This window comes from Ovis canadensis, chromosome 2 (assembly GCF_042477335.2).
Source record: "Ovis canadensis isolate MfBH-ARS-UI-01 breed Bighorn chromosome 2, ARS-UI_OviCan_v2, whole genome shotgun sequence".
In the NCBI taxonomy this organism is placed as follows: Eukaryota; Metazoa; Chordata; class Mammalia; order Artiodactyla; family Bovidae; genus Ovis; species Ovis canadensis.
This window is the reverse complement of record NC_091246.1, coordinates 149,721,124-149,865,302: the sequence shown is the minus strand read 5'-3', so window position 1 is coordinate 149,865,302 and position 144,179 is coordinate 149,721,124. Positions and strand designations below refer to the sequence as shown.

General features: G+C 36.2%; 1 protein-coding gene across 1 annotated transcript; it reads right to left on the bottom strand.

Annotated features, from left to right (window-relative positions):
- Window positions 1–26,424: 26,424 nt before the first annotated feature.
- On the bottom strand, window positions 26,425–140,909 carry LOC138432785 (sodium channel protein type 3 subunit alpha-like). Its single transcript, XM_069574323.1, has 28 exons — window positions 140,688–140,909; window positions 120,739–120,933; window positions 109,605–109,918; window positions 104,185–104,303; window positions 102,634–102,723; window positions 97,757–97,885; window positions 96,995–97,086; window positions 95,910–96,182; window positions 95,646–95,709; window positions 90,143–90,284; window positions 88,884–89,090; window positions 81,000–81,290; window positions 75,694–76,038; window positions 74,530–74,662; window positions 72,969–73,207; window positions 66,261–66,434; window positions 64,891–65,247; window positions 62,572–63,042; window positions 51,255–51,375; window positions 49,967–50,121; window positions 48,834–49,007; window positions 35,579–35,701; window positions 33,031–33,303; window positions 32,131–32,184; window positions 30,971–31,108; window positions 29,658–29,762; window positions 28,150–28,420; window positions 26,425–27,633 (listed from the first exon to the last, which is right to left on the bottom strand). The coding sequence occupies exons 3-28, from the start codon at window positions 109,866–109,868 to the stop codon at window positions 26,438–26,440; spliced, it is 6,000 nt and encodes a 1,999-aa protein (XP_069430424.1). The 5' UTR covers window positions 109,869–109,918; window positions 120,739–120,933; window positions 140,688–140,909; the 3' UTR covers window positions 26,425–26,437.
- Between the last annotated feature and the right edge of the window lie 3,270 nt (window positions 140,910–144,179).

The window sequence follows — 144,179 nt, the reverse complement described above, 5'->3', positions numbered from 1 at the left end:
ACATCTCCAGTTTTATCTACCTGTCTTTGCACCATCAATGCAAATGTCAACATAGGGAAGAAGGCAGATATCATCTTGCATTATGGGTGTCTTGGTATTAGAATGAAAACAGTAGACCCTCGAAGAGGTTTTGTATACTACTGTCTAGACCCTGGCTCTACCACTTAATACCACATTCTCCTTACCTATTGCCAGGCAACAAACCACCTAAAAAATTATTGGCTTGAAACAACAATTTATTTCCTCTCATAATTCTGTGAATTAGTTAACTTCATAAGGGTGACTTTTACTTAAGGTTTCTAATGCAGTTGAGGTCAATGGCTAGGGAAGAATCATCCAAAGCCTTCCTTCCTGTATTCATCAGGGTTAATCAGAGAAATCATTATAATATGTACAGTTAAATATAAATATATAAAGGAGAAAATTAGTGGCTGCCATGGTTATGGGGGCTGAAAATTCCCATAATTTATCATTTGCAAACTGGAGAACCAGGAAAATCAGTGTTATAACTCAGTCAAAATCTGTGAAAATTAGAGGGAAGGGATATGTGTGTAGGGTGGTGGGGATGATGGTCTATGTCCCAGTCCTAGCAAAAAGGCTGAGAATTAGAAGCACCAAAGCCTGAAGGCAGGAGAAGATGCTTGTCTGAGCTCAGACAGAGCAAATTCATCTTACCTCCCCCTTTTCACCCTATTCAAGCCCTGAATGGATTGGATGATGCCCACCTGAATGGGTGAGGGAATCTTCACTACTAGGTCTACTAATTCCAATGTTATTCTCTTCCAGATACACTCTCACAAATAGATTGAGAAATAATGTTTACCCACTACTTGGTCATTCCTCAACCCAATCAAGTTGATACATAAAATTAACCATCACACTCCCTCACATGTTTGTTTGTGAAGACAGGGCTGAAATAACTGAGGGATGACTGAGCATCTCACTCTCAATGTGGCCTTTCCACTTGGCCAGCTTGGGCTTCACAGCATTATGGTCTTGGGGTAGTTGGTTTTCTCACATGCTGGCTGGTTTCTCCCAGAGAGTTTTCTAAGAGATAAGAATAAGACAGCCAGTTCAGAAATTGGCATCGTGTCATTTCTGCTGAAATCTAGTGGTCAAAGCAGTCACAGAACCCATCCAGATCTAAAGGTGGGGAACTTCTCTATGGGAAAAATGAAAGGAATTTGTCACTATCTTTTATTTATTTATTTTTTAATTTTTATTTTTACTTTATTTTGCTTTACAATACTGTATTGGTTTTGCCATACATTGACATGAATCAGCCACGGGTGTACATGAGTTCCCAATCCTGAACCCCCCTCCCACCTCCCACCCCATATCATCTCTCTGGATCATCCCCGTGCACCAGCCCCAAGCATCCTGTGTCCTGTATCGAACATAGACTGGCGATTCGTTTCTTACCTGATAGTATACATGTTTCAATGCCATTCTCCCAAATCATCCCACCCTCTCCCTCTCCCACAGAGTCCAAAAGTCCATTCTATACATCTGTGTCTCTTTTGCTGTCTCGCATAGAGGATTATCATTACCATCTTTCTAAATTCCATATATATGTGTTAGTATAGTGTATTGGTGTTTTTCTTTCTGGCTTACTTCACTCTGTATAATAGGCTCCACTTTCATCCACCTCATTAGAACGGATTCAAATGTATTCTTTTTGATGGCTGAGTAATACACCACTGTGTATATGTACCACTGCTTTCTTATCCATTCATCTGCTGATGGACATCTAGGTTGTTCCATGTCCTGGCTATTATAAACAGTGCTGCGATGAACATTGGGGTACACGTGTCTCTTTCAATTCTGGCTTCCTCGGTGTCACTATCTTTATAAAAATAATTTAATTTATTTATGGCTGTGCCGGGTCTTAGTTGCTGCACAGGCTTTTCTTGAGTTGTGGCGAGCAGCGGCTACTCTCTAGTTGCTGTGCGTGGACTTGTCACTGCGGTGGCTTCTCTTCCTTGGAGCACGTGCTCTAGAGCATGGGAGCTTCATGTGGCTCCTGAGCTCTAGAGCACAGGCTCAATAGTTGTGGCACTTGGGCTTTGTTGCTCTGCAGCAAGTGGGGTCTTCCTGGATCAGGATCAAACCCACGTCTCCTGTATTGACAAGTGGGTTCTTTACCACTGGGCCACCAGGGAAGCCCCTGTCACCATATTTAATCTGCCACAAACAGTGTGATCTTGGAGAAGTCATATTCTTAGACTTCTCCAAATCTCCTTTTTCTTATCTATAAAAAGGAAATCACAACAGAGCCTGTGTTACATCATCTTACAATTGGTTGACCTAATTGTGCAGCCCGTAAAATGGTGCCTCTCAAACAGTGGGGTTCACTATTAGTATACTCATTTTGACTTTTATTTTATACTGTTATTTCATAGTTAGGCAAAAATTAACAGTATTCCCTATGGTTTCAGTTCAGCTTATCCTTTTAGAATTTTACCAGTTTGAACTTCTGGGAAATAACCCTTTTCTTCCTTGGCTTGCTTATCATCAGCATTCTGTAGGAGTTATTCCAGTGAAGACAGAGAGTGCTGCAGTGTCAGAGAACAGGCTTCGCTCCAGGCTGTGTTTCACTGTTGATGAGCTTGCATTAACATTTAATAGCAAGTGGGTGCCCATCCAAAAACTGCTCAGAGTTGGATGTAATCTCCAGGTCAGATCTCAAATCATAAACTCTGTAATATATTGGTAGACTAGATGGCTGGAGCTTGTAAGTGATGCCTCTTACTCTCCTGGGATAACCCTCTGAAGAATGCTCTTATCGTTTCATCCTAAATTTTGCTTTACTCATTAGCATGCCATTTCACCATGTGATGCTAACAAGCCGCAAATCAGCAGTCCCTTTCTGCTTTTTAACTTTAACAGAATTCCAAAATCAAATGAGAAAAAAATCTTATACCACCTGTGAATAAGTCAGCTGTGCTAAAATGGATTTCCCAAACTGACAGAACATAAGAAATAACCCATTTAAACCTTCTCTGCTAGATAAGTCACTTGTTACTCTACCTGGTAAACTTGAGTACTTCATTTCTAAATATAGTAAGTTTGTAACTTTTCTTTCATTAAGAGACAAAAGAGAGATATAAAGACTGAAATTTATAAAATCCAATTAAGATCTTATAAATTTACAAAATAGCAATTAAGAACATATGTTGAATAAAAGTATATATCCACCTTTAAAAAAATATGCTTCAGTGTATCATCATCAACCTTGGTCTAAATGGTAGAGATGAGTGTGGTTTAGCAAGCATTATCCTCTCTAGGTCTTGTTTAATACTTACTTCTGGTAAGTATTAAATATTTTAATAGGTAAGTACTTTCATACTTACTTCTGAGGCTAAAATTCTAGCTTTTTGTCAACTGGCAAGGAAGTACTCAGCTTCTACTGCAAAATTTTCTTTCCCAGAATAGAATTTTAATGAGAATGTCATTTGTATGTATTAGTATTAATAGTAGTTCTAATTTTTAAATGTGCATCTATTTGAGTAGTGAAAGATAATGGAAATTGTTTTTTTAAAAAAAACCCAAACAACACTTCCCATCAGTTAAAGTGCCTTTAAAAAATATTTTTCCCATGGTGGATTCATATTGATGTATGGCAAAACCAATACAATATTGTAAAGTAAAAATAAATAAATAAAATAAAATAAAAAAAAATTTTTTTCCAGACTATATAATCTTAGATTCCTTTTAAAGTCTTATCTTCTTAAGTCTGTCTCTTACTATTTGAAAAGTAGTTAATAAATCTTTTCCTATTTAGATGCCAACCTTTTGACAGTCACAATTAGCCAGAAACCATCTGTAGGCGTGTATCCCATTTCTGTTACCATCTCACACTCTGGGGCATTTAAGTATTACCAGGAGATCCCTCGTACTTGGCAAATTGTTAATTAGGATAATGGGGGTAATGAACTTGAAGTGAAAGCATTCTTTTAGAAGATTGGTTCTAGTTCTTAGTAAACTATCTTCTCAACTATCTTCTAAGAATATGGTTTGGTCTCTATTTAATATGTAATAGACCTCAGATGACTTCATATTTCTAAGACTTGGTACTTGAAAATAACCAAGGAAAAAAGTCTTGTTTTGTTGGCATAGTAACCTCATATACATACTAACAGACAGGGCAACTTTGATTGAATCAAGTTGATGTAATCAGAATTTTAGTCTGTTTTAAAATACTAAATTATATCTTATTTTCCCTTTAAAATCACATATTTAATTAGCATCCGTTTTGCTGTGCAGCACGGCATGTGGGTTCTTAGGTCCCCATCCAAGGATTGAATCTGTGACCCCTGCAGTGGGAGTAACTGCTGGATAACTAGGGAATTCCCTAATTAGCATCATTTTAATGTACAGTCATTAAGATGCAGAGGGAAAAGCAGAGGTTATCTTAGAAGGCATAAACTATGTACTTCCAAGCATAGTTTTTTATACTTTATATATGTGAAATAAATTTTATAGCATTGTGGGAAAGTCAAAGATAAAGTTTAGCCTGGTGATTAAAACCATGGCTCAGCACTATGGTGAACAGTGTGGAGATTCCTTAAAAAATTGGAACTAGAGCTGACATACGATCCAGCAGGCCCACTGCTGGCCATACACACTGAGGAAACCAAAGTAGAAAGACGCATGTACCCCAATGTTCATTGCAGCACTGTTTACAATAGCAAGAACATGGAAGCAACCTAGATGTCCATTGGCAGACGAATGGATAAGGAAGTTGTGGTACATATACACAATGGAATATTACTCGGCTATAAAAAAAAATCTGAGTCAATTCTAATGAGGTGGATGAAATTGGTGCACATTATATAGAGTGAAGAAAGCCAGGAAGAGAAACACTGATACAGTACATTAATGCATATATATGGAATTTAGAAAGATGGTAACGATGACCCTATACGAAAGACAGCAGAAGAGACACAGACGTAAAGAACAGACCTTTGGACTATGTGGGAGAAGGCAAGGGTGGGATAATATGAGAGAATAGCATTGAAACATGTATTTTCCCGGATGTAAAACAGAAGATCAACGCAGGTTTGATGCATGAAGCAGGGCACACAAAGCTGGTGCTCTGGGACAACCCATAGGGAAGGGGTGGGGAGGAAGGTGGCAGAGGGGCTCAGGATGGTCACATGTACGCCCATGACTGATTCATGTTGAAGTATGGCAAAAAACCACCACAATATTGTAAAGGTTTTTTTTGCAATATTGTAAAATTAGCCTCCAATTAAAATAAATAAATAAACTTTAAAAAGGAAATGAAAAACCATGGCTCAGGAGTCCCCTTGGTTTAAATACCTACCTTCTAGTGGCTGTGTGACCTTGGTTCCATTTCTAAACCTAAGCCTCAGTCTCCGCATCAGTGAACTGGGGCTAAAAATGGTGGCCTCTTTCACAGGGTTGTTGGGAAAATTACCTGACAAGATTCTTTCAAAGTACCAAGTATATGAATTTAAGGCCTATAAATGTTATGTATTTATCTTACAAAAATTAGAACACTCAATTATTTTGAAGTTAAAGGTGGAAGACATCCAATTCTATACATTTATAAGGAATGATTTTTTTCTTTCTTGTATAACAATCAATTACAATAATTATCATGAGAACAAGATACATTTATATTACTTAACTATAGCCCTAAACTTCAGTGCTCTGAGTATGTTTCTTCCTTAGCAAATTGTGCACAATGATTTATCAAATTAAGGATGCATATTTGAATATATATTCTGTGTGTGTTTCTTGAGGAGTCTTATTACAGGCATTAAAAAAAATCAGAAACATGAAATAAACATGAATAAGTAAAGAAATAACCTGTTATCCTGTTGGTACTAATATTACCAATCTCTTTTAAACTTCTACCCATAAATAAATTCACATGCTAGTGTGTTCATGCTTATGCATATGTTTGTATAATTCAAAGGCTTAAATTATTTGTGCACTTATTTTCTAGACACTGATCATACATTAATGTTATTTTATGCCCTGCCTTTTCTTATTTAACAGTATCTGCAGCCAAGAGTTTACCCTACAGATATCCTGCAAAAGAACATTACATATGCACAAAATTAAATCATTGCGTCACTGTTTGTAATAGGAGAAAAGTAGCTAATTATTTTGAATTTAAAATATCAAAAGTAGAGTTAAAAAATAGTCTTTTTTTTTATAGCCTCTCCTTGTACATAAGCTCTTAACACTGGTTTATCCTTCCTTCCTGGGCTTTCCAGGTGGTGCTACTGGCAAGGAACCTGCCTGCCAGTGCAGGAGACATACGAGATGTAAGTTCAGTCCCTGGGTGGGAAATATCCCCTGGAAGAGGGCATGGCAACCCACTGCAGTATTCTTGCCTGGACAGGAGAGCCTGGCAGGCTACAGTCTGTAGCGTTACACAGTGTCAGACACAACTGAAGCATCTTAGCATGCATGTATCTTCCTTCCTTGGTTGAATTCAAGATTATCTTCCTCTTCATTCATTCATTTGGTCAGTTTGGTAAGTCACAAAATGTTTATTGTCTGCTCTTTGTTGGGAATCTGCCAGGCCCAGTGATATCACATAATTTGTTCCTTCAAGTGACATATAGCCTTGCCACTAGCCAGTAGTTTCCCACTGGCTCTGGCTAGGAGGTGGGTGCCAGTAGCTTTGTGACTCTAGATAACCTCAAATTTCAAAAAATGAAGATCATAGCATCCGGTCCCATCACATCATGGCAAATAGATTGGGGAAACAATGGAAAGAGTGGCAGACTTTATTTTCTTGGGCTGCAAAATCACTGCAGGTGGTGACTGCAGCCATGAAATTAAAAGACACTTACTCCTTGGAAGAAAAGCTATGACCAACCTAGATAGCATATTAAAAAGCAGAGACATTACTTTGCCAACAAAGGTCTGTCTAATCAAAGCTATGGATTTTACAGTAGTCACATATAGACGTGAGAATTGGACCATAAAGAAAGCTGAGTGTCGAAGAACTGATGCTTTTGAACTGTGGTGTTGGAGAAGACTCTTGAGAGTCCCTTGGACTGCAAGGAGATCAGACCAGTCCATCCTAAAGGAAGTCAGTCCTGAATATTCACTGGAAGGACTGATGCTGAAGATGAAGTTCCAATACTTTGGTCACCTGATGTGAAGAACTGACTCATTTGAAAAGACCTTGATGCTATGAAAGATTGAAGGCAGGAGGAGAAGGGGATGACAGAGGATGAGATGGTTGGATGGCATCGGCTGGCATCACCAACTTGATGGACATGAATTTGAGCAAGCCCTGGGAGTTTGTGATGGACAGGGAAGCCTGGCGTGCTGCAATTTATGGGGTCATAAGGAGTCGGACACGACTGAGGGACTGAACTGGAACTGAATTGAACTTGGTTAATTCCTTTTCATCCCTTAGCTTCATTCATTTCATACAGGAAACTAGTGAAGACTGGTTTAAGTGCCACATTTCTGTCCCTCTAGCAGCCTGCATATCCTCCTTTTCTTGGCCTCATTGCACAGCATTGCCACTGTTTGTCTGCTTCTCTGTGCCCCACGCTAGTAGATTAACTTCATGGCGGCTGCTGCGAAGCTGCTCCAGTCGTGGTCGACTCTGTGCGACCCCATAGACGGCAGCCCACCAGGCTCTTCCATCCCTGAGATTCTTCAGGCAAGAACACTGGAATGAGTGGGTTGCCATTTCCTTCTCCAATGCATGAAAGTGAAAAGTGAAAGTGAAGTCACTCAGTTGTGTCTGACTCTTCTCGACCCCCATGGACTGCAGCCTACCAGGCTTCTCCGTCCATGGGATTTTCCAGGCAAGAGTACTGGAGTGGGGTGCCGTTGCCTTCTTCATGGAGTAGATTGTATACTCTTAGCTGAGATTGTCTACTCAGCAGTTAGCACAGTGCCAGGGACAGTGGGTTATCAGCAAATATATTAGCTGAATCGATGTTCATTTTGCCTGAATTTTGTTTTGACTTCTCCATTGTCCCTATTTATATGCTTTGTTTCAGTTTTTAGTTCTTGTGTTTAATTATTTCTTCCCTGTGTGTGCGTCAGAGCCGCCTGACCCTAATTGGGTAAGACATTGTCTATTTAATCAATCTTTTTCCATGTCCAGAACAGAACAGTTCATGTGATCAAGGCTTTAGACTCAGAACAACTTGTCCTAAAACTAAATTATTTTAAGCTTAAGGGCAGGAACCAGAGTTTTCTATTTTCTCACACCTTCTGGTTCTGTACATCAAAGAATATTCAATAAATATTAAGTAATGTAAAAGTGATTTCAGAGAAAATACTGACTAAATATTGAAGTAGAATAGCTAACATGCCTGATAGTTTTAAAGAGGCAAATCCTAAATAGGACTTGAATTTGGCAGGTTTGGCACCAGCCAGATCTGGTTTTGAGCATTGGTTCTGCCACTGACTTTACAGTCTTGAGCCTCAGTTTTTCTATTTAAAAAATATTAGTAAAACTTATCTCACTGGAGTCTTATGAAGGATAAATAAATTAAAATTTTTATAAATGCCAGGAAGATAGTACAGTGCTCTATAGAAGTTTTTTCTTTGATCCTTTATAGACTTTATTAATATGAAATAGAAGATTCTTAATATGTTATTATATATACATTATAAATATATACATTTATATATTATGTCTGCATTTTTATTGGCTATTTTCCTTTACAAAGAGACCATTTTTATTTATTTATTGCAAATTTATTTATTTATTTATTTTTGGCTGTGCTAGATCTTCATTTGGAGAAGGCACTGGCACCCCACTCCAGTACTCTTGCCTGGAAAATCCCCGTGGATGGAGGAGCCTGGAATGCTGCAGTCCATGGGGTCACTGAGGGTCGGACATGACTGAGCGACTTCACTTTCACTTTTCGCTTTCATGCATTGGAGAAGGAAATGGCAACCCACTCCAGTGTTTTTGCCTGGAGAATCCCCGGGACGGGGGAGCCTAGTGGGCTGCCATCTATGGGGTTGCACAGAGTCGGACACGCCTGAAGCGACTTAGCAGCAGCAGCAGCAGCAGCAGCAGCAGATCTTCATTGCCACCCAGGTTTTTCTCTAGTTGCAGAGGACAGGGGCTACACTCCAGTTGTGGAGCAAGGACTTCTCATTGCGGTGGCTTCTCTTGTTGCAGAGCACTTGCTCTAGGGCTGGCGGGCTCAGTAGCTGCAGCTCCCAGGTTCTAAAGCTCGATAGTTGTGGTGCAGGGGCTTAATTCCTCTGCAGCATGTGGGATCTATTCTGATCAGGGATCAAACCTGTGTCTCCTGCATTGGCAGGCAGATTCTTTACCACTGAGTCACCAGGAAGGCCCCCAAAGACATATTTTTAAATGAATGTAAAGCCTTTGCATCTTTATAATTCTGCGTATAAGAGTGCATGCAGTAAACAAATAAATTTTATGTTGCCGCTTCCAGAGATGGAGAAATCTGGATACTGCACCAGAGTGTCAAGAGGACACGATTCTGCATATACCATCCTTTTAATCCGGTGGTCACTAAAAATTTCCAGTTCCAAAATGAGTTGTAGAAAGTACTTATCTAAGTTAAGGAGAGTTGGCCACTTTAAAGTGGAATGCAGGATATATCATTTTTATTTTAAGGTAAATGATTGCTGCTATGATATGATAGTACACTACACTTATCTGCTGGACCATCGAGAAAGCAAGAGAGTTCCAGAAAAACATCTATTTCTGCTTTATTGACTATGCCAAAGCCTTTGACTCTGTGGATCACAATAAACTGTGGAAAATTCTTCAAGAGATGGGAATACCAGACCACCTGACCTGCCCCTGAGAAACCTATAAGCAGGTCAGGAAGCAACAGTTAGAACTGGACATGGAACAACAGACTGGTTCCAAAGAGGAAAAGGAGTACCTCAAGGCTGTATATTGTCACCCTGCTTATTAAACTTATATGCAGAGTACATCATGAGAAACACTGGGCTGGAAGAAGCACAAGCTGGAATCAAGATTGCCAGGAGAAATATCAAGAACCTCAGATATGCAGATGACACCACCCTTATGGCAGAAAGTGAAGAGGAACTAAAAAGCCTCTTGATGAAAGTGAAAGAGGAGAGTGAAAAAGCTGGCTTAAAGGTCAACATTCAGAAAATGAAGATCATGGCATCTGGTCCATCACTTCATGGGAAATAGATGGGGAAACAGTGGAAACAGTGTCAGACTTTTCATTTTGGGGGGCTCCAAAATCACTGCAGATGGTGACTGCAGCCATGAAATTAAAAAACGCTTACTCCTTGGATGAAAAGTTATGACCAACCTAGAGAGCATATTGAAAAGCAGAGACATTACTTGGCCGACTAAGGTCCATTCCAGTGGTCATGTATGGAGGTGAGAGTTGGACTGTGAAGAAGGCTGAGCGCCAAAGAATTGATGCTTTTGAACTGTGGCGTTGGAGTAGACTCTTAAGAGTCCCTTGGACTGCAAGGAGATCCAACCAGTCCATTCTGAAGGAGATCAGTCCTGGGATTTCTTTGGAAGGAATGATGCTAAAGCTGAAACTCCAGTACTTTGGCCACCTCATGCGAAGAGTTGAATCATTGGAAAAGACCCTGATGCTGGGAGGGATTGGGGGCAGGAGAAGAAGGGGCCGACAGAAGATGAGATGGCTGGATGGCATCACTGACTTAATGGATGTGAGTCTGAGTGAACTCCGGGAGTTGGTGATGGACAGGGAGGCCTGGCGTGCTGTGATTCATGGAGTCGCAAAGAGTCGGACACGACTGAGGGACTGAATTGAACCAAACTGAACTGATGATATGATATGCTTTTCCAAGCACAGTATTAAAGTTGGAAAGAAATATTTTAATTATGCATTTTTATTTTTTTAAGCAGTATTGAAGACATCATGTTATTTGGAATACAGACTGGAATTGGGATTGAGTTGTCTTAAAATCTGGTTCTTGAACTCTATCATTATATCAGTATGCAAATGAGGGAATTATAACTAAAAATAGTTTTATACATAGTACACGCAAAAAATGTAGCTTAATTCTAGCATTCATATTTCTATGGCATCCCCTGTTTCAGAATTACTTAAAATAATTCTGGGAGAGTTGATTAAGTTCTGCTGTTTTGTCTTCTGCATAACACAAACTGAGAAATCATTATATATTTAAGTTGAGTTAACATCTTGAAATAAAACTTGAAAAGGGAAAATTACACACACAGGGACACACACATATATGTATATATTTAAGATTTTGGGGAGGCCAAATTTATTCTCCTCAATCACAGACACAGCTGCACAATCTGAGGTCTATACTGGAGCAGAGCCAGCCCACAAGGGTTCCTGCCACTCACAGCAAATCTGAATGTCTCCCTGCAGGCAAGAAGATCCATAAATAGAGCCTGGAAGGTGGAAGCCAAGTTTTCATGTTCTTTCTACTAAAACCCTTAATAAGAGACTTTACTCCTTCCCTGGGAGGAGTAAGGTGAACAGAGCCTGGAAATATTCTTTTCTCACTTTTCCCTCTGGGAGAATGGGTTGGAGATTTCCCCTATGAAAACATAGGATAATGTGTTTGTGTGTGTATGTATATATGCATATGTGTGTGTGTGTTATATTGATACTACTTACACATTTAAAATTTACTCTTTCTCTATATGTATCTTTAGTGTTTATATAAATATGTATGTATACATAAATATACATACATACTCTCTTTATGAGAGAGAGAGAAGGGTCAGGGCAGAGAGGAAAAGGAAAAAATAGAAGGAAATTTTTCAATAGTTTCAAGTTTCAAGGTAAAAAGCCAGATTACTCATAAAAGTTCAGGAACATCAGCTAATTTAAGATAAATTGCCATCATTATTTCTACTTATCTTTGATCTTTTATTGTTAACAATTAACGTTGTCATAATATGTAATATCACCAGAGTCAAGAAGAGCTTAATTATGATCATGACATCATTTTTCAGAATGTAAAACAAGTGTGAGTATTCCCTAATAATTTGCATTTTGCTTTATTATTTAAGATCCATTTTCTTATAACATTTATGGTTTGTTTCCCACAATTTTTTCTGGAAGGATTGTGGTGGCATTATGTTATAAATTCCTATGTTTATATACAAGGATAAAGTCTTAACTACATAAATACCTATTTCCTTATTTAAAGATCAAAAATCTACCTATATTATCCACCAACTGAAATTTTAAAAAAATTGGTAACTTTAGTATTATATATTGTTTGTGAATCATATATGACAAAAGAAGTCCACAACATTTTTATATAAGGACTTAAAACCCAAGAATATGATTGAATCAATTTTCTTTTAGAGGTTTTTTCAAGAAAAGTAGCTTGCAATAATTAAATAGTAAAATTGTTTATATGTAAATTTATTGTTCATTTTATTATTTACTTTTTTCATTTACATACTGCTTTTTCAGGTTTGCATTCTCTGCCAAAGCATACGGGATGTCAACATAAATTGAAGATGAGACCATAGATTTTCTAGACAAAGAAGCTGTCTTATTAAAAGAATTTAATAAGACTACAGAATAAATGAAGAAAGGTTATTTATGTTTGTGCAGACAGCTGAAGTATAAAGAATGCTATTAAATTTCACTGACTCCCATTTTCACTTTTAATTATGTTTTAATTTTAGTTGAATTATTTGTTTTATAATATAAATAAGATATTTTATAAAATAGCAGAAGTTCTTTATAAGTAGTAAATAGATTTCAAAGTCTATTCTTGTTTTAGTCATTTTTAATTTAAAAATATTTATTTGTTCTTATCTTTCTATACACATTAGTGGTATTTAATGAAATATTCCAGTAACTTAGTTGGTATATAACTTTCTTGGAGAAACTGTACACTCTGGTTATAATATTATTTGTTTATGTTTATTAGGGCTTCCCTGGTAGCTCAGCTGGTAAAGAATCCACCTGCAGTGCAGAAGACCCTGGTTGGATTCCTGGGTCAGGAAGATCCTCTGGAGCAGGGATAGGCTGCTCACTCCAGTATTCTTGGGCTTCCCTGACGCCTCAGCTGGTAAAGAGTCTGCAATGCGGGAGACCTGGGTTCAATCCCTGGATTGGGAAGGTCCCATGCAGAAGCCAATGAACTTCTTTGTAAGGGCTTCCCTGTTGGCTCAGAGGGTAGAGAATAAGCCAACAGTGCTGGAGGCCTGGGTTTGATTCCTGGTCTGGGAAGATCCCCTGGAGGAGGGCATAGCAACCCATTCCAGTATTCTTGTCTGGAGAATCCCCAGGGACAGAGTAGCTGGCAGGCTGTTGTGACTTAGAAGAAATAAATGGCTTTCCTAAAAATAGTTCTTTGATCTTTTTAAATGTTATTGAAGTAGATAGGTGATCAAAGAGTATTTTTATTGTCCCTAATATCATTGTATTGGTTTCCCCCCCTCCTTCTCTTTCAAAGTACTTGGTCATTGCTTGATGTCCACTGCAAGCAGCAAAAGTGTTCACCACTGTTTTCCCAAGCTTGTACCAACTAGGTCTGCTCTTTCTTCTCAGAGGACAGAGGAGGAAGGCCTCTCCTGTCTCCATGACAACCATGTGTCCTTGGGGAAGCTGCTGGTAGTGAAAGACCTTCTGAGAGCTGGGGGGAGGGGTCGTTTCTAACGAAAATCTCACCTCATTTCCCCTCTTTCCAGTGCAATTTTCTAATTGTGTCTTTCTTTTTTTATGTCTCCACATAATGCTGTACCCCAAAGCCACACACTCCAAACCTGATTTCATAAACAAAGAGCCATATCACAAGGGTCTTTCTGGCACTGGCACATAGTTTCACCTCCTCCTCCCCTGTTTTGCATTAACTTTAACTTTGTCTCTAGTTCTCCAATTCCCTGAGATGATTTAAATAATAATGATCATTGGAAAGTCAAACAATTGTCTTAGCCTGGGAATATTGTTGCTATACATTATGAATATTTGAAAGGAAAAAATGTTTCTTTCTTTGCTTTTTGTTTAGATAGACTTACTATATAATTTTAAAATGTCACTCACAGGAAAAAAATCACTTCATGGTTAGACAACAAAGATGTGTGCTATATATTATTCAAACCTAAATTTACCAGATTAATTCATTAGGGGATTTGACTTAATTTGCCACAAATTCTCAGCAATATTTAGCATATATACTTATTCCTTTAAATAAGCTCTGTTCCAAGAAGATAAGTTTAAATTTTTGCTCTGTGGCTCTATCTGGTAATGGTACTGGGCTGCTACAATAACCTCTCACTTTTCTACATTTTCTTTCAAGGCAGTCTCTTCCAGTTTTGCGGCTTATACCAGATCCTGAATCAGATAAATTATCAATACTCTTGTGTTAAGAGTGTCTTGGGTCCTGCAGACAGCCTGGTGTGGAAACTTCAAATGGAACGAATTCAGATAAGGGGAACTACGTTTCCCAGAATTCCCTTTGCGGCCGGCTTCAGCTTAGCGAGGTCCACGCGCAGAACCTGAGCAGCCCACCCTGTTTGCACCGTGAGATGGAGCGTGGCCTCAAGCAATGGGTCCAGATTGTGCCTGGGGTTGCTTGCGTTGTAGGCCCCGGATAGCACTTAGACCTGCGACTCCTCTAGCTCCCGCCTGGCCTCCTTCTTCACCTTCTCTGGGTCCCGGACCAGGCTGGTGTTCGGCTTTGCGTGGCAGGAGCCAGCCTCTCTGGCAGGCCACACATCCTTTGGGTGTTCTCTTTTGGCTTCTTTGAATCTTGGACCTGGTGCGTGCACAGTGAAATATGACCAGATTTAAGCGTGACAAATCCACAATTATATGGGCGATCTTAGCCTTCTTTTCTCCGTAACTAATAGAATAAGCAGACAAGAGGTCAATATAGAGATGCGTAAACACTATAAATCTCTGTACCTCACGATAGGAGAATAGACATTGTTTTCAAAGACGTGTGGAATATTTACTGAAAAAGACTATATGCCATCTCTTAAGTAAATCAGCAAGATTTTATCTTTAAAAATTTTATTTTATTATACACACACTTAAGATCTACCCTCAACACATTTTTAAAGTGTACAAAACATTATTGTTAACTGTAGCTACTATGTTGTACAGAAGATCTCTAGAGCATATTCATCTTGCTTAATTGAAACTTCATGCCTGTTTTAACTTCTCATTTCCCCCTCCTCCAGCCCCTGGCCCAATCACCGTTCCAGTCTCTGCATCTATGAATTTGCCTTCTTTCGCTACCTCGTATAAGTGGAATTATACAGTGTTTGCTTTTCTGTGAATGTTTTATTTCACTTCCTATCATGTTCTCAGGGTTCATCCATGTTGTCCCATATTGGAGAACTTTCCTAAATACTATTCCATTGTATATGCATACCATACTTTCTTTATCCACTCATCTGTCAATGCACATGTATTAATAGATTATTTCCATACCGTGACTACTTTGCATAGAGCTGCAGTGAAAATGGGAGTGTTGATATTTCTTTGAGATTGTGATTTCAATTCTTTTGGACAAATAGAAGTGGAATTGATGGATCGTATGGCAGTTTTATTTTTTCATTTTTTGAGGACTCCTCATTCTGCTTTCCCTTTGTAGCCGCACCATTTTGCATTCCCACCAGCATTGTGAAAGAGTTCCAGATTTTCCAAGTGCTTGCCAATGTTTATTATTTTCTTGTGTAGATTAATGCTTTCTTTAAATTTGGAATGTTTTCAGCCATTATTTCTTTAAATGTTTTCTCTCTTTCTCTCTCCTCTCCTTTCAATATGACCGTTGCACATATGTTGGTGTGCTTAATGGTGTCTCACATTTCTCTGAGGCTGTTTATTTTTCTTCATTTTTTCCTCCCTCTGTTTTTCAAGTGGTATAATCTCTATCCATCTATCCTGAGCTTTGTTGACTTTTTTGTTCTGCCAGATCCAATTCACTGTTGAACCCCTGTAATGAAATTTTCACTGTAGTTATTGTTTTTAATTCTGTAGTTTGCTGTGGTATGATTTGCTTGTTTGTTAGTTTTTTTTAACTTTAAATGTTTATTTGCTTAATGATTTGGCTGACTTAATTTTGTAAAGTCTGTTTCCTTAGTGTAGCCTCTAATTTCTCTGCTTAGGTTGTTTTCCCTTATTTTTCTCTCAGCCTGGATAACTTGATATTACCCTGGGGTCAGCATCAGCACTAGCTACTTAATTGATCAAAGGTTCTGCTTGAGCCTCCTTGGCCAGTTAATTTTTTCTACTTCACCACTGGCTGTGTGTTTGGCTTGGAGGCTTGTTTTCCCAGGCCAGGGACTTTGGCCCCACGTTTCGACAGGAACTGGTAGTTAGGAGTTTTTCTAACTGATTTCTGCTGAGGAAGTACAACCTTGAACACGCACACAGTCTTTCAGACGGCCAGGGATGAGTCTGAATTTTTTTAATCCTCACCTCCTAGGAGTCACTTCTGGATGAAAATAAACTTCTAGGAGTTTATTTTTCAGTCAGTATTTGGTTGAAGGTCGCCCTTAAACCCTTCATGCAAGTGAGCCTTCCATCCTGTTTTGATGGGTTTGCCTGCAGTTCAGAGAGTACTTACATGTCTGCCCCATGTCCTGTTCTGATTTCTCCTGACTGGGTAAGGCCTGCTGCACAGATACAGCCTTCTTGACCCATAGACCTGGCTGTGGTCTCAATAGGGCTCTTTGGCCTTCTCATTACTTGGTTCACTCTATAAAACTAATGGCTGCTCACTGTTCTGCTTGTATCATGGAGGTACTGCTGCTGCTGCTAAGTTGCTTCAGTCATGTCCAACTCTGTGCGACCCTATAGACAGCAGCCCACCATGCTCCTCTGTCCACGGGATTCTCCAGGCAAGAATACTGGAGTGGGTTGCCATTGCCTTCTCCTTCATGGAGCTACTAGCTTCCTCTTAACTAAATGTTCCTCCTAGATAGCTCTTGTTTTTCCATAACACCCTTAGACATGGAGTTCAGTTCCAAGCAATGTTAATCTTCTCAGGAACTGTCATAGAGCTTTTTCTCCTGTTGGCCTATCTGTCTGGATAGGACCCCCATACCACTGCCACTGAATTGAAGGTTGGGCCCTGCTTCTCTCTAGATGACTTCCTTCTTTAGGAGTGGGCACTCGATGGTGAGTGGTAGCCCCTGGTCCAGACATGCCGCTCCAGGAGTGGAAACTCTGACGTCTGCATGAGCTATAGTGAGTGTAGTTGGGGCCCCAGGTACTAGCTGTAGTGGCTGTAGTTGGAACTCCAGGTATTCCTCAAGTCTGTCATACCTGGGACAGCATTTGTGCAATGCAGATGGGGACTGGGTGAGAGAAGAGACACCTGGTCCTCTCAGGGAAGCCTCTCTGGAATAGAATTCCTGTAGTATTTGGCTGAGGGTAGGGACTGGGTTGAGGATGAGAAATGAAGGCAGCCCGTTTCTCTTGGGACTGAACACTAGGGACAGAGGGAGTCCTGTTTCTTCAAGTGTTCCTGGAACATGGAACTGGGGAGGGGAAGAGAGTGAGTTGTGGTTCAAATGCCACATCCCCGCATATTTCTCTGATATTTAGTAGATTTTCTTGAAGGAATGTTTCTCTATTTTCTGTGTGCTATTAGGACAGTTTCCAGAGACCTTAAACAATTGGTTTAATAATTTTGACCACTGAAACAGTTACTTAGCTGGTGAGTTTCTTACTTATTCTAGAAGATTCACCTATTTTATATATATATTTCACTTATGTGAAGAGTAAAATTGGTCAGTAATTTTTCCTTGTGTTACTGTCCTTGTTTCGGTTTGGTATCAAGGTTTAGTTTAGCTTATAGGATGGTTTGGGAATGTTTCTTCTTTTTCTGATCTGTGGAAAAGTTTGTATATGCCTGTCTTTTCCTTGAAATTTGCTTGAAATTTGAAACCAAGTGTGTTTAGTCTCTTTGTATGGGGATGTGTAATTTTAACCATTGATTGCATTTCTTTTTTAAAAAGCTACTGATTAAATTTCTTTTTTTATGGAAACAGTGTCAGACTTTATTTTTCTGGTCTCCAAAATCATTGCAGATGGTGATTGCAGCCATGAAATTAAAAGACGCTTACTCCTTGGAAGAAAAGTTATGATCAACCTAGATAGCATATTCAAAAGCAGAGACATTACTTTGCCGACTAAGGTCCATCTAGTCAAGGCTATGGTTTTCCCAGTGGTCATTATGGATGTGAGAGTTGGACTTGTGAAGAAAGCTGAGTACCGAAGAATTAATGCTTTTGAACTGTGGTGTTGGAGAAGACTCTTGAGAGCCCCTTGGACTGCAAGGAGATCCAACCAATCCGTTCTGAAGGAGATCAGCCCTGGGATTTCTTTGGAAGGAATGATGCTAAAGCTGAAACTCCAGTACTTTGGCCACCTCATGTGAAGAGCTGACTCATTGGAAAAGACTCTGATGCTGGGAGGGATTAGGGGCAGGAGGAGAAGGGGATGACCGAGGATGAGATGGCTGGATGGCATCACTGACTTGATGGACATGAGTCTGAGTGAACTCTGGGATTTGGTGATGGACAGGGAGGCCTGGCGTGCTGCAATTTATGGGGTCGCAAAGAGTTGGACACGACTGAGTGACTGAACTGAACTGAAATTTCTTAAAGGTTATAATTTTTCAAAAATTTTTATAATTCAAATATTTTAACAATGTGAAAATTACTTTATTGTCAGTGTTGGTGTGCTGTTTTTTTTCAGAATGTATTCATTCTATTTTTCATAAATTTAAAAAAAAAGCAGTTTGTTGTATCCTCTATTATTATTTCAATCTTGGCAGTACCTGTAATTTTTGCTTATGTTGTTTACTTTTTTGATCAGTCTTGCAAGAGACATTAAGTTTAAGACACAAATTTGTCTTTCTTTATTCTATCACTTTAAAAATATTTCATTAAGTTTTCTTCTCTATGTTCCTACTATTTACTTGTCTTCTTATTTTTGGCTTCCTTGGAATTATTCTCTTGTTTTTAAATTACTCCTGAACTCACTAAGTTTTAGCCATTTTATTTTCTAGTAAAAAGATTTCTGGCTGTAAATTTAAATTTATCTGCCTTTAACTACTACTTTAGTTTCATCTCACAGTTTCTTCAGTGTGGTATTTTTATATTATCAAGCTATTTATAATTTTTATTTTTTTTTAATTCTTAAGCTATAAATAAGTATATTTTTAGATTTGATGATTTTTATTGATCTCCAAGGTTCTTGACATTTTCCTCTATAATTTCTAATGTGCTGGATTAGATTTTTATGTTAGATAGTTGTATTTTCAATTATCAAGTTTTCTTTTGGTTAATTTTATTGGTTCTAATTTTCTTTCAGTATTTCCTATCTGTCCATTCATTATAAGTGTATATTCTTTTTTTAATCAATTAATTTATTTTAACTGGAGATAAGCATATGTTCTTTTACAGACCCTAATACAACTATATGACTGCTTCAGAACTTTTACCTGTTAAGTCCAACACCTGGGCTTCCGTGGTATGCCTTTTATTTTGAGTGTTGTGAAAGATATCTTGCAGATTCTCTGGCTTCTACTCTGTTCCTCTGAAGAGTATATGATGAGTTCAACTGCAGACTCTTATCTTCCCTGCAGTGGGCAACAACTGAAAACCCTGGATGTTTAAGACAACATGGCTGCTTAAGTCTGTCACACATGGGCAAACTTAAGGGATCAGCCAGATTTATACGGTTCTGTCGTTTTCCAGCTGCTCTGGTTGTTTCAAACTCTGTGCTCTCAGCTTTTAAGACTGTAAATTTCTATCTGAAATTCAGCTCCCTCTTTCACTATGTAGCTGTGTTTTCTCATTGTTTTGTTATTTCTCTAGTGTGAGTTCATGTTCCTGGGACTTTGTGGGAAATCACTGAGGCCTGACCTGGGGTGTGGCCTTTTAGAAAAGATTTCAGTTAGTTTCTACCAGGATCTTGGGACCACCAGCAACTTGTGTCTGCTTTAAATTGAATATTTGCCTTGCCTTTTGTACCCAGGCACTGGTATTAGTTTGGACCATAAATACAAGTGAATTCTGGGTCTATAACTGTGCATCATTAGAGAGACTTTTTTTCTGTAAACCAGAGTTAAGACCAGACAGAAACATTTCCTGGCTAAGGTTTTCTTTTGATCTGTGTTTGCAAGCTTGATCTTTAAAAATGCTTTCATTAAGTGTGTAACTTTTTGTGGGTCTTGAATTTATTCAGGATCTCTAATCCACATTGGATCTAAATCTTTGTTTTCTGTTCCCTGTACACAGGCAATTAAAACCAAGCTATAGGTCACTGGGATCAATAGAAGCCCACAGAAGAGCCGCTGACTTAAGTGCCAGCTTACCTTTACTATCACCTGTAAAGAATTTCCCTTGTTTTCTGGTAAAAATTTTATTACCCATTTCTAGATATTTTGTGACAGAAGGGTTTTAGTGTAATTGTCCCATTGTATGCTGGAAGTATAAGCAAAATCTTAGTTATCAGTGTATTATCAGAGTACTTATGGGTTATGCAGGTGAAGAATATGTACATGATTAAGGTAGTGAAATAAAACCTGACTACAATTTTATTCATGCAACATATTTCTAATTGAGAACCACTAAAGAAATCTATTCTTTCACTGACAGAATTAATGGAAATGAAGATTTTTGTTTGTTTGTTTGTTTGTTTCAATAGTTTTTGTTAGGCAATTGGCATTACTTGTAAACTATAGTTAAAAGGTATTTCTGAGATATTTGTATATCTTGTAATTAATTGTGACAGTGGTTTATCTGAATTTAGATGATGATAAATTTGAGAATCATTCTCAATAAGGTTGAAAGAAAATTTACTAGTGTTATTGTTTGGCACTTAAGTTTTTTTGTATGTTCCTGTAAGAATCAATTCTAGTAATATATGTGAAAACTGATAGTCACATACCTTTCAGTTATTGCTGATAAAGGGTAAAAGGGTGAGAAAATTAATGAAATGTGTCCCATACCTTGGATGTACTGCAGTCTATTAGAAAAGATAAGTGCAAAGGAGGTAATATGGCACAGTATGGTTCATGCCGTCCTAGATGTACTTAAGGAAGTCTGAGGAGAAAGGTTTTAGGGCAGTCTGAGGAAGCTTCATAAAAGATGATGATATTTGAGCCAGTTTTTAGAAGATGCAGATGACACCACCCTTATGGCAGAAAGCAAAGAGGAACTGAAGAGCCTCTTGATGAAAGTGAAAGAGGAGAGTGAAAAAGCTGGCTTAAAACTCAACATTCAAAAAATGATGATCATGGCATCCAGGCCCATCCCTTCATTGCAAATAGATGGGGAAACAATGGAAACAGTGACAGACTTTATTTTCTTGAGCTCCAGAATCACTGCAGATGGTGACTGCAGCTATGAAATTAAAAGACTCATGCCCCTTGGAAGAAAAGTCATGACCAACCTAGACAGCATATTAAAAAGCAGAAACATTACTGTACAGACTAAGGTCCATCTAGTCAAAGTCACAGTTTTTACAGTAGTCATGAATGGATGTGAGAGTTGGACCATAAAGAAAGCTGAGTGCTGAAGAATTGATGCTTTTGAACCGTGGTGTTGGAGAAGACCCTTGAGAGTCTCTTGGACTGCAAGGAGATCCAACCTGTCCATCCTAAAGGAAATCAACCCTGAATATTCATTGGAAGGACTGATGCTGAAGCTGAAGTTCCAATACTTTGACCAGTTGACGTGAAGAACTGACCCATAGGAAAAGACCCTGATGTTGGGAAAGATTGAATACAGGAGGAGAAGGGACAACAGAGAATGAGATGGTTGGATGGCATCACTGATTCAATGGACCTGAGTGTGAGCAAGCTCCGAGAGTTGGTGACGGACAAGGAAACGGCGTGCTGCAGTCTATGGGATCACAAAGAGGCGGACATGACTGAGTGACTGAACTGAGCTAAACTGAAGTAACAATTTTTCAGGGGGAAGAGAGAGAAAGACATTTCAGGCAAAGACTGTAGGATGTGCCAAGACAGGAGAGATATCAAAAAGTTGTGTAATTGGAGATTATGGATTCTGTGGGGAGGAGGCATGGGTTGGGAAGTGTTGGCCAATGATAGATAATAGTATGGGATATGTGAGGGGCACTTTATGCAGAGATTTTTTTTTAAACTCTGTAATAAGATATGGAAATGGATTCTCTGACTAATGGGGTGCTGTTAGTTTTAGAAGATTTCAGATATGGATTTCAGTGTGTCAGCTGGCAGAAAGACTGCAGAGAAGCAGAGAGAAGAAATATTGCAGATGGAAAGATGCATGATAAGAGGTCAGTCACAATAAGTTTGGATGCATCAAATCATAAATGGCTTCTCTGTGAAAGAATAAATCATTTTGGGTGTTGTTATAAGAGAATGACGTGCATCTTTTATTCTTTTCTGTAAAAATTAGTGCTCTAGGGAATATAAGACATAAGCCCAACTTCTTGAAGTTTTGTGGCAAATATTAATGGCAAAGAAGTAGTTGTCATTACTTGTAGTTCAAGACAATTTTATTTAGAACTAATGATACCGTTGTTTTAATCTCTTCTGTTATATATCAGATGTTCTCTTTTAGAAATATGTAACACTACAGGAAAAAAATAATAACCATCCTTTCAATTATTTAAAACATTCTTCACCTTTGTCATATAAAATCTTTGAGGCCAAGGAGGCTTCTTCATTAATGGGACTACAGTCAAGGTGAAATGTTGTGTTTTTATTTTTAAAACATTTTTGGCCACACCCCACAACACTGGATCTTGACCAGGGACCACACCCTTGCCTCTGCTTTGGAAGATGAAGTCTTAACCACTGGACCACTAGGGAAGTCCCTTGTGTTTCTATTTAAAGTTGTCTGAGTAATCATTTACATGGTATATTGACAATATGCATTTTTCTTTAAATATTACTCATATAATTACTCATTTTGAGTAGGCAATTTGATTTTGAACATAAAACTGTAGAATTAAAGTATTACTAGAATTAAAGTATTACTAGAGACAACATCCCTAATCCAGCATCCCCATTGAAATAGAGGAGGAATCTGAGGGGCCAGAATTGATTTTCCTAGATTACACTGCTAGTTTTATATCAGAACTTATATTAAAAGTCAAGTGTCAGAACTTTTGATCCATTTCTTTTGTTTTACATTTTCCATGTCCTCAAAAAATGGTCAGCAAGGACATTCTTTATGATTACTACTAGTAGTTTGAAATTTACAAGAATGATTTTTGATATTTTATTGTATTCCAGTTATTTGAAAATTAGTAAAATGCATAAGTTTATATAGCCATTATCTTTTAACTACAGTATTTGAAATGCAGAATGCAGAATACTCATTTTTCTCTCCACACAAATGGTTTTTCTTTACTAAAGGATTACTTACTGGTGATTTAGTATCATGTATTTGTGATTTAATATCACTTATTGGTGAATTTAAGTTTCTTTAATTTCTTGGTTATTGTTATTTCTGTGTCCAACTTGATTAATTCTATTTTTAACAAAATTATATCATGAGGTTTAATAATAAGAGGATTTTTCTTGTGAAAGTAGTTATTTCAGAAATCTATCAGATTATATTAGCAACACTAAATTCTGAATGTTTTCAGAAGATCCTTTAGCTAGGTATATTTTTAAAAATATATATTTTTTACAGCTGAAGATGCTTCTGACCCTAAGATCATTTAGATATAATACATATCAATAGATATATTTGGCCAATAATTATATAATGGGTACATAAAAAGGTTAAGGACTTTGCATAGTAATATTTGACTTCTCTGTGGTGTTGGCAAAGAAAATTGGCTTGAACAGAAAGAAGCCAGTGAATTCCAACTAAGTCACCTTATGCCATCTATATTGGTGAAATTGTAAAATGCATGTTTAGATCCAACTCATCAAAACTATAAGCATTATAAATGGAGTTTTCCATTGAGAATAAATATTTCGTTTTATCCTGACATAAATCCAAGGGACCCTGGAAAAAAAAGATTAATATAATTTCTCAGTCACTACATCATTAATATTTTATGTATAAATAGAAATTCATAAAATGAATTTAAGTAGCAGACTATGTACTATAACATTTATTTACTACCAAGAAATTTGGACATTATGTAGTGAGGAGTTGAGAGTTGAGATTAAAATGTTTACAACCAAGAGAATTAACTGAAATTGATAACAGTTGTAGATGGCTACTATTATTGTTGTTAAACTTGCAAGCTGGAATACTTGGGCTTGACATTTTGCACACAGAAAAGTTCATAAAAACTGCTTTTAATTGACTTTATAGTATTTCTTGGTAAATCGTGCAGTAGGTTGTTACAAAATTCATGTGAACTTTTATGTATACAAATGTCAGATCAAGTGCAGGTTTCATTAATTATATATATTTTAAACTTCCAACAATAAAAACAGAAGCCAAGAAATTAAATACAATAAAAAATGAAATATTTATTCATTTGGCTCAATAATGACATAGCTCACCATTCTTTTTAATAATAGCAATTCCCTGCATGCAGTTCATCAATACACTACAAGTAAATAGTTGTGTAAAAGGAATTAACATTACTCTTTTGGTTTGTGCAAAAACAAAAATTTATATCATGTTAAGTAATTGCACAACTTTGCCACTATGTTCATGGCTAAAAGGGACAGAGCCCAAGTTATATCTCTGATAGCTTTAGTGCAGCAGGAATTAAAAAAATAAGACTAGTCTGCATAAGCAAATACTACAAAAGTTGAGTTAAAAAAAAACCTTCCATGAATAAAGGGTTATATTGAGGCAACCATAGTTGGTAGAAAATGACCTAGGTTTGAATTTTTGACCAATGTATACCCTACTGGAATGATAGAAAAAATATTATAACAAAGAAATCCACAAAACCCTTGTCTAACTTTTATTTTAGGAAATTATCCATTGAAAAGTCTAATGGATTCAAAAGTTTGGAGTTGTGATTAAAAATAAAAAGCAAAAGCATAAAGTAAAATAAATTGCCATGTCATCAACTTGAAAATAATTATCTTATGTATAAAATGCAGCAAATAAAATTGATCATATTTTTACATTATTTATATTTAAACAAGTTTTGGACATATTAGCAAAATACAAAGTATATGTTTTGACAGTAGGCAGTATGCAGTGTGTTTCCTTGAATCTAGAGAGACACCATATGACACTCAAATTGAATTAAAAATGGAAAAGAAAAAGTGCTTTTAAATAACTGCAAGCTATTCTGCTTGACATACTAGACATAGAGCAGGTTGAAATCACTGTACTACCACCATGTGACTTCTAACCAAGACTTGTGAAGAATGGATTGTGTAAAATAGAGCAGCATAGGCAATTAACATGCATTAGTGATAGTCTTCAAACTATTTATGTTTAATGAATGGTGCAGGATACATCCCTGTTGGAAGCTTGCAAAAGACACATATACGGTGGTACATATTTGATTTAATAGAAGTTGCTTATCAGGATATATATATATATATATGTATGTGTATATATATATATATATATGCAAATATGCCCCCACAGGATAAAATAACTATTTACATAACAGAGGGTGTGTTTAATTGACATAAAATGTCAGCTTTGCTGAGAGCAGAAGATGGCAAAGCAATACTGCAGCAGAAAGTGGAACAACTATTCTAAATGATGCTTTAGATATACTTTTCTAGAACAGATTTATTAGATTACTTTTTTTGGGAAAACATTTAACCAAAATTAAATATAGTGCTCTGGAACTTAGAATAAAATTTGCACTTGCTGAAACAGAATACTTTGCATAAAAATAATCCTTTAAAAATTAGAGGAGACTTTACAGGCACATAACTGTATAGATATAAACAAATGTAGACTAAAACACTTTCAAAATTAAAGCCGGCTAGAAAATGGAAGTACCTGATATTATTGTTAGCATTTTTTTCTGGTTTTGAGCAAGAATTTCATCTCTTGGGCAAAGCTCTTGTCTGATTTTCAAGAAACTTGTGGAGTAGGAACACAGGACTCTTATATTCTTTTTTCTCAACCTAAAGCTCATTTACAAAAATAGTGACGTAGTATTATGAATAAACTATGAATTAGCGACCAGGGAAATCCACTAGAACAAATTTTGTAAAAATATGGCAGATATGGAAGTTAAAAATAGAGTAGATGCAAGTACTGTACTAAAAATGTTTGGTGTGGTTACAATGGATCACTTTGCACAACTATCCCTATGGTCTAGGTAGCCATTGAATTTCTCCTCAGCAGTGTCAGCTGGTAAAGAAAACAGTAACCTCTTGTCAGTGTTGGTACCCTGACTCACAGAGTTGTAGTGACAGAGAGGTCACTGTCTTATTATAGGCACTGACCATGAGTATTTGTTAAAACAGTCAGTTTGGCATAGACCTCCTCTGGGAATTCAGTTGACACATTAAACTTTACCTTCTTAGGCTGTAAACAATTGATCACAAAGATAATTCTTTGTTTCTTTTTTTACTTTTGATTTTCCCTGACCTCTTTCCCTTTGCTTTCTTTTTCTGGTTTGTCCTTCTCAAATTTTTCTTTGTCTGGCTTTGTTACACTATCATAGGAAGGAGGAGAGGTGGTAGAGGAACTTCCATCTGTTTTTTCTGGCGTGGAGTTCCCATTTAATTTGTCAATAATCATGTCATCTTTTATAGGTAAGTCAATCCTCCCTTTGATTGCCTCTTTGTTATACTCATTTACTACCTTCTTTAACCTTTGCTTTAAAAGATAACACCTGAAATTACGCTGAATGATAGCAGCAGACACCTCCTCTTGTTTGCGTTTCAGAGTGGTTGTAATGGGCTCATAGGAGACTTTGGAGGGGTTTGACGCCATGAACCGATCTTCCATCTGAATTCGAAGGGCATCCATCTCTCCACTCTCACCCAAAACACGCTTTGTAAAGGCAAATAAGATGTCAAGGCAGTGGATCCTGTCCCCACTGACCATGGGCAGGTCCATGGCAATGAGCTGGACTTTGTTCGGTTTTGCTATGAGAAGAGGAGGATCCAGGGCAGCTGCAAAATCAGAGAGCTTGGAGAACTCTATGAACTGGGTGGCGTCGGGATCAAACTTCTCCCAAACCTCATAGAACATCTCAAAGTCGTCCTCACTCAGGGGCTCTGCGCTTTCTTCAGTAGCAACACTGAAGTTCTCCAGGATGACAGCAATGTACATGTTCACCACGACCAGAAATGATATGATGATGTAACTGACGAAAAAGAAAATCCCAACAGATGGGTTTCCACAGTCTCCCTTAACTGAGCTGCCAGGGTGAATTGCGTCAGGGTCACAGTCCGGTGGTGCACTGTTGAGGATAGGCGCTAGCAATCCATCCCAGCCAGCAGAGGTGGTAATCTGGAACAGGCAGATCATGCTGTTGCCGAAGGTCTCAAAGTTGAACATGTCATCAATTCCAGCTTCCTTTTTAACATAGGCAAAGTTGGACATTCCAAAGATGGCATAGATGAACATGACCAGGAAGAGCAGGAGGCCGATGTTAAACAGCGCAGGAAGGGACATCATCAAAGCAAAGAGCAGCGTGCGGATCCCCTTGGCCCCTTTGATCAGACGCAGGATTCGGCCAATCCTGGCAAGACGGATCACTCGGAACAAGGTAGGGGACACGAAATATTTCTCTATCAGCTCAGCCAGAAACATACCTATGGAAAAATACAGAAAACCGCTAAACAGTGAGTATTTTAGGCTTATATGAATTGAAAACAATAAATTTGTTTAATGAAATAAACAAAACTCATAAATTTGTTATGAGTATAAATCTTTACTATTTGGATCCACTTCCTAATATTACCAATGAAAGATTATAGGGTTTTATTTTATAATTCTATAATGTCATAAACCAATATGGACTCTTGCAAAATCCTATAAATTAAACAATCTCACATACTCGTATGGCATTTTAAGATTACATACTCCCAATTACTATGAATAGTTATATATGAAATGTTTCAACAGCAAAGACTATTTCTGAAATCTTCAAATATAATGCTTTCTTTTTGAATACTGTCATTTTTCAATTAGTGGAGAATGACCAAGAGTGTTGAACTTTAGATATGTACACATGATGATTCTCAGATCTAATTTCCATGTTACACAGGTGGTAGGCTGTGGGGGATTTTTTCAACAACTCTACTTCTCTGTAAATAAACCATTCTTACCTACGATGGAAAGAATCACTACCACAAAATCAAAGATGTTCCAACCTATGGTGAAGTAGTAGTATCTGAGGGAGATCAATTTCAGCACAAATTCTCCAGTGAACAGGATAATGAACACAAGGTTGATTCGGGACAAAACTAGAGTCATATATTTGCTCTGGTCATCAGTTTCTACCATCATAGTGACCATATTGAGACAGATAAGGATCATGATACTGATATCAAAAACTTGTCTGGTGACAAAATCAAAGACCATTCCTTGGAATTTGTTCTACAAAGAGAGAGAAAACGAGAAGGTTAATAGGCATATTTCATAAATAATGATCCACAAAATTGCAGATGAAGTCCTTCTGTATATGGCCCGTGGGATGTGTACCCTTCTCACACCGCCTGAAACAAATCTGTTAAAAAAAGAGAAGGAAATGAAAAATGTCATATGACTGAAGCAAAGCATAATTGTTTTATTCAGATTCTATGGGAAGACAAAGCTGAGTGACATAAATTGGTGGCAACTGGCTGATAATGTGCATAGGCTTTGCTTGATCTTAATAACTGGTAATTTTTACAAAAAATATAACAACAATGAAGATTTACAAAGTAGGTTAATGTAGACAGACTTTTAGATGGATGAATATGCCAGTTGATTTATCAGCACTTTAGGAATTTTGAATTTTGTCGTGTTTCTGTCTGTCCATGACTCAAAATATCAGTCATTTTTTATTTAATTCTGCTTCTTCTAACAATAATACTTAAGTGGCATTCAGTAAAGTAGGTTTATTTCCTTTTGTGTATGCTGTCCTACTTTCTCCCTCCCCTCCCTTCCCTCCTGCCCCCGCCCCGCCACCCCGGCCCAGACTGCACCCTCTTAAAAATTATGCAAAGTGAAGTCATTTATAAGATTCATGAGACTTTGTCAAATCCTAGTTCAGCAATTATAGGCTATGTGACTTTGGGTACAATATATACCTTCCTTGGGTCTTTTTTGTCTTTTCACTATAATGAAGCTCTACAGGGTATGCGTTCTGGATAAATCATGTGTGTGTGTGTGTGTGTGTGTGTGTGTGTGCTGAAACCAACTATTTTGATGACACCCTTTCCTTTCTAAGTAGGTGAAAAACTGTTCTCTGTGACAACAATGGAGAGGACAAATGGCACAGAGGGAGGCCACGGATGTTGAATGGGACAAGAGGGGGGCCATGTAACAGATCAGAGCAGGCGACACTGGGTGCACTGTTGGCAGCGGAGCACGAGCTCGCTTTGGGAGCAGTTACCGGGAACTCTGACTTGGAACTTTCCAACTGACAAGTAAAGAACACTGCCTCATTTTTAAGAACTTAGTAATTCTCAGAGTGTAGTAATTGCAACTTGTGTTATACAATATGTACTTTACAATTAGATCATAGTATATATATTGGTGATATCACCTAATATGTTCTGAACCAGCACTGCCCAGTTTCATCATATGGAAATAGGGCTTTGGAATGTTCAAGGAGGTGAGTAATTCTTACTGCAGGCCGAGGTATGGGTTTCTGAGGTTTCTTAGACCCAAGTTTCTTCATGGCATTGTAGTATTTTTTCTGTTCCTCTGTCATAAAGATGTCTTGACCTCCAAAGTAAAGACATAGTAGGAAACTGGTTACAATCCAGCCTGTTTTACAGCAATACTTTTACAAAAATATTTCTGAGTCTTTCCTTTAATCCTTCTTTTCAATTTTTAAATGGATCTTACCCTACTTCATATAGATTTATCCTGTGAAATTCTCAGTACCTTAACATTATGTAAAACCCATAATCTCATAAAACTGCGATTAGTATAGGATTCTAATCTGATATATGACGTTTAGAAGGAGGCTCAGGGGTCTCAAATATATTTTCAATAAAGAAAAAAATCGTAGTCCATTTCAGTGTTGACAGCTTTATTTTTTTATTCAACACTTTTTGAGCACTTGCTGTAAGACAATGTATTCAGTATCAGAATTATGTAGATCTGTATCTATATGCATCTATATGTAAACAAATAAAACAACCCATCACTGCCGAGATAGCAGTAAACTCCAGGATTCAGAAAGAGGCTTTATATAGGGGAGCGGTTCAGATGTTAAAGAATCTGCCTGCAATGCAGGAGACCCAGGTTCAATCCCTGGGTTGGGAAGATTCCCCTGGAGAAGAGAATGGCTGCCCACCCCAGCATTCTTGGCTGGGAGATCCCGTGGACAGAGGAGCCTGGCGGACTACAGTCCATAGCATTGCAAAGAATAGAACACGGCTGAGTGACTAACACCCTTAAGCTAGACCTTAGAGGATGATTAAGGGTTTGCTAGACAAAGCATTTTAGGAGGGGAAAAAAATATCCTGTGTAAAGTGATGGAAAAGAGCATACCTTGTTCAGAAAAGGGCAGAAAATCCATGTAGCTGTGTGTGTAGCAAGTGATAGTGTTAATGGTGGGTGGGTGGTTACTGAGGAGGAGGGAAGTGAATATAGAAAGCGTGTGGGAGAAGATGAAGCTGGAAGACTGGGTGGAGAGAATTCCTGAAAGGCTCTGTAAGCAAGGGTAAAGCATGCAGGTCCACTGGATGTTTTGAGGCAATATGGTCATATTTCTAAGTCAGAATGACACTATAGCAGATCTGCAGAGGATGAACCTGGAGAGGAGCCACCAGTTAGAGGCTGGAATCCTCTGCGGCTGAACTGACCATATAGTGAATGGAAAAGAGTATAAAAATGACCTAAGTCGGTCATGAATATGAGTGTCCTGGTTATTGGGATGTAAAAAAAACGGAATCTCAAAATGGGGAAAGGTGAGAGCTGAGGAATACTTATCTTCTTTTTCTGTTGGTTGAAGTTATCTATGATGACACCAATGAATAGATTCAGAGTGAAGAATGACCCAAAGATGATAAAGATGACAAAGTATAAGTACATATACAGATTTTCTTCATATACAGGCTGAAGTTTAACCTAAATAATATTGAAAATATTAAATAACATTTAAAAACACAATAAGTACTTGGGCTAAATTAAAAATTTCGTGAGTGTTGTTACCTTCTGTAGAGCTATTTTTTGCCTTGACATGAGATATTGTTCTGCAAAAGCAGTTCTTTTTTTAAATTAGTATGACCTAGTATAATCTGCCTGCAATGCAGGAGACCTGGGTTCCATCTCTGTGTCAGGAAGATTTCCTGGAGAAGGGAATGGCTACCCATTCCATTATTCTTGCTCAGAGAATTCCAAGGAATGAGGAGTCTGGTGGGCTCTAGTCCAGGGGGTTGCAAAGAGTCAGACATGACTGAGTGACAAACACTACTAGTATATTGAAAGTTTGTAATTTTTATGATTGTTCTTAAATCTGTTTTCCCATTGGGGCTTACCTGTACATATTCTTTAGAGTAAATAACAGTGGTATAAACAAGGCAAACATTTTGAACCTACTGTTTGTCTTACTATAATTTTTTTTTTTTTTGCAGTTTTTTCAACTTGGGTTTGGAGTTGAAACCCAAGATAACTCCTTATCTTGGAGTGAAGGCTTTAATAACAGAATATCGACTTCTAAGAGGAAAATTCAGCATAAACAGATGTGTGCTCAGGAACTATTTTTATTCCTATTTTCTAAATTGAGTTTCCCTGAAACTTGCTTACTTTTATCATGATATTTTTGGAAGCTGCTTCACAGACTCTGATTTATCATACTCTCCAGGGATGGAGGAGACTAGTTCCTTCCTGTCTGAGCAGTTTTCCCAACCTTAAGAGTCTCGTTTACTGGACTGACCTGACTGACCTGTTATTAAATGTATAATAGACATATATGAACCAAAGTATCATTTACATGGAAGTGAATTGGCTTAAAAAGAGAATCTCTACATGCAGTTGTCAATGTTCTGATGGCTTCTAATATAATATTCTGGGCCTTTCAGTTAAATTATCACAAATGTTCACTATGGAAAAGTCTAGTAACTATAAATAGTTATTTGAGTGATACTTACATCTCGTGAATCAACAGCTGCATACATAATGTCCATCCAGCCTTTAAATGTGGCCTGTTAAACAACATATATTTGAATTCTGCATAAAAACCTAATCCAACAGTATGCATTTGACCATATGAAAATATGATAGCTATTACAAATAATTTTTGTATAATATTTTGAAATACTCTACAAAGAGGCTTGAATTCTCTACAGTTGAAATTTCAATGAAACTGAAATCGAATAGGATTTTATTTCAAACTGGAACTTGTTTTGGCTTGGAAGGTATTCTGTTTTTTTCTGTGCTAACATTTAACTAGATGAATCTCAGTCTCAAATCACTTTCGGAAGCTAAGCTCTATCATTCAAACCTCTGGTGTGTTTAAGCAATCAACTGTTTTGGTTAATTTCTTGATTAGTTAATATATTGTCAATTATGTCAAAATAATTAAATATTACACATTTTAAAATCCACACCAAAAGATTTGCATTTCCACACCTAATAGCTCTATACCCTGAAGATGTTGATACAATTAATTATCTGGCTAATAGTCTATACATTTAATTGATTACTACTATATATATTATTATTTTAATACACAAAATTGCTTATTTGGCAATTATTGGTACAGAAAACTAAAAATGGTACTAATGCATTAACAATAATAGAATAAGAAAAAACAGGAAGCAGAAATATAAAATCATATTAAAACATACTAACAACTGAACACTGGGGAAAATACATTAAAATCACCACAAAATATCTTCTTTACAGTCAAGCCAAGCTAATAGTACAGCTGTTAGAGTACAGCTGTTATCATTAACTACTTTTGTGCTGTCAGATATTAATCACTCAAAGAACATCAGAGAAATGATTTACTTGAAATCTTTTTCAAAACTCATACAGTAGGTACTTACCACTTGAAGCAGTGCAAGATAGCCAGCGCCAACATTATCAAAATTTACTTTCACATTTTTCCACCGAGCTTTCTTGCCAAGAGCCTGACAGTCACTCAAATTGTTAACTTCACTAACATCAAACATGTTACCCGTTGTAGTGTTTACACAGTGGTAGAACTTGCCAGCAAACAAATTCACACCCATAATGCTAAAGATCAGCCAGAAGATGAGACAAACCAACAGCACATTCATGATAGAGGGAATCGCTCCAACGAGGGCATTCACGACGACCTAGAAGAGGAGATAAGGATAAGGCAGCTTACAGATCGTTAAAATGGAAACCATTTCTTCCATTATATAGTTAACATAAAATGGGTGCTTAATGAGTTAAATAAAAATCTGGGTGGACAAGTTGTTTCTTCCAATATTTTCTAGAACATATTCAGTAAGGGAAAACAGACAGTGACACAACTAAAAAGCTAAAGGATTTAAGGAAAGCAAAGTATTCCAAAGTATGAAAAGAAATAAACAAAAACCTGATAGAGTAAGATGGAGTCAGAAAATGTTTGTATGCTAGGGAAAAACAGAAAAAAATGTATTAAATACCAACAGAAGAAGTAGTCATCATTCAGCAATTCATTTTAATTTTCAAAGGTATTAATGAATAATTGGTGGTTTGAAAACATGGTTAAACAAACCCACTACAAAGAAACAAAGTAATGATAATGCCTTAAATCTGTGTCCCCAGATCAAGCTAACTTTTGATGATGATGAAGAATAGTATTAGGAATTTACAAGGTCATTTTTTCCCCTACTGATAATTTCTAATTTTTTAAAAAGTGAATTAAGATGGGAAATAAGATGGAATTTATCTCTGAAGTACTGAACGTATTCCCATTATTATTGTTCCAAATCTCTTAATGGTTTACTTCAGGGCACTCATTACTTTACCAACCCAAGCCAACCTATTTGTTGAAGGAGAAGTTCCATCACCTTTCCTCTAATTGAATTCAGAAGAGATTAATATGTACTTTCAGATCTCTAGCAGTTTGTATGTTTTCTTATCTAATTAATCTGTTTTATCTAGTTAATTAATATTGTGACTATTTTGTTAAGCACTTATAATAGTGAAACTATTATTTTTAAATACTGAAACATTATTTTAGAAATCAACACCAAAGAATTTTAAATTAATATCAAAACTTGAAATCCAAAATTGTAAAAACTTCATATAATAGTTGAATCTTATTTCTTATAGAAATTGTCATGTATATTATACCAAAACCAGGTATTTTTCTCTAAAATTTGTATAATATGACCTCCCATAAATTTTCTTATCATCAAGTAAGTGCATGATACCTTTTACCATATTTTATAGCTAGAATATTAATTCTATCATATTATGAGAATTAAAAATGTTAATGTAGAATAATTTTCAGATTAGAGCAAATTTGGAAATTTTTAATTTTGTTCAGTTGCTGTCTGCCCTCAAAAATGAATTATTGATATGGAACCATGCAATTAGATGAAAGCTTAAATAATGTCAGTAATACTAAAAGATTGGTATGGAAAAAACTTGAAATTACATAATAATTTTTTAAAATTTTATCTTGTGTGTTTATTTATCAAGTAACAATGAAGTAAAATTATAATGTAACACTAAGCATTTCCTTGCTTTCAGCACATCTGGAGAGTGGTTTCATTCTTCCTGGTGAGTGAATCTCAAAGTCAAGGCTGAAGTGTTTTTAGTGCTTCAACAAACCACCTCCTAACATAAAAGCCCTATGGCCTAGAAGAAATTCAATATCCATGTGCATTTGCAAGCTGGATTAAACAAAGCTGGCCTTCGTGCTAACTAGTATTTTGAGGGGTGTGGCAAGTAGATGTGAATATTGTGTACTTTATGTTTAGATGCATAAAATGTACACTAAGGAAGAGAGATGGAGGGGCAAATACAAGTGCTAATGGAAAAAGTGAACCTCATTCAGAATGCTCACTTAAAAGGGAGGTCTGTAAAACAAACCCCAGGGGTTGCCTGCAATGCTTAGTTAATTATCCTAACCCCTACTTAGGTTGCTTAGGATATGCAGATTTTGTCAGAGGCTACAATTTAGTGTTGTTTTCCTGCACAACAACTTTTTATTACCAATATTAATGAAAGAAGTAGAGCACACAAAAACTTCATTACTAGTTATTTTTAAGAAATCCAACTACCTATTGAAAGGAAGAATATCTCCTCCTAAGATGAATGTCAGTAGTAAACAGTCATTATAAAATGTATAAGCAGTGAAAAGAAATAAATGGCAACACAGAGTTTGTAGTTGTGTGGAAACATCCTTGATCTGTTACCAGGAGACCTGGATTCTAGTTTTAGTACTGCCACAAAAATTTTTTTGAGAGTCTGTTTTAATTTCAGGAGGGTAGGCGTAGTGATCTTTAGGATTTCTGCTTTGAAATTGTATAATTCTATGAAATAAGTGTCAGAAGAGTGTGGCACCCCTCTGTCTCTAAATCATTACCTACATTTAATTTTAATATGAATCATGAGAGCTTTTATTCTTCTTACCCTCATGCCTTCAAACCGGGATAAAGCTCTCAGTGGTCTTAAAGCTCTTAATGTCCGTAGGGATTTGATGGCACCAAGTTCTGAGTAGCCAAGAGCATTGGCTACCAAGCTAACCAAAGAAACCTGAAGAAAAAACAAATATCAGTCAGTCCACCAGGAAATAAACTATTGACTAGAGGCATGAGATGTAATATCTCTCCTTTAGTGCCAATCAAACAAAGCTTTAGACAGCCCTTGGCAGCCTTCATTTTCTACACAGTAGTGTGCTCATTTTACCTTTCCAGTCTCATATTAATTGCTTTTCTTACCAGTGAAACTGGAGTCCTTGCCCATTTATGTAAACATCCATAAGGCCCTCCAGTTAGATATTTTACCAATGGAGCCCTTTTCATCCTGAACATGGACCACTGATGATTCTATATTTAATTCAAAAGTCATATCCTTCATAGATCTGTGTTTAACATCATTGATTAATAATCATACTTCATTTCCAAGTTTTGCAGTATCCTGGTTATGTGTATTGCAGGCACTGACCATACTTCCAGGTCACATTAACTTTTTATGGACTGAAATGGAACATTCTTCTTTCAATGTTTCTAATAATACCTGGATGAATATCTTTAGTCAGTACATGTTGGATAAATAAACAAAAAAGAAAATATTGCCTGCAAAAACATTTTATCAGACCACATAGTTTCATAACAATGAAGGTTTTTTTTTAACCTAAACTATTGGATTTATGATTTAGAATACAATACCTCTCATTCAGAGTGATGATATATCTTTCTGATATTTACATAAATGTTGTTTTACTTAAATATATGAAAGGTTAAAGAAGACATGTCTTTTTTAGGAGGAAGAAGCACTATTTGCTTTGATTTTCTTTTAATAGGCTGGCTTAGTTGCTTAGTCATGTCTGACTCTTTGCGACCCCATGGACTATAGCCTGCTAGACTCCTCTGTCCATGGAGATTCTCCAGGCAAGGATACTAGAGTGGGTTGCCATGCCCTCCTCCAGGGAAGCCAGCATTTATTAAGTGTTGAGCATTTACTATATGCTAGGTTCTGTTCTGATTGTCTTACACCTATAAATCTCAAGAAGTATGTAGTATTACTTTTGCTTTTCACTGATAAAGAAGGTGAGTTTCTCCCACAACTCTCCTCTTTAAAAAAAAAAAAAAAAGATATACAGGTAGAAAGAGATGAAATTAGAACCCAAGTGACTGGACTTTAATAAAACTGTATCTTAACCTTTTCCCTCCATTACCAGAAATTCATTCTTAATCTGAACCACAAAACTCAAGAAATGACTTGAATGATTATCTTCATTTCTTGTAACGATTTTATATAGCTAGTCCTTTTCTTGATACAGAGGAGAGAGGATAATTTATACATCCGCTGAATGGCCTCAGGACCATGGTGTAAAGGTGACGCCAAAACCAGAACTGAGACTTTAAGGCAGATGGAGCCACTATCCCCTTATTGTTAATATTGAACAGAAAAATAAATGACTTGAATGTTAGACTTGACTAGTGGCAGTATAATTTACTGAGCTATTAATTTCTGTCTAGTGTTCACTGCTACGGAAGACCGGGAAGATGGGGAAGGTTATTATTAGAGAACACACAGGCCTTCTACATTCTGGACTCATCTGTCTCAGGAAGCATTCACAACTTCTTTGAGTTTCTGCAGCTGCTTCTGAAGACTTATCTTCCCAACCAGGTCCTGAGACCTGGGCATTTAAAGGGAACATGAAAGTGTTAGTCGCTCAGTCTTGTCTGACTCTTTACGACCCCATGGACTATAGCCTGCTAGGTTCCTCTGTCCATGGAATTCTCCAGGCAAGAATACTACCATTTCCTTCTCTAGGGGATCTTCCTGACCCAGGGATTGAACCCAGGTCTTTTGCATTGGAGGCAGATTCTTTACCATCTTAGCCACCAGGGAGGCCCCATTTAAAGGGAAGTGGCAGGAAATTTCTCATGACTGTGACGTGAGGAAGCTCATGCTTTAAAAGGAAAGGAAAGATAATGGCTAGAACCAGGAGATTCTGGAAGGACAGCAAGTTGTGGCTTCAGAGCTGAGAGGCACTACTTGCATATAACAACCCCATCACACTGGGGTGGTTCTGTGCATTGCTAGAGAAGCTGGACACTAGTGAACCCCCCTTTTTATGCACCTGTCATTTTGTGTAGAATAAAAACTCATTTTATTGCATTAATTATTGTGAAAAACTAAATTGGACATGGCTGAGTGACTTCACTTTCACTTTTCACTTTCATGCACTGGAGAAGGAAATGGCAACCCACTCCAGTGTTCTTGCCTGGGGAATCCCAGGGACGGGGGAGCCTGGTGGGCTGCCATCTCTGGGGTTGCACAGAGTCAGACACGACTGAAGTGACTTAGCAGCAGCAGCAAATATGGTTTAAACTCAATTTTGAAGTTAATTTTAAAGATTTGAAATAGTGTTAAAATTGGAAGATGATGCCTAATAGTGATGATGCCTAATAGTGATGCCTAATGCACCTAATATCGGTGCACGCGGGCATGCTCAGTCACGTCCAGCTCTCTGCAGCTCCATGGACTGTAGCCCACTGGGCTCCTCAGTTATATTGGAAAGGTGCTGTAAAACTTACAATGATCTTTTCCACTCATGAGCTGTGTCTCAGAGTAGTCAAATGATTAGTCCAAGAAAAGGTAGCAAGGGGCAAGAACATAACTGGAATTTCTGTTTTCAGGTCCAGTGTGATTCCCACCTCAGCAACTTCATACTCGACCTTTCAATACAGTGTTTTAGTCGCTTATGCTCAACACAAAAGACATCCTTACTAAGGTATCTGAAGTGTAACAGAACCTCTTTACCAAAAACTGAATTTTAAACACAAATTTACATGACTCTAGGTACCTTACTATCCACAAAATATATGAAACTGTCTGTGCTAGACGCCTGGGGGTGGTTTAGTTGTCAGTCACACCTTCCACATTCCAGTGGCAGTTGAGACTGGGAACGAAAGTAATAATACAGGAAGGAGTTGATGGTTCTGAAGAAGACCTTGGAAGTCCTGTGATTGTTTAATGAACCAAATGATATGACATTATTTCCCTTAAAAATGGCTAAAGATAATTTTTTAACTTCAGTATAAGCAGTTAAAAGATTAAAACCATAGGATCACCTCCATACATTGAAATGATACATTTCAGTTCAAAAGCTTGCTTGATTTTTAATGGAGCAATTTAGACGTGTTTCTATTAAAACCAGAAATGAAAAAAAAAATGCCAGCTACTAACATTATTTTTCCCCCAACATTATTAACACTTTCTATAAAAAGAAATAAGAGCTAAAACAGTTAGAAAAGTAAAAGCCATTATTTACATATTTGTTAATGTTGACCTAAAAAAATCAGAATAAAATGAAAATTACTATAAACAATAATATAATTATTTTAGGTTCTAATATATTTTCCATATTAATTTTTTAAAGTTTATATGTATCTTTTGAAACTGCACAAACCTTAAAATATTATAAAGAAAAAACAGTATAAGAATAATCTAAAATATTATTGTTTTAAGAAGAACAATCAGAAAGGACAAATTCCACCCAATATTAAAGCTAACTATAGGATCTTCAATAATTAAAGCTGTCATATAAATAAACAAAGAAGTAAATGAAACAAATCTAATTTGGACCCAAGGCATACTGGCATATCAAGTTTTAGCATATAGAAAATGGTAGTATTTTAAATGAGAGGTGAAAGAAACAAGGGGGACATTTTAAAATGTTTTAAAATGTCAAAATCATTTTGAGGACAATAGAATTGGAGCCTTACCTCACACCTTACACCAAAATAAGTTCTAGATTGATCAAAAATTAAAACATAAAAATGAATAATGAAACAAAACTCAAAAAATTTTGAGAAAAAAAGCATGAGAAAATGTTTTAATAATCTTAAAGCAAATGGTCTTTATAAGCATAAGAAAAGGCTGATATATTTGATTATTTGACTAAATCGATATGAAAACCTTTTTACATGGCAAAAAAAGCTCAAAAGACAAAAGGCCAAGTCGGCAAATCAGTCATATCACATGTGACAAAATAGTAAACTTCCTTAATGTAAAAAGTCCTACTAATCAGTAACAAAAAGGTCATTAACCATAACATACAAATTCCCTCTAAACTTTCATTTTAATATATTTGTTTGAACAGCACATTTATTTATACTCCGTATTGAAATTCAAATAGAAGGAAATCTAAAGAATACACAGAGAATGCACAAAGGGACAAGAAGGAAAAAGGTTTTAAAAAATTCTCGAGTTAAAAAAAAAAAAAGTGCACTGGAATGATCACTTTATCCACAGAGCAAAAGCAGCAGCAGAAACCCAAGTGCTTGCAGAAATAAGTCAAATTTTTCTAGTGGGCTCTGAAAAGGTTCTGGACCTGGAGGCACCATGTTCTCCTAAAACAGGGGGTAATGCATGGCACTGAGAACAGAATTGATTCAAGTCTCTACATAGGGAAGCTAGGCATTCTTGACTGCCTTCATCCACTTCTCCCCAGCTTTGCTAGAGAGCATAGTGGGGTAATACTGCTTCGCGGCTTACAAAGTAAAATCTGTATTTGCTACAGAGGTCAGAACATAGCAGCAATAATCTGCATTGTGGTTGGATTTCCCTGTTAGACCACAAAAGCCTCTTTAATACATCATACAATGGAGGGTTTTCCATTAATACTATCATAGGGTTTAAACAGTCTGTGGTCTGAGTATTTCCGAGAGCAGGCACCTAACATTTCAGATTTCTGGGTGCATATCTCCTCCCTTTCAGCCCAGAACAGTTCTGTTTATTGTCAGATACACAGCTTCTAAAAAGGGCTCAGTTGGTGGTGAGGGACAGGTGCAAAGCGTCCATGGAAGTGATGGCAGAGGGCTCTTGGCAAAGATGGGAGACTGGGGATAGTGGAGATGGCAGGATTCTTCAGCTGTGATGGGTAATGTAGAAGTGGAGTGAAGACCAACCAGTGTTTAACCAATGAAGAGCAGTTCATGTGCATCATCAGTCAGGAGTGAGAGCCCTTACACTTTTATATAAGGGGTGTTTGTAACTCAAGGCTGCTTTTTACTTTGGACATTTTTCTACTTTTATCATAGGTTTTTGCAGTTTATTTGTCTATAGCTTTTTACATGACTCGGAAATTCAGAGGAGGGCACGGCAACCCACTCCAGTATTCTTGTCTGGAGAATCTCCATGCACAGAGGAGCCTGGTGGGCCACAGTCCATGGGATTGCAAAGAGTCAAACATGACTGACTAAGCACAGGAAATTCATAGTGCTCACCAGACATGTAAAGGCATCTCAGTAATGATGGTTTTGTTTATGGCAGAGGGAAACTGGAGATAACCTTAGTGCTCATTCCTGTAGAACGGATGAGTAAATTCTGGTGGTACATCACTGAACTGCACTGTGGAATATAGATACTATGGGTTCCATAGGAATTTCATTTAAATATTCCAGACACCATTTATTTTAATAAAATGAGGATTTTGAATCAGGTGATTTCTAAGTTTGCTTTCTTGCCTGGAATTCTATGATTCAGTAATTTCAAGACAATTAAAGCAATATAAAACAATATGTTATTCACGTTGGAAAGATAAATCACGGTAACTTTACTAATGGATATATCATCTTTAATCAAGTACTCACTCTACTGGGAAAATACTTGAGTGCTGGTCTGATTGATAGCATGATTACTTATGGGGTATGTATTAATAATTGGGAATCTATCCTTAGGTTTAATTATCATTATTTCTAGGAAAATAAGAATTGTTTTTGACATTTAATATAATGAACATGTTATCGGGTTGGCCAAAAAGTTCATTCGGATTTTTCTATACAGAAAAAGTGAATGAACTTTCTGATTGAACTTTTTGGCCAACCCAATATATAATAAGGTAATAGGTAGGGAATTATTCTGTGCCTAATTTCTTAATTTACAAAATCAAGATCATAACAGTGGATGGCTCAGTGGTGATTGTGATGATTAAATGATTTAAGGCAAAGATTAGTCATTATTAATATTATACATGAGAACCGTTATCTGCCTTCACTTTCATGCTCAGAATCTTAGCGGTGGTGAGCTGGTATAATCTCTCACAGGAATGCTTTTAGAAAAAGAAAGAGCCATGTGGATCTTTCTAGAAAGCCATTGCTTGGTCCAGCTAGTCATTGTGGTGTTGGTATGGTGTTGAAGAGAAGGGTTCAGACCTCCAATTCATTTTTCAGTTGGTAATCTGGAGTAGAATTTGCTGATTGACTGTGAGGTATAAAGGAGAGGGAGAGGCTGAAGATAGGACAGTTAGCTTAGCTTCATAAAAATACTACTACCAGAGTAAACAGGACATTCAGGAAGAAATGCATGATTGTAGGGTAAAAGTAAAGATTGTACTCAGTCAGAAGGAGTATCAGGAGGTATTATCTGGGAGGCAATTAGAAATGTGAATGGGGTTTAAGGAAAGACCAGAATTGTGCTAAAACTCATAGTCTTTTAAAACATGGAACACAGAATTTATGCTGTTAATAGGATTATTTCTTTAAACCTAGCCAGCAAAAACTTTTTCTTATTAATACACTGATAATGGTGAAAGAATTAGATATTCCCCAAAAAGGAGCAAAGTGAGTCATCCTACTAGGAGGCATTTGCAGAAAAAGCCAAAGCACATACTAGACTGTTTACATAGAACCATGTCTGAGAGACCAGAAATTGATATGAAATGACAGTAATTTATAGCTATCCAGTTCTTTCATCTCGAAGTTCTCTTAATTTAATCAAATCTTTCCACAAGAGCTGCAGGTAAAATTCATGGCGGGTATGTATTGGTAAGACATCTTATTGTTTTCATTCACCATTGCCAAAGTCTGCCATCTTCAGAGTGTAATGTGAGAACTGCTTGAGTGGTGTGAACTTTTTGACCTTTAAATTTATCTGGGCTCTGTTGCAAAACACAGAACAAAGGAGTACAGTGCTAGACAGAGGTATCTCTGTTACCTATAGCTGTGTGACATCTCTAAATTTCATTTTATAAACTTCATTTTATTAATAGCAAAGTAGAGGTAATATTAAGAATTACATCACAGGGTTGTTGAGGATTAATAATATATTATTAAAAAGAGATACTGACAATGAGATTTGTAATGTAGGGGGTTAGGAAGCAAGGTCATTAGAGCCAGATTCCTTGGTTACAAAACCAGCTTAGCCTCTGTCTTAGTAGCGTTAGTCATTCAGTTGTGTCCAACTCTTGTAGCTGTAGCCACGTGGATATAGCCCGTGGACTGTAGCCCACCAGGCTTTTCTGTCCACTTCAGACAAGAATACTGGAGTGGGCAGCCATTCGCTTCTCCAGGGGATCTTCCTGACCCAGGAATCAAACCTGGGTCTCTTATATCTCAGGCAGATTTTTTACCATCTGAACCACCAAGCCTCTTTCTTATTTACTGTATTTACAACAACAATCTTTCTTTGCCTCAGTTTCCTCATCTGCAAAATTCACCTAATTTTGGTTTCTAACTTACACAGTTTTGAAGAATTAGGTGAATTAACATATATAAAGTGATTTTAGCCACAGTTGTACATTAAATCAGCATTAAATCAGAGTTACCAATTTTCTCCATTATTAGGTAAGGCTCTTAATCAGTGCTATTCTCACAGGAAGGGCTAGGCATTTATTGTGGCTACTAATAGCAATAACAATTCTGGCTTCATTATTGAGGATGCTGAAATGTCAAGAATAAATGTTAAGAACTAATGTGGGGGTTACAGATTCTAGATGTTGATAACAATTGAAAATACACATTAGAATCAGAAAATGTCCCTGTACTGCTTTTGTTCACTTCATCAGAGCAGCTGATGAGAATTCTAAGGAGCACTTGAGCAAGCAGGATGTCTGAGTAGCAGATATCAAGCATCCATTTCAGCCACATCAGCAACCTGTGCTGTCTGTAAAGTGGAAATTACTTGTGGGCAATAAATATTTTATGATAGTCGAATCTTTACCTGGAGTGTGTTTTGGACACTTAGCAGCTTAGAATAATTTAGAACCAAATTTGAAGTTGTCAGGATAGATGCCCAGTGTATTTTCTTAGGATGAAATTTATGCAAAAATCTGCAAGGAGTATAAGAAATGTGATTTTTTCCCCATAAACTATGATCAATTTAATACATGTTCAGTTCATTCTGTGGATAATCATAGCATCTAAAATATAGCTTGTATAGTTATAATACAGGATAGTTTGGTTTTCATATGAAGATAGTATCTTTTGGTCTTTGGATAGGACAAAAAAGTTATACAGAATCAGAAAAAGTGGTCCATCGAGTATGCCATTCTGTCAAAGAAAGACATGGTTTAAGTTGTCCGACTTGATTCCAACCAGAATTATCATACTTGCTGTCTCTGTCTCCTCACCTCCATTCTTTCCTCAATTTTCCCAGTGTTTCTAGTACTCTATTCTAGTACTTTCATGAGACAGCTCTTAACCATGACACCAATGATATCCATTCTGCCAAAACTAACGTCATTTCTCAGTACCCATGTCACTTGCCTTCCTTGCAGCCTTTGACTAAATTGATCCTCTGGACTTCTATGATACCATGTATATTCTGTTTTCCTTTTTCTTCTAATTGCTACTTCTCAATCTAGTTTACTGGATTTTTTGTGTTTTTTTTTTTTTGGTAAAAAAAACCTTGTTTTTTTTTGTGTAACTTCTAAAAGTTGAAGTGTCCCTAGAATCTGGTCTGGGCTCTTGTGTTTATCATGTTGCATTCTCTGCCTAGGTGAGCTAATCCAGTTGATTCATGACTTCAAAAACCATCTATTTCCTGATGACTTCTCAATTCATAATCAGGTGTTAACTTCCCCTCGATCCCAAGACTTGTGTAAACCTCACCGAATACTCTTCAATGTCTAATTGGCATCTCAAACTTAGTACATCCCTCTTCCATCTACCATCTGCTTGTCCTGTCAAGCCTGTTTTCTGATCTTCCTGATTCCAGTTAATGGTTTCATCTTCTACCCATTTGTTAAGATTGAAAAAAATCTTTTTTGAATCTCCTTTTTCTTCATTCTTTATATCCAGTTCACCAGTAAGTCTTAACCACATTAGTCTAAGACATAATCTTCTCTTTCCTAGACCATTAACACAGTTCCCTCATTGGTCTCCCTGGTTTGACATTTTTGCTGTTCCTTCTCCATAGCCAGATGTGATAATTTAAGAACAGTAGAACAGATCCATGCTCACCACCCCTCCCTTGAGTTTCCCATTGTATCTGTCATCAGTATACATTAAATTACATTCTCGGCTTTTGGGCTATGATGTAGTATTGGAGCTTCACAGGTGGCACAGTGGTAAAGAATCCACCTGCCAGTGCAGGAGACACAAAAGACACAGGTTCGATCCCTGGATTGGGAAGATCCGCTGGAGCAGGAAAAGGTAACCTGCTTCAGTATTCTTGCCTGAAAAGTCCATGAACAGAAGAGCCAGGCAGGCTACAATCCATGGGGTTGCAAAGAGTTGGGCACAACTGAGCGACCGAGCACACATTAAATAACAGAAAACATGAACTTCTTACCAAGGCCCTTGGGTGCCTTTCTGAAGTCAGCATCTATTACTATTTCCTGTTTCATCACTCACAAGCACAACAGTTTTCTTTCTGTCTCTTGAGTGTCCTTGGCTCATACTTCAGGATCTTGAGATTGCTTTTTTCTATTCTCTCAGGTATTCAAATAACTGGCCCATTGTTATAGTCAATGTCTATGTGCCCCTCAAATTCATATGCTGAAACCTAGTCCCTAGTGTGAAGGTATTTGGAGAGTCTTTGGGGGGATTAGGTCATGAAGGCAGAGCCCTCATGGGTGGGATTAGTGCCTTTACTTATAAAAGACACCCCAGAGAGCTTGTTTGCCCCTTCGTCCAAGACACAGTGAGAAGACTGCTGCCTATGAATCACAAAGTGGGCTCTCACCAGACACTGAATCTGCTGGTGCTTTTTCCTGGGGCTCTGCAGCCTCCAGAACAGTGAGAAATAATCAGCTGTTTATAAGTCACTACATCGATGATATTCTGTTGAGTGTGTATGTGTGATCAGTCGTGTCCAACTCTTATGACCCGATGACCTGTAGCCTGTCAGGCTTCTTTGTCCATGGAATTTTCCAAGCAAGAATCCTGGAGTGGGTTGCCATTTCCTACTTCAGGGGATCTTCCCAACCCAGGGATCAAAACTATGTCTCCTGGATTGCAGCGAGATTCTTACTACTGCACCACCAGGGAAGCCATGATACTCTGTTACAGCAGACCAAATGGACTAAGACACTTTCTTGTTTATCTTCCCCAAAGACACCTTCCATGGACACTCTGGCTAATACTCTCCTCCAGCTCCCATTCTGTAGTCCTTCTCTATCTCATTACCCTGTTTTCTTTCATAGCAGTGATCATCATCTGCTTTTATCTTATTTTTGGATTTGATTTGTTTACATCTTTACTGTCAATTTTATTTTCTCCTAGAGTGTTAAATCCTGTAGATCTAATAGATCTTGATTTGTCTTATTCATATCTCCTTTATTTAAAATAGCTTGTGGCCCAGTGTTCGGAATTTTTATTAGATAAATGAATGAATGTTAATGGAATGTTAATGAATGCATAGTACCTTTACTTGGAGGTAGGGAATTGAAAAGATTACATTTGTACATAGATACGTTTCTCAAAGTTTAAAAGCCTGTTTCTTCTAGTTTGAAGTTCATATATACTTCAGTTTTGGGAGTTTTGCTTTGTTTCCTATTGAGCCTTCTGTGACTCTTTGTTAGAACATTATACCTGATGGACTGTGAACTGTTTTAAGCATGTTTTACTTGTACTTTCAAAAACTATTTTAACTGTACATTTACTTTAGCTTATTGGATCCAGTGGTCTGAGATTAAGTTGTTAGTTAAGGTTACATTAATTAATGCATTTTAGTCCCTTCTTCAGGAAAAAGAAGAAAATAGATTCATTTACTATAACATAACTTGCCCAGAGGTACCCAGTTCCATTCTACTATTAATAATCTAAATGTACTAAAAGGAAAGTAACTTGGGGGGCACCATTCTTTGACATTATTCACTAGATAATTAAGTGTCTATATTAGGTTTCTAAGGATTCAAATATGATACAAGATTTTGATAAGATTTTTGCATTATATTTATTCTTTCTATATGAGGGAAACGCATGGAAATAAAGTACAGTGTAATGAGTATTTCAGTGAATATAAATTTTTCAGTAAATTAAAATATTTCAGGAAATTTGAGAATTTTCTGGAGAAGTTCTGTCACATTTGTAAGTGATCTTCATACATGACAATTTTTTTTTTTGAACTGGAGAAGATTCTTATATATTTTATGTTCCATCATTTCAGGGAAAAGCTGGAAATTATAAATGCTGAGTTCCAAAGCCAGTATGAAGATATAACTATAACATTTGTACCAGTTAGATGAGAAATCTACAGGGCAAAGGAGCACTGAATTGAGAATTAGGAAATTAGGACACTAATCTCAATTGTGTTACTAAGTAGTTGTGCTATTTTAGGAGAATTCTTTAAACTGAGGCTTTAATTTACAATAAACTGTTTAGAGTTGGACTGTGAAGAAGGCTGAGCGCCGAAGAATTGATGCTTTTGAACTGTGGTGTTGGAGAAGACTCTTGAGAGTCCCTTGCACTGCAAGGAGATCCAACCAGTCCATTCTGAAGGAAAACAGCCCTGGGATTTCTTTAGAAGGACTAATGCTAAAGCTGAAACTCCAGTACTTTGGCCACCTCATGTGAATAGTTGACTCATTGGAAAAGACTCTGATGCTGGGAGGGATTGGGGGCAGGAGGAGAAGGGGCCAACGGAGGATGAGATGGCTGGATGGCATCACCGACTCGATGGACGTGAGTTTGAGTGAACTCTGGGAGTTGGTGATGGACAGGGAGGCCTGGTGTGCTGCGATTCATGGGGTGGCAAAGAGTTGGACACGGCTGAGCGACTGAACTGACTGAACTGAACTGAAACTGTTTAGAAGACTGTGTAAATAAAGTCTAGATACTCTTTAAGGTCCATTCCAGCTGCAGAATACAAAAATATTAGACTTCTCTGTTTGGAAACTTCAGGACAACACTGAGATTCTTCTCTATTATTCATTAAAGACCAGACATGAAAAATTAGAAGTCATTTCTGATTTATTAATAGTGACTTGACTGCAGATTTCTTCTCAACTCAAAGGGTTGAACATGCATTTTGGTTATAGAACTGTGAGTGTATATGTGGGGATAAAAGGGAGTAGCATTTCGATAGGCCCAGACTTGTCAAAGATGATAAAAAGAATGAATAAACAGATACAGCAATCATTGATTCACAGTGACAAGTGTTAGAACTAAAAACAAGGTGCTTTATGATCATTGGGAAACAGCTAGAGATAGTGCTTAAAGCACCTTTTTGAGGGTCAGGAGGGGGACTTAGAAGCCTTGTGCAGTGGAATATCACAGACTACAAAAGACCAGCTTACTGTAATTTTGCCCCAATGCCTCTCCGTTGCTACAGTAAAAAAGTAGGCTGCAAGTCAGACAGGTCTCATTATTGATACAGTTCCCATGACTACTCACTTCATGGTAATCCGATTCAGAATAGGACTTCTACACCTAACTCTTTGCCTGGTAAATATCCCATTAGCTACTGGGATATCTAACTACCCATGTAAGAATGGAAATACATTTTATTGTCTCTGTGGACTTGTGGCTGAATGAATACAGTAAATAGGTTATTTTAACATTATTCAGCAACATGCATTCTAGTAAGGGATTAAAGTGCAATCCTGACAGTTTCCTGGCCCCAAAGCTGTCTTGATTTTACCTCCTAGAGAAACATTTTTTTTCGAGTGTGCTTTTAATGAGCTACACCTGTCAATGAACAGATTGTTAGATATTCCTTACCTTCAGACCCTTAACTTTCACAAAAAGAAGAAACTCTGTCTGTGTTTTCTCTGACTACTGTCCACATTGTTAGGACCTCTTCTACTGCCTTCCATGAGATTTTCCTCATTTTTGTGTTTGCTGTAGTTTTTAAAAGGTAGTTGCATAATTGTGGCAGAATTAGTGCAACTAGGTTCTAATTAAAGTCAAGGTTTTAATTATAGAAATAAATGAAATATCACACTTGCCTTTTAAAAAATAATTTTATAAAAATCACTTGGGATACTTACATCGACGATCAAGAAATCTAGCCAGCACCAGGCATTAGTGAAATATGTCTGAAATCCATAAGCTACCCATTTGAGAAGCATTTCCAGGATGAATATGTAAGTGAAGACCTTGTCGGCATATTCTAGCATGGTTTTAATAGTCTTTCGCTGTTCAATGTATATGTCTTCAAAAGCCTGTAAAACAAGAATGCTTTTATTTTACATGAATGCTTTTATTTTACATGAATGGCTTGCCTGCACCAAATACTTGATAAAATTGCAAGTAGTATACTTGGCACAAAGCACTAATTTGAGAAATATTGGCTAATATTAGATTGACATGGAACCAGACAAAATCTAAAGACTGAAGCTAATGGAAAATATTGGCAAGGAAATGTCAATAGTTTACTGATTTAGTGTATGCTTTCTTCCCTGCCTCTCACCCCGTAATCTCTATCTCAATTACTGCTACAAAGACATGCTTTTAGAGAAGCAATGTACACTCAGAAAATAACCAGAAGTTCTATTAATGAGGGATAGACTTGGCCTATTCTAACCTTACTTTCATTGATGCTCTGAATAATCTGGCTCATTTTGAAAGAATAAATTAATTAGACATAAAAAACATCCACCAGCAGTCCATAAATATTACTATGACTGTTAGGGAGAACTGGATGGGATTTGACATAGTAGGTAATGTAGTTACAGAATACCCCTATAAATGGTTGTCTCAGTGAGGACATCTATTAGAAAAACACCAGATGAGAAATTCCATCTGGCTGTTCATGGTTCTGATTTATTCCTTACTGAATTTTGTATAGTTAAACCCTGGGTACCAAGCTCTGCAAGCTCTCTTGTTTTGCTCCTTAAACTAAGGGGATGCTTCTGGTATTTTTTGAGTAAAACTATTTCACTGCTGCTGCTGCTGCTGCTAAGTCGCTTCAGTTGTGTCCGACTCTGTGAGACCCCAGAGATGGCAGCCCACCAGGCTCCCCCATCCCTGGGATTTTCCAGGCAAGAACACTGGAGTGGGTTGCCATTTCCTTCCCCAATGCATGAAAGTGAAGTTGCTCAGTCGTGCCCGACTCCTAGCCACCCCATGGACTGCAGCCCACCACTAGAACCTGATTCTTGCCAATATGTGTCATGCTCACCAAAGCACCACTGCTGAGAAGAATCATGAAGACAATGAAAGTCTCAAACCAGTTGTGTTCAACAATGCTGTAGCAGGTTTTCCGAAGATTCCACCAGATTTTTCCTTTGCCTTCTTCTATACTTACTTGACAGAATGGAAATTTTTTAATACATCCTAAAAGACAGCATACATTGTAATAAATTAGAAAAATATATTTTCATCTTATGTAGGAAGAAATTAACTTTGCTGCTCCCTCCCCATCCTAGTCTCAGATCATCATTCTATAAAGTAACTGGCTACTTCATTCTGTAGCTATTTTCAGCATCCATCCTGTATAGTAAATCATTCTCAGACTTACATATCAGCCAGTTACCTAGAATTCAAGGAATTACTTTACTGAGAGTTACCTGAGTATAAACAGTTCCATTCTTGAACACTGCATAGGATCTCCCTTTGCCTCAAGGCCAATCATAGATAAGGACACCTCTGAGGTTTGGGGAAAAACTACATGTTCAAATTGTTTATTCATTTTTTTGATGTGATCCTGGATTTTTACTCACTTCTTTTCACATGGAAAATCCCTCTGTCTTCCTGGGTATCATCCTCTGTCAGTTTTCCCAAGCTGTTTATTTTCAACCTCAGAGCTTTTCTTAGTCACACCTATGACTCATCTTGTCAGTCAGTATCTCTCTTCCTTTGTCCTCCCCCTCTTCGCTTTCATATTATTTCTAACTTCCATCCACTCTTGGGCTCTCACTGTCTGAGTTACTACTTATGGGATTCAGTCCAATCACATTGAATCAGCAAATCTTTATTGATTTGTGTGCTGGACACTGTACTGGTGGCTGTGAAAATAACTTGGTCTCCCTGCCAAGGCTCTGCAATGCATCTATATCCCCTAACAGCTCTGGTCACAGCACAAATTAACCACATTTGAAACTGTTTAAGAGATGGGGTATAGTTATTGCAGCATCTATAAACCAAATCACAACATTGCCAGTGAAGTCTGAAGGGATTGCTTTATCAGTAATGAGAAGATGTTCCAGAATACCATTTATCTCCTACGGTTCACTTCTCCACATTCTGGGATGAAAAAAAGGACATGTCAAATTATCTTATTGTCCAGGCACAGAAACTGCTAATATAATCAGGAAATACAGATAAATGAACTTTTTGGAAGAAAAAGAGCAAAACAAAGATAAATATACCTTCACTGTTTCTTTGAAATATTTCGTTCAAGTGAGGTATATTTAGTCTCTATAAGGAAAGAAGGGAGTTTGGATTTAACCATATTAGAGCTTGTTTACCTTCAGTAAAACAAGCTTCTGGTTTAAGGTCCTCCTCAGGTTCAATTTCAGCTTGTTCACCTTCTCGAGGTGGAGCAACATCAACTGTACTTCCTTCAGATGAGCTGGTTGCATTTAATTTCTGGAAATAAAACCCCATTGCAAAGATGTGATTTTTCTTCCCTTTTAATCCATCAGTTTGAAAATGCTCAGATATGGTGTGAAAAAAAATGGTGGTGGTAGTGATAGTATTGGCTCTCTTAACTGTCCTGATAATTTTGTACTCATAATTTAACATAAAGTCCTATTATTCAAAACAACATAACTACTAACTTGATTCAGACAGAAAATGGTTAGAGAGCATTCAGTGTGGGTGATTTGGAAAGGAGTGATTATACTGATTAACTTCATGATCTCTGTTTGTCTATGGATGCCATGTGAAAATAATTTCATACATTAACACTCAGGCCAAATTGAGAATAGTTTGATAAGTTTGGTATACTGACATTCACAACTGATTATATTAATTAAAATGCTTCAAATCAAATTGTTATTTCCAGTCTTCCAATGGAAATTTTCAGAGGGCAAAGAACATTACCAGTTGTCTATAACTACAGTTCATGTTTCTGTAATTTTAGAAAGGAAGAGCAGCAGATTAACATTAGTCACAGTCATTATATTTCAACTTTGTGCTATATTTTTCTCTGGGTTACATAATTTTCTTCTTACTTTACAAGCTGAAAAATGATGGATCTCTCTCTCTCTCTCTTTTGAACTGCTGAAATGAATTCAGTACTTGCCAAAGAATGCTAAATGAAATGGAAATTTCTTCATGAATGACACTGCTCAGAATCTATATAGACTTTCACTAGGAGCGTATTCTGAATTCAACATGTGATCAGGCTGTGAATTTTTCCTTTAAATAAATCACTGTGACATGCCACATGGCTAGGAAGAGCCACTTTAGTGTTGCAAGAATAAATATCTTATAAGAACTCTAATACCACTTGGGAAGACAATATGGATGTGGAATTTTTTATGAAAAGTGATGCAAAGATGTCACATATAGCACAACCAGGCAATGTAAAGCTTTTAGAATGAAAGAACATTGACATATTAATGGTTTCAAAGGCCCCATTAACTTTAGTAACTGAGAGGTAGGGTCACTCTGCCCTAGCCCTCTGAAAGAGTTAACATGTTACTGAAAAATACCTGAATGACTACCTAAACATAGGTCATATTGGAAGATATCTGACTCAAAATTTGTAGCTTTTTGAAATCACCATGCAAATGTTAGTTTAATATTTTATAATGTGAACACTGAAGAGTAATATCCAGGTGATACTTTCGGTGGTATTACTTGGAGAATGAGGTTAACTATGTCCAGTTAAATATATTATGAAAGTTACCCTAAGTCAAGATATAATTCTATAACAAAATATCTCCATGTCCCAAATATGCTAAGGAGAGAATAAGCCATCAATTATGGCTGATGGTTCATAGGATCATTATAGTAAAAAAGTTTTACCATTAAAATCCTCTACTTTTTGTAGAGGTGAAAGTTCAAGACATATTTTCTTCTCTCAAAATTTTTCCACTTCTTATAGCCAGAATGTCTTTACTTTTGTACGAAAATCCCAGGAAAGCTACTGCTGCTGCTGCTGCTGCTAAGTCGCTTCAGTCGTGTCCGACTCTGTGCAACCCCATAGACAGCAGCTCACCAGGCTCCCCCATCCCTGGGATTCTCCAGGCAAGAACACTAGAGTGGGTTGCCATTTCCTTCTCCAATGCATGAAAGTGAAAAGTGAAAGTGAAGTCGCTCAGTCATGCCTGACTCTTAGCAACCCCATGGACTGCAGCCCACCAGGCTCCTCCACCCATGGGATTTTCCAGGCAAGAGTACTGGAGTGGGGTGCCATTGCCTTCTCCGAGGAAAGCTACTGCTGAATAGAACTGCAGTAGCTTCTGGTAAATCCAAAAACATACTAAATAACTCTTCCCTTTCAGTTTCACTGGTTTATAGGTTGGACACTATGACATTTCATGAGTGGCAGCAATAATATCCACTGTATATATAAAACCAATAAGAAACCAAATTATTTTGAGGTTAGTTATAAAAAGCTTAATGTTTCTTCTTCCTCTTGGCCAATCCAAGCTGAAGAATTTATTCTGAGCCCGGTCATGATCCCCTTTCCATGAAGCTTTTCTTTATTATGATTTCTCCATGTTAAATTTTATATAACATTTTGTTGATAATACTTGTTTGCTTTGACCAAATATTCTCAGAAATATATATGTATATTATATATATACATAAAATTGTATAATTATGTACATATATACACATATATATTAGAATGTACACACATACACATATTTATACACCAAAAGATCCAAGCATAGAATAGACACTAAATAGGCTGAATTTATGAAAAATGAATAAATGAATGAGTGAATGCATTTTGTTATTACTCTTATAGAGAGAATTATAGTGTTTAGATAATTTGATCTCTTCATTTGGATACACAACTCAGTTGTGGCCTTTACAGAAGGTTTAATTTTATTAGAAAATGCATTTTCTTAATGAATAAAAATTAATTAATGATATTTTAGTGATAAAAGCATGTTTCCAAAATGTTCTTCTAAAATATTGGCAGACATTCAATAAAGAAATCTGAAGGAAGAAAGTAGTAAGCATATATGTATATACGCAAAAATACACATATACTTTTCCATTTGAAAACTTTAGAAAATATACTCACCCTTCACTTCTTATTTTACCACTGTTAATACAGTTGTGAAGTGTTCAATTTTTTGCATTATAATTCTCTGTCATATATTATTCAAGAGTCTTATATTTAAATACAAATACTTATTTAAAGCAAATCCTTCACAGCACAAGTAATGGTAGCCATTAATCTGAACGACAGTTCTGCTGTTTACCAAATATTGACCTCTGGCTGTATCTTTGTTGTTGGTGTTGTCTTTAGATTGTGAACTTTTGTGAATGTGGTTAATATATGTTTGAATATAAATAATTTCAATTTTCTAAATGTCTATGGAGGTTATGTACATTGTAAAGCAGAGAGGGTCAGTGTGTGAGCTAGTTTACCTCCATCTGCCTGGCATTATGAAGCGTAGCATGTCTTTTGGAAACAGAAAAGGACTAAACAATAACAACAAATTCCGTTCTCAAATGAGCAAAACCCATTTTACATGAAGAATTGCTTCACTGTTATCCAGGAGTTGTTCTGAGTATAAGTATTAACTCGTCAATCTTATGCTCTGGAAAACTCCTTAAGGAATGTTCAGAGACTTGATGTACCAAAGCTTAAAAAATAGTTGGCAGGCTAGTGTTCTTGTCACTAAAAAGTGCTTTGTGGAAGGCTCCTTTACCTCTGGAAATAGACATAAAGCTAATCTTGATAGTTGGAGAGTCAGTCTTATTCATGGTGTAGTCTCCCTAGGCCCCATTTTTTATCATACGAAAGTACATACACTTTATCCTGTGAATTTATAAAAATGCTGTATCAACTATGTAAACAATTTAAAGTTGTGAATTTGTCTACATTTATAAATTAAAACTTAGACTGTGTTCTTATTAAGTTGCAGCAACTTACCAATTAAGATATACAGCCTGAGTTTTAGTCACTGGAAACATACAGAATTTTACTCCTGTATTTTTAAATTTTAAAATTTATATCCTAGAAAACTACTTAAGCATTTAAAATTCTGTACATGGATATGATAACTATCTTCACAATCTAAACACTTCTAATTAAATTCATCACTTTGGCATTCATACTCTGATAGAGAGTAATTTGTGATACATTTTATCATAACCATACCAAAATGGCTTCCAAATTTATTTAAAAGCATGTAACTAATTTAAAAGCAGGTGACTAACGATAAATACAAAGTATAACTTACTTTCTTTAAATTGCCATAGCTGTGATACTACAATGATAAAAAACAAAAAACCAAAGAAACCTGAAATGAAGTTTTCCACATTAAGGAACTTGGTGACTATACTAAATAACTGAAATTCTTATTTGTTCTAAATTAGTCAGAAAAATGTAATGAGGTATATAGACATAACAGTAGAAAGCTTCCATATAAAGCCACATAGTACAAGCTCATCACTTGTTTCCTTGTACTATTTTCTCCCTACCCGTCCAATATTTTATGACACTTAAGGTAGACTCTTCCATCCCTTGTAGAAACTACCGAGTCTACAGAGGGATGATGGCTTATGCTCTACAAATGCACACTGGAAAGCAGGTTTGAAGATGCAACATTCTCCAGGCCTTATTCAGCCACAGAAAACATGCCTGGCTGCAGCAGAAGCCTGGCGCAATGCTGTGGAAGCTGCACGCTGATCCAAGAACCATGTTGTCAAAGACATGGTACCTGAATGTCAAGTTTTCAGGGTTAGCTGCAAATACAACTCATAAGAAATGACAGAATCAGCCCCCCAAATGACCATTTCCCCTCTGATAATAATATCTTATTTAGAAATTCCCCTTTATGGCAAATATGGCTCTTAATTTTTATCCAATTAAATAGTGAAATTTAACTTTCAGAAATAGAAGAGAATGTTAGCAACTGGTCTACTTCCACTGAAATGCGCTCACATTTCATTTATTTTCAATCAGCTATCGAATGTTTGACTCTCACAAATTGCTGTACGATTCAAAAGGCAAAATTAAAAGATTCAGCCATTACAGATTGCCTTTAAAATCTAGCCATTTCTTTCAAAACTTCTGGGTTTCGTCTTGCAAGTAGAAGCAGACAATCTTTTGGTTATACAATCTCTCAGGGCCTTAGTCTGATCTTTTGGATATGCATATCCATATCTTGACTTGGGATATCTCACTTGAAGAACAGGTAGCCACACAGTGAGGCCATGAGGCTCCTATTCCAAGGCACGAAGAGCATGACTAAAGCCAACAACTCTTTTTTCTGGACTACTCACTGAATGGTGAAAAATATAAACCACCTCTATTTGGTTTGACCTCAGCATATTTTGTGCAACAACCCTGATGCTCCTTTTATTTTGAAAGAGCCTTACTAAGAACACAATATAGGAAATTGAAATTAATTATATGGTGGTTGAAGGGTAAGGCAGAGGGGCATCCAGCAGGCCAAGGAAAAGATGGTTTATCTTAGGAAGATATACAAAAATTTCTATCTAAACTTGCCCTACTTTTTATTTTAGCAGAAATAAACTGAAGCACCAAAATCGTTCCCTAGAGATCAAGATAAGTTTGAAATGTCTCACATTCAATTTCACAAAGAACATTTGGAAGGCAGTGAGAACCTAATAGAAATGGGAAGCTAGAGGTTTTCTCCCATCGCTCTCCAGATTCTGAAAACAGAGCACAGGGCCTTTTCCAGAGGGGTACATACGTGCTTGGGACCTTCAGTCAAGCATCATTTTCAAGGTTTCCATAATGGCTTTGAAAAAGAGGGAATCGTTACAAACATTGTGTAAAAGGTAATTTTCCAATACTATTTAATTCTGCCCTGCTTGTGAAGAAAAAATAATCAGATTTTCTTCAATGACTAATAACATATTGTTTTACCCCTAAAACTAAAAAGTCGTTGCTAAGTAAAATTACATAAATCGCCAGGGACCATATTTTTTTCTAGTTTTTATTAAAATTTAATGACTGAATTTGTTGCATTTTACAATTAATTCTCAGTTATTCTTAAAGAGGAAGAGAGTATGTATTAATTAAACCTGGAGACAAACCACAAGATCTAGTCAGATTTTTTTTTCCCCCACCAAAAGCCTTGAAAACTTTTCATGAACTAATCCTCATGAACTTTTTACTTTTGCTTTTCAATTTTTTTTTTAAAGAACACTCACTATGGCTGCTATTCCAGTAACAGGAAAAGTTGTGTCAAGAGAAATTACCGAAAGATTTATTTCATTCACAAACCTACATTAATTTTTGGAAATATCCTTTACTCATCATAAAACTATAGTTAATAATTAATAATAATCAAAAGTAGTCTCCTTTTTGCCTGCTCAGTTTGGGGTTGAACATCTAGGGAGAAATTAATGTAGATCAGGGGAAAAAGACCTAACGGGTACACTGAACCCATTACTTAATGATCACGATGCAGTGAATTTCTCCTACCCTGTATCATGTTGCTTTTCATCTTTTAATTACTTTATAATGATCGCTTAGAGTTCTGCAGACACATGACTTAACAACTTTTCCAAACTACATGAAAATCCAAGATATGTGGTGCCCAAATGTATACAGACTATGGCCCTTCATATCCAAACATTCATGATCACCTTATTCTTTTTTTTTTTTTTTTAACAGAGGCTTCCCACAAAACATGAAAGCAAACATTTCCATCTGGAGCACACGAATTGGATGGGTTGAAAATTATATTCACAGATCTGAATATAATGATCTGAAAATGGCAATACTATTGAAAAAAAAAAAAAAAACCCTGCGAGGCTCATTTTGGTAATACAATTTACTTATAAGGGCTGAATCAACAACAACAAAAAGTTGTGATCTTATTTTAATGAAACAAAAGCAGAAAAAAAGTGCATGCTCTCAAAGTGAACTTTAAACATTTCTATCATTTAAAAATAGATATAAATCCTATAGAGCATGCAATTATTGCTTTTAAAAGCCTAAAAAGACTGAACTGGAAAGTCATTAGCAGAGTCAAATGTGGTGTTGGGACTGCCCGTCTTGCCTGACCATGCTGTGAGTGTCACACGATTCAGCAGACAGCAGCTGGGCACGTCTAGCACTTCCTTGCCATGGCAGGGGAAGGAACACAGCTGAGTAGCATGCAGGCCAGTCAAAATTTATTTAGAAAGTGATTGTACATGTACAACTTGCTTGGGTAACCTGGGTAAAAGTGGTGACACGAGCCTCTGGCTGGTTTAAAAACACCAGAGTTTCATTCTTGATGGCTCCAGCTCGATTTTACCCCTGTGAGAAGTAAGAATGGTAAGCAGTGAAGGTCACAGGATGATATTCCTAGATTGTGCTATGGAATTCAACTTCAAATATGATTCTTAAGAGCATTTATTCTATATCTTTCACCTAGGAAGACAATGAAACCTTTTAAGAACTAAATTGTAAAAATCCATAGTTACATAAAAATGTCAAGAAATTATGTTTATGTGAACTGTAAAAATATAAAAGCAAAATTCTATATTAAATCTTGTCACAAGACAGGTATAATATCAAGTTTGCAAAAATAAAAAGATCACTATTTTGAAATCCATGACTTCAATTTCTTTAAATTTTTTCATGCAACGCTTTATGTTTGTTTCTATACCAAGTCTTTTTATGCTAGTGGACCAAAGAAAGATACACATATATAAAATTTATATTACATAATATAATAGCAATTCATATTTTTATTTTTTAAAATTTCTAGAGATAATTTCTCCTCCACTGTGATATAGCTACATATACTTTATTATAAAAATGAGTGGAAGTAATAGAGTGGAGTTTTTAAGTACTATCTAAATTAATGATTAATTCATTGCCTCTTTTTAAAGCACAAATAATGTTGCAAAAATTTTTTTCTTTTATTTTTCCTTTCTTTTGAAATATATCATTCTGTTAGGTTTAACTTGTATGATTTTTCACTTTGTCAGCAAAAAGATATTTTGTGTCCCCCAAAGCCCAGCCCAATGTGCTTTTTCTACTTGTGTTCAAAAAACTAATAAGCATAAACCAAAATGCTATTTTATGGATACATTATTTTGAATTTGTGTGTGTATGTATGAATGTGTATGTGCTATAGCTATTAAAAAAGAACAACCCAGCCAACATAAATATAAATCTGACTTGTGACCTGTGTTCAATGACAGTTTTCAGAGATTCCAGATTAAAACTGAAATTTGCTGAAATTTATCTAAATCTGTTCTATAATGCTTATTTTTGCTTTTGTTTTTTAAAAACAGTGTACAGTTGACCCTGGAACAATACAGATTTGACCTACTCAGGTGTACTTACACACAGACTTTGTTCAGTAGTAACTGCTACAGTACTGTAGGGTCTTCAGTTGGCTGAATTTGCTGATGTGGAACTGCAGTTACAAAACCATGTATATGGAGTTAAAGTCGCTCAGTTGTGTCCTACTCTTTGAGACCCCTACAGCCCATGGAATTGTCCAGGCCAGAGTGCTGGAGCAGGTAGCCTTTCCCTTCTCCAGGGAATTTTCCCAACCGAGGGATCGAATCCAGGTCTCTTGTGTTGCAGGCGAATTCGTTACCAGCTGAGCCACAAGGGAAGCCCAAGAATACTGGCGTGGGTAGCCTATCCCTTCTCCAGTGGATCTTCTCAACACAGGAATCAAACTAGGGTCTCCTGCACTGTAGCTGGATTCTTTACCAAGTGAACTATCAGGGAAGCCCTTGTATATGGAGGGTCAACTGTAAATTGTACCGGGATTTTAAATTGGTTGTAGGGTTGACACACCTAATTCTCATGTTGTTCAGTGGTCAACTGTACTTTTAAACTTTGTGTGAGCATACGTGAGAATTGCCCTATTATTTTAAAAGGTTTTTCTGGTACTATTTAAAAATTCATCCACAGAAAACTTATGCTTGAATTTAATTTTACTGTGCAAAATAATTTGAAGTTTTATCCTAACTTTTTAGAAGTATTTGATTTTATATTAACTTGCAAGTATTTTCCCTCTATTATATCTGTATATTTTAAACAATTTAATTCAGTAACTGAATTCTATCTACCCAAAACTAGCTAGGAAGAGGACAGATGATTATTTTAAAAATTCACCCAAAAAAGAAATCTCATTCTGATAATAAAATGTTTTCAATGGCTTGAAAATAAAGATATATTTCCTTGTTCCAAATTTATGATTTTTTAGCTATTAAAAAGATAGGCTAATAAGGTAGTAGTATTCTAAAGCAATCATTTGAAATATCTGTGGACATCACAGAGTTTTTGAAGTATTCTGGAAATCAACTTTTTGGTAAAAAGAAATGAACATATATCATTTCCATGAGTGCAGTGAGATGAAACCTATAATATTAATGTAGCAAAAGTTTCTCAATCTCTTTGGCTTTCCTATCTCTTCTTGACCCCAGGCTAGTCTTGTCCCTAGTCTTCCCTTGTTTTCTCTTTGCAATTACTTCTGTGGTGAACTCCTTTATTTTTAAGGAATCAGATAATGATGAAATCTGTGTTATCATATCTATTTTTAAACCCTGACTGCTCATCCAGGCTGTGGTTACCATTGTATCCCACTTCTAATTCAGTATATCCCAGTTGAATTCCTTCTTTTCCCATAAACCTGGTAACCTAAAAGATCATTTCAGACAGTTGCATTACCATTTTTCCAACTTCTCAAACTCTTTACTAGGTTTGTCAAATTGCCTGTTAGTCTCATCTGCCATACTTATTACCATGGCCCATATTTCTATCACCTTGTTATTATCAAATGATTGTTACCTCATTATTCCTCAAGATAACCCTTATTCCTCACTCTAAACTGCTTTACTCATTACTATGGAATAAATTTTCCTAAAGCATCACTTTCCTATTGCTTTTCACCTGCTTCAGAACAGATAGCTCCTTATTGATCATATAGCCAATTCCAAACTCTTTGGCTGATTTTCAAGACTGTATTATCTGAAACTACCTTACTCACTCAAACATATTTTTCCACTTTCTCAACCAATACATTATTCATACTGATTATTTCACTGCTGCACCTAACTACCAAGCTCACTCTAACTCTGGTTTTTGTTTAGTATTTTCTGCTTTTGGCTTTCTGTTCATGTATTTGACCCACATTTCAAGGCCTACTTCGATTTTATCTCCTCATTTAGCAATTTGCTATGTTCTTGCTGTTCTCAATACCTATAGTCTTTATAAGTCTTATAGTCAGTCCTTTAGGATTAAACTTTTTAATAGGCCTTTAATGATTTTCTGAGTTAGTATTAGCTTCCTTGAAGATTTTGAGAATTCCCTGAAAAGGGTTATATTATGAATCTCTCCTTTATCTCTTCTTTACCTTTACTGCCCAGCAGAGTGCTGAGTTCATAGAAGTGCTCAATAAATGCTTGTTAACTAATTGATGATTTTCTTAAGTAAGTCTTTGTCAAGTGATGGGAAATAAAATTAGAACTGAATTCTTATCTTACCAGAAAGAGCAACACATAAATTAGAATTGAACTCATTAAGCAGACTTTGAGTGAAATTTCAGAGAAAGGATATTATACCTCATTTTGTATATATTTTTACCTTTTTCAAAATATTTCCAAATGTACTGTTATATCTCAGAAGCTCTGAAATGCCTGAAAAAAAAGGCATGTGAATTGTGACACTGTCAGCTACTTATACAAATTCTGTTGCCACAGATTTCAAGGTTCCAAACTATGCAAATATGCTCACAGAATCAGACATTATTTGTCTGATTCCTATGGTGTCACTATTTATACTTTTAAGTTAAAACCTGCCTTTATAACTCTGTGTTAGACTTAACTTCCTACTAGCATATAAGAACTCTATAAATAAGAAATAGTAAAAATTTTAATCCTGCTCTTCACAACACAGAATTGGAGAATTAATAGCCTTGAACTACTTTCATAGACTCCCTGTGAATTCTAATCCTGCAAGAAGAACATTGCCTTTCCTTTTTCCTTTTCTTTTAAATAAGTAGTAATATGACAGTAAGAATAGCTTTTCAGTCTATAGTTCAGCTATAATCCTTAAGTGGAGTTTTTCCAAGTAGTTCTTAGTATTTCCAGGTTAATCTGGAAGACCTTATAAATATGTTCTTCCTTGACTGGGCCAAAATGTAATCATTACTACTCTTATTTCCCTAATATGAATAAAATTTTCATTAATGAATAACACTGTTATCAGTAGTCAATAAAAGGTTCAGAGGTGAGCAAAACTACACAAACATTCACATTAAAATATCATAGCAAAACTTAACATATTATAGAAAGTAAAGATATGACACTTTCACAATGATCAGTAAAATATGGTTTGTTTATTTTTCTAAAAAGCATAATGTAGTGTATAAAAGAATGTGTTAAATAAAATCTCCTTTTTGGAAGGCCATATTTTTTAATCAGACTTTTAAATATCAAGATGAATATACTAACTATTCAGAATGATGATGTCCTGTGAAAAGTTGGAATTTCAATGGAAGGAACTCCCAAAGAAGAGTATCTGATAATTTTCCAATATTACTGTATATATGGCTTTTAATATACTTTTTAATAATGCCTATAAACACAATAAAAATTATAAGTGGCTGTGGTACATGGTTTGTATAGGAAATGCAAGAAAAACTTTAAAATCATTCTTACCTCTTTGCTTTCTTCTAGTTCTGACTCACTGCTGAACTCCTCAGTATTTAAATTTTCAAAGTCAGACTCTCCGACAGCAATTGGCACTGTTACAGTGAGGCTGGGATTGTTTATGAATGACATATAATCGTTTTCATCAATTACATATTTTTCAGCACTGCTTCCAGTACCTACACCACTGGTGGTTCCATTCCCATCTTTAAGATAATTAAGCTCTTTGCTTATTTCAATTCCAGTATTATTAGACACACAGCTGTCTATTTTGTTGCCTTCATGGATTTCTATAACTTTTGGCTTTCTGAAAAAAGTGTTTTGGAAACACTCCCGTATCTTATTTTTCACATAATCAATTCCCTTTTGCATCCTTCCTACTGCAATCTGGAGATTGTTCATTTCATTATCATCATCAGTAGCAGCAAGATTGTCTGAGCTAAATGAACTCAACAATAAGGCCAGAAAGAGGTTCAGAACCTAAAAGAAAAAAAGAAAATTTTGCTGTATTAATATTGAAATATGTGTAAACATAATAGCTTAAACAGAGGACTCACAGCTCTTTGTTAAACTAATTCAACAAACTCTTCTTGACTGTTTGCTATATTTCAGACACCTTGTCTTAGTCACATGCTATTTAAAGAATCTGGTATCTTCTACCTGCTCTAAGGGCAAAATGGTAAAACAAATGATTTTCCTTTCAAACGGAGGACAACCAGGAAATTGGAGCTTCTGAGGTTTAAATTGTGTCTACTCAGGGTTGCTAGTGAAAAGACAAAATCCCATTTCTGTGGTTTTGGCCAAAGAGGAAAAATGAACTATTTTCATTTTAGTCATTTCATCAGTTTGTCTAGGGAATGTTTAGCTTTGTTTGTGTAAATAATGAATTTATTTAATAGTCTGATGAATTGTATTAAAACAATATACTTGAAATGTAAATTCCAATGGCCAAAAACTTTTAGAGCAGCCTGGTGGGCTGCCTTCTATGGGGTCGCACAGAGTTGGACACGACTGAAGCGACTTAGCAGCAGCAGCAGCAAAGGCAGATTACATAAGGTTTAACACATTTCCCATCAATATACTTTGAAGTATATCTGTCCAAATAGTTCAACAGATGGAGAAAAGTCTAAAATTATTCCAGGGTTTCAGCTAGACCCATATAATGTAAATTACTTTTCTTTTTCCTCTTTTTTTTTTTGAGAAAATATGGTGAAATCTCAGCATATCATTGGGATACATGAGGGAAAATATTATTCAATTAATCGGCAAAATATGATTAATACAGGAATCGTTCATTATAACTGATGAAAAATAAAATTTATAGGAATATTTTTAGCTTGAAATGTAGTTATTGAATTTCAAAAAATGTTACATGGTTGGAAGACACACACTTAGCCAGAACCCCAGTTTATTTCCTTATTTTTGTATCAGATTTGTTCAGAATCTAGAACTTCCTTATTTACAATTCTGAAAAAAGTTGCATGTCCACAGATATCCCACAAACCATTTTTTAAGAAATCTCATTTGATATGTACTTCTCAAAGGAAAGTTTCAGAATGATGAAATAAAGAAATACTCTGACAGTGCATAATTTAAAAATGTAAGCATTAAAACACACAAACATACAAATTGTGGTTCTATATTAGTGCTTTTAAGTCAGAACGAAAAGTAAACCTTTTATATTGGGTCAATGTTTATACATGTGTATAACTGAAACTACAATAATTTATTTTCCTTTAATAAAACAAATTCTAGGAAAAATATAGTTAGTCTCCTTCCAATTTTTTTGGATAATTACAATACAGAGCTAAGATTTCATTGAAATTAGTCTTTAAAATTTGATGATATGCAACATATGCCTCTGAGTAAACAAACAATATGAACTATGTATGTGTAAAGAACAATTTCAACACAGAATAGTCTTCTTTTCAGTGTAGAATTACTGGAGATCATTATCTTGTCAAAATAATAATAGAATAAAAAATAATTCAAGCCATAAAAATAAAATTAGGACAAATCAGTTTTGATGCTGAAAACATTTCTTTGAAGAAGGAAAACTCATATTTTTGTCCCAAGACTTTCACAGATATATATACCCCATGTAATCCTCACATAAACCACAAGATTTCAGTTTTGTTATTCCAGTTTCATAGTTTGGAACTTGAGCCTGAGGGAAGTTAAGTAACTTGCCCCTGCTCAGAGTCCTAGTACTGGGATTTGAGTCTGTGTTGTTGATGGTAAAACCAGATATGTCTGTTACATCAGGCTTCCTTCCCACCTACTATCTGATCTTGCCCTTAAGAATGAGTGCTTGTAATACATACGTACCACCAGGTTTCCAATGACCATGACCAGCATGAAGACAATAAGGCACATGGTTTGACCGGCGACCTCCATGCAGTCCCACATGGTCTCTATCCACTCTCCACACAGCACGCGGAACACAATCAAGAAGGAGTGGAAGAAGTCGTTCATGTGCCAGCGAGGGAGTTGACAATCACTAGAAATCTTGCACACACATTCTTTGTAGCTCTTCCCAAAGAGCTGCATGCCGACCACCGCAAAAATGAAGACAATGATGGCCAACACCAGCGTGAGGTTACCCAGAGCTCCCACTGAATTACCGATGATCTTAATTAGCATATTCAGGGTGGGCCAGGATTTTGCCAACTTGAAAACTCGAAGCTGTAGACAAGTGAAAATGTACTCTTAGTAGTAATCACAATATAATTTTAAAAGTTAGACATCATTTTATCAGTATGTTTCACTGTAGACCCACCTTTGAGGAATATAAAATTTCAAAGCATACTAATTCAAATTCATAAAAAAGTGTTAATAATACTGGAATTATAAATCAAAACATAATATCATTTAAATGAAAAAATAAGAGAAAATATTTCAAAAATGATAAAACATTTCTGATTTTTCAGCAGATATGTCCATAAAAACAAATTAATATTTTAATTATAGACATTTGTGAATTTAGCAAACTAATGTCACCTCTGACTATACTTTAGAGAGTAAAAAGAAGTATTAAGAGTATGAGTTATATATTTTTCATGGACATTTAAAATATAAAAGTAAATGAACTAATTTTGGTAAACATAGATAGTTTAGTTCAGTTCAGTTGCTCAGTCATGTCTGACTCTTTGTGACCCCATGGGCTGCAGAACAAGACCCAGTTTCCCCCTCAGTCAGTCTCTCCCATCAGGAAGCTTCCATGAGCCTCCTATCCTTCTCCATCAGAGAGCAGACAGAATGAAAGGCACAATCAGAAAACTAACCAAACATAAAAAAGCTTGTTTCAGTTTTAAAAATACACATTTTACTTAATTTCCTATAAAAGTTTGCATATATTTAAATATTATTTTTGCCAAATTCAAAAATTTGTTATACCATTTTCTAAAGTGCTAATGGGAACACATTTTCTTCCCTGTTCCTTTACTAATATAAGTTGATAAAAAAATTAATTGGGTGTAAGCTTTTTATTTGCATTTCTCTTTAAAGCAAAAAATTTTTCATGCATTTAAAACAATTTTAGAAGCATATGTGTATTTTAAAATGTGTCTTACACAGCTAATAATTATGAAGTGTTTCAAACATTTTCCATCATTCTTGAAAAACAATCACACTGATTCATTTTTTAAATAAATGTTTGCCAATGAAAGATAAAATATAAGCATAGTCTAAGCAGATACCAGTCTGAATGATCTCAGTACAGACAGTCCCTCCACATTTGCCAGGCCAAGCTCCATCAAACTAAGGCTGACAATAATTCCATCAAAGATGTTCCAGCCCTCTTGGAAATAATAATATGGATCCATGGCAATGATCTTGAGGACCATTTCTGCTGTGAAGATCCCAGTGAAGACCTAAAGTAACACAGAGAGCAGTACTTCACAAGCATTGACAAACTTTTAACGCTGAGAATTTGTAAAGAATATTAAACTGTTATGAGTAAAAATATCTAAAATTTAAAGTGAAAAAATGCGACAAATGGATATACAAGTTTAGCATTTTTTTCCTGGGGAATATTTTAAACAGGTTTGTGTTATCTAATGAATCTGCTAGATTTCCAAGATGATGCTGAGTTTATAACATTTCGTTGTCCATATTTGAAATTCAGTACTGGTAGTTTATTATTAATAGCTACTTATAGCTATTGTGTACCCTATACTTCTACCATAATCACAACCAATTTTTTAAAAATATGGCATTAAGAACAAATCTATGTGTTATTGGAAGTCACTCAAAAATTACTTCAAATGGGGAAAAAACATAGTTTGTTCTTGATTTTTATGTTGTTTTATTCAATGGACACCATTCTTATTTCTATAATTTTATAAACATTCCTGAAATAAGAATGAGTTTTCCACAAATGTTTCTATAATTATTATCACTGGATTCGTGCCTCAGAATTAAGATTAATGGATAAATAGAGCAAGGAACTGCAGATTTAATTGAAAGCAGTAGGAGAACATTCTCAGTATGCATACACCAACAATTAGGACTAATAAATTATTTGAGAGGCTGGATGAATGTCTATTTGAAAATGGTTTTGTTTTTTAACTTAAAACCACAGGCTAAGACACCGAAGGACATGAAGAGCTATGAAATTACTCTTGCAAAAATTCTTTTAAAGCAATTATCTTAATTAACTATAGATAAAAACTGCATATTATAACTAGAACATACCACTTAGCAAGGTAAATCAGCCTTTACCTTGAATGAACTTTATCAAAATAACAGTATCATGATTATTTGGTTTCCTAAAATATTAATTTAAGGAAATCTTGATCCACTCTTAAAAATGTATAAATGCAGCTAACATCTCACTTCCCCAATCACAGAAAAACCTAAGAGAAACACCCATCCCAGGAAAAAATAGCTTCACTTCAGTTAGCATTCATTCATTCTAATAGAAGTAAAACATAATTCAAGTAAGCTTAGTGCATGAAAGTCCAGATATATGGTATAAAGCACATTAAAGACTGTTTTTTTCTTTTATATAAGAACTCACTCTGGAGTACTTTTTCCCTGGTTAATGTAAAATAAGTTCTAAAGTTTTAGGAGCAGCTACTATTTAAATAAACAGCCTAATTATAAAAACATATTAGTTAAATTCAGTTAGAAACAATCTGGGTAAATATCTCTTCCTGTGGAAAATCATACAGGTGAACTTTTTAGTTCTTCTGAAATGACATGAGGAAGTTCTACATTTTAAAAACCCTTAAATTTAAATTCCTTTTACATTTATAAAAGGAATGTCTTAAATTTATATTCCTATAAGTTTATAATCATGAAGTTTATAGCATGAAACTTCTCTTTAAAAACATTTTAATTATAATTTGCAGTTTAATGTCATAGCCTTTTCTCTCTTTAAATGGTTTCAATTTAGGCCCTAAAAATCATTGATAATTGTTTTTGTTACAGTTCAATCTAGTTCAGCATTGTCAGCAGTTAAGAGAAGACTAAGACAGTTAGCAAAATCATCAAATGTTTATTGTTTGGACTTAGGCTAATTATATCTTGTCTTCTGTGGAAGCTTTTTGTTTTTCGAAAGTGTGGATTCCATGCTTCTGTAGACATTCATTCATTCAAAAAAAAATTGCTGCTTACTTACTAGACATTGTTTTAGGCTTTGAAAATAAATACAGTGCTAATTAGGACATACAAGTTGAAATTGCAAACCCAATTCATCTAGGCTGATAAATTTCCTATGGACAATACATTTATAGGCTTCCGAAGCAGGAGATGTTTAGTGAAAAATCTTTAATATTGTACATGATGACATATGACAATTAGTAAAAGTATAAGCACTAAAGATAGGGATGAGAATCAGCCTGAGAGTCTGGACCAAGAATAAACAAATTGCAAGCATTTTGGGTTGTTTTGAAGGACACTGAGCTTGAATGATCAAATGTTAGGGGTTAAGGTCTCAATTCAGGGATAGGAAAATTTCCTTACAGAGTATTTACTTAGAGAGGAAAGTTCTGTTGATACATACATTAAAATGATAGCAATGTTCATTCTAAAGGCTGAAGTTTGAATATTGGTCAGTTTGCTCCATAGGATCTCTACTTGTCCAGACTAACATTCCATTCTTTTGTAGTGAATTTGACATACCTGTAGCCTCCTTTCATTCCATTACTATTAGCTTCTTGTTTTAATACTTTTAGTTTTATCACACCCAGGCCTTTTGGGTTTGTACCTTTAAATATTTGTTGTTCATTCTTTTTTGGATGATGAAATCAAAACATATTTAAAGAAAAATGATGGGAAATCAGTCAACATTTATGATTTTCTTTTCTCCCATCTGTCAAATGGGGATATTGAGATGATTCATCATGACTGTGTTTAATATTTTTGGATTTCTATCAGTATTATATTGCTTAGCAAATTTTATTAGAAATTGAGGTGTACCAATAATTATTGTTACATAACAATTTTATTAGTAGTGCTTAGTAAGGGACAATAATCAATTTTCTCTTATACTAGGAAAGGAATTAGGTAGCCAAATAGCACTTCTTCATTGATGCAAGAGGCTTCATAGGTGAGTTCTTGATTTGGTTTCTAATGATTTTGTCTTTCAATAAAAAAAGCCATTTTTTCCCTTCAGTTATGTCCCTTTTCTAAGATTTTGTATTCACATCCTAAACCACACCATTTAATTAAAATAATTTGCTGATCATGTTTCTTTAGGCTTTTATTTGAAAATAGCCTATAAAATCCTTAGAACAGGTATAATTTTCTAAGTTCCCATCTGGGTCTAGCAGAATAGAGGGCTATCCTGAATCTTTAATCTCTAGTTGGGAGAGTTGCAGTAAGAAAAACAAATAGTGTAGGAGCTACAGATCTCTATCGATATTCCCTGAAGAAAAAGCTACAGGTTAGTTGGAAATGTTTATATGATGAAGGGATTATGTAACCTACTATGTCTGATGGAAGATTTTTTTGCTTATAGAATCAGTAAAATGAGTGCATGTGTTTAATAGTAGTTAAAAGAAACAAAAAAAAACACACAAAAACTAAACAGAATCTTAGAGAAACTCAATCAAGATTTGAGGTCTCTTGATACTTAAGTTTGATTAGTGCAATCAACAGGGAAATGATATAATTTTTATATGTTTCAGCAGAAAGAGGATACAAAAAGGCACATTTATCTAAATAAAGGCTGAAAGTGCCACAACTCTTTTATGGCACAATTCAACCAGAAACTCAATTTCTTTATTTATAAGGCAGTATGGAATCATTTGAATAGTAATAAACTAGTCCAGAGAAATTTTAAATTGATTTTAATAAGAAAACTATAAAGTCTTCACAAAATGCACAATGCAACACCCATCTATGGTATATAACGTAGATCCAAAGTCAGCTAAGTACCCATAATATAAGCAATGTTTCTCTCTCACACAGAGAGAGAGAATATTAATGAGCTTTTAGCCAGTAGTAACAGTCAGTTTACCATTCCCCTGTACTCATGGTTACAAACAGTTAAGTGTTTCCTGTCACCTGTATTCTCTATCTTTGAGTCTTGTTCCCCTAACACTAAACTCAGCTTACCCATGGTTCTGCTACAGTCAACCACTGATGAGTGTTTCACCTCACTTCTCTACCTCATTATCTCCACTGATACTCAAAGTTGTAGATTTTAGCATGAGGAGAGACATGATAAATCGTCTAGTCCCAAACCATTGTACTCATGAGAAAACAATATTTCTGACTTTTTCAAGATCAGATTTTTAGTACAGACAACTGGACTTGGACCCGAATTTGGTGTTTTAGTCTGGTTCTGTTCCGTTTGATCATCCTATAATCCAATATCTCTTATCCTGTGCTTCTGTTATACCATTGCTTCAACATCAAAATTCTTTAAGACCTCAATTTCCTGCGTCACTCTGACAAATTTCCCAAATTGTTCCTAACATTTCAACTTCCTTAACTGTCCTGGGAAAAATACAGAGCTAGACCAGAACTGTTTTCCATCGGTATTTCAAAGAGGAAGGAAGCTGTTTATTGAGCACGTGCTAGACGCCAGGCAAAGTGTTGTGTTTTCACATTATCTCATGATACCTTCACAACAGCTCTGGGAGATGAGTATTATTATATCCGCTTCAATAATAGAAAACAGACTCAAAACTTTTTATCATACTTGTCCAGATGCTACATTATTAGTAAGGTCAAACTCAGTTCTACCCGATTCCAAAGCCCATGTTCTTTTATGGGTAGGAAACAAACAGTTGGTTATTTATCAAGCTACAACCATGTAAACACTCTGAGAGATACAGAAGAAAAGTAGGATGTGATCTCTGCCATGGAGTAATATGTAGTGGAATTGAAAAACAAGAATTATGATGCAACAAGAAAATGTTTAATGTTCAACCATGTTTTATTCACAGAAATGCATTAGGAGTTAAGAAAAGTGTGCTCAATATAGACTGAGAGTCATATTAGAGGAGAGATGAAGCTGTGGTTGGACCTTAAAGAATATGAAGAACTGAGATGAAGTGATTTGAGTCAGGACACTTTAAATATGAATATAGAGAACAGTGAACTACTTTCCCATATATAAACATATAAACATTTGGGTTATACTGTTAAGGCCGTTCTGAGAAGACTGATGATGACTGGTTAGGAAACAATGGAAAATAAGATGGCATAGGAAGGATGGGATTAGAGGGGGAGTGTTGAAAACCAGGCAAGATTGTTGAACCACAAATATAGACAATAGATACTTTGGCAAGATTAAAGCAGACTGAGTGTAGAGTACTAGAAATACAATTTTAATGGTAGCTATAGAGGTAAAAAAAATTGATACCTAGAAAAAAGGAAACAATGGGTCTTGATATAAAATTGTATATAAGAAATAAAGGTTTCTATTTTGAAGCTGGCAGCCTCTTTGAAACTGAAAGACTACTACTAGAGGTAATACAAAACTAACTTGAAATTTTTAGGGCTTTCAATAAACTGTGAGAAAGATCATCTTTCAGATGTTTAAAGTTATCCTGGGGCAATAATCTGTAACTGCTGGAAATACAGAAATAGAACACAACTTATAAGAGTAGATAATACCTAGAGCTGTTGAATACATACAAATATTGAGTGAAAAACATAGCCCTAGTAGGCAAAAGAAGAGAAGTCCAGAAAAGGAAGCAGTGATATAGAGTGATTGGAAAGATGAAGGAGCCAATCAGACCAAAAAAAAAAAAAAAATCAATATCTCAGGTGTCAAAGATGAAGAAAGTCTCAAGAATCTGGTGGGTGTTAAACTGAGTCAAATAATGCAGTGAAGTTGAGGTCACTTATTGAAGTAGATACTTAGACAGTTGTTTGCCTACTGTTCCCTTTCTTCTTTCTGTTGGGAATTAATCCTCCACCTGTGCAATTCCTCAGAACTGCGATTTTCACATGAATCTACCTTTGCCAATGTTGGTTAAACCAGAGATGAGCATCTGATCCAAGCTATGCTAATCAGAGTCCTATCACAAGAGTCTTTAAACTGGAACTGAAAAAGAGATTCAGTGTTTTTCCATTGCAGAGGCTACAAGATTTAGAACCAACAAGGTATGGGTGATCATATTTCCTGACCTACAGACAAAAGATTCAATGAATGGTTGGGCTACATCCAACCCCTTGGTTAAAGCATTTCCTGAAGCCCAGTTGCAAAATTATCCTCAAATGGTTTGGTAATTCATCTTTTTCTTTCCAATTCATGAGACAGTCTTTTTATTTTCCTCTTAAGCTATTGAATTCTGTTTCTATCTTGTGCCAAAAAGAAAGGTCTTGATTAATAAACTATGTTAATTCTTTTTTTACTTGTTCATCCATTTCAGTTTCTTCATGTGGAAGGAGGAAATGTATACGTCGGCATACACATATACATATGTCTACCCAAGTAACATGAACCAGAGTGTGGCTGAATTACAAATGCATTTTTATCAACTGTTTCTTCTCTTATGTGAATTCTACTGAAGCATTTTATTAAGCAGTTCAATTTGAAACAACTATGCCCTCGTTTGCACGGAAATCAGTCTTTATGTATTCCCTTCAAAGAACTATTTCTTCATAAGCTGTGTGTGTTAAAACTACATGCTTATGGAGCCAGAATTAGACCTCACAATTTCTGCTTTTTTCTCAGCAAGACTGACAGTAAAGATTTTAACAAGTTTACAAAGGGTAAAACACCGTGATCAATCAGCACAGATGTTGGTCTCAACAGTCAGTATTCATACCAGTTGAATTCTAGACCTTATCCCTGAGAACTCCTTCAATATTCCTTTAGATATTTCTTCCTATGAGAAAAGAGGGTATAGTTCGGGGGTTCTGCATAGCACAAATGGATTTCTTCTATGGTCTATCTGCCCTATTTCTGACAAAGTAAATAAGTAAATTTCAAATGAACTCACCAGGTTTCCTACAGTCAACACACTACTGAATTGACCAGTCATGGGGTAGTGCTCCATGGCCATGAAGAGGGTGTTTAAGACAATGCAAATAGTGATGGCAAGATCAACAAATGGATCCATAACTATTAAATTCACAAGATGCTTCACTTTTAACCATGCATCACAGCAGTCCCAGATCAAGAACATATTGGCAAATCTATACCAGCATGGTGGACATTTCTGCCTAGATTCTTCAAGTTCTGGGGGAACAATAAAGAATGAGATAATAAACAATGATATAAACAAATTACTGTTGTTGTAGATTATACATTATTTGATAAAATTGATACTTTTACTTAGGGACGGAAGTTCATTTTAGTTTATTGAGAAGACAATTCCATTAAATATTTTCACAAAATATTTATCAAAAATGTCTTTAAGCTGAAAAAATACTTCAAATTTAATATTTTGCCTCAAGTTAAATAACTTAATTACTTATTAATTAGATAATGGGTTATTAAATTGCTATATTTTCTTTAACAAGACAGAATTGTAAAGTAAGTTTTAGAGAACTATTAAATGTATCAATTACTGTTTCTTTTGAGAGCTTTTTCAGAATACTTTCTAAAACTGTGATTCTTATTAATATGTGTGACCCTTTCTTCTCTCTGTCTCCACATTAGCATCGATCTTGTACACATTGAGATACAGTATGTTTTCTTTTTAATATAGATTCAGCCCCAAATCTACTTCTGTTATTCATATTTACTCATTTTTGTTTCAGAATTCTAGCCTATTAAAAAGGTACCAGTAATTTAATGGGTGAAATAGATATGAAATATATGTCCATTTGCATATCCAATATACGAATAGACTAAGATACAAAATATAATTGAAGTTTTCTAAAGAATTTATGTTAGATATGAATTCTGATTGGGATTTATAAAATGACAGTGATGTAATATTCCTCCAAACTTGAAGAAATGGGGACTTATTTAATGAATGAACAAAGAAGTAATAGTTGTCCATTCCTGTGTGTCAAAATCAACAAATATTTGTGTCAGCTCTTCATTAAAGGAATGTAATGGTTTCTGTGTATGTGGAAGATGGAGGAAAGATCTTTTCTTAGGGTTCCTATGGAAATGGAACACAGGTTTTGATTTCTCCAACTCAACCCATATCCCTCCTCAACCCATCACCACTTCTATGCCTGGAGAACAGATTGAAGTTTTAGAGATATTTCTTTGTGCTTCTGCATACCAAAACTTAAAGAGAAGTTTTTTCTCTAATTGCTAAAGGATAATATAACATAAGGATAAATCCTTGCTGATGAGCTATCAAGTGGTGAAATAATCACTTGGCAGGTGAGAATCGGAATCAAAAAGAAATAGAGGCAATGTGTAATCAATGTAATCAATGTGATAATAGTGTATTCCAAATAATATCTACTTAGGTCTCTTATACAGTTCTGATACTGGGTAACTGACTTTCATAATTCCATGGGAATAAGTAATAGTTCTCCAATATTAATAGTTCTGTATATAATCATAGAAAGCTGACTATCCCATGGCTGCCTTCTTACCCTCCATCGTGTTAGTCAAGATGCTGGCTATGCTCATGGCTCTTTGCCTTCCGGAGGAATCTTCTAGCATCTCCATTGAAATCTGGTAAGAACTTAGCCTTCTCTTTCTGACTTCCGTTTCAGTGGTGGTACCCTGCAAACCAAATACTGATGGCTCAAACCACCCTTTTCAGTGAGTAATACAACATAACATTAGCATTTCTTTGGAAAGTCATGCTACGCGTGCAGTTTTCCCAAGTAACAATTTTCAAGTAATAATAAAATACTAATTTATTATTAAGTTATAAATACTTAAAAAAATCACAAGTGATACCCTACAGGGTTAAAACAAGAATTTACCAGTTGGATGCAATTGTATAAGGCAATTATGTTGCAGAAATATTTTAATTTACCTGTTGGAATTTCCAGAGAAATTTTTCATAAACCATATATTATTTTGTTTAATTCAAATGAAAAGTATTTTAGCTTTTTCAATAATTGAAAATCAGATTAATCTTCCCCCAAAACAAATAATAGTATTATGTAATATTAATATTAAGGCTGAATTATTTTCTTTGAGGCTATATTGAAAATATTGACATATATGGGCCGATTTTTTTCTATGCACAAACACAGGTGTACAATGAAATGTGTGTGCTTTCCTGAGATTTTAAAAATTATTTCCATGTGCCATCCTATAAGAAATCAAAACATTTTAGAGTCATTTAATAGACATCAGAACATTTTAGAGTCACTGTAAAATATTGGCAGTTGTACCGAAACTGCCTGTTATCAGTATGTTGGTCATTAAATTATTTAATTTTAAGTATATGAAATTTCCAGAATATGAGTAGATTATTATGCAATTCTGGGTGAACAGACATCTGTAATAGGTTGTCATAGTGCCCATTATTTTGTGTTGAATTTGCAGATAGGAGTTTTCACCCCAAACTGTAAAAACCAGGCTCTTTTAACCTAAAGCATTTGAAAGTTAATGGTTCCATACACTTCAATTGGTTCTCAAGATTCTATTGTTTTTTTTTTCATTCAGTAAAATCATATGTTATTTTTAAGGACTTTCATTTTGGGGAAGTAGGATAGTATAACAGGCTAAACCGCCCAGGCCTTGATTGTTTCAAATTGGTGTATAATGTCAGTAGTAGCTAATTTATTATCTATTATCACCTCTGGCCGATGTCCAGTAGGTGAGGTTAGAGCTGATGGTCCACCCACCAAGGAAACCACACCATTGCAATCCACAGTGCTGTGCATCTTCCCATTGGCTGGAAGCCCTGGCACCATCCTGGATGACATACTGGCCTGACTAACGTTACTGTTGCGTCGCTCTCCGTGTCTGTGCGGCACAAACAGTGAGTCTCTCCTGCTCTCGCTGTCTTCAAATGTACTGTGTTCATCATCAGCAAAGTCATTTTCAGAACCGATATCCTTTGCCCGACCTCTGAAGCTGAAAATACTTGTTTTGCTATTGCGTCGTGGGGAAAACAGGGAACCACGGATACTTAACAGAGACTGAGGAGAGAGCAAGGAAGGAAAGAATGGGGACAGGGGACACAACTATTTAATGAAAGTCTTAATATTGCAGAATCTATTTGCTTTTGGGTAAGAATAGTCTTGCTCTTAAACACGGTTTATCAAATTTATAGAGAACACATATGTTTTGATATTGTTATTAAAGACCACAATACAAATTTAAGTAATTTTTCTGACTAGGAGTTCTAATATGCAGGTTACTAAGTGCATGACCACTTCATTTAATCTTCACTGTAGTCCTATGAGGTGGATTTTGTTATCGTAATGTTCTAGGTGGGGAACCTGATGCTGGAGAGGACAAATGATTCTTTTTGATAGGTGGCTTTCACTCCTAAATGCTATAATCTGAAAGAGCACACAACTTGGAAAATAAGTTACAGTTCAAGTGAGACTGTTGGCTTGAATTTAAAATATTTGGACCAAGTATGTTTCTTCTGGATGATTTTAAAACAAAGGCATTATCTCTCCATTCTCTTTTTTTGAGTTTTAAAAGGAAGTTACTGTTATTTTCTGGACCTTCTTGTATTTTGCACATGGGCATAAAAGCCACAAAACTTATCTATGATGCTGTCTTCTAAATTTGCTAAGTTTTCCAAATGGCTACTAATGATTCACCTTGTTTGAGAGAATATATGCCATAGCAAACACAACAGAGAATTCCTAGATTGCTGTATAAATTACTATTCTTGCTTAAAAATTTAACACTGGTTTTAAAAATACTTATACATATCTTCACCGATAAGGCTGATGTAGAGGACAGCTTATCCTTCTAATATCAATTTAATTTTATTAAAAGGAACTGGATGATTAAAAACTTTAAAACTTACATATATTTATGAATAAATCAAGTAGACAGTTTCTGATATTAGATAATGGGAATTTAGCATGAAGTCCCTTCTTTCATTTTTTGAATGGCTTTTACATCAGTAGCACCAAATAATTCTTTGTTTGTTTTAGCCTTGATGATAGTTTTCAAAAACATCTCTAGTCTCCTGCAGAATCTTTGCTTACTCCCTTCCTCATTGACAATGGCATTTCTCATATTCTATCCGCGCCCCTGCCCCAGCGACCTCTCATGATCTGTTCTAAGTCTCTGTATAGCTGAGTAACATATGTAGATACATACACATACATATGCATACATATCCACATGCAGCTGGAAATATACCTAGACCTTTCCTTTCTCCCATGAAGTTTCAATATAAAACCAAAAATAGTAATTTTAGCAGAAAAAACCATAAGGAAGGCAAACTCCCTCATATTTTGTTTTGGTCCCTCTGCCTAATTAGGTCATGCTGATTTTATTATGTCCCATTTTTAGCTTTATTTTATGGCTTTTCCCTGACTGCAAAGCACTAGAATAATCTTGTTTTTGCCCTCTGTCTCAGTGATATTCTGGAAAGATAATGTTCATTGAGAAATGTGCTCTTCCTTTGGATTTGGTTAGAAATAGTCACGGGAATTAATGACTGCTCAGCTTATCCAAGCTGAGACTGTGTCTACCTGACACTCATTCATGTAGCAGGTTTGTCTACCCAATGTCAGGCAGTAGCTAGACTGATTTTCCAGTCATCAAAGTGATCAAGAAATTAGACATTGTGAAGACATTCATTCAGCCCTCAGTAATAAGGAATGATGATGTTTTTAATCGCCTCATACTCAATTTAAATTATCAATATAATATTTTTATGTCCACACTCATGTTTTGAAAGCTTGGTGTGTATTTTTAGGTCCCAGCTTTTTGGAACTGGGATTCAGTAAGCAGGGGTAGGACACTGTGGTGGTGGCGGTGATGTCTGATTCTTGTGATCCCATGGACCGTAGCCCGCCAGGCTCCTCTGTCCATAGGATTCTCCAGGCAAGAATGCTGGAATGGGTTGCCATTTCCTTCTCCAGGGGATCTTCCCAACCCAGGATTCGAACCTGGATGTCTTATATTGCAGACAGATTCTTTACCAACTGAGCTATGAGGGAAGCCCCAGGACACTGGGATCTGAGAATTCAAACATACATTCTAGGTGATTCTAGGTGGACCTCACCCTGACTCAGAGGAATGCCAGCTTTGAAAAGAAAGTGAAAGTGCTAGTCACTCAGTTGTTTCCGACTCTTTGTGACCCCGTGGACTATAGCCCACCAGGCTTCTCTGGCCATGGGATTCTCCAGGCAAGAATACTGGAGTGGGTTGCCATTTCCTTCTCCAGGTGATCTTCCCAGTCCAGGTATTGAACCTGGGTCTTCCGCATTGCAGGCAGATTCTTTACCATTTAGCCACCATGGAAACCCTAATACCAGCTTTGTCTTACACTAATTCCTAAGATGGTTCAATTCAATCATCTTCATATACCTGTATTAGGATGTTGTCTTTGGAAACTTAAAGTCTGTCTACACATACTGGTCGGGAGTGTGTGGTATGTGTGTACATCTAAAATGTATGTGATACAATGCCTTTAATTTGCACATTTTTATGTTGACATGTTTTCAGAGGCGTTTCAAATCCTTGGGTTTATTTGAAATTTCTGTTCACTCTTTGGAAAGTATAATAATGGGTGTGAGCACAGCTTTCAAGACAACAGAGACTGAAAAAAGGAGATAGCAAAAATAGTATTCAGAGAAAATAAGCCAAAAATAACACACTGGAAGATACAGCAGAGTGCAGGGAATACCCACAGCTGTGGCAGCCCTTTCTCTAGGGAAAACAAGCTTTCATGCATTAAGGACCAAAAGCCCAACTTTCTTTGCCTCAGGCATGCCAAAATATAAATTCTGGCTATCTTTTTTTTTTTTTTTGTCTTGTTCTTAGAAGGTAAATCTGAATTCTTTTTCTTAATTTTCAGTAGCAAAAGGTAAAATTGAAGCATTTAGGTGTAAGGACACAATCTTGCATGCAAGGACTGAACTTGAAGTGAATTGGGAAGTCAGAATGGAAGACACAGAGAATTTGAAGATGTTCTAATAGAAGCATGGCATTTCAAGTTAAATGTGTGTGGCTTATCCATGTTTTCAGTAAGTCAACAACTACACTTGGTTCTAGCTATGAAGCTTCTGTTTTAAAATAAATTGCTTTCCTGTGTTCAGACAACATAGATAAAATCTTGGCGGGAGGATTCACTTTCCATTGTTTACCTTTAAGTACTTTTTCATGTTGTACTATGAACATGTACTCTGTATTTAAGAATAAAATAATATAATAAATGTAAACTAACACCTAAAATTTATGTTAATAGAGGACAGGGTACTCATAATTTATGGCTAGTTGGCCTTAATGATTTTAAAGATATATTTGTTTTGCACATTATGCCCTGTCCACCTGAGTTTGTTTGTGTAAACAAACTCTCTTTCCTTTTAGAGAGCTTGTTTACACAACCAGAAACTGTAAAATGCTTCTGGTATATTTTTGTTTGTGATTGTGTTAATGTTTTCTGCATGTTTTTGCTGGGGTATGTAACTATCAATGCTAATAGGCTATTTCTTTTACTTTGCAATATCTGTTGTCTATTTTATCTATTTATCTATCAGTCTACCTGCCTATCATCCTCCCATCTCTCTCTCTTCCCATCTCCCTATCTGTCTCACTATCTCCAAATACGAAATGAACTACATATAACGTATGTATATACCAGTTCTGTTTCTAGTATTTTAACTCTTGCCTTTCAGCTAACTTCCTATCGCTGTTGCTCCTCTTGTTTCACTCAACAGGGGCTTCTCAGCTGCTTCTTGAACCTTCTGGGCACATTACCACATCAGGGCCTTCCACTTGCTCTTCAGTGAGCCGAAAATGCACTTCGATAGATAGCCTGTTCTCTTGCCTCCTCAAAATCTTTGCTGCAAGGTCTCCTTTACAGTCAAGGCTTCCCAAACCATCCTATTTAATTTTTTTTAACCACCAGCTAGTGCTCTTAATTTTCTTTTCTTGCCTTTCCCCTCCAATTGTACTTATCACTTTCTGACATAGTCTATGACTTACTTATCTTGTTTACTGTCTGTCTCCTCCTTCTGTATAAAAATCCATGAGGTCAGTGAATTACATTGTTTTGTTCATTGAGTTGATTTTTTTTTCTAGAACTATTTCTTTCCTCTTATGAACCATAGTAGGTGAGCAATAAATATTTGTTGGTTGGCTGACCCAGGTTAAAATAATTAGAAGAGTTAATAATTCATAACACATGAAATTCTAATGGAACCAAATAGGGTTCAAAGCCATAACTGTACTTATCACAGATTTCATAACTATTTACTCTTCATTATGCAACTGGTAATACTTATAGACAGAGTTGATTCTATTTACCCTATTTGACTTGAAAATATGCTGAAGAATTGGGTACTTGGCATTAAATCAGAGCAAAAATAGACTGTCTTTTATTTAATTCTCTTCGAGAGAATTTCGGTCATAATTTCATCCTAATGTATCATGGAATGACACCGTATCAGCATAATAGAAGATCACAACAGTACAGTTCTCACATCAAAAGACAGAAACAAAACCCAGAGACAATTCTTTGCAAAATTCATACATATCTTGCAGTAATGTATCTAATACATTAGATATTAGTAATATCTAATACTCAGATATTTGAGGCAGAAAATCATGTGCAAAAGAGGTCGGTTCATTTGAGGTCTCAAAATGGAAAATGTAGACAAGAGATTACAAAACTGCCTCACTGAAGGAAAAAGTTTGATAGGTAGGTTTCACTCCTCCTACCTCCCAACAAAGCAGGTTGAGAAAATGGCCTCAAAATACTATAGTGCTTAAAACTGATTACTGTAAAGTAAAAGTTATTAATGATTTAATAAAAGTCTCTTTTAAAGACAATTTATGATATACATTTAAATAATCATATTAAATGTTAGTTCCCTGTCCCTCATTTACACCAGATACTACAAAAATATACGAAGATACAGAAATGACAAAACAAACTGGAATCCTTAGTAGAAAGCTGTACCTGATGAGGGGAGTAGAATTTCTTGTCGCTAGTTAGTCGATTTCCATCCATGGAGAAAAGGAAACTTCTTCTTTTGACACTGTCCTCAGATTCAGACTTGGGAAACCTGTTTCCCTCTCCTTTGTTGTTTCCTTCAAGATTCTCCCTCTGTCTTCTTTTTTTTCTTCGGTTCCTCCACTCCTTGGCACTTTTGGAGCTTAATTTTGATGCTTCTGACGAACTTTCCAAGAGCTCTCCTAACCCACCTATTCCACTGAAATCTCTTGAAGCAGCTGATGCTGCTGCAACTGCCTGTGTAAATAAAACCAGGCACTATTTAGAACATGCAACTTTGGAAAACAGTTGACTGTGGTACATATGTTGCCATTTAATACAATGAACTATGTTTGAAAATATATGTTTTTCTGGTCATTTTTATGTTTTACTACAAGAGAGTTTACTTAATAATGATACATTTTTGCATAGTATAAAGTGATATGTTAGCATATGAATTAGAAAAGTCTGGTTTGGCACATCTTCTGAAGTCTTTTTTAAAAAACTCTGTTGAGATTAGCTTCATTTCAGGGAACAACTGTTCTCTTAAAAATATCTTCTACACTTTAAAAGCAAATGTTCTCTTAGTGGTGGTGTCTGGTCTGATTACTATTCCAATTCCATCCATAGGTTTGTTCCTCCCACTTGTGATTGTGAACAACTGAGTGGTATTTTTTTCTTCTAAATCTAGGACAGAAGACTTTTTTCTTTTTTGGTGAACTCAAAGCATTTAAAGTATCTACTTTTTACCTCTAGGGGGAAGTAGTAGGAATGTATTGGCTAATTTATCCTCTTCTTTCATTTGAATCACATTCAGTACTATTATTCGCATTTCTGGGTTCCTGCGTACTCATCTGCTCAGTCGTGTCCAGCTCTTTGCGACCCCATGGACTGTAGCTTGCCAGGCTTCTCTATGCATGGGATTTTTCAGGCAAGAATACTGGAGTGGGTTGCCATTTCCTCCTCCAGGGGATCTTCCTGACCAAAAGGTTGAACCCGCGTCTCCTTCATTGGCAGGCAGATTCTTTTCCACTGAGTTACCTGGCAAGCCCTCCCATTCCTGAGGTCATATTAATCCCAGAGTCTAACACGATTAATTTATTGCATAGCACTTTTAGCTTAAAATTTTAAATGTTTATTTATTATTATTATTACAAATAATAATGAAAGATTAACATATCAGTCAATAAAATCTGTAATAATCATTCAAAGGATTATGACTACTTCAAATATTTTTTTTCGTATTTTAACATTGAGTATACTTAAGCATTTTAGTATATGTACTGCTGAAGCAAGCACTTCTTAAGCATTTTAAATTTCTGTACCTACTAAAGAAACACAGCAGCTTTGAGGTGAAACATGGGGTGCCAAATCTTTTGTGTTTTTATTTACATGAATGGTATTTTTGAATGGGAAATGATATAAGCATTAACTGGAGAGGATATGAAATTCAAAGCTGAGTTCTCATTAAGTATGTTCCTGTTTATAAACATAATCATCAAAATGGAAATAATTAAAATATTAGATTACTGGTTCAACTCTTTACATATGTCATTACTGAATACAAACAACTCTAATACAGCTGCTCTTCGTTTTATCTTCTCCTCTTCGCCACTAGACATATTCTTGTCTATTCCTATAGATAGGAATTCTGTCATTTGTGTATGTGTGTATGTGTGTTTGTGTCTGTCTGTCTGTCTGTGTGCACATTGCATATTATGTCACTTGACATAAAAAAGATTCAGTAAATGTTTGGTGAATAAGGGTAAAAAAAAGGCATTATACTGTCAGTTGTCTCAGATATTGAATGGGGGTATGGGAAGAATAAGACAGACTTGACTTTTCAAGATCTCATAAAAACTAGGTTTTAGAATAGTCTGCATAACAGAAATATGTTTTAGAAAAGAACATAAAACTCATATTGAATGCTTTGACAACATTTTCTCCTGTTTTCTCCTTCTTGAGAAGCACACCCTTCTAAGGAGTTCTATTTCTGAACCTCATCTCAACTAAAAATTTTTAAAAAGATATAAAACTAAAGGTACTATGATACACATTCCATGGGATCAACATCACCCCACAGATGGGAACCATAGTACTAAATATATGCGTTGGGCCAAGAAACATGTAAAATGTTTATATTGATTGCTATATTCATTATAGAAACCCAGATCTAAAACTTGATAAAAGACAATCCTAACATTTAAACGAAACACTAATTCAGAATTTATATATTTATAAAATGCATATAATCAGATATCCAGATTTTTTTTAATTGAAATTTTCTCTTTTTTTGGCTGAGCCATGTGGTATGCAGCATCTTAGTTTTTAGTTCCCTGATCAGGGATCAGTCAAACTTGTGCCCTCTGCAGTGGAATCTTTGTGTCTTAAACATTCAACCTCCATGGAAGTCCCAATTAAATTCTTGATCATGGATATCACTTTTAATGTCAGTAATGAAAGATGATAAATATTAAGGGCCCTTTGTAAATATGAATAAATTTAATATAAAAGTATAAAATAAAGTGGATAAATGAAGGACTAATTTGAGCAAGTTAAATATAGTTGCATAGTGCATGATACATAGGAGATACATAATTTACAGCACTCCTTGAGAGAATGAAAGTATACATATTTCTTTTTATCCAAATAAAGTCCTTAATTTTCCTTTCCACTTTGTATAGAGAAACACGTACAATGCATAGTGCCAAATCATTTATTCACTTGTTTGTTGTCAGGAAAAAAGGAAGTGGAAGTGGTGGTAATAGTCTCTTGACATAATTCTGAAACTCAGGTCCATTTAAATCACTTCCAGAATTTGTTTTGCATAAGACATGATTTCCCTTCCTAGACTGGGTAAACAGTTGGAATAACTCAAAACCAAAACAGATTTTTTGTAAGGCAACAACGGTAACCTCCCGACACAACACATTTTCTGTGTCACTCGTCAACTCGAATCTGTCACTTATTCCACTTCCAGGGATTTGCCAATTCCCTCAGAGGCAGATGTTTCCTGTCACCTCCCATGTCTGTGTACCTGTTTATACGCAGCTCTGTGACATGGCCAGCGTCCTGCTTACTTAGGCTAATAGTGTTACTTTCACAGTGGGTTTGCTGAATTCTTATTGTAACAGATAACAAATATGTGCTTAATATTTCCACAGGGAATAACAATTTTGTTTTTCTTATCTCTGTGTGAAACAAAAGAGGCTCTATAACTTACTGTATCTGTGTGTGTTTAAAAAATAAAATAAAAATATATCTATGACTACACTTCAGTGTAAACATAAGATCCAGTTTTAAAATCTCATTTTAAAACCTCAAGACATTAACTATACTTATTATAATTCTACCCCAAATTATATTGGGCCTCTTAAATGTCACTATTTCTAATTTTGTCCCAAAGTTTACTGCTAAATTTTTCCTATCATACCAGTATATACTGCTGCAGAATACGCTACGCTGAACACTTAGACATTTAAAGATCACAAATTAAATGCCAAACACAATTATGATGACATAGGACAAAACATTTCTTTATCAGTTTGTCTTTGTCTTTTTTAAAGTTGTACTTGGTTTGTGAGCTGAATATGACTTTTTTTTCATGTCTAAACAGTGACTAGCACTTAGAGGTCTTTGAATATATATTATATAAAAATGGAAATGATGCTAGACTTCATGAAATCATTAGCTAGATAGCAGCTTTTGAAGAGTCACAGGTGATTAACCAGACTCACATTACACTGCAGCCCCAGTGATCTCACGGGTGTACCAAGTCTCCCTCTCTTTCTGTCCCTACCTCCCACCTCTCCATCAGCATGGGCTATTTACTGGTCACTGTTACCTGCATTGTCAAGAAGGAAGTAAAATTAGCTTAGCATCCGTGCCATCCCCATCAAAATTAAAACACTGGGATAAGTTACCCTGAAATCAGTTTAAACTTTTGTGTATATGAACTTAAAGCTGAATCAAATCATGATTTGATCTCTGGACTCCAATAACTAACTTTCAAGTGAAAAGAACTGACATTTTGGCTGACCTAATTAGGATACAGATAATTAGATTCTTTAAACTTCTACTAGACATAGTGTATTTATTGCTAAATTTTAAAGATTATACTCTTTTAACTGATGTAATATTTTACCCTAAAATGACTGCATTTCAGAATACATTCTTACTCCTGTCCTGTAGGTCGGTTTAGTATTGTCATGCACATTGCTTTGTCTGTTTTTGTAAATGATGATAGAATAACCCAATGCTTTAAAATACAACTAGTATGCACTATCTGTGTATACGTGTATACACATATATATTACTTCCTATAACTTTTATTTTTAGCTTTGAAATGAAAAAATTCTTTGCCCTGTAAATAGCTACCATTTCATCATCTTACAAATGTGTTTTATTTGTAACAATCTGGAATAAACTCTTGAATACTTGAAATATAGGAGAAATTCATGGCAAGCATGAGGTATACTTTATAAGTTACACTCACGTTATCACCAAATTAGTTTATGACTTTTTTTTATAGATCAATAAACTGTAATGATGATACTGCTCTGTACCCAGTGTTAACAGGAAAATAGAGTCATCATGTTCAGCAACTATTAAGTATATGGTTGGTCTGAGTAACCAGATAAGCAATTCATTGTCAAATCTGTCTCACCAAAAAAAAAAACAAAAAAAAAGCCTCAGTAAAAAGTACCTATTGCTGTATGTTGTGCATCTTCAGAGTAACTCAGAATTATTAAAAATTTAAATTTTCAACACATAATTCCAAGGATATACTGACATTCAAATAATGCCTCTAATGTTTGGGAACATCCATTTTAAAAAATCACTATGCACAAAAATTATTTGGATTTCTGCTCCTGGTTGAAATATAGTAACAGATCTGATTCACTCTTCCTCCTAAAACAACCGCTGAGCAGCCTAGATACATGTAACAATGGTTTTGAAGAAATTATGAATGGGGGCATTGAGTTGAGTTTTCAGAAGGGTTTTCATGTAGCAGTAGGGAATAATTAACCTTAGACTAAGTTCTAAGTTATATCTAACAAATCTTCAAAGATTTGAAGATGGAAAAGGATCAAACTGTTTACAAGTAATTTAACTATGTTCTCAAACTAAGATCAAGAATTTTTATAGGAATACAAAAATATCCAGCACCCCAAAAGATCAAGTTTCAAATGTCTGGAATTTAATCAAAGTTTGCCATAAATGTAAAAAAAAATCAGGAATATATAACCAATAATGAACAGAAATGATTAAAATTGATCAAGATCTGGCACAGATGTTAGAATTAGCAGACAAGGACTTCAGGACTCATAAACATTTATTATAACTGTATTGTGTATGTTCAGTATGTTACCTATGTGGGAGAAGTAAAAGAAATTCCGATCAAGCTTTTCAAGACGAAAGCTATAATGTTTGAAATGAAAATACCCTGGGTGGGACAAAGACAAATCTGATGATGCAAAAGAAAAGATGATAAACTTGAAGATGTAACGGTAGAAGCTATGTGAACTGAAATTAACAAGCTAATTCTAAAACTCATATGCAGCTACACATTTAAAAATATATTTGACCAAGAATAGTCAATACAGTCTTGAGAGATAAAAATAAAGTTGGGGAGTTACCACTATCTGATTTCAAAACTCACTCAATAGTTACAGTGATTAAGAGAGTGTGGATTTGGTGTAAAGAGAAATAAATCAATTGAATAAAATAGAATCCAGAAATAGACTTACTCACATATGGACAATTGATTTTGACAAAGTTTCAAAGGCTGTTTAGTGGAGAAAAAATATTTTGTTCAACAAATGATGCTGGAATAGTTAGGTATCCATATGCAAAAAAAAAAAAAGGGCTTCCCTGGTGGCTCAAGTGGTAAAGAATCTGCCTGCAATGCAGGAGACCTGGGTTCAATCCCTGGTTTGGGAAGAACCCCTTGAGTTTGGACTAACTACCCACTCCAATACTGTTGCCTGAAGAATTACATTGACAGAGAAGCATGGTGGGCTACAGTTCATGGGGTCACAAAGAGTCAGATATGAGTGAGCGAATAACACAATCAATTTTTAAAAAGGCTCAACTCTTAAATCACACCACCTTACAGAAAAATTAGCTTAAAATGGGGTCTTTGACCTAAATATAAAACATAAAACTTGCAGAAGAAAAATTAGGTGAAAATATTTGTGATGGAGACTTGGCAAAAATATTTTAGATGCAACACCAAAAGCAAGGTCAAAGAAATAGAAAAAAATCTTCATAAACTGTACTTCATCAAAATTTAAAACTTCTGCCTAAAAATGTACAGTTAGGAGGATGAAAGACCAATTACAGATTGACAGAAAATATATGCAAGGAGTAGTTATCATGAAGGGCTTATTTTTTTAATACATACAAATTACTCAGTCTCAATAATAAGAAAACAACCTAGCTAAAAATATGGGGAAGATAGTTGAACATCCACTTTACAATAGAATCCATACAGATAGAAAATAAGAACAAGAAAAGATGCTCAGCTTCACTAACTGTTAAGAAAATGCAAATTGAGACAGAAATGAAATACTGCTTAGTAGATTGGTCAACAGGCTTCCCAAGTAGCTCAGATAGTAAAGAATCTGCCTGCAGTGCAGGAGACCTGATTTGATCCCTGGGTCAGAAAGATCCCTTGAAGAAGGGAATGGCAGCCCCTTCCAGTATTCTTGTCTGGAGAATTCCATGGACAGAGGGGCCTAGCAGTCTGTGGGCCGCAAAGAGTCTGACAGGACTGAGCAACTAACACACACACAGAATGGTCAATAAGACTGACCATACCAAAGCTGGTGAAGAGGTAAAGGATATAATTCTCACTGACATGAATTGGATTTTGATTTGTCTTTCCATGACTTTCATCTTTCAATTTATGTTTTTTCTTATAATCAAATATTGTTCTTCTCTCTTTTTTCCTCAAGACGTGAATGCCCCATTCTCTATGCCTCTAGCCCAAACAGCCTTTAATACTAATGAAAATTTAAAGTTGGCTCTAATAGCAGATGCCTTCCAAATATCCTGATACCCTATTGTGCTATAGAAATCCTGAAGAATGATTAAGCGTAGGTAGGCATGAAGTTTTGAGTTTAAAATTTGAGATCACATTTGAGATCAATCAATACAGAATAAAACTTCAAGTGTAATTAGGGGTGAAATAGCAATATTTGGAAATACCAGTTATGTATCTTTTTTGTATTAAACTGAAAATAAAGTTCTTCCCTGAGATTTCATAAGATAATTGCATAGTTAACCTCATCCTGAATATGTTTTCTACCCTGAGCTAATTTCCTCATGAAAGTGAAAGTCTCAGTCCTGACCAACTCGTTGCGACCCCATCTACAGTCCATGGAATTCTCCAGGCCAGAATACTGGAGTGAGTAGCCTTTCCCTTCTTCAAGGGATCTTCCTGACACAGGAATCGAGCCCAGGTCTCCCACATTGCAGGTGGTTTCTTTACCAGCTGAACACAAGGGAAGCCCAAGAATACTGGAGTGGGTATCTATCCCTTCTCTAGCAGATCTTCCCGATCCAGGGATAGAACTTGGGTCTCCTGCATTGCAGGCAGATTCTTTACCAACTGAGCTATAAGGGAAGCCCTCAGTTCCCTCATATATAATATCTAAAGAGTTACTTTGACTCTAGCTTAGGAAACAATTTCAAGTTTCAATAGCTTTCTCTTTTCTAATGACAATGCCAGTGTGCCATGAAAAGCCAGTACTAATTTTACCTCTGTGGTACAATATGCCTACTTTAAATAACAATAACAATGATGATGATAATAATAAAGCAGCTTTGCTTATTGTCACTTAGTACCTGAGCTTCTTCCTGTTGCTTTTTAATCTGTTCGAGCATCTGCTGAAATTCAGCCTCTTTCTGCTCCGCCTCTTCCAGAGTTGCCTGATTCTGTTCCTCATAGGCCATGGCCACCACAGCCAGGATCAAATTCACCAGATAAAATGAGCCCAAGAAAATCACCAGCACAAAAAATATCATGTATGTTTTCCCAGCAGCACGTAATGTCTAGGGGGAAGAAAAAGATCAATCTCAACAGTATTTTATAAAATGTCCCCAAAGAAAGATCTGCTTACTAACATTAGATAGTTGGAAGATGAATGCTTATTAGCATACAATGCATTTGACCAAGATTATTTATTTTAAAATGCACACACACACAAGTAAAATTATTTGAGACATGACTGTAGTGTCATTCGATGTAAGCATACACATTTTAAATTTGTACATACTGCATATACACTTGAGGACTACTAAAATGCTTTTTCTTAGAGTCTATAATGCAGGGAAATATTACAAGTAAGAACACTATTTTAATTCCTTTCAGTGGAGTTACTACTCAGTCCACACTCTCTTTCCGCATCATCTAGAGATAACATCTTTCTTCCCTCCTAGTGCTGATTAACCTAAAGTTGAATTTGAAAATTTTATATAATTGAATTTTAAAATCTTTTCACATGTTCTTGTTACATCCACAACTATATTATAAGCTCAAGTCATGAACATTCTCTGCATCCTCCATAGCCCCTAGCAGAATGCTTCTCAACAAAGAATGTCAAAATACGTGTACTGACTGAATGAACAGTTGGGATCCTAGGCACACTCGCTTTATGATGGACCCTTCTCAGTATTTTAGAGTATTATAGACAAATGCCTATACTTGTGATTTCATATATGCTCATAAATTTAAATTCTATGCATGTTATTTTGAACCTTACTGCTGTGCTCTGAATGAGAGTGTCCTACCAAATCATGTGTTAAAATCCTAATGCACAATGTGATGGTATTAGGAGGTATGGCCTCTGAGAGGTGCTTAGGTCATGAGAGTGGGACGCTTATGAATGGGATTAGTGCCTAAGAGAAACAGCCTCCAGAGAGATCCCTAGTCCCTTCCTCCAGGTGATGACACAGCAAAAAGCTATCAGCTTACGAGCCAGGGAGAAGGCTCTTGCCAGAATGCTGGTGTATTGATCTTGGACTCCCCAGTCTCTATAACTGTGAGAAATGTATTTCCGTTATGGCATTTTGTTACTGCAACCCAAAGGGACAAAGACATTTACCAGCTGATAAAGGTTTTCCCAGTAGTCTTGAGTCATGAGTCGAAATAGAGACAAGAAAGCCCAGCTAAAAGTGTCGAAGCTTGTGTAGCCATAGTTGGGGTTTCGACCAGCCTTCACACAGATGTATCCTTCCGGACACTGGCTGCAAGAGAGAGGAATGGAGCTGGGCTCAGCAGAGCAGTTATAGCTATTTGAATCCATAGTGATTTATAGGAATTGTTAAAACCCGGAGTTGCTGTCTGTGATGAATTTTCTTTCTTTCATATCCGGAACACTTTAGGTAACTGCTCAACAGTGAAACTGTTATCAGATGAAATTTATCAGGAAAACCAATAGAAAACTTAGGTGCACAGGAGTCCTATTTATAGACGTTTAGCATGGCAGAGTGGCAGAAATCACACTTTTTGCACAGACACCTCTCTTTTCAAAGTGGCAGCAATCAATGATTAAAAATGAAAACCCAGAAAACAGCCAAAAGGTAGGGAACTGCTTAATGAGTTACTTAGTTAGCGACTTCTGTAAAAATTTCTAAAATAAAATTTTTATTGTAGAATAATTTTAGATGTGCAGAAAAATTACAGAGTACAGAAACTTCCCATATGTCCTATGCCTGGTTTCTTGTATTACTAACATCTTACGCTGGTATATTTTAATCGATATTGATACATTTTATTAACCAAAGTCCATCATTCATTCTTATTTTCTCAGTTTTTCCTTAATATCCTTTTTACATTCCAAGATCCCACCCAGGAGGCCACATTACGTTTAGTCAGCATGTCTCTCTAAGGCTCATCTTTGCTGTGACAGTTATCAGATTTGCCCTTGTTTTTGATTAGCTTGACATTTTTGAGGAATACTGGTTAAGTATTTTGAAGAATTTCCTTCAATTGGGATTTGTCTGATGTTTTTCTCATGATTAGATATTGAGGTGATGGATTTTTGGGGAGGAAGACCATAGATGTAAAGTATCATTATCTTACATCATATCAAGGGTACATGCTATCAATATGACTTATCACTGTTGATAAAAACTTTCATCACCTGACTTGAGATAGTGTTTGTCTGGTTTCTCCATTGTAAATTTACTTTTTCCTTGTTTTTCCATCCTGCTCTCTTTAGAATAGTCATTATGTGTCGCCTACACACAAGGAGCAGGGAATTATGATCTACCTTCTTAAGAGTCGAGTATGTGCAGAAATTTATTTGGAATTCTACATGAGATTTATCTATTATCTTATTTATTTATCTATTATTCAATCTGTTTTATGAGTATATACTCATGGATATTCATCTTACACTTTGAATTATAATGCAATTATATGTATAATATCATTGTAGTTTTGCTTATGTTGTTCCACTTTTGGCCATTGGGAGATTTTCAGGTGACTCCTATATCTCTTTGCCATAATGCATGGTGGTATGTATTTTGTTTTTGTTTGTTTTTCCACACGTTCTTAGATTCTGGCACTATGATATGGTCCAGGCTCATCTTTCATATTTCCTGCCCCAGTCCTAGAATCAACCATTTCTCCAAGGAGCCTTTGCTCTTTTATTGAACAGTGGCATTAGAAATCATGATAAATGTGTGTCTGTGTTTGTGTAGACACATTTGTCTCCTCGCCCTGCCAACTGAGGGCCCAGAAGCAATTACACTGCCTTGACGATAAACATGGCACCCAGATCTTGGTTTCTAACACTATACATATAGCTACCTGTGCCTAGGTTAAACTAAACACGAGGTCATAGTCATTTCTCCAACTTTATTTCATTATTGCTGGATCATTCCAGACTCCTCCCTTTTCTTATCTGTAACCCCTCACTCCAAAAGTGAGGAACCTGAGTTCTTTCATCTACTATCTATATACTTAATTCTTCAGTGCCAGTGTACATGCATAATTGTTTCTGGATTGTTAATCCATACTGTGATGGGAAACAACTTTATCAAGAAGAGTATAGTTCCTTTTGCCTTTAGTATTATAGGCTCCATTCATTTCCAAAGTTACTTAGATTAATACCTATTCCCTTCCTTCGGTTTATTATTTAAATGTATTTAGATACTTGTCACATTCTGTGTTTCAACCTGAGCTCTCTCATCCTCACACAATTAGAAAAAATTTGCATATAGTATTAAGTCTTTGTGCTATAAAGTTTTGTAAATTTGACAAATAATATTTACCATTTTGGAGTCATACAGAATAATTTCTCCACCCTAAAAAATCCCCTATACATCCCCCAGTCAAGCTCCTACCCTGAACCCCTGGAAAACAATGATCTTTTTATCATCTCTATTATGTATCTTTTCCAGATTATCATGCAATTGGAATTATATAGAATATAGCTTTTTCAGATTGCCTTTTTTTTTAACTTATTAAGATGCATTTAAGGTTCATCAATATTTTTATGGCTTGATAGCTTATTTATTTTTATTACTCAATAATATTTCATTGTATGAATATACCATGGTTTATTTATCTTTTCAGCTCTTTAGGGACAACTTGATTGCTTCTGGTTTCTTGTGATTGTGAATATAGATGGTATAAATAGATATTTACATCAGGCTTCTGTGTGGATATAAATTTTCAAATTAGTTAGCTAAATAGTTAGTGGAGTAATTACTGAGTTATATGGTAAGACTGTGTTTATTTTGTAAAAAACTGCCAACTTGTCTTTTAAGTAACTGAACTATTTTGCATTCTGGCCAGCAATGAATGCATAAGAATTCCTGTTGTTTTGCATCTTCACCAGCAGTTGGTATTGTCAGGTTTTTTTTGTTGTTGTTAATTTTAGTCATTCTAATAGATATATAATAGTAACTCATTATTGTTTTACCTTTCAACACCCTAATGACAAATGATGTTGAGCATCTATATATATCCATATTAGCCATTTGTGTATATTCTTTTGTAGGTATCTGTTCAGTTTGCCCATTTTAAAATTGGGTTATTTTACTTTTTTAATTTTAAGGGTGCTTTGTGTATTGGGGGTACAAATCATTTATCAGATATGTATTTTGCAAATATTTTTCCCACTGTATGGCTTATCTTTTCACCCCCTTTACAGTGTCTTTGCAGAGCAGAAGCTTTTAAATCCAACTTATAAATTATTTCTTTATGCTATGGGGGTTATATTTTAAAGCTTATCAAAAAATCTGAAGTCATATAGCTTTTATTCTGTTTTCTTAAAGAATTTTTATAGTTTTGTGTGTTTTGCATTTAGGTTTATGATTGGTTTTAAGTTACTTTCTGTGTATAGTATAAAGCTGTATCTAAGTTCATTTCATTGCACATGAATCTCTAATTCTTTCAGCATTCTTTCTTGAAAGCACTTTCCTATCTCTATTGAATTGAATTTGCTTTGTCAAAAATTAGTTGACTATGTTTTTGTAATCTGTTTTTTTGAATCTCTGTTCCCTTTCATTGATCTATATCTAGTATTTCCCAATACCATATTGTCTTGATTACTATAGCCTTATAGGGAGTCTTAAAATGGAGTAGATTTCTTTCGAATTTTTATTTGATGTTTAACAATAGAGTGACTATCAATTTTACCATGTAAATTACCTGACCCATAACAGATACCCAATAAAGGGAAGTGATTACTGTGGTTTAATAGAGATAAAGTATACATTAACCAACCCTTTCCAAAATTTTATCTAGGCTTTTACATTAACTATAATAATAAAAACAATAGCCGACGTGCAATAAATGTCTATGACAGACCAGGTGCCAGTCCAAGTGCTTCAGTAACTGATCACCATAACAGCCTGAAGGGAGAGATGATACTACTCTTCAGTTTAGAAACAAATAGACTTAAATGCAGAGAGCTTCACTCTTCTCCAAGGTCAAGAGTTTGTAAATGGTGGAGTTAGTATTTTAACCCAGGTATATACGAACAGTTGGAGCAGGGAATGCCTAGCCACTCCAGTATTCTTGCCTGGAAAATCCCATGAACAGAGGAGCCTGGCAAGTTACAGTCCATTGGTCACAAAGAGTTGGACACGACTGAAGTGACTTAGCACACACGTATATGAACGGTAGAACTTATGCTCCTGTTTTCCACCCTCTCCTATCAAAGTTTGGAAAAACTATCAGGAAAAAAAAATTCCCCAAAATTCTATCTCTGTTACTGGTATATGGTTTTAATAATCCTCTTAGATCTTTATGACCACACCAGTTTCCCATCTTCTGCTGCTGCTACTGCTAAGTCACTTCAGTTGTGTCCAACTCTGTGCGACCCCATAGATGGCAGCCCACCAGGCTGCTCCGTCCCTGGGATTCTCCAGGCAAGAACACTGGAGTGGGTTGCCAGTTCCTTCTCCAATCTTCTGGGATGACTCAAAATATGTTCTCTGTAAGTTCTGTTATCTAAGAGTCACTATTGCTATCCCTTGGCTTTAAAAAATTTCACTCTTGATCCTGAGTTATGGGCTTCAGTAAAGAATCCACCTGCAACGCAGGAAACCCCGGGTTGATCCTTGGATTGGGAAGATGCCCTGGAGGAGGGCATGGCCACTCACTGCAATATTCATGCCTGGAGAATTCCCCATGGACAGAGGAGCCTGGTGGGCTAGAGTCCATGGGGTCACAAAGAGTCGGACCTGACCAAGCGACTAAGCACAGCACAGCACCCTGACTTATAATTAATTTGCAGTACTTTTGGCAAAATATGTTAAGTATGGGAGACTAGCAGGATGACTAAGACATTACAGCATCTCTTATTGTGTAATGTGACAGAAAAGAACTGTAAAATATGCAGATGCAGACCAGAACACGCCTTTGACATACATCTGCCACTTGGATTCCTTGTATACGGGGTTTCATCCAATTTCAAGAGTATCTCAGCTTCTCAAAGCAGTTTTCCAACTGGGTTTGCACCCTGATGACCATGTTACAGCCTGGACCTTTTCCAATCAGGGCAAAACTTGTCCCATCAACACATCCTAGTAGTGGTTTACGGTTTAATCGTTGTCATGTCCGACTCTTTGTGACCCCATGGACTATAGCCTGCCAGGCTCCTCTGTCCATGGGATTCTCCAGGGAAGAATACTGAGTGGGTTGCCATTTCCTTCTCCAGGGGATCTTCTCAACCCAGGAATTGAACCCAGGTCTCCTACATTGCAGGCAGATTCTTTACCAACTGAGCTATGAGGGAACACATCCTAACATCAGCCAAAATGTGCCCATCTTGTTTTTCCTTCCCTGGAATTCTTAAATGACTCTGATGGATTTTCAGATAAGACAGACACTGGACCTTCATTCTTGAAAGAAAAATTCATGTACATCTTATCTGTGAAATTCTGGATAAAATGTCTTCACCCAAAGGGATGATTTTAATGACTATGAGTTTAGAATAAATACCGATCCCAAAAGATGGGGAAAGTACTTCCTAGGTAGGTAGCACCACTCTTTATTAAACACATGCAAGAATACCCTTGTATATTTTCTTCCTATTTACTTTTGCTTTTTCCCAAAGTGTTCTACATCTTAAAAAAAATTTGCCTTACCCTGCATCTGATCCATTTCCACACAGTAAAGGGTCATTTTGTCCATCCAGAACATAAAAGTGACCTGTTAATATAAAGAATAAACTATTTCATATCAATCCTGTTGACATTAGGGATAAACAGAATTTGTTTATCTCAGCTATTTCCAAAGTGGACACCAAAAAAGTAATTTACAAAGATAGCTTCAAGCCCACAGCCTCAACTATTTATAGTTGAAAACTCATTCAGCAACACTAAGATTAACAATGGAGCAATATTTCTTACTGTCATCTTCAATGTAATCCTTCCAGTTAAATGTGCTCATTGTTACATTAACAAATGTCCCATTTGAATTCATTGTGCCATTAAAGAAAGAGGTGGTGTTGGTTTCAAAAGCAGAATCGCTTGGGGGCCATTGTAAGCATTTATTCCGCAGGTTGCCCATGAACAGCTGCAGACCAATTAGAGCAAACACGCTCAGACAGAACACAGTCAAGATCATGACGTCAGAAAGCTTCTTCACAGACTGGATCAGGGCCCCCACGATGGTCTTTAAACCTGTGGAGGGAGAATGAGGTCAGCTGAGGAAGAATGTCCCAAGCCACCGAGTCTTCTTAATAGTCATATACATTCTCTCTCCCCACAAACAGTTGCCTGTCTATTTAGACCCCAAAGCTTTATGGACAGCCAGATGGTTTGGGAAATGGATGAAGAGCAGATTTTATTTATGAGCAGTGTGCTTTTGGGAGGTTTAAAATGAAAGGCTAAATATTTAGGCAGGAAGTGTTTTTTTTTTTTTTTAATGTGTAGTTTTATGTGCTGCCGTGACCATGTAAAGAAGAACTTGCAGTTATTTTTCACTTCACATTTTGTGTTTCAGGAGGCTGTTTCTCTCCAACCATTTTTTAATACTAGCTTTCCAAGTTGCAGTGGTTTAGAGGAGAAAAGAATTTTAAGATAATAAAAATCCCATGCCATGTATTACATGCCATTCAGTAATAATCTTTTCTCCTTTAAAAGAGGAGATCCACTTTCAAAATATATCTGCAGTAAATGATAAAATCTAAATCAGTTAGTAAAGCCATGATAGCAAAGCTTTTATAGGATGTAAAAAAGAAAACATTACATCATAAATGCACAAAAACGTGGGTGAGAAAGAGAGCAAAACTAGTATTTTGTATAGACGCCTCATGCAATTCTCTGTTAAACTCAAAGGCTGACTTTATAAATAAACATTTAATTTCATTTGGCATTCTTGAAGATAAAAAAACAAACATAATAAGCAACAAGGCTAATGTCACGTGTAATTTCAACCTCAGTATTATTACGGTGTATTTAAAGTCAGTCTCGGTGTTTAACCTAGCTCTCACCTGGAATGACTGAAATTGTTTTCAATGCTCGGAGAACTCTGAAGGTTCTCAACGCTGAGACATTGCCCAGGTCCACAAACTCTGTCACATATCTGTAATAGGGAGTTCACACACAAACACAATAACAGAAAAGTTGGAGATATAAGGGGTCTACCATGTTACACCAGTTTCTTCTTACCTGGAATTACAGAAATAGTTTTCAGAGCTCTCAAGACTCTGAAAGTTCGAAGAGCTGAAACATTGCCTAGGTTTACAAATTCTGTTACATACCTGTAGAATTAAATCAGAGTTACTGATAGTTTTAGCAAACTTTATACTAAATAAAGAATGAAAAGTGGGTTGGTTTGGCCTATAGAGCCCCTTGAACTTTATGGAAATGCTAGACTTTAGGGTGCCATGTGCTAAAAGCTGCCTTTAAGGAATAAAATTTTGTTGCTTTATTTCAATACAGTTTTCACTAATATGAACGTTTGTTTGCAAAACTAATTAAAGTACAGTTGGTGGTATTAAATTTATAGTCAATGAATAACTTCATTTTGATGAAGTAGAAGACTATGACATGAAAGTAATTCCATTTATTGCTCATTTATCAGATACATTTACCTTGCAATATATATTCTAATATGTATTCTCAAAATATATGAGGCATATAGTTAATTTGGCTAACAAGCAAACTCTACATTTAAAATATGTCTCGACAACCTGTTTCATGCTACAACTGTTTCATGCCATTGAGCTTAACATGTTTTTAAAAATACTCACGCCATGACTATGACACTGAAATCCAGCCAGTTCCATGGGTCACGAAGGAATGTAAAATCTTCTAAGCAAAATCCTCTTGCCAAGATTTTTATAAGTGACTCAAAGGTATAGATTCCAGTGAATGTGTACCTAGGAAAAGCATCCAAACAAAAATTAGCAATTTCATTTGAACTGTTAAAATATAGCAAATCTGATTCTTTTGTGGCTTTTCAGTTCACTAAGATGGAATTCCTTATTCCCACCTCCAAAAAATCTACTAGTTTAGTCTTATGAGTAAAGGGTTAAACTGAAGAGAGAATACCTTCTACTAAGAATTTGATCTTGTTTAAATATTTAGGTTTGATAGTAATAGTTTTGTGTTTTATGGATAATCATCAGGCTTGATCCTCTAGAGTAACACTGTCCAACTGAAATTTAACACAAACTACATATCTAGTTTTCAAATTTCTAGTAATCAAATAAAAAGAATAAATGAGTAAACTTAATTTGCATGTTATTATTTTATTTAAACCAATGTGTCTAAAATGTTATCTCTTCAACCATTAAAAGTAGCCACATTTCAAGTTTCAAATTTCAAGCTGCATGTGTCTCCCTTCTCCCTCACTAGACAGTATAGCTCTAGAGATAACATTTCTTGGATTTGTTTATTATAATAAAACATTTCATTCAGACTTCTTAATGATTAGGATAATTTAGGAGATACTTTATGTATCTAATATCAAAAATGAACTTCCCCTTTATATCCTTAAGATTCAGGCATAATGCTGTAAATCTGCTTCTCTCATATGCTCACCAAAAATTTTCAGTTCATTAGTGTTCTATGTGTATGTGTCTACACAATTACTAAAATTCAAGGATAACAAAATTCCTGAATTTAACCTCACATCAGTTACTATCTCCATGCACTTGGGCCAAATCATTTCAGTTCAGTTCAGTTGCTCAGTCTTGTCTAACTCTTTGCGACCCCACAGACTGCAGCAGGCCAGGCCTCCCTGTCCATCACCAACTCCCAAACTCATGTCCATTGAGTCGGTGATGCCATCCAGTCATCTCATCCTCTGTCAGCCCCTTCTCCTCCTGCTTTCAATCTTTGCCAACACCAAGGTCTTTTCCAATGAGTCAGCTCTTCGCATCAGGTGGCCAAAGAATTGGAGCTTCAGCTTCAGCATCAGTCCTTCCAGTGAATATTCAGAACTGATTTCCTTTAGGATGGACTGGTTGGATCTCCTTGCAGTCCACGGAACTCTCATTGAAACATGCTCAAATTCAAATTTCAGTCCCTCAGCTGGTGAAATACTTTTCTATTTGCTGTTTGGTCGAGCATTACCAGCCCTCTCCTTTGAATGTTGACAATATAAGTTATTTCTGTTTCTTCCAAAAATAGCTGGGAGACAGTATTTGTTTTTCAACATTGTATTCTTTTTAAAAAGTACGATCTAAGTTTGTTCTTCAGATCACTTCACTCGACCCACAAAGACTGAATTTACTTTGATTAAAATTCACTATATTTTCCAGTCTACTAGTATTTTATACATGAAAAAAAAAAGGGAAATTATTTTTTGTAGGTTTTTTTTTTCTGTAGAAATTTCTCTCTTATGAAGGAGCAAAGAAATCACAGGAAAATGTATGTCAGAATTTTTATGTCTAGTTTTCCTAGGAATGTTCTTTCTCCTTTTTAAACAATGCAATTGATTTCATGAAGAGTAAGAATAATTGCTCTCTTTACTTATTATGAAGTAGCTGATTTTATTAGGAAGAGAGATAATTTCCAATGCCAAGCTTATGGTTACTTCTGTTTTGGTTTGAATCTTTGTATATTTACATATAATCGCCATGATATTTCTGTTTGGAGAGATTCCAAGCATAACAGAAGACCATAAGAGACAGCTCCCATGTATGTTCTGTTTATCATATTGGTAGATAGTGCCCCGTGGTTTATGCTTAGGCAATACTAAGTTATTTACAGAGTTGTTAGAAGCAAGATGCAAGTCCCTACTCCTATTTCTGTTTTTGGGAAAGGAAGAAAATTTGGGGAAGGAATACATGGTGAGTGTTGATAGCTATCCAAGGAAGGGGGTCTTATAGCTTAACATTAAGACAGCTTTGCACAGGACAGGTGTTCAGATATACCTGTTAGAAAGCTAGATTGAATGGGTCAGTGAGAATCAAGGGGGACCTTGATTTTTCCTGGCTCTGACCCCGCTAGGTTTTTGGTTCTTAATCATGTTGTTGATTCTGTCCATGTTACAAGGTGTTTTCCCCGTGTAATTTTGATATCTATAGAAATGATCTGCCTTACATAATATGACTCTCACTATATAATATGGTCCTTGGTATGCCAGCTCTCTGTATAGCAAAGATTTCTGCTATGAGTGACTTGTATTTTCCTGTCAAAACTGACTTCTCTTTTCATTGGACTCTGTTTTTTTAAGTTTTTTGTTGTTGGTTTCTTTTACTGGAATCACATTTTGCTTGTTTTCCTGCTGCCTTGCTGTCAGGTGACTGGAGATAATTGATTAGGAAACCTGTGCAAAGTTTTCCAACAGTGTAAAGTCAAAAGCTTTTGTAAAGCTGACTTTTCATAATGGATATAGGCATCTCTAAAAATAACTTAAAAGAAAACTGCATATTCAAATAATGATATTTGTGTCCCCTTTACTGCCTTTTAATAACATTATATAAATAAATTCACACATGTTTAAGTATGTCAATAATTTCTGCAGGGAAAAATACATACAGAATAGTTTTATACAGGTATATCCACTTGTTAAGCCCCAAATTGTAAATGTTAACTGAGAATTCTGTTACATGGCTTGCCTCAACATAAGAACTGGATTCTCTACTAAAATAATTTCTAGGGAGTTTTTTCAATCTACTGTCAAAAAAGTCTTTAAGTTGTTAAATCACTGATGAATGATGGCTTAGAATGATTCTGTAAATTCTCATAGAAATCTATAAAAAACAGCAATGAAAGTGTCAGTATTTGTCATAATAGCTTATCTCCTATTGGACATTACTTTTAAAATATAATGGTAAAAACATACAATTTCTTTTTCACTAAAACAAATACCTGATCATTGTATTAGCCCATTACATAAATAGACTGCCTAAGCTAAACACCTTCTGTTTCACTAAAAAAAAAAAAAGCATGTTTCTTTCATGAATAATCTTATATGTGATTGACAAATTGGGGAATAATGCTGTTATAATGCAAAGATTTTTAGTTAAAGCACAGTTTTCCTCAGTGCATTAATGTTTTGAAATAATCAGGGGCACCTTTTCCTTCACACTTATATACAATATCCTAAGCAATAAAAGACCTTAATACTACTGCAGAAAAATCAACAGACGATCCTTCTTTAGTGCAAGCAGGGTGTAGTTTAACATGCCCAAAATACTGTGCTTAGACCTTTCCCTCTCTATTAAAATATTGAATCAAATGTTTTACTTTGATGATATCATTGCCAGGGTCTCCATTTCAAGGGAGGAAGGACAAGGCCCAGGTTTAAGACTGCAGAGAGGTTGCTGGCTAAGACTTTAGGTACAAATGTCCACAGAGATTTAACTGGGTCAGTGTCTTTTTATTGGGATTGTTATGTTTTTTTATTAGTATTAGAATTACAAAGTTTTAAAAGTTTTGAGAGATCTGTCCATAATCACATTTTCCCCTTAAGCCTTGTTATTATTTGAATATGGTTTTGCAAAGACATTTTGCTTCCTTTACAGATTTGTGATGTTTCTAGCACACATGTGTGTCTAAATAATCTATGTATCTAAATATAACTAAACATCAAAATAACTTAAACACTTAAGTGTGTTTTTTTAAAATGTACCTAATCACTGCAGATGGTGATTGCAGCCATGAAATTAAAAGACGCTTACTCCTTGGAAGGAAAGTTTTGACCAACCTAGATAGCATATTCAAAAGCATATTCAAAGTTGACATTACTTTGCCAACAAAGGTCCATCTAGTCAAGGCTATGGTTTTTCCAGTGATCATGTATGGATGTGAGAGTTGGACTGTGAAGAAAGCTGAGTGCTGAAGAATTGATGCTTTTGAACTGTGGTGTTGGAGAAGACTCTTGAGAGTCCCTTGGACTGCAAGGAGATCCAACCAGTCCATTCTAAAGGAGATCGGTCCTGGGATTTCTTTGGAAGGAATGATGCTAAAGCTGAAACTCCAGTACTTTGGCCACCTCATGTGAAGAATTGACTTATTGGAAAAGACTCTGATGCTGGGAGGGATTGTGGGCAGGAGGAGAAGGGGACAACAGAGGATAGGATGGCTGGATGGCATCACCGACTCGGTGGACATGAGTTTGAGTGAACTCCAGGAGTTGGTGATGGACAGGGAAGCCTGGCGTGCTGCAATCCATGGGGTCACAAAGAGTCGGACATGACTGACTGACTGAACTGAACTGAACTGATATAGTGTATAACTGAATTGCTTAGTGATATAGAGCTAAATACCTAAATCAATTTTATCAGAATATAACAATAGTAGTAATATACTGAAATAAAATAATTTTATTTATGCTTAAATGGTCATTGTATTTTATCTAAAATGCATAATTGTGATTCAATCTTAACTTTTATGATAAATGATTATTTAGCTTACCAGTAGTATATATAATTAATAACCTTTCTTAATCAAATGCTATCATTTGTTGGAAGAAATGTCTATCTCAAAGGAGAAATATGCCCCCGTCCAAAAAAAAAATTCCCTTGTTTTTTTCCATATTATGCAAATAATAGTTTCTTAGAAGTGTTTAGTTTGACTTCAAAAAGTGGAAACCATAAGTCAGACCATAATTAAAAGGAGATTGCTAGAGAATTTGAGTGTGCATTTCTCATTCCAAGAAATCATTTTTACTTACTCTACATTCTTTGTCCAGTCTGGAGGATTACTCAAGGTCATAAATACACAGTTGGTCAAGATAGTGCACATGATAAGCATGCTGAATAAAGTAGACTATAGTTAAGGAATAAATGCTAGTACAATATTGTGCAGTTTACAAATAATCCAATACAAAAAAACCAAGTTACCTGTAAAATTAATTTTACTTATTTGTTTTAAAACAATGAAACTCTGAGGTCTGTCGTATATTCTTTGTATTCTTGGTTCGTTGTTTTTTTTATTTTGCATCATTCCCTCACAAAACTGAACTCAATAGAAAGAGATCTCTGTTTGAAGCCAATGGGAATTTTCTAGTGTAAGTCTAAAAGTTATACTTCAGATACCCTTTAAAATTTCCACTGATGGACAAAAGGTTAATGAATGGAATATAATAAGCCTGAGAATGTATAGCTCTGTGTATTCAGGGATTACATTGATTGATTCTACTGCAATTAGGAACTCTAGTAGCCCGACAGTGATGGAACTTGTTCCTTTAGCATTTACCACGTAAGAATAAAGGGAGAGACGAATTTTGCTGATGAGCTAGTTTTATTTTCTAACTTTTTATTTTCAGTTGCGAGTACAGGACCTTATCAGGATATTTAATTATCTTTCTGTATCTTGTCCATACGGTACCTAAACATACACTGTTTTTAAACCTTTCTAAGAATTAGCTGCAATGATTTCTCTTAGAATTTCAACCCAGCCTTCACTCTAAGAAAACTTTTGATTACATTTTTTGAAGTAAATCTTTATGTCTTAAAATGTAAATACTTTCCAATATCAAACCATAGACTGGGAGAATTCAAAAGCACTTCAAAAGACTATCAGTCCGCTTTCCCTGTCTCTAGGTTAACCCTGTCCCTTTGGTCTCTCTTTTAGTTTGTATATTAACTTGTTTTGAATCTGTTTGTATAAGATGCTTATTTTGGATCACTGCCTCTGAAGATCACCTTTCTAGTTAATTATCACTTCTTGAGAGTTTTCTTGAAATCCATACCTATTATGTCATTTTACATATAGTTTTTGACTATCATTGTAAGTAGTTTTAAGTTCAATAATTTTTAAATAGATATTATCATTCAGATGCATAGTAGTTTAATATTTACTGAAGGAAGAAAAGGAAGGAAGGAAAGTCCAGGTGATGAAGATACAGAACCAATTAAGGCACAAAAATTTGAACATTTGGAATATAGATAATAATACTAAGCACAGTAGGCTATGCTTCTTTAATGGTGGTTATATATGGTCTAATTGAGGTTAATAAAAGTTTGAAGGAGATTTGCTGTTGTTCCGGCTACACAGTGTGTTTCATTTACTATCATAGTTTTCTTTTTACTACTAGAATCATAATTGTCATTCTACAATAATCTTGTTATAAAGAGCAGAAAATCAGTGAGTACAATAGATTAAATAACAAGGTTACCAATTAGTCTGAAAGAATTATATATATATATTATAAAAAGAATGACATTCTTTATAAAATCAGCTACTAGAAACAACATTTAGACAATTCACATAAAAAGGATATGAATGTACCAAAATCTTAATAGCAATTTTCCTAATAGGGTTTAGTGGAGTTAAAATATACAAGGCAGAGGTGGCACTGAATCGGAAAATTGCCTTCCCTTTATTCAATACTATAAAAGTCTGAAAAAGAACACATGAGAAAAAATTACTAGATTAGACATGTGGCTTACATGAAGAGCTTACACACATAAAAACTTTTTACCTGATTTGTTTGAACTTGTTTAAGCCAGTTTGTGTAAGTATAAACATATTAGATATCACTTTTTCTCCCCTAAATTAACATATAACTACAAATAAAGATACCATGTACTATTATCTAATCTGTCTCTCAGGTATCAACTTCCCAATACAAACTGATGATCCTACACAAAATTTGTATCAAGTTGTAAATTAACTTTGTGGACTCTAATTCTATTTGAGGCTTACCATCTGTCCCCAGTTTTGGTAACTTTTCAGATTATTCTGTACATACTGGTATTAAAATAATTTTTTATAAATATTTTAATTATATCAAATCTTTTAACTCCAAAGTTTATGAAGCTATTTTCCCTGTGGTAGTTGTCCTACTTTAAAACGTTCAACAGGTTGAAGAAACTGGTTTTGCTGGTTCTACAGATCTGCTGTAATACTGAGAAGGACCAGCTGCATTAAGAATAAGGCTGAAATACATCATCTCAAAGGGCATTCTGTCACTAAATTCCTATGACCTGAAACCTATAATCATCAATTTAGCATTTAAGCGGGGTTTTCCTGGTGGCTCAGATGGTAAAGAATCTGCCTGTAATGCGGGTCCAATCCCTGGATTGGGAGGACCCCCTGGAGAAGGGAATGGCTACCCACTTCAGTATTCTTGGGACTTCCCTGGTGGCTCAGATAGTGATTACCTACTAGGTCTCTCTGGAATCATTTTTTATTTCTTTTCCCACCAAAGCACCTTTGTTCCAGCCAATTCAGTTCACTTGTCAATCCCACTTACTATCAACTTCTCACTCTGATTCTCAAGATGAGTGTCATAGAATCCTAGAGGAAGGAGGCACCTGAGAGGTCACGTAATGCAAGGTTCCATCTACAGTGACCCACTCTTATATCAAATGTTCTTAGTTCTGTCCACAAGTTAGAATCTCCTGGGGTGATCTTAAAATTGCTATTTTACAGGATCCACCCGAGAACAACAGAATTAGTTTCTGGAGGATGGGCATAGACAATGGTATGTTAAACATTTTCCCCTAGTGATTCTATATGCAGCCACGGGTTGAAAATCCCTTCTCTCCAGGAATGTCCTCAGCTGTCAAAATCATCTCCACCATTATGTCTTTCCAGATAAATCACACTGCCTTTTGATCACTCCCCAATTGTTTCCCTTTTCCAGTAAGTCTTAGTATATTAATATACACGCATTGGCACGCTGCTTGTAATTATAGTCAAGCAGCAATTATTTGTACAGTTCATTCCACTGAGGACTAGCTTAGAAGTTTTATAAATCATTGAGCATAAAGATCCCGTTAGCTACTTTTTTTTTTCCATTTTGTTTTTACACAGCATTTAATAGCCTGGATTGCAAATAAACTCTTGTTTCAATTCACTGTGAGTTTACCTTTAAGATGCTATTTACTTTAAAGATATCTATTCTATATAACCATTTAGTTATGAATATGTTTTCACTATTCTCAAGTTTTACACGATCAATTTGAATGCCATTAAAATGCATTGTGATGTTGCTTATATGATTAACCAAGGGCTGTATCCTAGACATTCATTTTCACTGACAACATGCTCTGTTTGAATAGAATATTGTGAGTATAATATTTACATTTAATGAATAGAAAATATTTATATATAAGTGTAAAGCGCAGAGAAAGCGACTTCTCTGCACGTTGCCTTTTTGTATTCAAGACCATAGACCTAACCAACTATTTTCTATGAACTGTAATCTATAGATTTGAAAAATGCTTTGATAAGGGAAAATAAGCTATTCTTTACTAGCACTGAGATTATTCACAAGGGAGAATGGGCACTGGGATGCCTGCTCTTCAAACACAGATGCATTAAAATATTTTTTGAATTCATAGGATTAAATCATTTAATATTATATTCAAGCAATCTGGGTCTGTTTAGACATTCAATGACAGCAGTAACATGTAAAGTTTACCACAGTTTAAGGTGCATTTACTCATTTTTTTTTTAAACAATATTCCTGAAAAAAGCCAACTGTAACATTGAGAGGATTTTATTTTGAAAAATCTCCAAGGTCAGAGTGAACAGAAATGAACTGTTTCTTTAAAAATGGAAGCCTCACCTCTTCCCACAAGATTAGCTTTTGCAGTACCAAGGGGATTAAAAATGACATGCCAAGGGCATCTTCAGTGAATTTACTGACTCTGGAATAAAGCAGACCTTAAGAACACAATCCCAGTTCATTTCTAGAGAACAACCCCTCACAGAAAGAAAACCTTGAGTTCTGAGAAGTCCTGTATGGTGAACAAATGACAAGAAAGTCATTTGAAATTTAGGGCTCTTTTGTTGAGAGATACATCGAAACTGAAAATTATTTGAGAGAATGACTGATAAATAGAGGAGAGATCAATAGTGTCAATTCCAAAATCTGTTCTCCAAGAAGTGATAAGTAATGATGTGACTTAAGAAAATAGTACTATATATTGCTACTAAGATGATGAATGTTATATCTGGAAGTATGTTAAACTGGTCATTATCTACTCTGGAATGGTGCTTGCTTCTTTTTTCCAGGTAAATGCACATTTTACAGGTTCACTAAAGTTTTTACTACTTAACACAAGAATACATTCTCTGAGTAGAACCATATCCATCAGAGAATTGAAAATTATATAATTTTTAAAAACATTTTCTTTCATTATATGATAAACATAGTATATAGTTTTGCTTAGTGATTAAGAGCTCTGGAGCCTGACTGCCTAGGTTCACATCCTAATTCATCACTTAAGGAGTGTAACTTTGGACAGGCTACGTAACCTCTCTGTGCTTCGCTTTCCCATCTATACAATGAGGTAAATATAGTCCATGCCTTGTTTTTCGTTGAATATGACATAAGTTATACGAGTTAGAGCACTCAAACAATACCTGACAAAGTATGAGCATAGCAAATTTTCGCTATTATTATAATCACTGTCACTAGTTTCAAGCTTCATCTGATCAATTTGAATGCCACTAAAATGCACTGTGATTTTGCTTGTATGATTCAATTAGGTATGTAAAATTGTAACATTAATTAATGGAATCAAAGTTTCATAATGCTCTATAGTTTTAAAACGCCTTTCACCTGCAATTATTCCATATAATTAACAAGCTCTATACCATATTTTAAATTCCAGAACTTCTCCATTAGCTTCCTACATAGCTCCTTCTGTCCCAAGAGCTATTTTCTTCAACAGCCCCTCAGTCTTCATCCTTAAAGACTTATCATAAAGGAAAGCAGGGCAAACAACAGTATACACTCTAGATGTCTCTCAAGATGACACATGGCCTATTATGAATAAGTATGGGTTCTACTCTTGTTGTGAGACAGGGAGGCAATAAAAACTGACTTTGTTAGCACATAGAGAGCAATTCTGTTTCCTAGCGGCAGACTCACATTAACCAAGCTTGAAAGCCTGATATAAAACTAAAATGTCGATCTATTTATATACAACCAGATAGATCACTGTCACACGGGCTGGAATAATTGTTGTAGCATAGAAAGCACATTCTTTCCTTTAGCAGATCTATGGGAAGACGAATTATAATAAGATAATCTTTGTTGAGCGTGAAGTCCAAATAAGCTGACTTAATTAATTAATATGGGTGTTTGATGACGTCTCGACTCAGTGGCACAGTGCAGGCTCTCCCCAGTGAAACGGCTTTCTGAGAGGAAAGTACTTTCAAGACTACTACTAACTGAAAATCTGTCTCCCTGAGAAATGTTAATATTTTTCTTCATTATTCTCTTTTACTCCTCCTTAATTTTACCAATTCCCTATCTTAAGGACGCTTCCTTTCTTTAAGTAGCAAATACTTTTAATCATGTCAAAGTATAAGTCATACTGCCATCTCTTGAAGGTCTCTTTGCAAATATATAGTTTGAATCAATAATTTCCAGAGGAGAATTTTCTTCTAGTTTCTTGGGGAATATCTCACTTTCATCAACATGTGTAATAATATAGTAACTAAATTTCAAATTTTTCTTTACCAATTCTATAGTAAAGTACTGGAATAAATTACTTTTAGAACTGTATGAATATATATTATATGCCACCTTTCATGCAGCTAGTTTAAAAGCAAAGAGAAAGAATTTGTATTTTAACATTATCCTCTGTATGTACATAGTTTCAGAAGCACTCCTTCAGAGCAATACGGCTAGTTCCAGGTCTGAATGTTTGTCAGTTTCTTTAACCATCATTGATCTTATATGTTGTATGCTGCTTAAAGAATACAGTTTCTTTAGCCATTCCTTTTAAAAGGGCTGACTTTGACTAATAAAAGTGCTCAATTTTTCCTTTAATCTGTAAGCCAATAACTCTTGGTGATATTAATGTTTCTTTAGTTTCTACATGGGCCAGTTTTTATGTCTGTGAATGTGAAATATAAATCATGGTTGTAAGCTGCCAAAATACCTAATTAGAGAGCACACAATCTATCATGAATTTTTTGCACTTCCTATAAAATACTGTACAGTTGGTTTAACATCAAAAACTAGCTAATTCTGACAGAATTATGTGGTTATCATAGTATTAGAAAGACACAGTCATAATTGTTGATTTAAATCATATATAGATGGGAAAACTTGAGTTTCTGTTTCTGTTTTTTGTCTTCTGTTTCGACACTTTTTTTCTGAGTGATGTTTTAACAACATGTAGGTGTTCTGGAATCTAGCCTGTCACAGATTACATTTAAGAGAAACTCCCAATCAGGTTATTGGACCCAAAAAAATGTATCTTTGGGTGAACATTTTTTTCTATCTTCCTATAGGAGGATGCTAAATAAAAGATTATTTATTACCTTCTAGAATACAAATCTATCATGAAGAAACCTCAAGTCAAAGAACTAAAAAATAAGGATATGTACCCTGTGACTCTTCTTTCATATAGCTATTATTTTGTTTTTTACTAGGTGTTTAAATATGTCACCAATAACAGATGTTTTGTTTTGTTGGTGTCAATTTTAATTTTTTCAATATCAGTGACTGTGAAGCTGTAGAAATGGTTCATCTCTGTATCACTTCACTTTGGCCAGACTTGACTTCCTTTCTTATGTTTCTGCTGATTATATTGTACTTAAAAATAAGTGGAAATAAGTATTATAAAATCTTAAACAATAGAAAACTTATGGTGCAGTGTATCCATGAGCCCCAGAAAAGTGTATTAAAGTTCCAAGTTAAAGACTTATGGGAAAGATAAAGTCAACACTCACTTTCTTATTGATATAGTAGGGGTCCAAGTCCTCCAGCGGCTCTGACACCATCCCTGGAGGGATGTCTCCGTAAATGAATGGAAGATTCTTTCCAGCCTCCAAGTCACTGTTTGGCTTTGGTTCGTTCTCATCATCATTGTCTTGTTCTCTCTTAGGTTTCTTGGCTTTCTCTTCTGCAGCACGTTTTTCGATAGCAGCAAGAGATTCTCTAGTAAAAAGGCGGAAGCTTTCAGGTCCTGGGGGTACCAACAGTGCCTGTGCCATCTTTTCATCCTGCACATTTAATTACGTTTAGCTTCTTGCATAAGAATAGCCTGCAATTAAAAAAAAATACACGAGGGTTAGGAAAGCAAGAGAATGAGAGAGATTAAGAAAATCAACCAAGATATTATTTAATATTTCTTATATTAATTATTTTAATATAAAGTCTAAGTAGTGCTTTTCATGCTGCACTACAAATTTTAACTTAGAAATATCCAATCTAATTTTCAATAAGACAACTTTATATGTCTATCAGATGTCTGTTCTGATACCTTTACACCAAAGCAGAGTAAACATTTGGTAAAGATTAGTGCCAAGAATGCTTGCTTCAGTTCAGTTCAGTCACTCAGTCGTGTCTGACTCTTTGCGACCCCATGAATCACAGCATGCCAGGCCTCCCTGTCCATCACCATCTCCCAGAGTTCACTCAGACTCACGTCCATCGAGTCCGTGATGCCATCCAGCCATCTCATCCTCTGTCGTCCCCTTCTCCTCCTGCCCCCAATCCCTCCCAGCATCAGTCTTTTCCAATGAGTCAACTCTTCTCATGAAGTGGCCAAAGTACTGGAGTTTCAGCTTTAGCGTCATTCCTTCCAAAGAAATCCCAGGGCTGATCTCCTCCAGAATGGGCTGGTTGGATCTCCTTGCAGGGACCCATTATTTCTCTCCCTCCTCCTTTTATCATATCTTACTAACACTCCAAAGAAAAATATCCTGGGGACAATACAGTGGTATACCGCCGACTCATAAAATCTCAGGGTAGGAAAAGAATTTTGTGTAACCCAACCACTGTTCTAATTACCAGCGTCATTGAACACTGGTTCTAAGGCAAGGCCTGACTGTCAGCATCGACAGAGAAGTCAGAGCTGTTTCCTTTTAGCTTTTTACTTAGGTTCCTCCTGAGGTATCTTCTGAAGCAATGCAGAATGTATTTCCTTTCCTGTCTGCTGCTCTTTAAGTGTTCCATGACAGTTTTCATCTTCCTGAATCTTTCGTTAGGTGTAGGGTACTAAAGGAATGGACTATGGAGCCAAATTCCTTCTGTTCTAAACCCTAGCTGCCACTGTTGAGCGGCATGACTTTAAAAATGTAACCCCTTAGGGCTTCAGTCTTCATTTATAAAATGGGGATAATATGAGAACTGAACCCCCCAGGTTAGTGAGGGATTAATAAATTAATTTGCATTAAATATTTGGACTAGTTTCCAGAATAGGAAGCACTGTGTTAGTGTCAGTGATCGTAATCTAATTATCTTTAGTTCCTTCCTTCAACCATTTCCTCTGTTGTGGTTTCAAGCATCTTTGCAATTCAAGCCACTGTTCCTTCAATAAGGTCCTAACTTGCTGGAACTACAGCTGACTGTGGAGCTTCAGGAATGGACTGGGGAGTGCAGAGTACAGGGGCACATTCACACACGCCTACCCCATGGCTGGAAGAGGAATGCAGGAGACAAGACAGATGTGAGGTGGACCTGCTCAATTTCCCAGGGGAGGGAAGAAATTCTATCTGCTGGAAATGTGACAGAACTTTCAGAAATACAGGAAATCAGCTACATAAATTTTGAAACATGAGTTAGCAGTTATTTTATTTTGCATTGTGCCAAGAATCTCATTTTTTAAATCCATATAGAAAATAGAAACAATAACAATGAAAGGCAATGAGTACATCAGTCATCTTGTACAATGATCTACAACCATGGCATCAGAATAATCATGGAAGTCATCTGTGACATTTCTCTATCCCCAGACACCTACCGTCCTCTGCCCCCACACTTACTCTAGTCACCATAGTAGTTCATCCCTAAATGGCATTCTAATTCTTGGCAGTTCATTGCATGGAGATAGTGAGTTTCCAGAGAAGGAGAAATTCTACATCTCATAGTGACATAAGAAAAATGATACAGCATACTGTATGTTTTTTGAGTGTATATCTGAATTACTGGTTCCCAGGTCTGTCTCAGTGACAAAAAATATTTTAATACCTATGTCTTTCCATTGAATTCATATTCATAATATGATACCATCATTATATTTCCTGCTATTATGAAGGTATATTCCAGATAAGTTATAAATTATCAGACTTGTCAAAAAATTGTGCCATATCCCCTACTAGTTCTGAAAAAAGAACTTCTGATTTGTGATGGGACAAGGCTCTTTCTTATGCTCCATCAAGTGGTATATGGATCAGAAGGTTTGAAACAGTTATTCTGTTTTACTTAAAAATCAATCAGCTCTCTATTTTGTGCCTTCTAAATTTATGGTAGATGCACAAAGTAGAATTAACGGTTTCAGCCACCTTATGTTAAATTCAATGGCGACAGTCATTTCAACTCTAGGCAGCTGTGGAATAATCACAACGTTGGTACTTTTCAGTGGGGAAGGAGTTTGCCTTTAACTGAACGCCTTCAATAACCAGGGATGTGTAATCCACCTGTCTCTTATCACCTGTCATGAATTGAATGGATAAGGGTTCTTCCCAAGTGCTAAATGAAAATGACAAAGCATGAGAAAAATATCTTTAAAATTTTCTGTGGAACTTGGCTGCTCTCTTAAGGGACAAGAAAGGTTGCTTTTGTAGTTAAGCATTTACTTGAACTGGTTTTGGTTTCTTTATTGACAGTGGAATGAAAACCTTGCAGCAGTTGGTTTCAAAGTCTGTGAGTACTGAGTTTGTGGCATTGAGTTTGTCACTTAATCTTCCTCAACCTCTTTAAAGCACCTGCCTGCCAATGCAGGAGACATAAGGGACGTGGGTTTGATCCCTGTGTCAGGAAGATCCCCTGGAGTAGGAAAATGGTAACCCACTCCAGTATTCTTGCCTGGAGAATTTCATGGACAGAGGAGCCTGGTGGGGCCCCCAGTCCATGGGGTTGTAAAGAGCTGGTCACAACTGAGCACACACAAGCAAGCAACCTCATTGACATAGAAATAGCTTATCATATATGTGGCAACACTTTTCCATAAAGAAATAACTGCTTTTACTCATTTAATTAGAGTCTCCTGGCTCCTAAGTTTTAAAATGAAATTATTTTAAACATATCTAATGCAGAAGATCTTCCAGTAATCTTCATAAATGACTTTGATTTCTCAGATGACACAAAATCATGAACATTTATTTAAAAATAAATAATTCTTTAGCTTTGTTCACTTATCAGGGGCCAGAATAAAGATCTCGAGTCTTGATCAAAAGGAAGTAAAGATGTCTCTTTGAAATTACCATGCTGGTGTCTCTAAATCCTGAATAGACAGTCCAGTTCTAGACTCAGCTTTTTGTCTTCAAGGAGACCTAAGGTTTGCTCAGTATTTGGGTAGGCTGAGACATTAAAGATTATAGTGAACAGAGTTTCTTGGGGCTTCATCTATAGTGTTGCTGTTAAGAAACCTCTCATAGTTCTTTAGTAGTTCTATTTTAATTTTTTTCTATTCTTTCTTGTTCTTTGTGAGCTTATTATACTGAGCTCTTACATAATTTTATATTCCTGTTAGGAAAGACTTTAAAAAATTAATTCCTGCTGATGCCTTGGTGTGGAATATCTATTATTAATGAATATATGTGCATTATAATTTATTAAAACACATCAAATTTAACATACCAAATTTCTCCAGAACTGTCCTTGCAAGGACAAAAAAAGGAGAAAAGATCTGAGGAGATGATCTCTTTGTTTGAAAATTCAAGTGTCTATGTTTGTTAATGTGTATCAATAAAACAAATGCATCCTTCTGTTAATCAAGAAAGACTGTGGTTCAAAATATTTATTACAGGGATGGGTGACATAATTTTAAACCTGGAAGGAAACTTAGGGTCATTTATTTAGGAAATATTTATTGAGGGACCACTCTGTATCAACACTGTGCTTGAACTAGGTACCTATAGTCTCTGCCCTTAAGGAACTGACTGTCTATTAGGAGAGACAGATTTTTATACTAATAATTATAATATAATCTTATATAACTGGTTATTGTCTGAGCTGCATTAAAGGGAGGAATTTATTCTACCCAGGGAAGGGCATGGTTAAGATAAGATTTCCTAAGGAAGTGATATTAGGGTAAGTTTTGTAGTCTGGTTGGAATTTGACCAATTAGTTGTAGTGGTGCTGGTAGATGGGGGAAGGTTGGGAAGAAGCCATATCAGTAGACACCTATTAGGTAGGCAGGGGGAAAGCATGTATATGGACCCAGAAATAACAGAGCATGGATTGTTTGGGAAGAACTATAAGAAGTTCATTATGGGTGGAAGTCAACCTGCCTAAAAGGGAGTGGAGAAATGAAGGAATGGAATTTAGGCAGGATGTAGATCACCAAAGGCCTCAGTCAGCATGCTAAGGAAAGCTGTAGGTGGGACATGCATGATCACTTTAAGATTGGAAAGATGGTGGCAGTATGAAGGATGGACAGGTAGGGAACGATCCTAGAGCCATGGTTTTTAGACATTTCGGTTTCAGGATCCCTTAATGCTCTTAAAATTATAGATGACTTCAAAGAGCTTTTGTTTAAGAGGAGACTTATCTATCCATATTCACTAAAAATTAGAATAGAAAATTTAAAAACATCTCTTGATTAACTTAATATGTTTACATATAAAACAGATTTTTAATGAAAACAACTTAATATACCAATCATGTTTCAAAATGAAAAGAATTAAGTGAGAAGGATGAACTTGTTTTACATTTGGGCAAATCTCTTTACTGTCTGACTTAATGAAATATAGCTAGATTCTCATATCTGCTTAAAAATTCAATCTGTTGAGAGATGTTGTTTTGATTAAAGTAACAGAAGAAAACCCCCTCACAAATATGTAGTTGGAAAATAGGGAGTATTTCAATTTCTTTATGAAGCAATTGTGAATATTTTTCTTTGATAAACATTAAAACTCTACAAATGGTAGTTTCTTAAATTAGTTTCAGTGTGGAATCTGAAACTATCAGTGAACTTTTGATTGATCTTGCCCTTTGGATGGATTTTGTACCATCATGCATAGATCATTTGGAAAATATCAGCACATTGCTAGGCAGATTTTCCAAATTTTGGCAAATTTTATTATGTAACATTCAAAAATAGCATTTGTTAATATCACCATTGATCTCTAGAGAAGATCATAATGTATTGGGAGACTGTCAAGCTCCCAGTTCAGTTCAGTTCAGTCTCTCAGTCATGTTTAACTCTTTGCAACCCCATGAACTGCAGCACGCCAGGCCTCCCTGTCCATCACCAACTCCCAGAATTTACTCAAACTCATGTCCATTGAGTCAGTGATGCCATCCAGCCATCTCATCCTCTGTCATCCCCTTCTCATTCCCAGCATCAGGGTTTTTTCAAATAAGTCAGTTCTCCCAGCTTCAGGTAAAAGTTTTCCAGAATTCCAATTTCTCCTTGAAAGCTCCAATTTTAACATCGACAACAAATGCTATCATTTGCTTTCCCTGAAATGACCGGTTTTTCCTTTATTCATTTTTGAGAATATATCTGCCAAATACCCAAGTCTGAATAACCATAGTTTGTCAGTTCTTTTTTCAAGTGGAAATGGTGTTCCATGAAAAAGTAATGTGCATTTGGCTCCTGACTGACACAGTCACACAGCTCTTTTCCTTGAGACAGCGGTAGTGCTTAGCCCACAGCAGAAATGTTTTCTGTATTCTTTCCCTATCATCCTACAGAATATTAAAAATATGTGTTCCTTAGGGTCAAGACTTAATAAAACTAATAATTTTTACTGCTTCATCAAAGATGTTCTTATGTGAACTGGCATTTTTTTTTCCTTACCAAAAATGGTGGTGAAGAAAACAAGAACTCCTCCTACAATCTGGTGCCACTGCCTTGAATCCTGCTCAAGCGTTAGCAGTTTTGCTTCCACAACTCTAGCACCATAGATGCAAATGTCAGAGCAGTGAACAAAGGCAAATGACAATTTGGTATTTTTTAAGAAAATAGTTTAGACCTCACAGACACTCTGAAGCAGACTCAGGAACACCCGAGTGACTGAAAACCACCCTTTGAGAACAGCCTCCCTAAAAGGAAGCAGATGGACACCAGTGGTTTAAAGCAAAGGGCAAGAGAAGTTTATTGTCACTTTACTACTACTGAAAGAGATGGGAACACCAGACCACCTGACCTGCCTCTTGAGAAGCCTGTATGCAGGTCAGCAAGCAACAGTTAGAACTGGACATGGAACAACAGACTGGTTCCAAATAGGAAAACGAGTACGTCAAGGCTGTATACTGTCACCCTGCTTATTTAACTTATATGCAGAGCACATCATGAGAAATGCTGGGCTGGAAGAAGCACAAGCTGGAATCAAGATTGCTGGGAGAAATATCAATAACCTCAGATATGCAGATGACACCACCCTTATGGCAGAAAGTGAAGAGGAACTAAGAAACCTCTTGATGAAAGTGAAAATGGAGAGTGAAAAAGTTGGCTTAAAGCTCAACATTCAGAAAACGAAGATCATGGCATCTGGTCCCATCACTTCATGGGAAATAGATGGGGAAACAGTGGAAACAGTGTCAGACTTCATTTTTGGGGGCTCCAAAATCACTGCAGATTGTGACTGCACCCATGAAATTCAAAGACACTTACTCCTTAGAAGGAAAGTTATGACCAACCTAGACAGCATATTCAAAAGCAGAGACATTACTTTGCCAACAAAGGTCTGTCTAATCAAGGCTATGGTTTTTCCAGTGGTCATGTATGGATGTGAGAGTTGGACTGTGAAGAAAGCTGAGCACCCAAGAATTGATGCTTTTGAACTGTGGTGTTGGAGAAGACTCTTGAGAGTCCCTTGGGCTGCAAGGAGATCCAACCAGTCTATCCTAAAGGAGACCAGTCCTGGGTGTTCATGAGAAGGACTGATGCTGAGGCTGAAACTCCAATACTTTGGCCACCTCATGCAAAGAGTTGACTCATTGGAAAAGACCCTGATGCTGGGAGGGTTTGGAAGCAGGAGGAGAAGAGGACAACAGAGGATGAGATGGCTGGATGGCATCACCGACTTGATGCACATGAGTTTGCCTGAACTCCGGGAGTCGGTGATGGACAGGGAGGCCTGGTGTACTGTGATTCATAGGGTCGCAAAGAGTCAGACATGACTGAACTACTGAACTGAACTGAACTGAACTTACTACTTAAGGGTGTGGACTTGGCGGTCAGGACTGCATTCAAGCCCTGGCTCCACTATGTTCCAACAATGTGATAAAAAAAATTTTTTTTATTCTTCATACTCTCCAGGTTCCCTATGAAGATAATGATAGCAATGACAGTGCATAGTTCATAGAGTTAATGTTAACCATTAAATGAGAAAATGCACTGAAAGCTGAACAGGTGCCTGGAAGATAGACGGTCTTCAATAAGTTAGAGAGAAAACAAACCATGGCTGGAGGTTTGTATTGAAGGCACAATTAGAAAGAAAAAACCAATGAGATTTTGTGATGATTTGATATGAAGGGTGAAGAAGAGTTACGAGGTTAAGTTCATCTCCAGATTTCTGGTTTAAGCCTCAAGTTTAACCCAACCAAGAAGTAGAGGTTTGTAGGAATAAATTCTGCTTGAGTTTTATTTAGTTTGAGATGCCTGTGAGACAACTGGGTGTATACGTATCTGAGACTCAAGAAAGCTGCCTGGGCTGGGTAAGTGTTGGTTAAGGAGTTACCAGTTAAAGCTGAAGAATACACAGTACATTATTCAGGAAAAAATTGGAAATATGAAGAGGCAGGACTCTTGTGATTACCATTTTTTAAGGAGAGGGAACACAGAGGATATTAGACAGTGAAATTAGAACAGTTATACAGATGCCCAAAGAGGAATTTCTAAGAAGCTAATTAAAAGGCGTGCAGTGGATTTGACAAAAAGTCCAGCTCCCTGACTTTAAAATAAATGAGGAACAGGCACAGAGAAGTAATCTTCATTGAAGTGTCTGTCTATTGACAAACACAGACTGTTGCCCTAAGGCGACACATTTTCCATACATTCTGTTCTTGACTGATTTTTCCTATTATTGTTGACATTTTTTATCTTGAATCTTACTATTGTGTGATTTGATATTAAAGATCTAAGCTGTGTATACGTACAGAAAAATAGATTGTTGTAACCCAGTTCAGTTTTCCAGGTTCACATATCTGTGTGCTGTGATACTAACATAAGCTGCTGAAAACATGTAAAACCAACAAATACAATGAATACAAAATTAATAATTGTTAATGAATCAGAATCATGATTCTGATTAATGAATGAGAAAAATGGCACAGTAAATATTTGGGATATGCCGTAGCACTACCGCAGCAGAAACAGAAGTATTTTTTCCATTAGTCATTGAGCCCTCATCTTGCCTAATTTTCCAGAACAGAAGACAGTTTGGTGAATTGTATTGGTCTATAGCCTGTTAGTATCAATAGTCTCTCTCTGTCTCTCTCTGTAGGGATTTTTATAATTATGTTACTGACAAAATCAATTAGTTCTGGTCTATTCCCATGGAAACTGAATTATGTCAGAGGCTATAAATTTGCCATCTTCAAGGAAGGAGAGTTGCTTTGTGTCATACAACTTGAGAGATCAGGGAAGGAAAAAACAACATCCGAATATATTTTCATGTACTTGAAGACAAGAGAGAGAGTTGTCAGGGAAAGACTGGTTTCATTACTGAGAATAGGATGCTGTCTGTGTTTTCTTGGTATCAACAAAAGAAATAAGAAGGGTATAATTTGAAAGAATGGACCAATTAACTATTTTCCTACTAAAGAAAGTTATTATTTTTTCCAAAGGAATTTTCATTTAGGGCTTATAAGTGGCATGTGTGACCAAAAGCATATTTTATCAAAGGCATACACATAGCATTCAACACATTATAATAAAAACCATTGGGCACTCGCCAAGGCTGAATAAAATATTATTGTCTGTGTTTTAAAAGTTTTGAAATTATTGTTTTGTTGGTGTGCCTACCTAACCAAGTGACTGAGGATTAAATAATAATAATAGATAAACCTCAACTGAATGATCACTATGTCTCAGATACTGTCATGTAATTTACGTATACTAACTTATTTAATTGTCATTTTAACCCTATGAGGGTATTACTGTTTTCCCCATCTTACAGTTTGGAAAACCTAGGTATAGGTAGGTTGGAGAATTTGTCCAAGTTACAAAGGTAATAAGGAGTCAGGATTTGAATACAGATAGTTTAGGGTAAAGCCTGGGTCCCAAGCCTGCAAAATGAGAAGAATTTTAGTTCCTGTCTTCAGAAATGGAATTATGATGAGTCAACTACCTTATTAGGAGGTTATTATATATAGAGTTTGTTATGTATGTATTATGTTAGGAATGGGGTGCTACCATCTAAGAAGCACAGCAATAGAGTCCTCACCTTTGCCTTAAAATACAAAACAAACAGGAATGAATGAATAAACATAAAACGCACATCTAATAGATACCTGTTCACATGTATGTTAAACATTTTGGTTCTATTTAAAGGTAAATTAAAAGTCTGAGCTTGCTACTTCATCTTGGTAACATATCTCTTGTTCTTAGTGTAATGTCAAGCAATTCAGTATTGATTAACGGTCTGGAAAAACCTATTGAGAAAGTGACTCTGTAGTGTGGCTATCACCATACTATGGCCAAATGCAAATTAAATCTAGACTTTCTCTACTATTGTTCCTTTCCTGTCAAATAAACACATGATTGTCCATACATAAATATTGTTATTGATTTACTAACTGTTTAATAAAAGAACTATTTTGGACTTTTTCTACCTGGACTTAATGTCAGGCATCTGAAAAAAATAGCTGAATGTGAAAGCAGAAGTTCTTCTCTGGCTTCAGCACAGTTTTTGTCTTGGAAATAATTATTATCTTTTAGGAGATGATGTGGCCTGTGACTTTATCATTATCAGATAGATATACACTCAGAGAGACAACTGCTAACTAATAATGACAATTACGCCAATACTGTAATAAACAAATCAGCATCATTGGTTTTATCAGCTCCTCAGTTTGTCTACTGTGTGTCTTCCCAACAGCCATTCCACTTCAATACCTCCTTCAAACCCCTTGCCTGTCATTGGTTAGGGATTAGGCATCTGGTCCAGTTCTGGCCAATACAAGGTGAGGGCAAGTCTGCCAACCTGGCGTCTGTAAGAGATTACTTCACTCAAAAAAGACTGAGGGGGGCACAGAATTCTCTGTCCCGTGGACATTGTCGCATCAGGGTATGATGGTCCTATTGCCATCCCTTGAAACCAGAAGGCATGCCATTGTGTGGGCAAAGCTGACACGCTGAGGGTGGCAGGTCACAGAGACAGATCTACCCTTGGGCTCTGGATGGATCACTCACCTCCTGGACCCAAACAGCCTCTGCACTGCTTGTTAGTTCAATAAACATCCTTTTTGACTTAGATAATTTTAGACAGATTTTTTCATTAGTTGCAGCTCATACACCAAACAAATAAACACTCCTCGGTAGGTTCAAAAACACGGCCAGTCCAGGAGCCAGCTTACAGTCCAATTCTGACTACATATTTGGATGTCCTTTATCCTATACACATAGATGACCTACAGAACCAATTACCAAATACAGTTCAACTAAATACAATCCTGGGTAATTTGCTGAATACACAAGATGAATGTGTCTCTTGAGAGAAGAAGAAATAAAACGCTGGTTTAGTTTCTCTTTACTTACATCAATAGCCTTTGTCATCTGTCCACTCCCTGAGGTCATCACTGCCATGTCGCTTGAGTGTTTTTCTCTGTGGGAGGAACAAACTAGCAGGGAGGCAGGAAATCCCTCTTCTGCCTCCTTTTTGTCCTGAAACTGTTGCCATTGTCAGTTTACTAGATTTTAGTTTACTTTGCACAAACACTGTTTAGACCCACTAGAAGTTTAGGTACCTTAGATAGTCACAGCACCTTTTTGCGGAAAAACTCCAGGCCAATTCTGGGAATTATCTCATTCGTTCTTATATGACCCTTATAAGAGATTCTGTGTTTTCATTCCAGTATGCCACTCTGCCACAAATCCTTGACAGGTATCTCATCCCTGATGAACTCTGATGTGGCTTGACATTACCTTCCTTGCTCCATGATCTGCGAAGAAAGAGAACACAGGTGTCATGAGTCCAGCACCTTCGGCATTTGGATTGACATGGGTACTCTGTTTCTGGATCTGGATTTTGTATGCACTTTGTTGACTTATAGTCCTAGATCAGGAAATCAGGATTGACACAGAACATGTTGTTTGAGCCTTATGAGCAGCGTACCCTTGTGTGCTCAAGGAATGAGGGGACTGGGAACCATCGTCAGGATCCTGCAGTGGGCATGGGACTCACCTCCTTCAGTGGCAACCTTGATTCCAGTCCTTCTGAAGACAGACTGGAGCTCCAGGGCATCTGCCTGTTCACCTCCTACTTCTTTCCCTCCTCTCCTCTCTTTACTACTCCTTTGCTTCTTTTCTTCAAATACCAGAAAGATCAAAGAGATAGACCCTTGGAGTGTATGGTACACATGGAGGTTATGGGTTATTATCCTAGTTCCTTTTCCTTTCCACCTAAAATCCCATTTTATTTGCTAGGATAAGACCAATAAACTTTATTCAATGGCTTCTAAGAATAAATTTTAGATAAGCAGAGGTGAAAAAACCAGCATGTTAAACCAAGGTGTAATGACATCAATCTGATGTCATAGTTCATGATTATTTAAAAGGATGATATATGAAAGTGAAAGTGTTAGTTGTGTCCGACTCTTTGTGACCCCATGGACTGTAGCCAACCAGGCTCTTCTGTCCATGGGATTTTCCAGGCAAGAATACTGGAGTGGGTTGCCATTTCCTCTTCCAAGGGATCTTCCCAACACTGGGATCGAACCCAGGTCTCCCACATTGCAAGCAGATTATTTACCATCTGAGCCACCAGGGATACCCAATTAGTATCGCTGATTTAAATCAGCAATTAGTATTTTTTAAAATATTTCATTTCACGTATGCAAATTTTACATGGCAAACCAGTCTGGATCCTCATGAATAAATCTCTTTTTACAATTTACTCTGAAAAAAAAAGTCCCATTAAATGTCACCTTTTAATTTAATACATAGTTGTTTTTTTTTTAATCTTCATCTCCAGAGGAGAACTCACTCCCAAGCAACCAATCTCTTCTTTAATCTTTCATCAGAGTGATCTTTTAAAAATATGTATCTTATCCTTATTAAACTTTGTCAGTGCTTCTCAGTGAGTTATAGTCACTTAGGAAAGTATGCCGGTGCCTTTATGATCTGGCCTTTGTCTCTGCTCTCTTTCACTTGGTAGCAACACAGACCTGGCTCTGCCATTTGTTAGCTGTTTAACATTGAACATGTTACCTGACCAGTCCAATTTTTAGTTTCCTCTCTGTTAATGGAAACTATAATACCCATGGAGAGAGGGTTGTTGTTAGAATTAAATGATCTTCACACACAAACACATGCATGTAGAGTCACTTGTACAATAGCTGGTATAAAGTAGGTTTTCCATAAAAGCTGGAGGTTTTAGTAGTAATAGAAGTAGCAATAATAGGAATAACAGTATTATAGTTATTATTACTTTAATAATACCCATCATCAGATCTTGAAGCATTAAATTGCATTCAAACATTAAATTGTTAAATTTATAGTCTTCAAATAAATGTTAGTTGCTTCTACTTTATAGTCACAGGCTAATAAACACTACTTCTTCACAGCACATAAATGAGTTTTTGGTACCTTGATCTCCATCCTGACTTATAATGAGCATGGTATTAAATAACTAAAATATCAAATTTAGATATTCTAAATTATTTGCAGTCTTTTCTCTGGGGACATTTTCAGCCTTTTCTCTGGTGTGGGGGTGAAGTTAGAAGGACTAAGTATCAAAGAGGAACTAAGAACTTAAGGAGGAACAGAAGAGTAGGGTCTGAAAAAGCATGCCAGAGAGTCCTGATCTGCTTGAGTTCTTCTTCACGCTCCCCTTGTGAAAATCACTGATTCACAGATCAGACAAAATATATCTCATGGCCTGGGCTCCAAATGGGAGAGATTTTTTTCAGTCTCGAGTACACATGGGAAATAGTGATTTCTGCATGTGGTTTCATACTCCAATTTCGGTCCAATACTTTGAGTTGTATTATGTTTTAATAAGATCTCTATCTCACTCATCATTCGAAGTAGACCATGGTTTATAGATTAATTGTAAGATAAAATAGGACTACTTGAGTTAAGAAGAGAATGAGGATTCTTTAAATCAGTTCTGAACTTCAGTGAGCATAAGAATCACTTGGACTACTGATTAAATCTGTAGACTTCTGGGTTCAATCTCTGGAGATTCTGAAAAAGCTGGTCTTGGGCAAGACCCAGGGATCTGCATTTTAAACCAGTTCTTTAGATTAATTTGATGGAAATGGTTATCCTTTAGGAAGGATAACCTTTAATGGATAACCTTTAAGAAGGTTATCCTGAAAGAAAAGAGTAGATTACTGTGAATATGAGATGGTCACTTTATATAATCAAGGCTGGAATTTAGCTCTAATGTTCCCAATAGGTAAGAAGAAGTGGAAGCACACAGAATCATATGTATCTGATTTTATTTTAGGAAACAAAACCAAAAAAGATTCTTAAACACTATGTATGAAAAAACAATCTTTCTCCAAGAACCAAACTGAGGGAAGAAGTTTTGCTATCAAGGGACACTACATAACATGCTTAGCAGATATCTTAAATTTAATTTCACAGAAGACCCATACAAGGTTTAATCTAATAAGACTTATACTAATGGTTAAAGTAGTTGAACTCAGTGAATTCCATTAAGATGGTGATGAGATAAGATGATTTAGAAACTATACTTTCAGATTATTTAATATAAGTATTGGACTTACAGATCCCCCCAAAATAGATAGCCTGCCTTTGAAATTATCTTAAAAGAATTTTAGCAGTTCGGAAATTAAGGGGAATTCTTTATACCATGAATGAGGACGTTGTTTTTCAAAGAGTATGACAGAAACTTTACTCTAAAAAGGGCAGGTGTCACCAACTGGGGAACTTTGGACAAATTTGCTTTAATTTTATTTTTCTTAGCTCATTTTTATTTTTACTGTTAGTATTATTAATTGTAAATTAATACCAACAGTTGAATTTTCTAGAGATGAGTTTTATATTTCCTTTTGTGTTAGTTTATCCTAACAATTGATCTATCCTTTAATTTCTTCTAGTCCAGTGTTTAATTTGTGTCTTATTCCAGCTCCATTGTTTTTAACCTTTATTTTGCCTCTTTAGTTTATCCTTTAACTATTTTGGCGGCTTCCCTGCTGACTCACGCAACAGTAAAGAATCTGCCTGGCAAGCAGGAGACCTGAGGTCAGTCCTTCACTCAAGAAGATCCCCTGGAGGAAAAAATATCAACCACTCCAGTATTCTTGCCTGGAGAATTCCTTGGACAGAGGAGCCTGGTGGCTACAGTCCATGGGGTGGCAAAGAGTCGGACATGACTGACTTTCACTTTCACTTCACTTAGCTATTTTTAACCATTTATGCAGCTTCCTTTCCTTTCAAACCATTTTATCCTCCTTTATGTTGACATAATGTACCTGCTTCAGAATTTTCCAGATCAAATCCATTTCTGGCAGGCATTCGACTGTAAAACTCTGGGGACTCAGTTAGCTCTTTGTGCAGGGGCTGAAGCAAATCCAAAGCTGCTCACTGCGGAGTTCACAGCTACTGTCATCAGGTCCCTGGGAGCATTTCCCCGTGGGGAGGGGACCTCCTTCCATCTGGATGGGATTGCTGGTTGGCTTTCAGCATCTGTAATAGCCCTATCCTACCAGCTGTTCCTTTGGTTTTAGGACTTGAAACCGTTATCAGGTAGATAACTTCAAATGGTCAAATCACCAAGATATTATGAAGTAATATACTGGGAATTTTGTCTAGGAAGGAAAACTACACATCTACTTCTCCGGGTACGTCAGATTCTCCTGGAGCAAATTTGACCATTATAAGACTAAATGAAGGTCTCAGTTAATTTAAAATCTGGGATTTCCTTTCTTTGAGTTGTATTAAATTCATTTCTGCCTTACTTTAAAAATGTTGAGGCTGAGACTCAGGAGCTAAGCGTACATTCTAAAACAGTGACTTCATTAACGCGCAATCCTGAACAGGTTTAATCATCTAAACTTTCTCCATTTTCATCATCTTCAACTGCCTGTTGCTCATGGATTTTGAAAAAATAATGTACCATTTTACTTTATTTTTTTATAAAGAGATAAAATATAATAAAAACAAAACGTTGTTGTTATTCAGTTGCCAAGTTGTGTCTGACTCTTTTGTGACCATATGGACTGTAGCCCACCAGGCTCCTCTGTCCATGGGATTCCCAGGCAAGAATACTGGAATGGGTTGCCATTTCCTCCTCCATAAATAAAAGTTAAATTTCTCTAAATACATGATTTAAAAGATGCATTGGAACTCGGAAGCTCGGTATTCTAAAACTGAAAAGGCTCCTTCTGCCGACTAGTTTCACCATTAGAGTTTTTGTTAGTGGTCCTCAAAATTTAGCATCAGAATCACCTGTAGGACTTTTAGTAAAACACAGCTTGCCAGGTTCCACCCTAGAGTTGCTTGTAGATACAGGTGAAGCCCCAAATTTTGTGTTTCTAATAAGCACACAGACGATGCTGATGATGTTAGCCCAGGAATCACATTTTGACAATGACTGGCGTATAGGATCCAGAAATTTTGTTTGTTTGTTTGTTTGTTCTGATTTTTGTTGTTGTTGAACTTAGAAGCATATGTGCCAGTCAAACTGCTCTCATTTTTATGATTTCTCAAAGATAATAGTCATAGCTTCTTCAGTCTCATTGTTTATTTGTTTAATGTCCTGTGGTGTAATTCTTCTGAACCTGGAAGCTTAAAATGATTTATGGCAGTATTTCACAGAAGCCTGCAATAGCTTTGTAAGTGTCTCCCTGATTCCGGCTTGACTCCCATGGAGCCTATTTTCACCCAGCAGTCAGAGTGATTTGGGGAAAAGAGAAAACAAATCGTGTTATTTCTCTGTGCAGGAGCTTACAGGAGCTACCCAGAGAAAAGGCCAAACTGTTTATAATTGCCTCTAAGACCTTATGAATGGCTTTCCAGTTACCTTGCTAAACTCATCCTGAACTCATTGCTCTCCTTTTCTCTCACTCCTCTCTAGTCACACTGGCTACTGGCTGTCCTCTGCACCTGCCAAACGCAGATATACTGCTCACTCTCCTAGGAGTGTTCTTTCCTCTAGATAACCTAACTTTCTCATCTGCAAGTCTTGGCCAAAACTTTACCTTTACAAAGAGCCCTTCTGTGCTTCCCCTCCATCTCCTTACCCCACTTTATTGTTTCCAAAGCACTTATCACCTTATCATGTACTATATAATTAACTGATTTATAATGTCTATTATTCACTTTCTATTTTTCCTGGGTAGAACATAAGACTTATAGGGGCTGGAATATTCCTTTCTTGGTCCCTTTTGTTCACCAGTGAATCCCAAGTGCTTAGAACAGTGCATGGCACATAGTGGGTGCTCAACAGACATTTTTTGAATAAATGAATTATTTAATGTTAGTTTCCTATAAAGATTTAAACTTTTTACTTAGATTTGCTATTTCAAATTCAGCCTACAACTACTCTTTAGAAAGTCTTATATTCTATTTAATGCAGCATATTTTATAATAGCAAAGTCTATGAAAAAACTGAAATATCTACTCATAAGGGATTGGTTAGGTAAATAAAGTAACTTAGTTTTGTGTCATATAGCCATGAAGATAGTAAAACATAGGAAAGCAACAAAAGCCAAATTCTCTATAGGCACAATCTTTGCTAATAATGTAGCTGTATTTCTTCTAGATCATATACATACGTTCAAAACCTGTTTACCTCAAAGATTATTGACTAAGTATGCTGAGTTTGGGCTTCCCTGGTGGCTCAGGGGTAAAGAATCTGCTGTCAATGCAGGAGACCTGGGTTCAATCCATCCCTGGGTCAGGAAGATTCCCTGGAGAAGGAAATGGCAACACTCCAGTATTCTTGCCTGGGAAATCCCATGGACAGAGAAGCCTGGGCTACAGTCTATGGGGTCTCAAAGAGTCAGACACAACTCAGCGACTAAACAACAACATGCTGAGTTTATCAGACCCTCTTTAATACAAAGCAAAGTGAGGAATATTTTACTCAAAGAATTCCACACTTCACAATTTCTTAGGGAAGGAGTAGTAATGATAATAGAGGACACTGACTCGCTCTGTGCCAGGCACTGATTAGCTCATCTGTATCTTGACAGTAACTCTGTGAGATAAAGGTGATTATGGTCCTCATTTTGCAGATAAGGAAACAATAGGATTCAGAGAGGATAAGTAATTAGGATGAGAAGTCCAAAGTCACATGGCTAGTAATCATGCCACCAAATCCAGTGTCTTTTCTTTCTTAGAAAAAGTAAAAATCAGAGGCTCTCCCTAAAAAATAATTTACTGATTTGTTTCTCCAGCTTCATCTTACATGCTCTCCTACATGCGTGCTCCTCCCTAGTCAAATGTATCTGTTTGCCATTCCCAGAAAGTCCCTTCTCTGGCCTCTGACTTTCAGAAACCTTCCCTCTGCCTGAACTCTCACTCACAACCAATTGCTGCCTGTTAAAATCCTACCTATACCCCAAGGCTCATCATACCTAAATTCTGAGTCAGAAGTTGTTTTGCCTTCCTCTGAACTCCAACAGCTTGCACATATTGTCTTTAAAATGCATATAATAATTATAATACTCTGGCTTCTGCTTTTATTAAGGATGTGCCTTATTGCTTCTACATTTTAAGTTTCTTGAAGATAAAGATTTTACTGCTTATCTGCCACAGTCAGCAGGATATTATTAGATATCTTCTAAATATAAGTACCTAAAACAAATTCTGCCAATGCCCTATCCAGTGTGTTAGTTCTGGTCACATGTAGGAATTGAATACTTAAATTACAGCTAGTGCCAAATCTGAAATGATAATATTTTGGGATATTGGCTTAAATTACAGAAAAAATATCAGCATTAGTAACATTAATTTCACTTGTTTATTTTGTCTTTTTTTAATGTTAACATCTAGAAATTTTCAAAGTACATATGTTCATCGCATATCTGTAGTGGTGAGTGCTGGTTCAGTATATACCTTTCCCCTATTCCTTTTCCATCCACCAAGTGATCAAACCTACTAACAAATGAATTAAGAAAGCAGGCAATCCCCTGTTCTAAGATGCTCTAAAAGGGAGAGGCACACTCTCTCTGTATCATTTTTCTGTTTCACTTGGTTAGATTGCTGTTTTTGTCTGTAATTCCTAGGATTTTGGACCAAGAAACAAAAGTGAACATTGTGTGTTTGTGCATGTGCGTGTGCGTGTGTAAGAGACAGAGAAACATGAAAAGTAACATTTAAACACATTTAAACATCTAAATCAGAATATAACCAGAATTATAGAAAGCTTTCCATTTTGAAGTAAATTGGCATCAAGGAAAAGAGAAAGCAAACAAAGTGCTCAGCCCAGTAAACGGCCCTTGGTCCAGTCCTATCGTGATGTCAGTTTTGCTTCAGCTATAGTAGACAGCCCTACAAGCTGCCCCCAGCCACGTCTCTCCTACTGCTTGCTGGTGCCTTGTGCTTTAGGCAGTTTCTTTCCAGGCAACCACAGACTGTTTACTGACTGTAATCAAAATGACAGCACGCTGTTTTCACAACCCAGCGTTAAGAGTCGATTGCCTTTTTCACTTGGCAACCTAAGGGAGCTTGAGGTACAACTTGCATCACTTCAAGATGGTGGTGCTTACTTCATATGTAACCTGCATCCTTTGAGGCTTAAACTACGGAGGAATTGAGAGTTATCTAGCATGCGCAGGAAGGCTGTAAAATCTGCCTTCAGATTAGCGCTAGTGGTAAACTCCACCGGAGCACACTTATTTAGGTGTGGTTGCAGTTCTGCTGTGGTTCTTCGTCAGCCAGAACCCAGCCACCTGAGCAGCTTCTCTTTTAAGCATCCCCACCCCAACCCCACCCCATCCCAGCTAGATGGTTATAATGTTGTGGAGTCTGATCACCTTGAAGATGGAGAGGAGATGCAGAGGAGAGTGTAATACAATAGAAAACATGCCCTACCCCTAAGAGAGTCAGAAGAAAACAGAATGAGGGGAATGTAACCTGTGATTCAAGTAATCTGTAAGGTCTAGGCTTGTCCTTGATGTCACTTGCTGTGACATGTTGAATGCTCAGTGTTTTTGGTATTGAGTGTCTACATCTGTTATGGAGAAGGAAGCAGGGAAGTGACTAGTTGATATGTAATGCCTCTTTTATCTCTAAAGCACTGGAACTCTGTGCTTGGTGTATTCCAACATTCATCCCTTCTGAAACACAGTGATCTGAGGGTACAGTAGTTACCTTATACTCTGAACTCAAAGGGTCATTGAATATTGGACTAATGATGTAACTGGGGTTGGCTGTGTTATACCTTTTAGAGTCTGTCTTCATATTCAGAATATTTTATGGGCTATGTGCTTATTCAAATTTGAGCTTTTTTTTTTATGAATCAATATGATGAATACCTTGAGAAGAGTATAGCTGGAGGGTTGGTTGCTAAAGAGAATTGTCCCTCACATCCTTTCTATTTAGATACTCAATTCTGTACACATAATTTCTTCCTAAATTGGTGATATCAAAAATCTTCTATACAAATAACAATTTAAAAAAAACTAACAAAACTTCGAGTCTAGGTTTCAGTGAAATACGATCAGTCATGGAAGAAAATGTGAAAACACAGAGTCTCTATGTTTTTCCTTCAGCCACTTAGCACATCATTGGTACCAAAGTAGAGCAAAGACTGTGCGCTGCCTGAGTTAGGTGTAGATGTTACCACTTATTTGGGTTTCCCTGTTGGTCAGCAGTAAAGAATCCCCCTGTAAAGCAGGAGACATTCAATACCTGCATTGGAAAGATCCCCTGGAAGAGGGCATGGCAACCTACTCCAGTACTCTTGCCTGGCAGGCTTCAGTCCATAGAGTTGCAAAGAGTCAGATATGACCGAAGTGACTGAACATGCACCCACATTACCACTTAATTGCAGCAGGATCACACAGTGGAGGGTCTCTGCATGTAAACACGGGAGGAATACTGTTCAGAGCTCAACTCTTTGGGGGCTAAAGGAAGCCAGAATGCCACAGGCAAGAGAAAATTACATTTGACGCAAAATTTTCTTTAGAGATTGCAACAACCAATATGCTAATTAGAGTCAAGACAGGCATAGCCTGCCTGGCCCTTCCCAGGATGCAGGATCTAGCAAGACTGGCTAGTGAGGGCAGCAATCATAAGGAGAAACAAAAGCGTTGAACAGAGGAGATGCTAGGAAGGACAGAGCTGGAATTTGTGGCGTTTCTACAGTGTTCCATGTATGGAACTTGAACTAACTACTCAAGGACATGGATAATTTAGGATTCTGATAAAACTGCCTGTGCAAAGTTGGGCATTGAATTCATTTATTCTTCAAACGTCTTTCTCCTTTTAAAAAAAATAATAAGACTTTATTTTTCTAGGGCAGTTCTAGGTTACCAAGAACTTGAATAGAAAGTTCACAGACACAGAAAACACACTTATGCTTACCGAAAGGGAAAGGGGAAGGGAGGGATAAATTTAGGAGTTTGCAGATACAAACTACTATATATAAAATAAACAACAAAGGTCTACTGTATAGCATAGGGGACTATATTCAGTATCTTATAATAATCTACAATGAAAAAGAAAAAAATGCATATACATATATATGAATTACTTTACTATACACCAGAAACTAACACAACATTGTATGTCAACTACACTTTAATTTTTAAAAAATCCAATAAAACATAAAATATCTATCAAATGTTGAAAAAAAAAGTTCAAAGAGTTTCCAAATCAAATGTGCCTTTTTATGTCTTAAATATTCAGTTTTCAAATTTTTTATTCAGGAAGAAATTGAGAATAAATAGAAAGTATTTTGTTATGCATAAAATTTCCCAAATTTAGCTTTCCAGAGGGATCTGGATTATTGGAGAAAGTGAGTATTATTTTATGGTTACATCTGTCTCACAGAATGTTGTTTGAAGCGTAATACAGTTATATAGTACATTTAATGGTTATTTAAAAGAAATGTGTCTTAACGATGACTCAGGATAATTTTGAGACACAGAGTAAACAACAAGTTTAACACATGTATGAGAGAGCTTACTACTGCAGTTTCCAGGGCGTATTTAACTCGTGCTAATTTGCATAGAGATCTGCATCAGGATTTGGATGTGCCCTGCCACTTTTCATTTACTCCTAAGCATTACCCTTCCCCTTTTCAAAACATACTTAATGCTTTTGAATAACAAATTGGAATTCTTTCCCCCAAAGAATCAAGTTATTTCTCACAGTTGTCACTGTGTTGGTGGAGGAAATGGTCATATCAACTGTAAATATTTTGCTCTCTACACTGACTAAGGTGTCCTTATCTTTCATTAAAAAAACATTTATTTTTGGTTCAGGCTTTCATTCTTATTAATATTTTACTGGTTTGTTATTTATATTTTTATTGTAGACTGCCTAAGTACTTTGAATATAAAGGTAGGATGTCATTTTTTTTTAAAAAATCACTGATCTAATCCCAGTTTGAGAACCCAAGCACCATTTCATCAACGTCTACCATAAACTGAGCCCAGATATAATATAGTGTTGCTTCTGTTCACCATGGAACCACTAGCCTCCTGTTTCAAAACACACGTATTCTCATCCTGAGATTTAACAGATCTTTCCTATAGGATGATAATTTTTGTGACTTGGTTGAAAAAATGGTAGAAGTCATGAAGAAAGCATAGTTAAGTAGAAATAGTAAAGGATGTTTCTCCAGAGGAAAGACTTTAGGATATAATCTGCTCTGAAGGATGGAGAGGATTGCTTTTATAGAGGCTACCACAGACTCTCCCTAGTTGTGGAAAGAATTGTGGAAAATCAACATGGAAAAGCAACCGTGATGTTAACCTAGAAAATGTTCAAAAGGCTGACTTACCTTCATAATGGAATTCGTTTTAGGAAAATCAGTTCATTATTAATTCCACTTAACTTTTTTTAGGTTAATTCACTTCTTCCTCAGAAATGCCACTTTCTGACAATACATTTTTAAGTGACTTTTGGCTTTAAATAATTTGTTGGTTTATGGATCTGCTTTATCTCTAAATCTGCCACAATTGAAGTTTAAAATAATTCGAAATCAATGTTTTGTTTCCAACTGAATGAACTGGCTATTCAAAGAATTATCTTTCAATGACCACTCTTATTTGATTTTAAGACTTAATTTTCAAAGGAACAATTTACAAGGTACAGAATAAAAAGAGGGCAAATCTCTGGTTGTACAAATTGAACTTCATGGATGCTTATGTCTAACAGTACACAATTGTTTGTATTGTTAGTTTGAAAAATATATCACAACCAGCAGCTGGGTCAACTTTCTAATAGAGGTAAGGGTAGGAAATTACCAGTTTGAAATATAAAACTGCTTAAACATATAGAATAAATACCAGCCTTTTCAACTGAAGGGGAAATGGACACAAATGTACTTTTTGTTACTTTAAGTATTTGCATAGTCTTTTTACTTAACACGTGCCCACTTGTTAGAATTTTGAAATTATTCTAAAAGCCATTTCTCAGTTGTCTTTCGCTTCTCTAGCCAAACTTTCATTAGCTTTTCTTGTTTTTCTCCATCTTCCTTTAGTCAATTGCTTTTCAAACCTGACTGCATATTTGAACTATGCTTGCAGAGCTTTTAAACACTGATGCCCAGGCTCAGCCAGCGCATTTAATTGAATTGGCCTAAGGTGGAGCAAGCTTTACTGTTTGGTTTTTGTTTTTTTTTTAAGCTTTGCTCTTTTTGAAGCTTCCCAGATGATTCCAGTGTGTAGCCAGAGCTGTGCCCCACTCTTTCTGAATAAGCCCATCATGTTTTATCTATTTCCATTTTCTCTCAGATATTTTCATATCTATTTCCTTTAAACTGTTCTTTTCCCTCCTTTTATTATTATTAGTGAGGTTTAAAAATCTGACTTTTTTTTTTTGCAGTTTTCATTTTGCTTTTTCTTTCTAATTTTCCATGTACTGGTGAAGAAGTTCTCATTCCAGACATATATATTTGATTTTTATTCTTATCTAATACCACCAAGTTTTACATCAATGAAAAAGAATATATTTCATTCTATACGCAATATATGTGTGTATTATATACTTTTGTCTGTTCTTTCAATGTTAATATAATAATTTACTTTAATTTTTGGAATTGATATATTAAGATTGATAGTAGAACCCCATAAAAGTGTTGAAAACTAATATGAAGAATGGATTTACTTGAGTTGTAATCATTAATGGCTATGATTAAAGAGACTTTAATAAGATATTTTAGAACTTTGAGACCATGTTAACTCAATGACATGTAAATATTCTATTAATGATATCTTTTATCTTTTCTCAGCTAAAGGACATGTTTTTCCTACAAATTTCAATAATTTCAGAACAGTGTAGAAGTGAGAATATTACATACTTCATCAACTAGCATAGCTGTAACAAGATATCCATAGCAAAAGAAGTATTAATGGCAACAAAAAAAGGGGAGTAAAAAGATCTAAGTAGATAAAATTCAGTGATGTAATTAGCAGCAGTAAAAATAGAATTATGAGAGGGAATATGTAGAAGATCCAAGGATTTGAAATGAAAGAGAAAAATGATGGGCAGTTAGTTAAGCCTGGAGGAGCAGATAGGAAATATGAGTGCCTGTGTGGCACTTCCTCCAAATACAGTCAAGCCATTTCTTCTCCATGAAGTTTATTTACCATTATTGGTAAAAATACTGGTTGGATTGGCAAAAGGGAAAAATACCTGGCCAAAGAAAACATCTATTTCTGCTTTATTGACTATGCCAAAGCCTTTGACTGTGTGGATCACAATAAACTGTGGAAAATTCTGAAAGAGATGGGAATACCAGACCACCTAACCTGCCTTTTGAGAAATCTGTATGCAGGTCAAGAAGCAACAGTTAGAACTGGACCTGGAACAACACACTGGTTCCAAATAAGAAAAGGAGTACGTCAAGGCTGTATACTGTCACCCTGCTTATTTAACTTATATGCAGAGTACATCATGAGAAATGCTGGGCTGGAAGAAGCACAAGCTAGAATCAAGATTGCCGGAAGAAAAATCAATAATCTCAGATATGCAGATGATACCGCCCTTATGGCAGAAAGTGAAGAGGAACTAAAAAGCCTCTTGATGAAAGTGAAAGAGGAGAGTGAAAAAGTTGGCTTAAAGCTCAACATTCAGAAAACAAAGATCATGGCATCTAGTCCCATCACTTCATGGGAAATAGATGGAGAGACAGTGGAAACAGTGTTAGACTTTATTTTGGGGGGCTCCAAAATCACTGCAGATGGTGACTGCAGCCATGAAATTCAAAGACGCTTACTCCGTGGAAGGAAAGTTTTGACCAACCTAGATAGCATATTGAAAAGCAGAGACATTACTTTGCCAACAAAGGTCCGTCTAGTCAAGGCTATGATTTTTCTTGTGGTCATGTATGGATGCGAGAGTTGGACTGTGAAGAAAGCTGAGCACCAAAGAATTGATACTTTTGAACTGTGGTGTTGGAGAAGACTCTTGAGAGTCCCTTGGACTGCAAGGAGATCCAACCAGTCCCTTCTAAAGGAGTTCGGCCCTGGGTGTTCATTGGAAGGACTGATGCTAAAGCTGAAACTCCAATACTTTGGCCACCTCATGTGAAGAATTGACTCATTGGAAAAGACTCTGATGCTGGGAGGGATTGGGGGCAGGAGGAAAATAGGATGACAGAGGATGAGACGGCCCATCACTGACTCGATGGACGTGAGTTTGTGTAAACTCTGGGAGTTGGTGATGGACAAGGAGGCCCGGCGTGCTGCAATTCATGGGGTTGCAAAGAGTCGGACATGACTGAGCGACTGAACTGAACTGAACTGAAAAGTCCCTTGGCCATATCCTGCCTGTAGGTATGCTTTGTGGAATCCATCCAATATTGTAAATAATTTGAAATAGATGACAACATTTAACAAGAGGGAAGTTTCTCAAAAAAGAAATCTAGATTTTAAGCTTCTTTGGAAAAACCATTAGATTCAATAGTCTCCTGGCCCTTAGGAGCATCCCCTCTTTAGACAGCACATGTGCTGTGGAGTTTTTTAGTCCCAACCTGACTTGCTTTACTCATTTCTCTCACCTGCATCATGCATGTAGGAATTTGGGCTTATTTCTTGGAGAATTCATTCTTTTTTTTTTTTTTTGGAGAATTCATTCTTAAGTGTATGTCCATCCATGGTGTAAGTCCCATGAAAAGAAATTGTTCGGAATACTTTGTCTATGGCCCTACCATGCTGAATGTACTCAATCTCATCATAATACTCTGCAAAAGCAATTTACATAAAGAAAAATAAATGTTACAAGACAGCAAAGACACAGAGAAGCTAACAAACAGGTGATTGGTTCTCAAATAGAAGCTTGAGCCCATAAAATGTGTCCTATTAATAAGCTCTGCATGAATTTTTGGGGTTTGGTTCAGAAGTGCAATGTCACTTAATAACAGGAGCTGGGATTTAGTGAATTATTCCAGTTCAAGCTCTTGGAAAAAGAAAAGGACAAAATGTTCTGTACGACCGAAGTAAGAATAGAGTATCTTCTGAATATTAGGAGATTAAAATTCCCAAAAGTGAGCTTCTTGGCAGAAAATGGCCAAGGTTATTTAAGGAGTGACTTCCCATCTTTGAAATCACCCATTGAATAAAAAAATATTAAACTACTGTTTAAAAATTTAAAGACCATCATTTCTTTCTCTTTCCTCCAGCTCAGAACTTAATCACATGCAGGGCTCCCTATATGCAGTCTAGAAAAGCATGAAAAGCTAATTCAACTATTACAGAAATAACTCCAAACTTTTAAAAGTTTTCTCTGAACTAAAACAACCCCTGAGAATTCCCTAATACAGCTACCACCTAGCATATGCTTCTATGCACTGTATTTGTGTTTAATAGGTAAATTTAATTTGTAAGCATGCTTATAAATTACTTTGCAGTTACTCTCTCTTCATTTATCTTGAGCAGAAATTTCTTTAAAGTTCTCTCTATAAAGTCCTTTTTTACTTCAAAACCTGGAAAAATGAGGTAGAGTATTATAAGAATCACTCAATAAATAGGAGGAATAGTAAAACTTCTGTTATGCAGTTGAGTGGGTATTCATATAAAATTTAAAGAATTCTATTGTGGCTGATTAGATGTCTGAACATAGATTCAGATTTTACAGAGCTGGTGTCCATCAGACAGGTCAGCAAGCACATCTTTGCTTAGCAAGAGAGCAAGATTTTCTTTATTAACTTAGTTTCAGGTAAAATTAACAGAAAATTAACACTATTCTGCTCTTAACTCTATACATAAACCCACTAAAATGTATGCAAAGAATGTGTTAACTTCACCCCAGTGTGAAAAATATTATCAAGTAAAGCTGAACTAAAGTGGTAGCTTTCTAATCAAAGATAAATATATGAACTTGCAACCCAAGAGGCAATACAATTGGCTTTTATCCGTCCCAGATTTCATAACTACCTCAAAGAACAACCTACCTCAAGAACTTGTAGTTTGGATACCAGGTTCTACATTGGATTGCCATTAAAGGTGTTTATGGTGTAAAATTCAAGTGAAAGTAAAGATAATTTAGGATTAAAGTTAATAAAAATTTAAAATAGACCCCTAGTACAGAAGTGTACTGTTAATATCTTAAATTATATTTCAGGAGTTATGTGTGTGTGTTAGTCACTCAGTCATGTCTGACTCTGTGACCCTGCGGATTGTAACTCACCAGGCTTCTCTGTCCATGGGATTCTCCAGGCAAGAATACTGGAGTGTATTGCCATTCCCTTCTCCAGAGGATCTTCCCCACCCAGGGATTGAACCCTGGTCTCCTGCATTGCAGGCAGATTCTTTACCATTTGAACTATAGGGAAGTCCTTATTGCAGGAGTAGGTGGATAAATTAATCCTAAAGTTTTAGAGAACTGCTAAAACAATCATCAATATTAAGGTAGAATGAATAATATATTTTAGATGACAAGGTAAACATTATTGCCAACCTTCAGTGAGTTCACAGTGTTCCTATACATGAATGATAATGAGAAAGAAAGCAATCTGCACAGCCACTCAGGCAAGAACATTTCACCATCTAATCACATTTCATTCCTCAGTGAAAAAAAAGTGTAAGTTTTTGTATGCTTACACTTATGGGTGCTTTCATTTAACCCCTAAAAATAAGGAATCAGAAGAGCTGGGAATGAGCTGGCGTCAGGAAGATGGACTAAAGCAGGGCACTGTCTAACTGAGAAAATTTCCCCTCGTGTCTTGAAGACTCTCAAACTCAAGGCCATTTCAGATCTGTCTAATCATGAGCCCATTAAGGCGTCTTGGCTGCCATGAAGATGAAACTGACATCGCAGTTATTTGAGTCACTTTAAAGAGGCCTAGGGTGGTTGAAGGGAAGGATTGGGAGGCCTGGGGTGCTGAAAAGACCTCCCAGCTCTAGCTCCCTAAGATCCCAGTAGCACACAGCTGTCAAGACCATGAAGCTGTTTGTAGAAAAAATCCTTTGTAGGGAAGCAGAGATTTTGCTGTATTTCAACAGTTTCATCCGGCACAGTTTGACTTTCTACCTTTTATTGCACCATCAATTCTATTTAAGCAGTAGACAGTTTGAGTTGATCACATAGCCCACACATACAGTCACTTCTGAGATTTAGGTTCTTTAACTTGATGGTCATAGTGGAAATTAATTCTTGGGGAAACGTAGGTTTTTTTTTGTGACTCTTCACAGAGGCCAACTGTCTAATAGTTGTATAGATTAAAGCACAAGCGAAATAAAGCCTTTTGCCCCTATTTTGTTAAAAAGAAAAAAGCCTTAGAAGTGGAGTCCATAATAATGTATCATTGGCAAAAGAGTGGTCTTCTAGAAGGTATGAGAGTTCTATGAGCAATTCAGGAAATGGCCAGGATGTTAACACTGATTGATGTTATTATAGAGAACACATTTTGTTGTTGTTTCAGCAAGGGCATGCTTCCAGGATAAGAACTATTCCCTTTTCAACTACGGAATCTCTTGGCAGTTTCACTGTATTCTTCCTGTTGTGGTAGAAGATGCACTACCATCACCAGCATTAAAAAATAATACCTGTTCCTTTTGGCAAGCATTGGTGAACAGGGGAGGAGGGATGGGTTGGCACTTAATTGTGCCCCAGGATATACAATAAACACTGGACAGTCAGTATTTATTTACACAATCCTGCAATGTCGGCATCATCATTCCTGTTTATACAGGTGATATAATAGAGGCTCAGAAGGTTTAAATCTTTGTTAGTTAATAGTGGACCTAGGATTCATTTGGGAATTCCCAGGTGGCTCAGTGGTAGAGAATCCACCTGCCAATACAAGAGACACAAATTTGATCCCTGGGTCAGGAAGATCCCTGAAGTAGGAAATGGCAACCCATTCCAGTATTCTTGCCTGAAAAATTCCATGGACAGAGGGGCCTGGTGGGCTGCAGTCCATGGGATTGCAGAGAGTTGGACACAACTGAAGCAACTAAGCACACACAATCACGTATATGAATCAAGCACGTGCACACACACACATAAGATTCATCCCACTAGCCATCGCTCTTAACCGCTTCTCCATGTTGCTTTCTGGTTGTTCCCGCACAGAAGGAACTGGCCAAGGACCTTTAAACATCTCTATTTCTCTATCCTCATGTTTAGCACAAGATTAATGGTAATATAAAACTCAGTGAAAATCAGAGATATATCAGATTACAATCAAGCTGAGAAATCAATTGGTGAAAATCCAGATAAATTAGGAACAATGAGTGAGAAGTGTCCTTATATATCCTTGATTCCCATTTCCATCTTTTACAAGTGTCCCTTCTGAGGCAACAAAACTCATTAGTAGCAGAATTTGAATCAGAAATCAAGACTTCCAGCTCAGTGCCCAACCTATTTTTCTCTACCACACCAGTACATTACAGTATTATTTTTGACCCACAAATGAAGTCACTACTAGTTCTTTTTAAGAATAAGATACCAAATGTATTTGATATATCATTTAATTGAAACATGTTTGATTTCTAACAATTTTCAAAGAGCACATTTGGTGAATAACTCTGTATGCATTTGCTCTTCACATGGTTACTACATATATAGAAAGAATTAAGAGATTCTTGCAACTATACTGATAAAAATATTACTAATAGGAACAAAATATAAGCATCCATTCATAAATGTAAAACAGTTCAGAAAGACCAGCTCTGGTGTTTACACAGAACAAAGTTACATTCAGTCACCTGTAGTGAAGCTTGGAGTGTACAATATGCTCAAGCCAATTAACATCCTTTTCTGGGAACCCTTTTCAAAGAAACAGTTTTCTTTATAGCCAATGGTAGGAGCTCAAAAATATACAAGACCCAGGAATTTTCTCTGAGGCAACCACTATTTTGTAATTTTTTAGAGGAAGTATTATTGCTAGCCAAAGTAAAATCTTGGATGAGAAATCAGTATTTTTCCATATCATTAGAGATTATAGTTGTTTTTAAAGCAGAGGCCACAAGTTCTATTTTTAGGCTGGTTTGACCAGTACTGACTAGAAACCCATGTTGAAATCAGAGGTCTTTATTCCACACAGGGCACTCACTGCTTGGACTGATTGTGATGAAATGTTTTCATGCATAATCTTCCAAGCATATACACTTTTATTCGTCTCCCTATGTTACATTATACCACCTGTTGTATTTTTTAAAAACCTCTATGATTTTTAAAACTCTTCATTAAATTAATACTTATAGATTTTCTGCCAATAATTTTCTGTTCTATGTGATTGGTAATTGAATGCAATCTTTATGATTATTCTATAAAATATTTTAAAGAAACTGCAGAAAATATATATTATAAAATAAATAATTGCTTTTTGTCCAAGTAGCCCTCCTTGATAATTAGTAGTAATAATGATAATAATAACCAGTCATTAAAATATACACAGAAAAAAATACAGAAATATATGAAGCTTATAACTCGAGGGTACAATACCCTTTTAAATCAATAAATAAAGTGGTAAATAATGTAAAATGAATATGTTAAAATAAAGAAATAACACATAATGGAGTATTTAGGGATAGTTTTATTACTAGAAGGTTAAATCTCATTTTAATGGGTTAGTATTGGTGAGAATAGATTATTTTACAGACAAATGATAATGTTTTTCAACAGCTATCCACCTCTATATTGTTATCATTCCCTATACGCATGGCCTCCCAAAGCTGTTACAAAAAGACTAAAGCACGAGAATGACAGTCCCAATGTCACTATACATTTATGTTCAAAAAATACTAGGCACACTGGAATTTTAAATAGAGAAAGTATAGCAACTAAATCAACTAGGTTAGCTTTGTGTAATAAAAAATATTTTCTCTTGACTACAGTGAATCATAAGCATCAACATGTTTCAAAAATACAAGCTCAGTAATGCCTAGTCTGTACCATAAGTCACCATTTCTAGACAGAGGCTCTTCCTTTGAGATAAAGGAATAGTAAGCAGTTTACACATCAAAGGGTGCGTTTGGTCCTTGTAATTGACATTAAAACAACATTAGGTTAAAAATAGCAGCATGAAGATGATTTAAAATAAGAGAAATGATCTGGTTGTTATATTCTATGTTTCAGATAATTGAATGTTTTGCCAGCTTACCTGATGAAACAGAGCCTTATGGATCACAGCATAACAAAGCCCGCATCCAAGATGGTTAGAGTATAAAGAGCCTTCCCCTGCAGTTGTTCAGATTTTTGGCCACAGAGGTTTACATATTAACTACAATGTTTTCCTCCCCACCCCCCTTTGCTTTCTCTCTGAACAAGAAAACAAAGAAACCTTTCCAGAATCCTCTCTGCTTATGCCTCCGCTTCCTGTTCTGAGATTCACTCTATGGTACCCAACATATATCAGAAAACAGCTTTGAGGGGGAAAAAAAAAGAAAAAAAAAAAAAAGCTGACAGCACTCGACATAGTACCGCCATCTACTGGCAGACACACAAAATTGAACAAAAGGATGAACATACCCATTATTCTTTATCATACCTATGCCCTACACATGAATATGTAAAAAATATTCTTTTGCATACTAAATTGTTGGAGTATGCACAGTTTTCTGATATTATATATTTTTCTAAATTGTATAAGTTTACAATGTTGATTCAACCATAAATGAATACAATTAAAAACCCTCCAAATTTCTGTTTGAAAATCAGGTTTATGGACTACATGTAGAGTTTTGCAAAATCTCTCTTGTAGCCTGCTCTAGTCTTCTGAAAACTTTATCTTCCCACTGGATGAATTCTTTCTGAGTGACTAATATGTCTCCTTAAAGAACAAGGTAATAGTCATTCGCCGGCAGTCATTTTATGTTGCTTTTTGGTAAAACATTTATAAGTAGTAATATCTGGGAAGTATTTTTAACTTCAGTAGATCTATGGGTTATGTGCTCTATGTATATGATGGGAGGAACAGGTGAAATTCATCTTACATATGATAATATAATCAAAGGTTATATATTATTATATCTAGGTCTTTAAAATATTGTAGTTAAGAAAACATGGCTTATACGGATTTTGAAGCACACAATACATAAGCAAAATGACTTTATCAGTTTATTAAGAGATTTCTTAACTAATCTAAGTGCATTTCATTTGAATTTTCAATTTAATTTAGAGAAAGCAACTATAATTTTATTAGTTTTTCATTAATTAAATATGTTCATATTAGGGAACACCTTAATATGCATCAGGCTCTATGTTAGCTTTGAAAAGACGAAGATGAAAACACAGTGCTTGTCATCAAGGAGCTTATGTATAATGAAGAGAGAAATATAATGGGTGCCATTTTTTTTTACTATGTGCTCAAGGAGTGTTGTTTACTTAGTTTTTTAATTCTAGCCCCCATTTGCCTAATGGAAGAAAAATAAATCCTGTCCGTTTGAGGTGGACTGAGTCACTTGGGGACCTTTCTAGTGATTTCAGTGTTACAGTCTTCTCACAGGGACTGATCTCAATCGGAATATATTTAAGGAAAGCAGAATATGATCCCCAGCCTCCCACTTCTCTTTGTGGCCATTTAGTGGGTTGTGTGTGCTGCAGTCCATGGGGTTGCAAAGAGTTGGACACAACTGAGACTGGATTGAGAATCTTGTATGATTCTGGAACATCATCAGCCCTTCACTCAGACATCTGCCAATGTGCCTATATTCCTGTTGGGCCCCAGAAGCTCCATCGATTCAGTTTTGCCTGGCAGCATCCCCTCTTCATGATCATTAGTTACCTCAGGTTTTGTCAGCTCTTTCAGGGAACTTTTGCTCCTGTGCTTAGGGGAGGAGGGAAGAAGAAAAGCAAGTAGCAACTTTCTAGGGTCACTTTGGGCTGTAATTAGCTGACCTAAGTCCCATGTCCCAGGCACCCCACACTGCCATCTCTCTTCTCCTGTTTCCATCCCATGGAGCATAATATGCTCTGTGGGCTTCAGAAAAATGAGGTGCAGTCCCGGCTATATTAGAAAATTTCAGCTTCTTATCTTTCTGCTTTTTAGCTACTCCTGGGGAAGGCAAACTATGTTGGAGGTCCTTAACAGAGACCCCAGTTGGTTTGGGTCTTGCTTCCTCACAGACTTCCTTTCCAGCCCCCAAAGAGTATAGCTTGAATCTCTTCCTTCTGTGCCAGTAGTAAACTGGATCCAAAAGTTTTCCTCGGAAATCGTCTGTCTTACACATAATGTGATAGTTTGCTGCTACAACAAAGGACCACACTGGTTAGCTCAGACCCACAGACATTTATTATCTCACAGTTCTGGAGGTTTGAAGTCCTAAGTCAGGGTGTCAGTGGAGTCATGCTTCTGAAAACTAGCATCATCCCTGTGTCTTTCAGCTTTTGGTAGCCCAGATATTCCTTGGTGTGTGACACTGTAACTCTAGTCCTTGTCTCCATCTTTCTGTAGTGTTCTCCCTCCATCTCTTTGTATCATCTTCCCTCTGTGCTGTCTCCATGTCCAAATTTCTCCTTTTTATAATGTCACAAGTCATTTTGCATTAGGGTTGACCATAATGATTTCATTTTAATTTGCTTATCTCTGTAAAGACCTTGGGCTTCCTGCTGGCTCGGATAGTAAAGAATCCACCTTTCAATCCCTGGCTTGGAAAGATCCCCTGGAGAAGGGAATGGCAACCTACTCCAGTATTCTTGCCTGGAGAATCCCATGAATGGAGGAGCCTGGTGGGCTACAGTCGCAAAGAATCAGACACAAATGAATGACTAACGCTTTATTTTCTTTTTCAGAAAGACCTTATTCCAAGTAAGGACGTATTTAGAGCCCCTTGAGATTAGGATTTCAAGTCTTTTTTTTTTTTTTCTTTTTCTGAAGATGTGCGGATGCAGTTCAACTCATACACTTAGATTAACACCTTTTAAATTTAAAACACAAGAATCTGATGATTCTTTTTTCTGTTTCCCACGACAGTTCCCCATAGGGAATGATAGTTTAGATATCTGGCCAGAATGTTAGGGAGTGGCTGGGGAAAGAGCCTCAGGTAATAGTGAAGAAATTAAATAATAACAATAACAAAACCCAAAATTTATTCAGTACTTTGTGCCAGATGTGGTTCTATGCATTTTGCGTATATTCATTTAACCCACACCTAGAATTATTACATACCTTTTACAGATGAAACAATGAAATGTGAAAGCAAGTGAAAGCATATCAGTTAGCACTTTGCATATCTTACCATACAGGCAATTGTAATCTAGTAAGGTAACTGTTATGATAAAATATGTACCAAGTGCTGGAGGAGCACAAAGGAAATGAACTTCCACTAATTTAGACCGCTGCTACTCACACATTCAGGGAGAATTCAAAAGAATTTACCATTTTGTCGTATACCTTTTCTGTCATGAGATATTCCTCTTTTTGAGGAACTTTTATTTTTTTCTCTTGTTACAGACAAATTTATCCCTTCACTGCATGCTAAGTTGCTTCGGTCATGTCCGACTCTTTGCAACCCTATGGACTGTATCCTGCCAGGCTTCTTTGTCGGTGGGATTCTCCAGGCCAGAATACTGGAGTGGTTGCCATGCCCTCCTCCAAGGGCTCTTCCCAACCCAGGGGTTGAACCTGAATCTGTTATATCTCCTGCATTGGCAG

Coding starts and splice junctions, on each gene's coding strand:
- LOC138432785 (XM_069574323.1), bottom strand. CDS start 109,868: ATGGCACAGGCACTGTTGGTACCCCCAGGACCTGAAAGCTTCCGCCTT. Junction 97,886..102,633: donor GACTGGACAAAGAATGTAGA/GTAAGTAAAAAT, acceptor TGCTTTTCCTAG/GTACACATTCACTGGAATCT. Junction 50,122..51,254: donor AGAAGCTTGTTTTACTGAAG/GTAAACAAGCTC, acceptor GCTGTCTTTTAG/GATGTATTAAAAAATTTCCA.